The following is a 144,179-nucleotide window of genomic DNA, read 5'->3' as shown; positions in this document are numbered from 1 at the left end:
CACACGCACACACGCACACACGCACACACACACACATGGTTTTTTCCTTGCTCATGCTACGTGTCCAAAGGTGGCAGGAGTTCTGCCCTTTGGAATCACTCAAGGACCCAGATTATGGGGACTCTGACTCAACAAGGGGGCCACCATCATCTAGGTAGGAGGAAGCAAATTCTGGAGGGTCTCACACTGGCAATACAATGCTCCAGGCAGGAAGTCACATCCTTTCTGTTCATTGATGAGAACTGTCATGTGGCCCCACCCATCATGAGGGAGCCAAGGAGTTCACATTTCCCGGTGGCCAAAGGGAGAGGAAAAACTGGCATCAGTGAGCAACACTAACGAAAACCACGACTTCCAGCACTGCCATACCTGTGTGATCTGTGGTCACCCAGAAGAATTACAGGACTTGGTTTGGTGAGTAGACAGAGGATCATTCTAGAAGTGCTGACTCTAGACTCTCCTCCTCTGACACCCATACTATTTGGCCATGCAGGAAGCTACCTGCCACTCCTGGGGCATTTTACAGACAGTGGTGGTATCAGCTTGGTAGCTTTCCAAAAATAGGGCAGGAGATATCGCTAAAGAACTTAATCTGGAAGATTTGCACCCTGGATCCCCGTGGTCTAGGAATCTTGAGGGATAGGAGAATAGTTAGAAATAAAATGGGGAGAAGGGAGAGTGTGTCAGAACAAGCATCTCAACTCTCCTGGCCTAGCCCCGCCTCCAAACTCATTAACATCAGGGGCATGAAGAGGTGGGTCTTCACTCTCCTATTCTCTCCTTTCACTGGGGGCCAGTATCCTCCATTTCCCAGCTAGATTAAGAGGTTTCGAGCTAAAAGGATTGGGAGAGTTAACAGCGATATAAAATGACATTTAGTTCACAGCTAAGCCTTTTCCTCAGGCCAGAGAAGCCACTAGGAAAAGGAGGGGATGACAGAGGTTAACTCCCCAAATTCACCCAGGTCATCGGGGCTGGTGGCCCTTGTGTGCACCTTGTCATGGGTGCTCAGCAGGGCCTATTCCTGACTTCCCTCTGGTCTCTTGCTTGTAGACCTGTTCAGCCCCCACCCCTGCAACCCCCCACCGCAGGGCAGCCTGGCTCTTTTAGACAGTGCCTTCACCCTTCCCGGCTCTGCTGTGCCTCTTCAGGGACATCTCTCCCAGTGCAATACAGGGCTCATTCTGGGCTGAGAGTGCTGAAACCCTTCACCATGTATGGTACTGCTGGGGAACAAACCTTAAACTGGAACACGGGCTTCTTACTGCGTTCACTGTGGGCGGGCACTTACCAGACATCACCTTCCCTTCTTGGCTCTTCCTTGCTGGGTCTTTGGTTTTAGGGCAAAACTGCTTTGGGCAGCCTCCACACATGAGGAGACACCTAAGGTCCCCCGGATTCTCCTCACCAAGGCTCCATTCTGCGGAACTTCTTGTTCTTGGTCTTTTCTCTGGTTCTTACCCCAAGTGCAAGTTTCCTACTTGCCTCCAGCTCTCAGACATTTTCAAGAAGCCCACCCCTCTGGTCCTACCATCTCCCATCAGTTCTAAGTAACTTAAACTTTTTTTTTTTTTTTTTTTTTGAGACGGAGTCTCGCTCTGCCGCCCAGGCTGGAGTGCTGTGGCCGGATCTCAGCTCACTGCAAACTCCGCCTCCTGGGTTCACGCCATTCTCCTGCCTCAGCCTCCCCAGTAGCTGGGACTACAGGCGCCCGCCACCTCGCCCGGCTAATTTTTTTGCATTTTTTAGTAGAGACGGGGTTTCACCGTGTTAGCCAGGATGGTCTCGATCTTCTGACCTCGTGATCCGCCCGTCTCGGCCTCCCAAAGTGCTGGGATTACATGCTTGAGCCACCGCGCCCGGCCTTTTTTTTTTTTTTTTTTTTTTTGAGACAGCATCTCACTCTGTTGCCCAGGCTGGAGTGCAGTGGCGCCATCTTGGCTCACAGCAACCTCTGCCTCCCGGGTTCAAGCGATTCTCCTGCCTCAGCCTCCCGATTAGCTGGAACTACAGGCACATGCCACCACACCCGGCTAATTTTACATTTTTAGTAGAGACAGGTTTCCCCATGTTGAGCAGGCTGCTCTCAAACTCTGACCTCAAGGGATCCGCCCACCTTGGCCTCCCAAAGTGCTGGGATTACAGGCATGAGTCACCGTGTCTGGTAAGTAACTTAAATTTACAATTTTTTTCTCCATTCCCCACATAGCAACACTGTCCTCGGTCAGCTCCTGCTGTTTTCTCTATAGTCAAGGTCTCTGTAGACAGCAGGCCCCCATGCTTTCGCCACCACCTTCTGTTTCTGGTCTTTCTAAGAGGCTGCCTTCTTCTCTGCCCCTCGCTTCCAGCTATCAAGATCACACAACCCTCAGCCCAATCAGTCCAGCCAGTTCACCATCCCCTCCCAGCCTCAGCATCCTCCAAGCCTGTGCTGACACTGGATGGTTTCTGCCATGCCCTGGGATGGGACAAGGCCCAAGTTTATTTTGAGGAGGGTGGGGATTTCCTGTGGTCTTCTGAGGACAGGTGGTGTGGCTGCTCACTCAGGACAATTAAAGGCCTCTCTCCTCGTCTCACCCTTAGTATTTTCCTGGCGTTCTTATTGCCTGCGCATTCCCAGGACTGTCTCTCAAAGCACTAGCGTGAGCTTCTGTGCTGCCAAAGATGCATTCTTTTGTGTGCTTTCACAGGATCAGTGATAAAAATCCAAATGATTGGCATCTTGATAACACGCCAAGGCCTCATTTTGACTATGGAGACAACATGCCTCCCAGCAAGCTTTTTTTGGCACTCTAGAAAATAACCTACCTTCTGGGTGCTCCCATCAGGACTCCTTTTGTCTGTGATTAGAGTCCTTGCCAGGCTACTGGCAGTCCTATCAGACTTCCTGAGGGTTAGTGGGCATGCGACAGAAAGCTGCTGGCCCTATCTCTCCAACCCCGCAAACACCCCAACCCCAGTCTAGAGGTCAAGTGGCTGCAGGTTCGAGAAACTTGTTTAGAACCTAACAGAGCCCCCGGAGCCCCCTTGTGATGGCTGCACTCCAGGCCCCTCTGAGCCACCACTGTTACCAATGCACTTTTCTATCCCAGGGGTAACATTTGTGATTTCCAGCCTACTGGTAGGGCTGCCTTCTATGGTAGCCACTCTGGACTTAAATCATTATCCACATGGTGTAAGGATCTAGAACTGTGGCCTTGCTATTGTAGTACCTTGGAATCTTATTTCAGAATATTTATGATCATCAGGAATTCCCTGGCTCAAGTCAATTCCATGTATTATTTGTTCTTGCAAGATAGATGCTGATTTTCTTACCGTAGAATTTAACATTACGCCCTATCTTCCCTCCTGTGTTTCTAGATAACTCTGCAGCTGCTGAGGGAGACCTACACTAGAAAATAGTGGTAGTAATAATTGTAGTTACTATATAGTAATCATAATGAATATGAATAACTGTTCCTTTGGACTGGTGAGGGAAAAAGCAGAAGCAATAGAAGGAAAGGCAATAACTAAGAGGAGAGAAGGGAAAGAGAACTGAAACATCAGTTCTAAGAACAGAAAGATGATCCCCTTTCCTCATGCCCCCTGCACTCACACAAAATAAGAACCCCAAATGCTTCCACTGAAAGGCACAGGGGAGAATGGAGTGGATGCCCTGGAGCTGGAGGCTGAGGCAGGGGGAGAACGGAGAGCAAAACATAAACATGGAGGACCCTCCATGGGAAGGTTCCAGGCAGGAGGGGCACGTGGGCAGGAGTCTGCCTGGTGGCTGGGAGCAGGTTCTGCTGGCTTCTATCCTACAGAGCTATCCCAAGGGGACTAGCTCCATCCTCTCTGCTTGGATCACTGAGTTCCAGTGTCTCACTCCGCCTGACAGGCACATCCCACCATGCCAGCGTAAGGCCATCACCATGTCCCTGAGAGGGGACCTGTGTTGATTACTACTGTGCAGGTCCATCAGAGACTGAGAATGGATATTTCACTGTACAGCATTGCCTGAAGTCATAGAATACCTTGCTAAGTAAAAAAGAAAGAAAAGACCACACATCTTCCTACTACCCAAAACTAAGCTCTGCAAACATTTTGGTGCATGTAGTTGCAGTCTTGTTTTACACATGCGTGTGTGTGACCATAAGTAATTATTCATACTAAAAAATGGAAATGGCCAGGCATGGTGGCTCACACCTGTAATCCCAGCACTTTGGGAGGCCAAGGCGGGCAGATCGCCTGAGGTTAGGAGTTCGAGACCACCTTGGCCAACATGGTGAAACCCCATCTCTACTAAAAATGCAAAAATTAGCTGCGTGTGGTGGCAGGCACCTGTAATCCCAGCTACTTGGGAGGCTGAGGCAGGAGAATTGCTTGAACCCAGGAGGCGGAGGTTGCAGTGAGCTGAGATCGTGCCACTGCACTCCAGCCTGGACGACAAGAGCCAAACTCCATCTCAAAAAAAAAAAAAGGAACTGTATTGTGCATAACTGCTTTAAAACTTGTATTTCTTTCCTAGACCAGTGTTATATCATAGAAACATTGGAAAATACCATTCATAAAACAAATGAATAAATATCTCCAATAACCCCCAGTACCCACAAGTAAGCATGGCTGATATTTATTGATGGATATTCAAATGTATGTATTATGCATATTTTAACCCCAAACTGGGTACCTGCTTCTTAGCGCCCTGCGTTCCTGCATTCAGCAGCTCTTTGACAGTTCCCTCCCTCTGCAGAAGGTCATAGAGGGCTTCTCACAGCAGGTGTGTGAAGGCTGTGTTCTTGATGTGTGGGTCAGACAGCTGCACAGGATATTGAAATCTATCAAGGCCAAAGACGTAATGGAGATGGGGGAGGGAGGATTGGATCTGCTATATTTCCCTTCCAAGTTTATCATCTCCAGACACATATGAAAGGCAGACCAAACTTTCCACCCCTCCTGGCAGAAACCTCTCTGCTTTTGTGTCTGAGGTTTCAGATGAAGTTGATAGGAATGGAACACAACTTTAGAGGATAAACAACTCGATTCGTCTCAAGTCATAACTGTGAACAGCTTCGTATTTCCTGGGTTTATTTGATGTCTTTGGTCCGAAAATGAATTCTGAGATCCAATAAGCAGGAAGGATATTGCTTCCGTGTCATGCTGCCCCAAGAGCTGTCACAACATATGGCCAAGTTAAAGCTGCAGCCAGAACCCCTCTGAAGTCAGAACATCCAGAGGTTCACCAGAGAGGAAAAGATCTCACCAGAGGTTGGGTAATCACCAAGGACAGGAACCATCAAAGGGTCAAAATGTCTTCGGCAGCACTCACAGTCCGTGGAAAGTGTTAAGGTCTTCCAGAATGGATGGTGACTTAGACTGGGTTTCCGAGAAGCAGAGCCTGAGGTGGAGAGTCTCATCCAAGCGATGAATTGGGGGATGCTTTCAGGAGAATCAGAGTGAGGGAAGCAGGATGGCTTTCAGGAGAATCAGAGTGAGGGAAGCAGGATGGCTTTCAGGAGAATCAGAGTGAGGGAAGCAGGATGGCTTTCAGGAGAATCAGAGTGAGGGAAGCAGGATGGCTTTCAGGAGAATCAGAGTGAGGGAAGCAGGATGACTTTCAGGAGAATCAGAGTGAGGGAAGCAGGATGCTTTCAGGAGAATCGGAGTGAGGGAAGCAGGATGGGGCAGGGGAAGGAGCAAAGCAAGCACATGGTCTCAGCTGACGTGGGTTTTAGCCTGACCCCAGGGGAACCTCTGGAGCAGGCTGTGCACCACAGTTGCTGCGCCTTGAGACAAAGGGCTGGTCTTTTGTATTTCCACTTTAACCAATCACTGGCCAAATTCTGGGTAGAGGGGTCAGCATAGCCTCCCTGGCAGCTTCCATTTAGCTGGGCCCAACTAGAAGGGGAGGCAGCTGGGAGAAGTCTGCAGCCTACACTCAGAGCAGCCTACACTCAGAGTAAAAGGAATGTGGAAGGAGTGCCTGCAGCGTTCACTGCAGACCTCACACTGTTCTTCAGTCCCATTCCCATCAATGGTAGAGTCGGGGTTGCCCAGAGGACATGAAGTTTAAATGTGCCTGTTGAAGTTTCAGCTCCCTCTCCAGCCAACAATGCTGACCTCCAGGCCTTGCCAGTCTCGGAGAGATCTGGCTGGGTGGTCTTGTCTCTGGTGTCCTGCATTGGGGCCCACTGAGGTGCAGTTGGCTCTATCATGCTGGCCCTCCCTAATGAGGTTAGAAGTCCCTGCCATCTGCCATTGGGTGCAAAGTCTTAGCTCCCAGTATGTGCGTTATAAGGGAAGCCCCTCAGTATTAGGGAATTTGCTGAGGCCACCAGCAGACTGGTAATAGCATGGGACAGGACCCCAGGACACCTGCTTGCAGCACCTGCCCTGCCATGAATGAGCCATTTGGCTGTGGCTCGAGCTTCTGTCTCCTCTGCTACAGAACAAGGGGGTTGGGGCAGGTGAGTCCCCAGTCCCTCAAAGGCCTGCAGTTTTGTGTTCAGGCTTTCCCTCCCCATCTTCCAGGCCCAGTCAGACCACATCCACCACAAAGACACTTCCCTCGAGGACTTTTCCAGCAGGTGGACTGAAACAGAGGCCAAGGCCTCTCATTTTTCTGAGTGATTTGAAGGGGAAACACGTACAAGTGAGAAAAGAGGATGCTTAAGATATCAGAATCTATTCTGCCCTGGATTGTCTAAATTGGCTGTTTGCGTGGCTCTAATAATCTATAAAATCATTATGATTTTTGCATTTTTCTATTCAAATGACCAGGGCCATGGAGTAAAGATTTTTTTTTCACGTCAATGAGGTAAACAAGAAAGAAAAAATGTTTCACATTTTAAAAGTGACTTCTTTGTCAGTTAGCAATGACTATCATGCTCTAAAGTAAGGAAGAGAAGAAATTAGCATAGGTTGTAGATGCCAGGAACTTGATCTTCCAAATCCTCACAGCAATCTAACAAGGGCTGTGTCTCCAAAGTGCACAGTGGGGCAGCTAGGATGTCCTCCCTGGGTGTGGGGAGAATCCTGGAATTTTACCATCTTGGTGTCTCAGAGATGTGTCCACAAATAGGCCCTCAAGAACTCTCTGTTGAATTGCATTATGAGCAAAAATTGTGTGTTCCTGTGGTTTCCTTGTAGGCCTCTTCCAGCCCAGGCTCAGAAAACACTGGGTAGATTTCCTGTGTGGCCTGACTAAACGAGGTTTTAAGAGCCCCCAACACCTCTGTGGGAACTGCCATTCCTGTCGCCAAGTGACACCCCCTCCAGATAGGCATCTGCAAGGAAACAGTAGCTGCTCTGGTGGCTTTGTGAACCCTCACCTTGGTTTAGAGCACCTGAGGGCAGATCCAGGTGTGCGTCCCCACCTGGCTGACAGAGAGCCAGCCCAGAGACACAGGAGATCCAGGCAGCTGTCAGCAATGCCAGAGAAGCCTTCGCTCTACTGCCTTTCACCCAGGATGTCACAGACCCAGCTCCTGCCTACACACATGCACCCCACCAGCATCAACATGCAGGCAGACACAGCCACTCCCAGATGCACCTCCCCTGGTGCCGAGAAGAGTTTTCAGGTACAAGGAGGGAAAGGAACAGGGGTTTGGGCATCACAGACCTGAGTTTGTTTGCATCTTAGCTCTGCCATTTTACCTTGCTGGGCATTCTCTTCCTCATCTGTAAAACAGAGAAAATAATACCTACCCAGAAGCCAAGAGTTGGGAATAGTAATTATCAAGAGCCCCTAGGGTACTCCTTGGCACATAGGAAGTGCTTCATGAGTGAGATTTACTAATATTGATTGTTGAAAATCTTCAGGGCTGTTGTTCTTGATCTTTTACAAGCATCCCCTCTCCCACTACCTAGTCTGGTTCACTCTGGGGCCCTGGGGATGTGAAGGGGAAGGTTTCTCAGGGCCTTCTGCCTCCCCTCTGACCACCCTGCTGAAATGGAGAGTCCTGGCACCACGTAGGGCTGGAGCCACAGGCTCTGCCACTGCGCTGGGGCAAGGACCCTCCACGGTTTCTGATCCTTCAGTGTGGGGAGGGGACTCTCCAGGTTCGCATCCCCTCAAAGAGTATCTCTCTTGTGCTGAAGCAGCAAACAGATGTGGGGACCTCCAGGAAGGCCTCGGCACTCCAGGAATGGCCCAGCCGCACTCATACAGCTCCCCAAGTCCCTTCTCAATGTAGATCCATGACTGGCATGATTCCAGGCTCAAATAAGCCCATGTTCATTACAGTTCACCTCCACCTCATTCCAGAACCCCCACGTCACACTTAATTTGCCAGAGGAGATGGTCAAAGCCCTGAAGATTCAGCTCAGCCTAACAATTCCCTTTAGAGGGAAGTCAAAGGCCCAACATCGTTAGACATTTTAGCTCATGGAATGATTCCAGCAGAATGGAGTGAGAAGTGGGACCAGCCAGGTGGGGTGGAGGTGGTGCCCAGTGAGGCCAGACTAGTTTATTTCAAATACTAGCCCTGATACTGGCCAGGTGCTTTCTAGGCCTCAGTTTCCTTTTCTGTAAAATGGGAATAATAACAGTACCTCTCCCATAGGTATTATTGTCATGATTTTAAAGGAAAATATACCTAAGAGTTTACTTTCTCTCCACACTCCTTTAGAAACACATGTCCCAACTGGAGCCCTGGCTCCCCCTGGACTATCTTGTAGCTTAGTTGGTTCTGTTTGGGGTGATGAAAAAGTTTTGAAACCAGACAGTGGTGGTGATTTCACAACATTGTGAATGTAATTAATGCCACCAAATCATATCCTTTAAAAGGGTTAAATATTAATTTAATAGCCAGGCATGGTGGGATTACATGCCTGTAATCCCAGCTACTCGGGAGGCTGAGGCAGGAGAATCGCTTGAAACTGGAAGGCGGACGTTGCGGTGAGCCGAGATCGCGCCATTGCACTCCAGCCTGGGCAACAAGAGCGAAACTCCATCTCAAAATAATTAATTAATTAATTAAAACATAAAAGAATTGCATGTTATGTATGTCATACCACAATTTTAGAAAACATTTTTAAAGCAATAAGAATAAGGGAAAGGCTTACCTGACTCCAACTGAGTACGGAACATGGGTCATAAAAGACGGGTTTTGTCCCCTTCCCAGTGGAATGACCCAGAAACAGCCTGTGCCCCCTGATGCAGGGGCTCCCTGTGGTGGCCCCGCCTATGCCACCCCACTCCTGGGTTTTTCTCCTGCTTGAGTTACGGAATGGCCTAGTGCAGTATAAAGGAGAGAGTTGAGGCTTCTCTCTTTTGTCACCAGCACAGACAGATGTGGCAATGGTGTTCAGGAAAGAGAGCTGAGAGCAGACTTCATGCCCTGCCATGAGGCAGGCGATGGAACCACAGGTTTCTGCTCCCAGTGGACCCAAAGCAGCCCCACTGGGTCAGCAAACTCCCAAATTCCATGCAGGCATGACTGCAGGGAACAAGTGAGAGAGTGGCCCTGTCACCTTCTATTTCTGCCAGTTCCCTGTTCTTTTCTCTCAGGTCTGAGTCGTGCAGGAAAAAAGTGATAAAACCATTCCCTCACTCTCTCCTGCCACTGAGAATTATTCCTTTTGTTCCAAAGAGTCTCGTGGGCTGGAGGCAGCCACAGGGCTTGGATGGAGTTCATTGTCTGGCACAGACCCAGGGCAGAACATAAAAGATTCAGCCTTGACATTTTACAGATGGAAACAAACTTCTGCGCTGTCATGGTGGGGCTCAGAGAGAGCACAGTTTAACACAGGCACAGAATGAAAACTCTTTACAATCCTGGACTGGCGGGAGCAGCAGCACCACCCGCAGGAGACCAACACTGGCACGATCGACCCCATGACCTTCAACAAGGCTCTCATGCTCCCTGAGCCTCAGTTTCCCTATCTATAAATGAGGGGACACTAAACACCTGCTGTAGGGCTGTTGGTACCTAGTGCTCCCATGGCACACAGCCTATCTGAACCTACATCTAGGTTATCAGCTGTGTCACACTTTGCCGGGGACCACTGATGTGTACTATTATAAATAGCTATTGTTTATTGCAATGTTGCTATGTTCTGAGAATTTTTAATCATGCATATAGAAGACTTTGGTGGTGCCCCAGCCATCCCCCCTCCCCACTAACCATTTCCATACATGTTGGCCCAACTTCAGAATGCCATCATTTCCAAATCTGTCTGAGGACACTTTCTGGTTGTTGGTGCCCACCATGCCCACATGCCAAATAAGTGAGAGAGCTAAGGCATTAAGGCACCCCAGGAGTGTCTTCCCACAGTGACTGATGGGAATCTGTGGATAAATATCCCAGCTCCCTCCTCCCCTCAGGCAAGGTCCTACTGAGAGGGATGGCATGCAGGTGCCCTCAGTGGCAAAACACTTGCTGGATAAGTCACTCTTGCCATCTTTTTCCCCATTCCTGGCTCACATCCTCTCCCCAAGTGGTTTTTCCTGGAGTCACTTCTCAAATAAACTGCTTATGTCTGAATCTCTCAGGATCTATTTATTGGGAATCCAAAGCATAATCTCATTTATTTTTAACAACGAACCCAAAGAGCTAGGTACTTTGATTTTCCTTTTACAGATAAGAAACAGGCTTAGAGACATTTAGTGTCTAAGGTTGCACAAGCCCTAAGCGCAGAGCTTAAATTCTTACATCTGGCCACAGGGCCCCAGCCAAACTAGCAAATGTCATGTCCAAGGCAGTGGCTTGCCAGGGAAGCCTGAGGCTGCAGAGGGTAAATCCCCTCCCCACCCACTTTACCCTCCACCTAAACACATGCACGCACACACAGGCACGTACACACACACACCACCAGAGAGACAGAGAGCCCATCCCATAGAGTGCCCGCCACCAGGTGGTGCCCTTGCTGGGAGGTGCAGGCTGGCCCTGCAGAGAATCTACCCACAGGCCAGTGTTGTCATCAGGTCTAGCTGAGCTACTTCGAAGAACCAAGCAGTCTGCCTTCTGCCTTCTGTCTGTCTGAGGGAGGCTGAAGCCCACTAGGCAGAACCTGGATTGGGAAATTTTTAAAAGCTCCCAGGACTTCTGAGCTGTTGGAGCAGCACGCACACGCGCACTTCCCCAGCCGTTAGCAGTGGGAGGAGAAGCGCGCTTTTCTCTAAACCTGCTTGGAAAGTTGAGTTTCTAGAAACCTTCTCTATGGTCACTCAGGGTAGCAAATTCCATCTTCCTGTTCCAGCTCCTGCACTGTGGAACATAAGGACCCCCACCCACCCACACCCCCACAACCTCTGCCTTCTCCCCACCTTGCCTTGGTGTGAGGATTGGGCTTGGGACAGCAGGATCAGGGGCAACAAGACAGTTTCTTCGGTGGAGCTGCCCCAAGGTTCTGGCCCTGGACTCACCTGTGTTATTCGAAAGTGCAGCAAGAAGGGACAGAAGCCTGCTCTCCTTTCTCTGGGGTGGTTCCAGCCCCTGCAGGAGACCACTAGGACCAAGCATCAATCTCCCCAAAAAGCACGGAATGACCATCCGTGATTTAAAGGGGCACCACTCCTGTTTTTCTGCTGTTAAAGTTCTGACCCCAAGTCGGGCGCAGTGGCCCATGCCTGTAACCCCAGCACTTTGGGCAGCCTGGGGGACAAAGTGAGACCCTGCCTCAAAAAAAAAAAAAAAAGGTTCTGACTCCAGACTGATATGTCAAGATACAAGATTGTTTTTGTTTGTTTACTTATGCTGTAAAAACCAACTTTAGATTCCTAAATATATCCACAGAGCCTCTTATTTTCTTCATATTTATTTTAATGTTTAAAAATGTATCACTGGCTATCTTAGGTCGGGTTCCCAGAAGCAGATGTTGAGATGAGTTTTGTGTGCAAGTGATTTATGAAGGATGTGCTCTCAGAGAAGCCGAGCTAGGGTGCCATCTCAGGCTGAGTCCCAGGGAGAATAGCTTCAGCCTGCCCCACAGGGAACCCCAAATATAAACAGCACCTCAGAATCCCCGTGCCTCCCACCCCTATGCACCTGGACAAGGCTTACATTCCTACATTACACCAGTCACTGGTGAAGGGCTGCTCCAGGAGTGTAAATTCTCAGGCAATGCCTCCTCCAGCAGCCCAAGACTGGATCTACAAAGAAGAATTACAGGTGCTGGCTGCTGGAAGTGGTGATGAGGCCACACACTCACGCATCAGTCAAAGCAGATCCAAAGACTGGGTACGGTGGTTCAGGCCTGTAATCCCAGCACTTTGGGAGGCCGAGGTGGGCGGATCGCCTAAGGTCAGGAGTTCGAGACCAGCCTGGCCAACATGGTGAAACCCTATCTGTACTAAAAATAAAAAAAAAAAATTAGCCAGGCATGGTGGCACACGCCTGTAGTCTGAGCTGCTCAGGAGGCTGAGGCAGGAGGATCACTTGAGCCCAGGAAGTCAAGGCTGCAGTGAGCCAAGATTGTACAACTACACTCCAACCTGAGAAAAAGGTGTGGGACTCCATCTCAAAAAAAAAAAAAAAAAAAAATTAAAGAATCTTGTGAACAAATAAGATGCACAGACAATCACAGTGATACACATACACATGCACATATACATAGAAAACAGATGGGGAAAAAATAAACCGAGATGTTTACAGTGGTTATCTATGGCTGGTGAAATTACAGAATCATTTTTATTTTCTTCTTTATAGTATGCCCCCCCAAGTTTTCTACAATGAAATCATATATATTACCATCATAATTGAAAAAAATAAGTATGTTGTTTTGGAAGTCATGAGTATCCTGTGATCAGGCTAGAATTTGCTCAGATATGCAAAACACAACTGTCAATAAGATCCCAACCAGCTCTTGAAACCCCATTTCCACTGCATGAAAGAAAATTTTTGATCTTCTTGTTATGGTATCTCAGCCTCCTCTGGTTTAAAATAATCTCTTTTCAAGTAATTACATAGTGTCTGGGTCTCTCCATCCATGCAAGGATTTTCCTTTCTCTGCTTTTTTCCAAGATGGCAGTTGGATGCAGGGGAAGCTAACTTAGCTTCAGGTCTTGGCCTTGTGGCACAATCACATGCTGCCTGCAAGGTTGGGGGCTTTACCTTGCTGCCTCAGCCTCATCTGGCTTTCACTGTGACTCCTGATCCCCAAGGTCTGCATGGGAAAGCTATTTGATCGCTGGTTTGAGAAGTCCATTCTACAGCTCTTTATTACAAAGTCACTTTGCTTTCTCTGTAGTGATGTTCTGGTGTAATCACCAGCTAGTACCTCAGCTACTTTTTGGCCCCCAACCCCTGTGGCACACAGGAACTCCTGGACTCCTTCCACAACTCATGCAAGTTCAAATGGTATTTTACTTTTTTTTTTTTTGATAGCTTCTCGCTCTGTCACCCAGGCTGGAGTGCAGTGGTTCAATCTCGGCTCACTGCAACTTCTGCCTCCTGGGTTCAAGGGATCCTCCTGCTTCAGCTTCCTAACTAGCTGGGACTACAGGTGTGCTTTTTGTATTTTTAGTAGAGACTGGGCTTCACCATATTGGCCAGGCTGGTCTCGAACTCCTGACCTCAAGCGCTCCACCCGCCTTGGCCTCCCAAAGTGCTGGGATTACAGGCGTGAGTCACCACGCCCGGGCAAGCCCATATATTGTATGTCAGGTGAGTTGTCTCAGGCCCAAGTCGCTGAAGTGCCTCCCTCAGCCATTTCTGCTCGGTGACTTGGGCACCATGTTGGATGCAGTGTTAGCCTGACCCAAAGGCTCTCTTGAGAGATTTGAAGACTCCTCAGGCTATACCCAGGGAAGTGGGAGCACCAGCCCTTATGTTCTTGGAGTCTTTAAAACTATCTCAGTGTTTCTAGTGTCTCTTACACCTGGAGCTTTGATCCTGATGGGTGGGGCGGGAAAAACCAGCACACTCACAATCTGCCCCTGGCCTGCCTTTTCTTGTCCCATTTCTTAACTTCTTCCCCAAGTTTCAAAGTAGCTGTCCTTCTTCCTGTAGGGTAGAAACTTCCTGTCTGTCATATTTGCATTTTTCTTTCCTCCATGATTCACTCAATGGTCACTCAATTTCTCTGAGCTTTGATTTTTTTGATACGTAAAAACCCCAGCCTTGGGGGTTTTAAGAAAACCCTTTCTCTCTCTGCAAAGTCTGGCATTTGAGACTATTGTCTTGCTATCAGATTTTAAGTCTACTTTGAAACTTAAAGCAGAAAAATGAAGCCTTTCATTAATGCTGTCACCACCCTCCTCTTCCTTACAGAGATTTACCCCTGCTTCCTGGCCCAGACTTAATGGCACAAAGGCTATAAGAATGAGTGATGAGGCCGGGCACAGTGGCTCACACCTGTAATCCCAGCACTTTGGGAGGCCAAGGCAGTGGATCACCTGAAATCAGGAATTTGAGACCAGCCTGGCCAACATGGTGAAACCCCATCTCTATTAAATACAAAAAATTAGCCGGGCATGGTGGCACATGTCTGTAATCCCAGCTACTTGGGAGGATGAGGCAGAGGTTGCAGTGAGCCAAAATCGCACCATTGCGCTCCAGCCTGGGCAACAAGAGCAAAAATTCCATCTCAAAACAAATAAACAAACAAACAAAAAAATGAGTGGGCCGGGCGCGGTGGCTCAAGCCTGTAATCCCAGCACTTTGGGAGGCCGAGACGGGTGGATCACGAGTTCAGGAGATCGAGACCATCCTGGCTAACACAGTGAAACCCCGTCTCTACTAAAAAATACAAAAAACTAGCCGGGCGAGGTGGCGGGCGCCTGTAATCCCAGCTACTCAGGAGGCTGAGGCAGGAGAATGGCGTAAACCCGGGAGGCGGAGCTTGCAGTGAGCTGAGGTCCGGCCACTGCACTCCAGCCTGGGCGAGAGAGCGAGACTCCGTCTCAAAAAAAAAAAAAAAAAGAATGAGTGATGAGCTGGACAGGGCGGCTCATGCCTGTAATCCCAGCACTTTGAGAGGCCAAGGCAGGTGGCTCACTTGAGGTCAGAAGTTCAAGACCAGCCTGACCAACATGGTGAAACCCCGTCTCCACTAAAAATACAAAAAGTAGCCAGGTGTGGTGGTGATGCATGCCTGTAGTTCCAGCTACTAGGGAGGCTGAGGCAGGAAAACCTCTTGAACCCGGGAGGCGGAGGTTGCAGTGAGCGAGAGTGCCACTGCACTCCAGCCTGTGTGACAGAGCAAGACTCTGCTAAGAAAAAAATAATAATATATATATATGTATGTATATATACACACACACATATACACATATATATACACACACACACATATATATATGAGAAACCAGATTTGTCAGCCTCTTTCTTTGGCTTCTCAGTTTCCTCAAACTTTGTGGCAGGTTTGCATAGACCTGCCCACTGTGAAACAGCTGGACTGCCTCCTGCTTTCTGTAACCATTTCCACACATTTCCATAGCCTTCATCATTAAAGTGACTCTACTTCCTCCGCTGATGCCTGCTGCATCTTTCCACTGGTATGTCATGTCACATCCTGCAGTGATATCCACATTACAATGACTTCTTGCTTGCAACAAGCTCTCTGAGCTGCTCCTGGAAAGGTTGTGTTTCTGTAAGCACTCAAATAGGTCATCAAGTTCTGGAACTGTAACCATGAGGAAAATATTGAAAACTACCTCTGCAATCAAATAGCTTACTCCACCTTCCTGACGAATGACTGAATATTTGTTAGCTCTGTAAGGGTTCCCAGAAATACTATATCATCCCCATAAAATATAAGCCAGTACCTAAGGTGATGTGTCCTGGCTCTGATGTGTATTTCCTGCTACTGTATTACTGTGCCATATCTAGTTCACCTATTCATTGAGTTAACACCTATGTATGGACCATCAGCTAAGTGCTCAGTCCTAATCTTTGTGGAATAGGTGCCCAAGTTGAGATTGAGCCTTCTTTTTGACAACGTTGATGATCAGAAGGGGAGTGGGTGAAGAGATGGGTACTGCTCTTTTAAAACTTAAACATAAGCTGGGCACAGTGACTCATGCCTGTAATCCCAGCACTTTGGAAGGCCAAGGCAGGAGGATCACTTGAACCCAGGAATTGAAGACCAGCCTCTGTAACATGATGAGATCCCGTCTCTACAAGAAATAAAAAAATTATCCGGGCATGGTGGTGCCTACCTGTAGTCCCAGCTACTTGGGAGGCTGAGGTGGGAGGATTGCTTAAGCCTGGGAGGTGAAGGTTGCAGTGAGCTATGATTGCACCACTGCACTCCAGCCGGGTCAACAGAGGATGACCCTGTCTTAAATAAATAAATAAAATAAATAAATAAATAAATAAATAAATAAATAAATAAATAAATAAATGTAAACACATTTTTCTGCTTTCTTAGAGCCAGGAGTTCAAATATACCTTTGAAGGAAGTTGGTTTCTTTTTGGAAAAACCTCTAATGGGCCTATTAGTCAGGACTCTGTTGATTGTTGAGGGCATAAACCCATTTCAAACCAGCATGGGCCAAAAGGGGAATTTCCTGGATTAAGTAACCAAATCCCAGGAAGTGGGGGCCTGCAGCGGGGCTCCAAGAGAGGCAAGAGCCAAGACTTACTCTGGACTTTCTCACTCTCCCTCTGTTTCTTGTCTCTGCTGCTCTCAGCTCCTTGGCTTCTTCTATAAGTCTAAGGAAGATGCCTTCAGGAGAAGAAAGGGCCCCATTAGGGAGTGTGCAATCCAAATCAGCCGAAGGGCAAAGTTATGTAAAGGTTTTTTTTATAACATTTTTATTGAAGGATTAGAAAAGTGCACAAATCAAAAATTTCCAATTTGATGAATTTTCATAATAAGTTAAAGACACTTGTCTAGCCAGCACCAAGATCAAGAATCAGAACTTACCAGCACACACAGCCCCACTAATTTCCCTTGCAGTCACTACCGCAGGTCAGTTGTAGACTTTTCTACAGGTATGGTATATGTCAATGAAAGTGTCAAGCAGCATAGTTTTGCATTTTGCCTGTTTTTGAACTTTATGCAATGAATCCAGGCAGTTTGTACTCTTTTCTGGCTGGCTCCTGTGGCTCACTACCATGTTTGTGAGATGTGTCCATGCTGTCATGTGCCATCATGGTTCATGCTTTCCCATCGCTGCATGGCATCTCATGGAGTAGAGGTGCCATTCTACTGATGACAGACATGTAGGCAGTTCCAGGTTCTGGTAATTTCAAATAGGGTTATTATGCCTATTCTTGTACATTATTATTATTATTATTAATATTGAGATAGGGTCTCACTCTATCACCCAGACTGGAGTGCAGAGGCACCATCATGGCTTACTGCTGCCTTGACCTCCCAGGCTCGAGTGATCCTCATACCTCAGCCTCCCACATAGCTGGGACTACAGGCATGTGCCATCATGCCTGGCTAAATTTTGTGTTTTTTTATAGAGATGGGTTCTCACTATGTTGCCTAGGCTGGTCTCGAACTCCTGGGTTCAAGCAATCCTCCAACCTCTGCCCCCTGAGTAGCTGGGACTACAGATGTGTGCCACCACACCTGGCTAACTTAAAAAAGTTTTTCGTAGAGATGGGGTCTCCCTGTGTTGCTCAGGCTGGTCTTGAACTTCTGGCCTCAAGTGATCCTCCTGCCTCAGCCTCTCAAAGTATTGGGACTCCAGACGGGAGGCACAGTGCCCAGCCTTCTTGCACATTATCTTTGGTAATCACACACATTCTTTGGGTTTGCTACATACCCAGGAGTGTGTGTCTGTGTCATAGAGTCTTTATGTGTTCTCGTTGAGTAGATAGGGAGTTACCGTTGTTCCATGTTCTCTTCAACACTTAAGATGCCCAGCCTTTTCATTTTAGCATTCCAGTAGGTGTGTAGTGGTAATTCATTGTGGTTTTAGATTGAACTGCATTTCATATCTTTATTAGCCACTTAAATACAGTCATGTACCACATAATGATGTTTTGGTCAATGACAGACTGCACATACAACAATTATATTATATTATACACTTATAATACCATATTTTTACTATACCTTTTCTATGTTTAGGTGTGTTTTGATACACAAATCCTTATTGTGTTACAGTTGTCTACAGTATTCAGTACAGTAACATGCTGAACAGGTTTGTAGCTTCAGAGCAATAAGGTTACACCACATAGCCCAGGTGTGTAGTAGCCTATACCATCTAGGTTTGTATAAGTACACTCTATGATATTTATACAATGACAGAATCATCCAACCCATTTCTCAGATCATACCCCTGTCATTAAGTGGTGTGTGACTGCATTCTCTGTTGTGAACTGCCAGTTCAGGTCATTTGCCCATTTCCCTACTGAGCTGTTGACATTGCCTATTGGCATGGAGGGGTTCTTTATGTCCTGTGAATCCTCTGTGAGATGTATTTATCACAAATGGCCTCTCAAGTATGTGACATCCTTTTCATACTCTTACCTTCTGATGGTTGGAAGGTCTTAAATTTAATGTAGCCCAATTTATCAAAAATTCCCCTGATGTTTAATGCCTTTTGTGTTACATTTAAGAAAACTTTGCCTATTGCAGAGACTGAATTTTAAAGATGATTTTAGGTAGAAAGAAATGAATTTTTAAAGTAAGAATCACTTAGAGAAAAAATTGTAAGCAAATTGTTTATGTATATCCAAGTTGTAATGTGAACATTTCAACTCTAAAACATATATCTTAGGCTTAACTGGACTCTGAAAATAAAGTTAACTGCCCCTGTTGTTTTTTTTTAACTCATCATGGAATATCGGGGTTGCAAAGTCTGAAGTCTTGCCTTTCATTGACCTGACTCAGGTCAATAAATACTCACTGAGTCCCCCTCTGTGCCATGGTTTCCTGGGAATTAGGAATGAGAAATGATCATGTTGCTCGGGGCCTGGTCGGGAGGATAGTGTGCCCGTCATCTTGATGCTGCTGCAATGGAAGTGTGTTCCAGGCATCTGCAGCCTCAAAGGAGAAGAGTGCATCTGCTTGAGAGAGAAGGCCCGCAGAAGAAGAGAGATACTTAGGAATTGGATCTTAAGCAACTGTATGAGAGCTCTCAGGTGGATAGGGATGGAGGGTGGGGGTTTGGTTTGTTTGTTTGTTTGTTTGTTTGTTTGAGATGGAGTTTCCCTCTTGTCGCCCAGGCTAGAGTGCAACAGCACTATCTCGGCTCACTGCAAACTCCGCCTCCCAGATTCAAGTGATTCTCCTGCCTCAGCCTCCTGAGCAGCTGGAATTACAGGTGTGCGCCACCACACCCAGCTAATTTTTGTATTATTAGTAGAGATAGAGTTTCACCATGTTGGACAGGCTGGTCTTGAACTCCTGACCTCAGGTGATCCACCCACCTCGGCCTCCCAAAGTGCTGGGATTGCAGGTGTGAGCCACCACACCTGGCCTGAGGGTGTTTTATTCCAGGGAGAGGGAATAGGTGATCTGTGGTTTGTGCTTATAAGGGACTGGGCTTGAATGGGGACATTTACAGCCTGCCTTCAAGGCTTCTATGTGCCCCAGGGGCTCAAATTCCAAAACAAAACTTCCAAACATCCTCTTTCTAGACCTATGGTGGCAACAGGTGACCCACTGGGAAATCTAGGATCCTGGACCCAAGGACCTGAGCCAGGATGCTAGGTGGGCTGTATTGCCCTACTCGGTAGCATCTCATTGCCTACATCTGACCTTTGAAGGAGTTGCTGGCTTTTAACTCACCAGAAAAGGGGCCTCTTGCAGAAAAATTGATTTGGAAGGCCCATACACGAAGAGGAAGCTGTGGAAAAGGGGTGTTCCTTTGCTGAACCTCCTAGAGTAATAATTACTGTGTAATGTGACCTATCCTTTATTATAACCACGTGTTTATTTTAAATGCCTGGCTTCTAGTGACAATGTACACCTGGAAAAATAAACAAGTTTGAGGCTGGTTACAAAAGGAAAAAAAGATGCTCACTAATGGTGCTGAATAATTAAGAGGGAACAGAAACAGAACACGCTTGATTAAGCACCAGTGGGGTCTGAGGCTATTCTAAACATTTTACTCACTGTATCTCATTTTATTATTGTGACACAAAGGTAGGGTGTAATAATCCCCATTTTACAGTTCCCATGAGCAAACAGAGCTCCGGAACGGTTAAGTCACCAGGCTGGACAGTAACAGAGCCAGAATTCTCACTTGGGTCGGAGCCTGACCTCCTCTAGCTATTGCAAACAAACCAATGTACCTGACAAATGTGGGGACCAGTTATATCACTGCCACATAATTAAAAGGGATAATTGCCCCAGGGAGAAGAGCGGCACATGGTGATGAAGCCCCCTGAAGGGTGGCAAATTGCTTGTGAGTGCAGGGGAACTAGACGATGACACCAGCAGGTTCCAGCTGACAAGTGCCTCCTCGCTTCCCTATGAGTTTGCTCTTCCCAAGAGTCACACAGGAGCGTCCCTGTCTTTCTACTGTCCTGCCTCCAAGCGTTCCCATCTTAGCCTGTCCTTTTAGTTCATTCTCCAGACTTCTAAATAGGTTCTCTTTTCTGTCGATTCAAAAAAAAAAAAAATGTCTTTGATTCTAAGCCTGTTACATACAATGATTCTTAACTGGACGGTGATTGGTGATGACTCACTTACCAGCAATGTGGGGGTGTCCTTACATTCCTGCGGGCTTGGAAAGTATTTCCCTGAGAGCCTTTCCTTGTCTTGAAGTCCATTCATTTTCCTGGCGTTCTCCAAGCTTACACATCTGTCCTCCTGCCTGCTTACCTGCAGTGTAAGCAAGGGTCTCACAGGTGTGTTTGATGCTCAGAGAACTCAGGGATGTTTCAGTCAGGGGCTGTCCCGGAGCTGCCCTGCGTCTTAGCCATCATGTTCCGATAGGTTTCTGTACTCCCTCATTCATGAGAACTGTTAGTTCAGTGCCTTTTTAGGAAAGGATCACACAGCAGGAGAGCTGGAGGGGTTTTGGTCTGCATAATAAGTGGGAATCAGGAAGAGATGACAAACACAGTTGAGGAGCTGGGTTGGGGGAAAAGTGGAGATTAAAACAGGTAGAAAAGGTGGCTGAATGCTGGGCAGGAAAAAACAGAGTCACAGAGGAAGGCTGTCTTGAAAGGAGCTAGCCTTGGAGGAAGCTTGCAAAGATGATTGCACCCTGCATGGAAAAGATGGTTGCAGTTGTATTTTTAAAAGATGAATGCATTATCTCCCACCTCTCCCCAACCCCGTGCTTTTCTATTACCTTATCATTTCTCCATCATGAGGTGGAGTTCAATTCCCCTCCTCTTGATGTGGGGTGAGCTTTTGTGACTGGTTTGTTTGTTTGTTTGTTTGTTTGTCTTTTAAGACAGACCCTCACTCTGTCACTCAGGCTGGAGTGCAGTGGCACGATTGCAGCTTCACTGCAGCCTCGACCTCCACAAACTCAAGCAATCCTCCCACCTCAGCCTCCCGCGTAGGTAGGAGTACCGGCATGCACCGCCATGCACAGCTAATTTTTGTATATTTTGTAGAGACAGAGTTTTGCCATGTTGCCAGTCTTGAACTCCTGAGCTCAAGCAGTCTGCCCACCTCAGCCTCCCAAAGTGCTGGGACCACAGGCATGAGCCACCGTGCCCAGCCTCTTTGTGATTGTTTCAATTAACAGCATGCCATTGAAGTGATCCTGTGTGACTTCAGAGGCTCGGCTATAAAAGGGACCCATATTCCATCTTATTCCCCGTGATTCTCACTCCTAAAGTCTTGAGCCCTGGGTAAGCATTTTGCCTCTCCTGAGGCCATCAGTCTGTGAGGAAGCCTAAACCAGTCCACATGGAGAGGCCACTGAGGCCCTGAAACCATATAAAGAAGCAGAGGTGCCCAGCCGGCCATCTGCTGCTTCAACCCTGGCTCTCCAAGCTCCAGCCGCTGTCCGAGAGTAACCACACGAATGACTGGAACCAGAACCACTCCAACAAGCCTTTCCAAAACTCCTTATCTACAGAAATCCCGAGAGATTACAGAACAATGACCACTGTAAGGCACTAAATTGAGAGGTGATTTGTTCTATGGCACTAGCTAGCTAAGCAGGAGTTCTGGCCAGTTCTATATTGGGCAAGATAACAAAGTGGAGTCATTGTAAATCATTTGAAGAAAGAAACAGATTTACTTGTCTTTTCTGGATTTTCTATGCCAAAGCATTTTGGATTAAATCAATGGCACCTTCGCCAGCCTATGGCCTAAAAATGATGCCCTCCTTCCTTATAACCACATGGTAAAGACCCAAGCCCCATCATCTTGACCACTGGCTATCAGCAACCCTGTGGTTCAACCTGCTACTTCTAGGAGTCACACGGGGTGTCTTCTCAGGCCTGTGGACACACTGCAGTTTCTGCTTCTACTTTACCCCACTTCCTGCCCCAGCTGCCCCTCCTCCTGGCCAGGACATTGCCCACAAGGTCATTTGGTGGAGCTTTCCCATTACCATGCCATCAGTGGTTCTGGCACTGAGGCAAGGTAACCAGTCCTGACCACAACCCGTGCCCCAAGGTGCTCCCTGGACCCTAAAGCAGTTGTGCTTGGGCCCAGGGTCTCCAAAAATCTCATCTGAGCAGCTTCAGTCTCTAACCCTTTTCCTTTCTCTATTATGGTTCAAAGAAGAGATGCCATAGCATCCCTCTGGTGGTCCTTCTGTCTCCTCCAGCCCAACCTCCAAATAAAATTGATCCCTCTTCCCCTCACTGTAGATCAAAAGATCCCATACAGGCCTGGAGCAGTGGCTTATGCCTGTACTCACAGCATTTTCAGAGGCCGAGGCGGGTGGATCACCTGAGGTCAGGAGTTCAAGACCAGCCTGGCCAACATGGTGAAACCTTGTCTCTACTAAAAATACAAAAATTAACTGGGTGTGGTCGCACACACCTGTAGTCCCAGCTACTGAGGAGGCTGAGGCAGGAGAATTGCTTGAACCCAGGAGGTGGAGGTTGCAGTGAGCTGAGATCAGGCCACTGCACTCCAACCTGGGCAAAAAAGAGTGAAACTTCATCTCAAAAAATATTTTTAGAAAGATCCCATGCATACAAAGAGAAGCTGCGTTGGTACAGGGTGGTTTTTACACATCGGGGCCCTGCACAATCCACCAAAAATGCTTCCTAACTGGAATCATCTCAACCAACAGCCTCATCTCCACAGAGTATATCTGACTTCTGAAGAGTCAAAAATTTTAAAAAGGACTATTTAAATTATATTTCAGAGAAATGAGGGTGAGAGAATTAAGACATAAAACTTGCTGGCAATAAAGCTCTTCCACTTATGGGAATCTTTCCTGGTGGATTTTGTGGGAGCATTATTGCACGTTTTATTACAGACTTGAGCAGACACTGGTGCCATTATGGAAACATATCATAACACGGGGTTCTCTGCAAACCAGTTTGCTTTAAAAATGCATTTAAATTATGCTGTGCAGGCTTTACACCATAGACCTGAAATCAGCTAAGAGCTGGTTATCCCAGAGTCCTGGTCTACATGATTAGTGGGATCCATTAATAGATGGGTACATCTATCAGGTCACTGGGAATCTGAAAGGACCGCTTTGGTGGTATGGAACATTTTTGTAACCATGCAGAACAGAATCTGAGCTGAAATCTGCAGCTATGTACCTACTTGGAGTCTCTAGACAGGATACTAAAGATGAGGAAATTATTTGTTGAGACCTCATGAAAATTAAAGACATGGGAAAGAAATGAAAAGAAAAGCTATGGCTTTAAAGAGTCTGCAACAGGAAAGAGAAGTTCAGTGTTAGTGAACGTCAGTGCAGAAGAAGATGGAGTGGAAATTTTGAAGCAGGAGCCACTGTTATCACAGACTACAAATGACATCTCACCAGAGAATCGCCCAAGGTGAGAAGCAACATATTCAAAGGAGCTTTTACTCACCATGGCCACTGTGAAAATACTTTCCCCAACTCCTACCCACCCTGAGGCTTTTCAGAAAATCACCAAAACGTCCTTGACTAACAGCGGTACCTCACCCCTGCCACAGAGATGTCTGAGCCACCATCTGTTTCCTCCCCTGCCAGGCAACGGGTGCCCTCCTTCAGCCCATTCCTCCTTTTTTCTGTCTCCACTACTCATGGATCAATCCACTCCCAGACATATGGCTGCTACCCAACCACTTGTCCAACAAGATCCCAGCTTTGTTCTGTACCTTCCTTCCTCCAAGGCAGTTATATGATTTGTAGGGAATGAGCCCACCCTTATCTCCCAAAGAGTGGGTGCTAATTGGTGTAAGCCAATGTTGGTGGCACCATTACCCTCACCTGTGATTGGGTTAGGCAGGAACATATCATTCAATTTTGGCCAATGAAATATGAGTGAATGTTTATGGGGAGCTTTTGAGGAACGATTTTTGTTTTGGTTTGGTTTTTTAATAGAGAGAGGGTCTCACCATATTGCCCAGGCTGGTCTCAAACTCCTAGGCTCAAACAATCCATCTTGGCCTCCCAAAGTGCTCAGATTATAGGCATGAGCCACTGTGCCTGGCCTGGGAATCATTTTTTACTGGTAAAGAGACATACAGAAAGAGGCGCCTCTCCCTTTTATCACTAGGCATTGTTGGGTCTGCTGATGATGCTAGAACTGTGGAGGCCATTCTGGGACTAAGGAGAGCCAACCCAATTATAAAAGAGCAAAAACAGGAAAAGAATCCAGGGGTTTGGTCATGTCATTGAGCTGCCAAACTATCAATGTTGGAGACACCCCAGCTTGGGTATTTTTATTGGTTAGTCCATTGTCAGTTGGTATTTCTGTTGCTTGTATCTGGAAATATCCTAACTAATATAACCATTGAACTTACTTCTTCCTCCATTCTTCCAGCTCTTGCCCAGTTGGAGAAAGAAGCTTAGGGATTCTCTGTCTCTATATTTTTCCTTTCTCTTTTTCTTCCTTTTGTGAACCCAAAGGTAGCTATAAGAATTGCTGATAGGTTTAAGAGACAGTTCAACCTTGCACCTGTATCATAGAAAGAGAAACCTTGACGTTTTAAAGTTAAATGACATGACATGTTCCAAAGGAATTGTTCTACTTCTCAGGGGTCACAGATCCCTTTGAAAATCTGATAAGAAGCCCGGACGTGATGGCTCATGCCTGTGATCCCAGCACTTTGGGAGGCCAAGACCGGTGGATCACTTGAGGTCAGGAGTTTGAGACCAGCCGGGCCAACATGGTGAAACACCATCTCTACCAAAAATACAAAAATTAGCCAGGCATGCTGGTAGACACCTGTAGTCCCAGCTATTTGGGAGACTGAGGCAGGAGAATCGCTTGAACCCAGGAGGTGGAGGTTGCGGTGAGCTGAGATTGCACCACTGCACTTTAGCCTGGGTGACAGCGTGAGACTCAGAAGGAAAGAAAGAAGAAAGAAAGAAGGAGAGAAAGGGAGAAAGGGAGGAAGGGAGGTAGGGAAGAAAGGAAAGAAGGAATTCCGCAAGGGGAAATCTGATAAGAGCCAAGAGGTAGCTCATTAGAAAAGTGCACATGCACGCCCGAATGTGCCCAGATGCTAAAGCTTCCAGAGGGACTTTGGAATCACAAATGGGAATCTCCACAGCCTAAGGTTTGTTCATGGTGCTGTGTGCCCATCCTCATCTAGTCTTTTTTATTCAAGAAATAAGAAGGAGAAAAATTTGGTCACCAAAAATCAGGAGAAGGCTTTAGAAGAGAGCAGCGGGGCAGGGTGGGTGGGGCATGCTGTTCTCATGGGAGAAGTCACAAAGAGGCTGGACTGTGTTCCACAAGCGTTCATGGAATGAAAAGGGGAAGAGAGGAACTTTGGAAAACAACCAAGTGGAAAAAGGAAGAAGGGCTGCAGGCACCCAGATGGTAGATGCCCATGGCAGGTGGTGCGCTCTCTGCATAGCCCCTCCAACAGTCACGGAATTCACCAAACTCATGAAATGTTGAGAAAGGTTAGGTTTCCTACGGAAAAGAGTGGTGGGGCCTAAAATTTACATTTGGGTTTGCTGTGAGGCAACACACACAGACATACAGGGTGAAGGCAGAGAAAAACAAACAAAAAAGTCTTTTGAGACGGGGTCTCGCTCTGTTGTCCAGGCTGCAGTGCAGTGGCATGATCATGGCTCACTGCAGCCTTGACCTCCCAGGCTCAAGTAATCTTCCTGCCTCGGCCTCCTGAGTAGCTGGGTCTACAGGTGCATACCACCACACCCAGCTAATTTAATTTTTTTTTTAATTTTAAAATTTTTTGGTAGAGATGGGGTCTCACTATGTTGCCCAGGCTGGTCTCAAACTCCTGGACTCAAGTGATCCTGCTGCCTTGGGTTCCCAAAGTACTGGGACTACAGACGTAAGCGACCACACCCGGCCCAAAAAAGTTTTTAAAAAAGAACTAGGAATTAGAACATGCAGAAACTGTGAGGCAAACTCTGAGTTTACTTAACCCACTACACACTGTGTTTAAGTCAAATTTCCTAAATCTCCAAGGGGCAGGAAGACCCCCAAATGACATTCAGATCACACACACACAGCCCTGAGTTAAGCAGCATGCCCAGAATGACACAGTTCCTAAGGGATGAGCTGGGATCCCAAGCCTATTCTGACTCAGATCCATCAAAGGAAAGAAAAATGTTTTAAATGTTATTTTTCTTAATCACTAGTACTGCCATAATATTGACTTCAATTATTATTATTATTATTATGTGTTTTTTTGAGACGGAGTATCATTCTTGTCACCCAGGCTGGAATGCAATGGCACAATCTCGACTCACTGCAACCTCCACCTCCCAGGTTTAAGCAATTCTCAGCCTCCCGAGTAGCTGGCACTACAGGCACGCACCACTACACCCAGCTAATTTCTGTATTTTTAGTAGAAACGGGGTTTCACCATGTTGGCCAGGCTGGTCTCAAACTCCTGACCTCAAATGATCCACCTACCTCAGCCTCGCAAAGTGCTGGGATTACAGGTGTGAGCCACTGCAGCCAGCCCCTATTTTTATTATTAAATATAACTTTGCAATAATTCAGCTACATTCATTATTCTTTCACCCATATTAATCAAGAGTCTATTATATGTATAAGACACTTAAGATTGGGTTTTGGTTTTCAGATTCTGACATTTCTCTCTTCTACCCCTGGGATTTCTCATCAAAGGGACTGTACTCATAAGGAATGAGAACCAAATGGGAAATAAGGTAGCGCTGCATAAATACGGAGGAAGACCCAGTAACTAGGGTGACCATATGCCCTGGTGTCACTGGAACATGCCCAGTTTGTGCCTATTTTCTCAGTGTCCATGTTAATAACTGGCCCCCTCTTCACTCTCAAGATGCCTGGTTTGGATCATGAGTTGTATGGTGTCCCTACTGAGAATCCCAATGCAGAGTTCTGGTACAAGCTGGTGTGGAGTAAGCAGTTCAGGTTAGAAAGCCTAAAAGAATCCTTGATTCTAATGCACCAGCCCGACTCCCCATGAATCTCAGGTACCCGAATCTGAAGCTTCCAACCTTAGGTGGAGAAAATAGACTAGAAAGAGAGGTAGGTCTTGCCAAGTTGTGTGCACTACATGGAACAGAAAGTGAAGGAGAAAAGGATGGCTGGGCCTCCACGGAGAAGACAGATTTTGCTTATTTATACTTACCACACTCAGATGGGAAGGGCAAGGGGAAACTCTCTAGTGTGCCCTCACCTCTGACACTCAGTGACCCGACCCACTGGTAAACTGTCGCCCAATCCATGTCTCAGGATCTGACCACTCATGTTACCAATTCTTCCTCCCCTGGGAGGAGCTAGGTGTCAGGGCAGCCTAAGAACCCCCGCTCTCCCTATAACAGGCTATAATAGTGTATAATATATACTATCACAATATGTAACATATCAGGATGTAATAGTAACCTGCTAGGGTGCCTTCAAAATGGAATAAGACAGGTTTGTGTGTACTAGGAGCATCTATGGTATGGCCGTAAAGTCTGGAGATGTGGATTATATTTTATTTTTGTACAGACTGAAAAGCTCTTGATGATGCTATGTATGTTGACCTATGTCACCTTACTTTGCAGACACTGTGTAGTTTATCAGAGGAGCAAAAGTATGCACACAAATGCCCATGATGCAAAGTAGAAAGCAGTAAGAAGCATAAAGGAGACACAGATTGTGCTAGAGGGACTTGGAAGAGGAGACTCCTGACTTGGCCAATAAGGGAAGTCTTCATGGAGGAAGGAAGGGTCAAGCGAGACTTTAAAGTGAGGGTGGAGCTTCAATGTGTGGAAGTGGAAAAAAAAGGGTATTTGCTTCAGAAAGACTTTTTTTGGTAGCAAAGAGAAAAAGAAAACCAACTCAGACTATTTCATAGAAAATAGGTTTCCTATACGAAATACATGGACTAGAGTGAAAATGAGAAATTTGGCAACTGAAACAATTCCAGGAGCCTGACCTTCTCTTAACAAGTTTTTTCCTCCCTTTGCAGGTTTTCTCTACTTTCCTCTCTACTCCCACTCTGCCATACATTACGTGTTTGTTTTTTGCTTTTGGCAAACACAGACTATGGACTATGTGCCAGGCACTGTTCTAAGAGCTTTAAGCAATTTTAACTCATGTAACCCTCCTAACAACCCTGTGCAATAGGTATTACTATCATCCCCTATTTTACAAATGAGAAATAGGTGCAGAAAGGCTAAATGACTTAGCCAAGGACATATGGCTTGTTGTGGTGGGGCCAGGATGCAAAACCAGGCAACTCAGTTCCAGGGCTCTGGTCACACCCAGTGGCTCTGCCGCCTCCTGCTTGGTCTGATGACAGCTGAGGCAGCCTGGTCAAATGCCCGGGATGTGGTCTGATGGTAAAACCTCTTCCCAGCAGTAACAGTGATTAGTTGTGCTAATCCGATTTCCTAGCTCTCAAGTGAGGACAGAAAAGGCCAGTGGATGGAGGGAAGAGAGGAGGGCAAGCCCACAGCAAGTCCCCAGCTCTAGAATGGAGAGTCCCTGCTCCTTCTATTGTGGTCCCACAGGTATTCTACGCTGATCTGGCCTTGGTAGACCTAGTTCTGCGGTTTCCTAGGCTTGGATCTTAGGCTTCCCTGCCCTCCTGAGCATGAGGATTTTTGCAATAACTGTGCTCACTCTTAGTTGAGGTAGTTTGAGGGAGTTTATGTTTCTTGGAATCTAGAGAGCCCCACCTCTACTTTCTACTCTGTAGAGCCCAGAAGCACTACTAGTGCTGGCTTGGATTTTAACTCACCGGCTTAACTGGACAAATCACTTCTATTTTTTCTCTGCCTGGTTCGCTCTAGCTACACAAAGGCAAAGACCCTCGTGTGCGGTTAACTGGAATAAGATATAGGTGGAAGGGGATGCACTGGATCATACAATGGCTCTGGCATTTAAAAAATATGGGAGGTAGGCCAGGTGCAGTGGCTCATGCCTGTAATCCCAGCACTTTGGGAGGCCAAGACGGGGGAATCACGAGGTCAGGAGATCGAGACCATCCTGGCTAACACGGTGAAACCCCATCTCTACTAAAAATACAAAAAATTAGCCAGGCATGATGGCAGGCGCCTGTAATCCCAGCTACTCAGGAGGGTGAGGCAGGAGAATGGCATGAACCGGGGAGGTGGAGCTTGCAATGAGCTGAGATTGTGCCACTGCACTCCAGCCTGGGTGACAGAACGAGACTCCGTCTCAAAAAAAAAAAAAAAAAAAAAGAAAGAAAGAAAGAAAGAAAATATGGGAGGCAAAGCACAGTGGTTCACGCCTGTAATTCTAACACTTTGGGGAGCTGAGACCATAGGGTCACTTGAGGCCAGGAGTTCAAGACCACCCTGGGCAACAAAGTGAGACCCCAATTTATAAATGTTTAAAAAATTAGCCAGGTACAGTAATGTATGCCTGTAGTTCCAGCTACTCAGGAGGCTGAGGTAGGAGGATAGCTCAAGCCCAGGAGTTCAAGGCTACAATGAGCTACAATCACATCACTGCATTCCATCCTGGATGACAGAGTGAGACTCCATCTCTTAAAAAAATATCAAGGGAGAAAGGATTATTATAAGGACTGTGAAATTGGGCAGCTCTTGCTAACCACCATTCGCGCTTTAAAGAGAGAAAATAGCAGGCAAGGACAAGTCATCATCAGTTCAAACTGTGAAAGTCAGAGGGCTTCCTTGGCAGTGGTTAAAGGCTCATCTCTTAGAGCCAAAAGGCAGACCATGCTGGAGGGCAGCCTTAGGACCCAACTGTAAGAATAGTAGAACTTCAGAGCATTGATTTCTCAGTCCCATCAAAATCAGGGACTCGAATCAGACCTAGCCCAAGTGCCATCATCCCATAGTGGGAAAGCTGTCCACTTCTCCCCTGAGGGAGACTGACCATGGGACATCAAATGGCCATGTTGCCAGAACTGCCCGTCATGAGTTGGGTAATGTCAGACCCATAAGGTTGGCAGGCCCAGCAGCAATTCTTCAAAAGATGGAAGCCATGGAGGCAGGATCAGGTGTACAAAGGGCAGAGCACACCAGTGGGCTGCATGATAAGGTGGAAGCCCCACATGGCACCATCACTGTTGCACTGACATCTCTCCCTCCGCCCACCCCTTTGACCCCACAAGAAGTTCCTATGACCTGCTGACACAGGATGGGAAAAGTCAGAGCTTGATTCATGCGTGAGTTGGCTTGATATGTAGGTACCAGTTGAAATGGATTGCTGTGGTACCACAGCCCCACATGGGAGACCCCGAAAGGCATCTTGCAAGGAAATCTTCCTAATGGGCTGGGCTTTGGGTAAAGTGCACTGGCCCTCCACTTTGTGTGGAAAGAGAGTGTCCTGGAATAAGAATATACACAGATGCATGAGCAGTGAGGAATGGCTGAGCTGGTTGATGAGGGGCCTAAACTAACAAGATTGGGAGACCAGGGACAAGAAGATCTGAAGAAAAGGCAGATGGTGGATCTATGAGAGTATGCATAAATTGTGAGGATCTCTGTGTTGCATGTTAATGCCCATCAGAGAATATCTGCTGCAGAATAAGCACTGAAGGATGGGCACCATGGCTCACCCCCGTAATCCCAGCACTTTGGGAGGCTGAGGTGGGTGGATCACCTGAGGTCAGGAGTTCGAGACAAGGCTGGCCAACATGGTGAAACCCCTTCTCTACTAAAAATACAAAAATTAATTGGGCGTGGTGGCAGGTGCCTATAATCCCAGCTACACGGAAGGCTGAGGCAGGAGAATCACTTGAACCCAGGAGGCAGACATTGCAGTGAGCCTAGATGACACCACTGCACTCCAGCCTGGGCAACGGAGCAAGACTCCATCTCAAAAAAAAAAAGAAAGAAAGAAAAAGAATAGGCACTAAATAACTAAGTGAACAGTAGACATCAGTCTTTGTCCTCAACCACTCAGTGTTTGCACAGTGGGCTGATAAATGGAGTAGCCAGGGTGGTAGAGATGGAGTCTAAGCAGAGGCCAACAGCGTGGCTCACCTCTCACCCAGACTCCTCCAGCTCTTATTGCTGCTGAGTATCCTACCTGCCAGCAATGGAGATTAACTCTGAGGCTCCAACAGGGTATTATCCCTTGAGGAGACCAAACAACTGCTTGGTGGGAAGTTAATTACCCAAGAAGGACAGAGATTAATCTTGTACAGAATTGATACATATTCCAAGGATGTGTCTTCCTTGCCTGCCTGAAAGGTCTCAGCAAGCACGGCGGCCACAAACAGCCCTTGAAAATGTCTATTGCAGGAAGCCCACAAAGGAAGCACCAGGGTGATTTAAGGGACTGTTCTTGGGGTTGTAGGGGAAATGAGATAAAAGGAAGCTAAGATCTGAGATCCCAGAAGATCTTAATACTGACTCAAGACTCTCTTGAAAGATGTAAACTCCGATAGAGCATATGGATGATTTGTTTGATCTTTCTGGGGCTTAAGCCAAGACCCTATCAAGCAATTAAGTGGGAGACTGTGCTTATGAACAGCTCTTTTGAAGTAAGGCAGATGTTCTCCTTGCTTCTCAGAATAGTTTAGGCCAAAGCATTTTGTGGGCATAAATTAGCCTAATATCAGTGTCAATGCTCTATTTCAGCTTAGTCATGAAGACCTGGCCTTTGTGCTGTAAGCAATTAAGAAAGACAGAATTCTTAAGTGTATTTCAAGGAAATGTGAAAACCAAGTGTTCAAGGCACACTCACGTATTATAACAAAAGTGTAAAAACATACATGGGAAAGATTGAAACTTACTTTGGGGTAGTGGTTTTCTGGGCAGGCAGGAAGATAAATGTGTCTATGTGTGTTACTTCTTATTTCTGAAATAAAATAATAGTATCTGAGCAACTGCAGCAATAAGTTAACTTCTGTTAAATCTGAGTAAGTGGTACCTAATTTTCTCTATGTTCAAAATATTTTATAATTTAAAATAAGAAAAAAAAAAAAACTCCTCAACTTGTAGATGGAAATCATTAGATTAAAGGAATCTTTCCCAGGGTGGGTATAGTAAGCTGCTAACAGAGGATGACTTGATGACTTTCTGTAGATAACAGATGTTGGGGGTTGCCCACAGCACCCGGAGAGGTCTTTGTTTCACACAAATCTGACCATATTTGTTCCCTGCTTAAAAGCTTTCCATGGCTCCCCATTGTCTTCAGGATAAGCTGATGCCCTTTTGGCCTGGCAAACACAGTCCTTGAGGATGGTTCTCCAGACCTCGGGAGCAGCCCCTCCCACCATGCTCCCACATGCACCACGTGCCCCTGGATCCTGAACTCCCTGGGCTCTGAGCGTGCTCTGGCTCACCTCTGAGATTGCTCTGGCTCATCTCTGAGATGCACACATGCTGCTCTGACTAGCCAGTCTCACCACCAAAGCCCAGATATCTCTATCCTTCAGCTTAGACCTCACCTCCTCCAGGAAGCCTTCCCATCTAGAACTTTGTGGTTGCTTATGTGACCACCAAGCATTCATCCACCCTCCTTCCAGGGACATCCCCCAATTTCCCTAGAAAACCACATACTTTCCCCTGGTTTCAGTCCATTTGCTGAAGCAAACCTGAGACCAGCCCTGCTCTAGGGATGCAGTGTGGGGCTGCCGCTGGGGCTCCCTTGATACACAGTGATAGCTTCAGGAACTGAGGACAACAAGACTCAAGGCCCCTTTTGCTGAGTCAGAAACAGCTGCTGAGAGACATGGGAGACTGCTGCAGCCTTCTAGCGATCCCAGGAGAGAGCCTACCTGAGAGTGGAGTGAATACGAAGGGAAGAAAGACAAACCACACGTCCCGGCAGCATTCCACCCTAGTAAGAGTGCACCCAACGGTGGCCTACCGTGGGATGCTCGTGTTATTTAAGCCAATTATTCCCTGAACCATGCCCATGCCCACCTTTTCACTACACATTTAGTTGGTCTTTCTCACCCAAAAAAGGTTGGGGAAGTACACTTGGATAAGTCCATCCACCCTCCTGCCTCCCTGCAGACCCCTGGTTACCCAAGCTCTTTGTGTGGTTCCCTGGGAGTAGTACTTTTTTTCCTTTTCTAAATCAAACTAAATGTGACTCTGTGTCCCTTTATCTGGAGGATGTGCAGGAGCAGTCATTTCCACACTTCCTTTGGATTCTACCAAAATTCCAGAGTGTGTGTGGTACCAAGAAAACAGGGAGAGGGCCAATATTGGTCTCTGGTGGGCACAGGCATCACTGTGGTTCCTTCTACTACCCAAGACCATTGTCAAGTGCTTCTCCCCAGCCCTAACCTGGCACTGCAGCTCCCAGAGACCAGAGATGCCCATCACAGCAGGTCTGTACAGGGAGCCACCCGATGCTGTTGGGTCCCCCACACTCAGTGCCCAACCTCACAGCCACCCTGGAACCAGCTCCCCATCCCCTACTTGGGCCACAGACACTGCCAGACTCATTCCTGGAAAGGAAGCATGGCCTGAGTGAGGGTCCTTACCAGCTGAGCCCTATAGCAAAGAGAGAATGCTTCAGTGTGTGTGTGTAATGGAGGCAGACAGCTGGAGTTTTTGGGGGGGCAGGATTAGGTGAAATTCGCATAACCAAAAATGTGCCACTTTTAAATGAAAACTCAGTGACAATGAGTTGTGCAACTCACAGCATTGTGCAACTATCACCTCCATCCACTTCCAAACATTTCCCCCACTCCAGAAGAATCCCTTACACATTAAACACTCACCCTACCACCTCTCCTCCCGCTAGCCCCTGACAATCACCAACCTCCTCTCTGTCTCTATGGATTTACCTATTCTGGATATTTCATTACATTGGAAATGTGCCATACGTGCCTTTTTGTGTCTGACTTCTTTCACTTAGCATAATTTTTTTAGGTTCATAATGGTTTTTATTTTTGTAGCATGTGTCAGAACTTCATTCTTGTTTATGTCTAAATAACATTCTATTGTACAGATAGACCACACTTACGATCCATTCAACCACTGATGGATACAGATGGAGTTTTACTCTGCAAAAAAAAAAAAAAAATTGTTTCTACAATTTTTTTTAGTGAGCCATCAATGTTTGCATCTCCCATGATTTCATTTAGATGTCCAGTCACACTTCAAAAACTGGATTCCTGCTGGGCAAGGTGACTCACGCCTGCAATCCCAGCATTTTGGGAGGCCGAGGTCAGCCAGGACTCCAAGGTCAGGAGTTCAAGACCAGGCTGGCCAACGTGGTGAAACCCCATCTCTACTAAAAATACAAAAATTAGCTGGGCATGGTGGTGGGTGCCTGTAATCCCACCTACTTGGGAGGCTGGGGCAGGAGAATAGCTTGAACCTGGGAGGCGGAGGTTACAGTAGTGAGCTGAGATCGCACCACTGCACTCCAGCCTGGGTAACAGAGCAGGACTCCATCTCAATAAACCAATAAGTAAATATAAAATAAATCCGCTTCTGCAATCTGGGGCCCGGGACAATGCTGGGAAGAGATATGCAGCAGTGACCCCTTGGACAGGACTGGACCTGGCAGCTCTCCCTTTTCCTACTGCCTGGCTCTCATTCACAGTCACTTGCCTTAGCCCCTCCAGGTACCCTACAGTCCTGGACAGACCCTTAAAACATAAACTCAGGGCAAGGGGGAAAGGGCCTTTTCTTCTCTCTTTGCAAGGGCAAGTCATAATTAATAGAGATCTCCGTGAAAATCACCCAGCCTCAAAGCCACCAAAGCAGCCATTAAGTCAGTAGCCTCTCTTCTTCAAGATAGGGCCTCCCTGAGGGCAGGGACGGTCCTTCTGGCTAGGCCCGGCCAGAGGTCAGCAGTGCCCTCATCCATCCTTCCTACTGTGTCTTATCCCCCATCAATTCATGCACAGGCCATGGCTGGACCCCAGCTTCCTTCCACACCCACACGAAAACACAGCCACACTCAGCATGTCATGATTTCCTTAGATCTTGCTTGAGTTTGAGGAATGAAAGAGAAAGTCTACTTCACAGGATTTGGGAAGCCTTCCATGCCCCACTCCTCCCTTGCTTGGCAGCACCTCTCTTTCAGCTCCCCACTCCTCTCCACTGCTCCCCTCTGGAACAGTCCATGGGCTTGTCTCCTTCCCACATCAGGCCAAGTATCACATCTACCCAGCAAAGGTGCTTTCTTTCCCCCCATGCCAGTGACTGGGAAAGTAAGAGTATGTCCACATTTTTAAGACAAAAGTTGCTGAGTGCAATTATTTGAGAGGGAAGAAGGGTTAGAAGCACCTGGAAAGTGGAGTTTGCAGCTCAGGTCATTATTCCAGCTGCAATCTCTCATTCTGAAGTGACCTCATTAACCCACATCCCAAGAGACCAGGTGAGCCTCGGCAAAGGGGCAGGACTTCCCTAGGAGCTCACTCTTCTCCTGCAGACCCGGACAGGCCCCTCCATGCTTCCATTTATTCTCTTCCCCTATAGGACAAGGACAACATTTAGGAGCCCCAGTGGGCTTTGGCATTAGCTAATTAGTGACCTTCACCAGTCAGAGATGTAATACTCAGCAGTAATTACAGACTCAGAGACCCACTCACTGCAGTTCAGTAAGTTTCAGTTTACCTTTTCAGTAAGGACAGGAATTTGTTTGCCCTACAAGGGTGGGTAGCATTTGGAAGCAAGCCTACACTGTGGAGTTAGAGGGCCTTGAAGTTCACCATGTTCTGAAATGGTAATTTTTGAAGAGTGCTCATGTGTCTATGATTTAGTTTCCAAAAATGCACCTGGCAGGGCCCCAAATGGCTCCTTATCATCCCTGCAGAATATCGTCCCAAGATCTTCATCTTCATCTTCCTGGAAGGCAGAGGGGAGCTGAAAGCAGTGAGGACCACATACTACCTGGTCCCTGGTCCCTGGAGTACTCACATCTGCATCTCTCCAAACAACTCCACGGGAGACAGAATTCTCCCTATGTTACTTGGGAGGACTGGAAGACTCCAAGGTGGCCAGTGACTTGCCCACAGTCTTCCAGATGCTATGGGCCAGAATTTGTCCTGTTCCTAATGCCGGCTGGGGGCAACTGGGCCAGGGCTTTGTTTTGCAGGCAATATCCTCCAGCCGCCTTTGGTTTGGGCATAAAAACCTGTTGGTATGCAGGGGACTGTATTATCACTTTTGGCCTCATGTTTTGAAGTCTAGTGTTTGAGGGAGGCTCTGTCTCTGTCTCTCTCTCTCTATCTGTCTCTCTCTTTTAGGTGAATCCCATTTGGGGCCCCTCCAGAAGGTGAACTGAGCATGCTCAGAACTCAGCCTCTGCTTTCTGGACCCAGCCCCTTAGAACTGGAGCTCTGTTTGGAAGAAAAACTACATGCCCATAGAGTGAACTGGTTTTGGTACTTCCTTAACGAAAAGCAGAAATATGATACAAACCCCCAGCGGGTTAACCCATTCTGGAGGTGGCTCTGAGCCAGTACTTAGGGCTGGGTGCATAAAGACCCCCCGGGACAGGACTTCTGTCCCTGCCAGGCTTCTATCAGAATGTGCAGCCATCACAGTGCCAGAGGCAGAGGAGCTTACGCCAGCACACAGGAGGGGAGACAGTGGGATTCAGAGCCCCACTGCCCTCCATCCCAACCCCTAGCACCCATTTTATAGGTGAAGTGGCTCAAGTGACCCGCCCATGTCACCTTGCTGAGACTGAAGATCAGCTGCGTGGAGATACTGGGAAATAAAAAAGAAGGAAGCCTGATCCTTTCAACCTCAGGCAGATGTCCTCAAAGGCAGATCCAAATTAAGAACTTGATGGCCTGAGTGTCGGAGGTGGGAGATATCCTGATGGCCCCAGATCCAGCCCCTAGTGCAGGGTCTGCACTTCATAGGTCCTTAGTACATAGTTGCTGGTGGAATGTTAGAATGAAAGAGTCCCTGACTCTGGTTCTCCCAGGCTTCATATTACGCTTCACTGTCATCTTTTTCTTTCCAGATTCCCCAGCTCCCCTGGGGGCAGCCCTCCGCCCTAAGAGAAACTGAGAAGTGCATGAGTCAGCACATTCCTTCTCTGCCTCACCTCGCCTGCCTGCCTGGGTTCAGAATTAGCCAACACCCATTCCAAACACACTGGTTACACCACCCCACCTCCACACAGCTCTGCCTGCAAGGGTGGCACCTGTTTTGCCCCACCCTCTCTGCAGTTTTAAACCTCCCATGGAAGCACAGAAACAGATTAACCTGGTCCACTGGAAGCACCTCCAACTCTCCGGTGTCAGATAAGTGAGGACTGGTTTTTACAGTGCTTACTTCTGAAACGACTGGAGGCTGCTGTTTACAATAAGAAACAAAGAAACAATCCACTAGCAAGGCCTGGAATGGAAGAACAGTAACAGTGTAATGAAGTCCATCTGCCTTTGCTTGGCAGCAGGCAAGAATTCCTTGTGTCAGGAATCCTGATTTAAACCAGGCTGGATGGGTTAAGCCTGTAATCCCAGCACTCTGGGAGGCCCAGGCGGGAGGATAGCTTGAAGCCAAGAGTTGGAGACCAGCCTGGTCAACATAGCAATAAGGGAGGAGACCACCCCACATATTGTCTTATGCCCAATTTCTGCCTCCAAAGAAAGAAGAAGTAAAAACTAAAAGGCAGAAATCCACAGGTAGACAGCCCGGCACCACACCCTGTGCCTGGTAGTCAAAGATCGACCCCTGACCTAATTGTTTATTTACATAAGAAAAGCACTGTATGTTTATTGCGGCACTATTCACAATAGCAAAGACTTGGAATCAACCCAAATGTCCATCTGTGACAGACTGGATTAAGAAAATGTGGCACATATACACCATGGAATACTATGCAGCCATAAAAAAGGATGAGTTTGTGTCCTTTGTAGGGACATGGATGCAGCTGGAAACCATCATTCTTAGCAAACTATCACAAGAAGAGAAAACCAAACACCGCATGTTCTCACTCATAGGTGGGAACTGAACAATGAGATCACTTGGACTCGGGAAGGGGAACATCACACACTGGGGTCTATCATGGGGAGGGGGGAGGGGGGAGGAGGGAGGGATTGCATTGGGGAGTTATACATGATATAAATGATGAATTGATGGGTGCTGACGAGTTGATGGGTGCAGCACACCAACATGGCATAAGTATACATATGTAACAAACCTGCACGTTATGCACATGTACCCTAGAACTTAAAGTATAATAAAAAAAAAAAAAATAAAAAAAAAAAAAAAAAAAAAAAAAAAAAAAAAAGAAAATATGCTAAGTGAAACATGCCAGTAAAAAAAAAAAAAAAAAAAAAAAGAAAAGCACTGTGAAGATCCCAGTCCTATTCTGTTCCATTCTAATTACCAGTGCATGCAGCCCCCAGTCACGTATCCCCTGCTTGCTCAATCAATCACGACCCTCTCACGCCAACCCCCTTAGAGTTGTGAGCCCTTAAAACGGACAGGAATTGCTCACTGAAGAGAGCTCGGTTGTTGGAGACGTGAGTCTTGCTGAAGCTCCCAGCGGAATAAAGCCCTTCCTTCTTTAACTCGGTGTCTGAGGGGTTTTGTCTGCAGCTTGTCCAGCTACAGCAAGACCTTGTCTCTACAGAAACTAAAAAAATGAGCCAGGCATGGCGTGTGCCTGTAGTCCCAGCTACCTGGAATGCTGAGGTGGGAAGGTCTCTTGAGACCAGGAGTTTGAGGTTGCAGGAGGCTATGATCATGCCACTGCACTACAGCCTGGGTGACAGAGCAAGACTCCCTCTCAACAACAACAAAAAAAAGAAAGATAAAGAAAAGAAAAGTAGTCCTCATTTAGGAAGAATACTATAATTTACACAAAAATCTTGCACTGAGCCTCTTAGGAGGCAAGGGGGGAAAATGGTTTATGATGCTCTCTTTATCAGATATTAAAAAGCATGCCATGTCTTCTCAGGCACCAAAACTCTTAACCATTTTTTTCTAACCTAGAGATAGGCTTCAAAAAATAAGTGTGAGGCTGGGTGCGGTGGCTTATGCCTATAATCCCAGCACTTTGGGAGGTCAAGGTGGGCAGATCACCTGAGGTCAGGAGTTGGAGACCAGCCTGGCCAATTTGGTGAAACCCTGTCTCTACTAAAAAATACAAAAATTAGCTGGGCATGGTCGTGTACTCCTGTAATCCCAGCTACTAGGGAGGCTGAAGCATGAGAATCGCTTGAACCCGGGAGGCAGAGTTTGTGGTGAGTGGAGATCGCACCACTGCCCTCCCGCCTGGGTGACGGAATGAGACTCTGTCAAGAAAAAAAAAAAAAAAAAGTAGAGGGAAGAAAGGAAAGCAAACTTACTCCTAGCCTTGACACCTTCACTACTAAACACTAATCAATTATCAGCTGGGGAGAGCATCAAATAAGCATGGGCAGTGGCATCCATGGAAAGTTTTATAACATACACGAGTTATTTTCTCTGTGATGGTTTCAAAATCACCTGTGGAGCCTGCAAAAATGCAAATTGCTGATCCCATCCCCAGACTCACAGAAATGGGATCTCTCAGGGGACGGACCCTGGAAGCTGCATTTCCTTTGTATTCCCCATGGAATTCTTGGGCATCCTAAAGTTAGAGAACTGTTTCAGAACTTCTTTACGCTTGGAAGGGAAGCTGCATTCCAACTTGGACCCTGGGAGAGTAGCTCCCCTTTCCTTCAGTACTGTGACTTTGAGCAGCCAAAGATGATCCCTCTCCCAGGACCACGCCAGCTCTAATGAAACTGGATGTTTGTAAGCCAAGCCTGCCCACATTGCAAACCTCCGCCCAGCCCCGCCCCGCCCTGCTGTCCCCACTGTGTTAGTCTCGGTCCTCTGAGAAACAGAGGTTAAGAAAGGATTAAACAGGTAAAGATTTTGTTGGAGGAAATGCATATATGACAGAAAGTAAGAAGGAGCAGACCAGGCTGCAGTGTGAGTCTGACCCCAAGGAGGGTCACCAAATTTGTCAAATAGCCAGGATAGTCAGGTAAATATGAATGTCAGATAAACAACAAATAATATTTTTAGTATAAGAATATCCCATGCAATATTTGAGCCATACTTACACTAATAATTCTTTGTTTATCTAGTATTCAGATTTTCCTGAGTGTCCTGTGTTGTATCTGGCAACCCTGACTCCCAGTGAAGGAGAAAGGCAGGCTGAGTAGGAGTGCCCTGGACTGCTGTGCCGTCTAGGGGAGGTTCAGTAAAGTCATCGGGGAATACTTGAGCCAAAGGTAAGGGAGGAATCCCCCAGCTTCCAGACTTGGGGCAGCTTTCGTATCCCTGCTGCACCCCGTCTTGATGTCAGCACAAATCAAGGGGTGGATTCTAGAGCCAGGGGTGGGGCCCTGGGCCAGCTGTGCTGCCATAGCTGGAGGCCCACAAGGCGAACCCTCATGCCACCACATCCCAATGCAAAGCCCAGAGTGGCAGAAGGCTCAGCAGAGGCTGCCAGTGGTCACCTGTGTTCTAGCCCCAGCTTGATTTCCTTGAAACAAGGTCAGGAAAAGCCACCTCTGCCCCAGTTTTCCCAGCTGGCTCACAGATAACCTAGACAGATAAATGAGGTGATGAGACTAAGTACTTCTTGGTCCTCAGATAAAAGGTTCTGTATGCTGAGTGCTGGATGAGTCTTTCATGGGGACTGGATCTCTGGTCAGAGACACTCTGCCTCACCCCTATAGAGACACCTCCAACAATGCTTGGTGGATGTGGCCAATTGAACCCCTTTTCCACAAATGTGAACTTCTGAGATACCAAGTCCCACAGGTCTCAGAGCATCTCTCACCCATCCCTGGAAATGGAACTGAGATGCCTGGAGAAGCTGAGAGGAGATTTGGAGGGCAGAACTGGCCAGGAGTTCCAGGCCTGGGCAAGAGGTGTGCAGATTGAGAGTAGGGGAGAGTCCCCTTGAGTGGCAGAATGACACAGGGGTCCTTAATCAGCAGCACTTCTGAGTCCACCTGCAAGCCAGGGAGCAGCTATACAGACTGTGGGGTTTTAAAACAAGCCCATAAGTTCTTTGATACATCTCCCTTTACAGAGTGGGACTACTTCCCCTTGCCTTAAGTGTGGGTGTCCTTAGTGACTTGCTTCTAACCAATAAAATGTGCAGAAGAGGTGGTATGTGATGTCCAAGACTGGGACATACAAGGCATTTTGGCTTCCTACTTGCTTTCTCTCTTGGGCTTCTTGCTCTGGGGGAAGCCAGCTGCCAAATCATGGGCATAATCAAGCAGTCTTAGGAACAACCCAGTGGCAAGGAACCAAAGCCTCCAGTCATGAAGGGTGTGAGTGAGCCTGCTTGGTATTTGATCCTCCAGCCCCAGTTGAGCCTTCAGATGACTGCATCCCTGGCTGATAGCTTGACTACAACTTCACGAGAGACCCTGAGCCAGAACCACTCGGCTAAGCTGCTCCTGAATTCCTGACCCATTGAAACTGTGGGATAGTAAATGTTTGTTGTTTAATGCCTTTACAGTTTGGAGTAATTTGTTATGCATCAATAGATAACAAATACAAGTATTGCAGTTACACGTTCAAATCCCTGCTCCATTTACTTGCTCATGTCCTTGGGCAAGGTACCTAACCCCTCTGAGCATCAGTTCTCTCTGGTTGCCCCCCAACAGCAGCCAGAAGACACTGTCTGATCCTCATATCCTGGAGAGAGCTCCAACCTGGCCTCAAATCCAGCCAACTAGGGTGCCCTGAGGGCAGGGGCCCTTCCCAAGGCCAGCCAGTTATCTTGGGGAGAGAAACTAGGTCATGCTTTCTTCCAGACATCTTCTGTCTTACACTTGATAAAGGCTTTCAAACTTAAACGTCAAGATTTTGTCAACTTTATTCTCTGGCAAAGTCATGAGTCCTGCTCCCAGTCACCTGGGCTTGGAGAAGGACCTTAGAACACAAGTGAGGAGGCCAGGCGCGGTGGCTCAAGCCTGTAATCCCAGCACTTTGGGAGGCCGAGACGGGTGGATCACAAGGTCAGGAGATTGAGACTATCCTGGCTAACACGGTGAAACCCCGTCTCTACTAAAAAAAAAATACAAAAAACTAGCCGGGTGTGGTGGCAGGCGCCTGTAGTCCCAGCTACTCGGGAGGCTGAGGCAGGAGAATGGCGTGAACCTGGGAGGCGGAGCTGGCAGTGAGCTGAGGTGAGCTGAGATCCGGCCACTGCACTCCAGCCCGGGCGGCAGAGCGAGACTCCATCTAAAAAAAAAAAAAAAAAAAAAAAAGAACACAAGTGAGGAAATTCAGGTTCATGTAGATCTCTTCCAACCCCTTTCACAGCTGCGTGGTCCCTCCCCAGCTTCTGTGTGCTTGCTCCTTGGGACCGACCCCCCAAGACCCGGGCACCAGAGCCACCGGGCCCTTGTGGAGAGTCTGGGAGTTTTACATCCCCGCTCCACCTCCAGCAGCCTGTGGCCAATAACTGACTAATGTCAGGGACAAACACCAGCTCCTGTGCCTTCAGGCGAGACAAACCCAGAGCTCCCCAGGGACCTGGCTGAGGTTGTCCTTTCTGAAACCCTCCCCTTGCCAGGCTTTTTCACCTTACCTCACTTGCTTTCCCCACTCCCTCCCTTGCTGGGCTGTCCTGGGAAGATTCCCTTAATAAACTGCTGGCACCCAGCCAGGTGCACTGGCTCTTGCCTATAATCCCAGCATTTTGGAAGGCCAAGGTGGGCAGATCACTTGAAGCCAGGAGTTCAAGACCAGCTTGGGCAACATGGTGAAACCCCATCTGTGTTTAAAATACAAAGATTAGCCAGGCATGGTGGCATATGCCTGTTATCCCAGCTACTTGGGAGGCTGAGGCACAAGAATTGCTTCAACCCAGGAGGTGGAGGCTGCAGTGAGCTGAGATGGTGCCACTGCACTGCAGCCTGGGTAACAGAGTGAGACCCTGTCTCAAAAAAAAAAAAAAAAAAAAAAAATTGCTGGTACCCACATGCTTGGCCTAGGTTCTGGGAGAATCTGTCCTGAGACTGGGGGAGCACACTGGTTAGTACCTCCAGAGTGTTATGCCAAAAGGTACCATTATAAGATATGTGATACTGAGTGGGGCTGTGCCCGCTGCCGTTAGAGCCAGCTGTCAACGAAGAGTATTGTGTGTGCCAAGTTACAATAGGAAAAACTGAGAAACTGTACCTTCAGTAGGTGGTTAAGAGATCAGCCCAAGCCCCACAGGAGAGGAAAGTGGGGGAGCTGGGGTTCTTCCTCAGATTGTAACTCCAGAGCCACGTTCCTGGTACACGGTGCCCCTCGCGTCTTCCCAGATCCAGGCAGGTTAGGAGCTGTTTGCGCTTGTTTGTTTTTTTAAACCCAGAAACACAAACCCACTTCTCTGATTACCACTATAACCACAGACATTCCACAGAAGAGGCAGCCCTCCATGCCAGCACCTCCCAGGCAGATGCTGGAGGCAGTAGCGCTGCTGCTCCTTTAGCAGTTGGGCCTGGTAGTAACAGGTGACTGGTGGTGATGCTGGAACCTGGATACTGTTCCTCAAAGGCAGGGCCAAGAAGAGTGCTTTCAAATGACGCCACAAGCTCCAGCTTGCACACTCCCTGGAGGGTGTTCTCACTAGAGGCAGCGCCCCTGCTGTCACCTGTGTGGCCTCTCTCAAGCTTTGTGCTCCAGTGACTCTGAACACACAGGGCAGCTTCACCCCTTCAGCCTGTCCTCAGGCTGACTCCCTTGTCTACAATGACTTCTCCATGCTTCATCTCATATACATTTCCTAGACCATTTTTCATGTGGATGGCAGTGAGGCGTAGTGCTTAAGGGCTTGGGATCAAGCCCTGGAATCCTGTGTCCAGGGCTCTATTTCAGGCTCTGCTGCCAAACAAATGTATGAATGTGGGCAAGTTATTCAACTTCTCTTTGTTGTTCTTGTCTGTAAAATGGAGCCAGAGATACCTTGGAAGGCTGCTAGGAGGACTAAATAAGACAAATTAGATGTCAAGCACTTAGCAGACAGCCTGAAACATAAAGGACAGTGACCTATCTATCTATCTAATCTCATAAAATTCTATGGGTCAGACACTGTTTTGAGGTCTGGAGACACTGGGGTAGATATGATGTAGACAGGGCACTTGAGACACAGGGAAGGCTCTTTTTTTTTTTCTTTTTCTTTTTTTTTTTTTTTTGAGATGGAGTCTTGCTCTGTCTCCCAGGCTGGAGTATGGTGGCAGAATCTCAGCTCACTGCAAGCTCTGCCTCCTGGGTTCATGCCATTCTCCTGCCTCAGCCTCCCCAGTAGCTGGAACTACATACGCTCACCACCACGCCTGGCTAATTTTTTGTATTTTTAATAGGGACGGTGTTTCACCATGTTAGCCAGGATGGTCTCAATCTCCTGACCTCGTGATCCGCCTGCCTCAGCCTCCCAAAGCGCTGGGAGGGAAGGCTCTTAATGTTTTATGTATGTACGTATTTTTGAGACAGGGTGTCACTCTGTCACCCAGGCTGGAGTGCAGTGGCACAATCACAGCTCACTGCAGCCTTGACCTCCCAAGCACAAATGATCCTCCCACCTCAGCCTCCCAAGTAGTTAGGGCTACAGGGCACACCACCATGCCTGGCTAATTTTTATTATTTTTTTTGTAGAGACAGCATCTCACTATATTGCCCAGGCTGGTCTCAGACTCCTAGGCTCAAGCAGTCCTCCTATCTCAGCCTCCCAAAGTGCTGGAATTATAGGCGTGAGCCGCTGTGCCTGGCCCTTAATATTTTATTTTTAATGGATAATGATTAACCTGTTTGTACCTTACCTAGAGTGGTAGCATGTCACTCGCAAGACAACACAGTAGTGCCTGGAGTTAAGAACTCAGACTGCTTCTAGCTGAGAACTTCACAGGGAATGTTAGGTTCAAATCCCAGCTCCTTCCTTTCCAACTGAGTAACCTTGGAACAAATCTCCAATTTACTTCCCAAGGCTATTGGAAAGACCAAAAGGTAGTTTGAACAGGATAAAGCAAGTGCCACACAATCAGCAGATGTTACTGATGGACAGGGGCTTCCTGGAGATGAAAAAGGTACAAAGAACAGGCTTTGGTGGAATGTCAAGCACATGCAGGCCAGAGGAAGAGCTGCATTTGGAGGTAGGGGGCCTTCCCAGTGAGCTGAAAAATTAAGTCCTGGAGGACCCAGCTTTGACAGTCTCACAAAAAGCTGATCTGGGGCTTGGTCAAAGCTCCATTAGTCCTAAAGACAAGGGGCCCTATGGAGGAATAGAGTGAAGAATTCTTGATAAAATAAAGCGTGCATTCAGGAAAAGCTGTATGTGGAAATATGCAAGTACTTACATGTTTTATAGCAGCTCATTTACAATTATAACTCTGCAAAGCAGGAGTCATTATACCCATTTTGTAGATGAGGAAACGGAAGCTCAGAGGCATGGTAACCTGCTCAGGGATGCACACAATCCATTCATCTGGCAGTGGCAGGATTCCAGCCCAGGGAAGTTAGTTCCAAAGCCCAGGATCTCCCCCTAGAGTGCATTTCCGCTCCCTGACAGAGCTGCCAGGTAACTTCTGAGCAATACTCATTTTTCTCCACTGCAGTCTAGACCAGCAGGAAGGATTGTCACAAAGTCTTGGAGTTGAGGTCTTGAGCTACTAGTGTGCTGGGTTTTCCTTCCTAGCTTGAGCCCTGCCTCAGTTGTGCAGTATTTACTGTCTGTTAAGCATCAGTGCACAGCTGCTCACCCTAGCTCACGGGTATGAAATTTTCACATCATAGAACCATGTACGCCTTTTTGAACACCTCAACACCTGGCACAGTGTCCAGTACAATGTAGGTGTTCAATCAATGGTTGTTGAATGAATAAGCGAAAAATATCAACTGTCACTTATTGCATATTACAAATCTTCCTCTCCTGTATTATTATTATTGTTATTGTTATTATTATTATTATACAGAGTCTTGCTTTGTCACCCAGGCTGAAGTGCAGAGACACAATCTCAGCTCACTGCAACCTCTGTCTCCCAGGTTCAAGTGATTCGTCTGCCTCAGCCTCCCAAGTAGCGGAGATCACAGGCGTGCACTACCACACCGAACTAATTTTTATATTTTTAGTAGAGACAGGGTTTCTTTAGGTTGGCCAGGCTGGTCTCAAACTGCTGACCTCAGGCGATACACCTGCCTCGGCCTCCCAAAGTGCTGGGATTATAGGCATGAACCACCGCGCCCGGCCATGTCCTGTATTATCTTATTTGACCTTAACAACAACCTCTGAGGTAATAAATGGATTCCTAGCCCAGCTCACAGAGGTCTACATGGCTCATCTATGAAGAGGATTGGCGGCCATTCCTCTAATCCCTAAATGTCTAACACGAATGGAGATATTTGGAAGCAAAACCCCATTATTGGTTCCCTGGCTGTAGGGTGGGAGCTACCATGGTAGAAAGGGCCAAATGGAAGATACTGAAACTACCCTCGCCCCACTGCTCCCAGACCATATCACATCTCTGGAGGACTGGCAAAGATTAGTTCTACTGTTAAACATTCTAAAAGATGCAGAGGTTGTGGTCCCTTACAAAAGACAGGTCCTGGAGGATGACAAGGAATTATTGCACACTTAACCAAGTCGTAGCCTCAGTGGCTGCTGCCAAATGTAGTATCTTTGCTACAGCAGATTAACAAGACCTCACATACACAGTATGCAGCCATTGTCTGACAAATGCATTTTCCTTTTTTTTTTTTTTTTTTTTTTTTTTAACATTTTTATAAGAAAATGGGATCAGAAACAAGTCACTTCCCCTTGGGACAGGGAGCAGTGCACATTGCTGACCTTGCCCAAGGGCTATGTTAACTCCCCTGCCCTCTGTCATAATGTGGGGACCTATCTCACGTCGACAGCACTCAGAGCATCCTTGATCCGCTGCACTGAGGACATCATGTCATTGGAAGAGAGGATCAAGAAGTGACTAGCATGTTAGAGATGTCAATAAGACATGCGCATTCCAGGGGATGGGAGAGAATTCCTGTGGGGACTCAGGCACCCACCAGATCGGGCAATCGTTTAGGAGCCCGGGGGTCCGAGGCATGCCAGAGCACCCCTCCTAAGTAACGAGCACATTATGGCTCCTTGTACCTCCCACTAAGAAGGAAGTATAATGTATAATGCCTGGTCAGCTTCTTCAGACTCAAAGGCTGCATTTGACACACTCGTGAATACTGCTTGGAACCAGGTACTGATGGGCAGGCCCAGGGCCAGCTTGAGCAGGTCCCTGAGCAGGAAAGAGCTGTGCAGCAGGTCCAGGCTGTAGTACAAGGGGCCCAGCCACTTGGGCTTTATGGACCAGCAGACCCTCTGGTATTAGAGGTATCTGTGGTGGGAAAAGATGTTGTTTGCAGTTTATAACAAGTCTCAATAGAAGAATCAATGTAGCTGACTAGGATTCTGCAGGAAGGCCATGCCATCTGCAGTGGAGGATTACATACTTTCTGAAAAACAGGACTTAGCAAGCTCCTGGGCCCTGGCCATGGAACTTAAAGTGACTACACAGCTAAAGGAAGTAAGAACATGCCACCCCAAAGTATTCCACTCTGGCATGTCGGCTCCTTTGAGTGAAAGGCACTTGAAAAATAGCAGATGCAAGAATATCACTCCAGGCTCCATGCTGTTTCTTAAAAGCAGATGAAGTTCCCCTATGAAAGATGCCCTCCCCATACTAGAAGGAAAGTAACAGTGTTATCATCAAGGATGAGAAGTTGAGACTGAGAGAATTCTGAACAAAGCTAGTGAAAATCACTTACCTTCTTTTAGCCTCCCCACATAGTTTAGTTGCTTTATTACAAGTTATTATTCTTTGCTCAATTCAGTTCATAAGCATTCAACTCTAACTGCTGCTTTAGGCCTTCATTTCGTTATGAAGGCTCCTGTGCCACATAAAACTTGTATTAAATAAATTTGTATACTTTTCTCCTACCAATCCATCTTATATCAACTTAATTCTCAGGCCCAGCCAAAACACTCTAAGGGAGTAGAGGCGAAATGTTTCCTCCCTCACACAGCCAAGGCTGCCATCATGAGCTGGGTTCTTTCATATCCACCAAAGCAGAAGGTCAGACTCAGCAAGAAGCCATCATAAGATGGAAGTGGCACCTCCAAGATCAGGTCCAAGCGGGGCCTGAGGGCACAAGTCACCTGTACAAGCAGACGGCCCAGATCTCGTGTCATCTGCACACTCTGGCACCAGGACCACCCCCTCCCTCCTTCAGGCTTGGGTGGCTTGGGTGGAAGGCTACATTTGGTTCACAAACAGCTCAGCCTAATTTGTGGGTGAGGGCCAAAAATTGACTGCAACTCCATCCAGGGGCAGCCCTGAAAAGCAGCAGTGAAAGAAGACCCTCCTCGTAGAAAGATAAGTGGTCTTAAATTAGAATTTACACCAGCGTGCAAGCAGCAGAAAATGGCTGCGCTAGTTCCTCAGGGGCCTAGAAGAGAAAAATTGGAAGAAAGAGACCAAGGAGGGCTGGGAAAGAGGCACCTGGATGGACCCTCAGGAAGGGGCACAGAGTGTGACCTGCAAGACAAGAGGATGGACCCACAGGAATGGGCACCGAATCGTATCACACAGCAATGTCCACACAGAGCACCCACTACAGAAAAGGCACTGAACAGCCACATGGTCAGAGTGACTTTCCCAGCCTCCATCACTGGCCACATGGGTACATGAACAGAGTAGTCACCACAGAACAGCGCATGCTACCACGAGCTGGGTTCTTTCACACCCATCAAGGCAGAACGGATGGAGGATTGTGCATGGGCTGGACACCACAGCCTTCCACTCTCCAGGGTGATGCAGCAACTGCCACTATCCAGTGTCTAACCTGACAGCCCCAGAGACCAACACTGAGGCCATGAAACGGAAACAACCCTTAGGGAGCCGAGCCAGCCTTTCAGTGGCTAGTTCAACATTTGACCCCTTCCACCTTAGAAAGAGCAGCAATTCACTCTGGGTGAAATTAACCCATACTATGGGCATGGATTCACCTTTTATGCCCACAGACCTTGACCAGCACCTGCAGAATATGTGGTCTACCAATACAGGATCCCATGTAGCATTGAGACAAAGAGACCTACTTTGCAAAGGCAAATGACCATGAGGTCCCTGGTGATACCACACCCTCATCCTCTAGAGGCCAGCCTGAGGTGGAATGGTCACTGAAGGGCCAGGCAGCCAAAGCACCAACTGGAGAGGGCACTATGCATCCTGACACTCTAAGTCAGCAGGCATTGTATGGTATTGTGCCCCCACCCCTGAGAGGAGTGTTTCACCTGGAAATTAAGAGGTGCAAGCCTGAGTGGCCCCGCTTACCATCACTTCCAGGACAAGATCTCTAAACCACAGAGATATAGAATGAGGCATTAATCAGTTTCAATGTCCCATTCCCACAGCTCTGTGGTTTAGAGATCTTGGTTCCCAGAGGAGGATACACTTCCACCAGCGACACTCTGAGGATTCCATCAAACTCCTAGCTATGGCTGCTTTCCAGTCACTTTGGGCTCTTTGTGCAGAGAGACCAACAGGAAGGGAAAAGAGCCACCATCCCATCGTGGGTAACGGACCCCGGTCATCAGGAGAAAGCAGGGTTGCTGATTATACAACGGGGGCAGGCAAGAATATGTTTGGCACTCAGGTGGTCCACTGGGGCATCCCTTGGTTCTCCTGACCCCAATTTATATTTTTATTTTTATTTTTATTTATTTATTTATTTTTGAGATGGAGTTTCGCTCTGTTACCCAGGCTAGAGTGCTGTGGTGCAGTCTTGGCTCATTGCAACCTCTGCCTCCCAGGTTCAAGCAATTCTCCTGCCTCAGCCTCCCGAGTAGCTGGGATTACAGGTGCGCACCACCACACCCCACTAATTTTTGTATTTTTGTAGAGACGGGGTTTCACCATGTTGCCCAGGCTGGTCTCAAACTTCTGACCTCAGGTGATTCACCCACCTCAGCCTCTCAAAGTTCTGGGATTACAGACATGAGCCACTCACTGCACCCTGCCTAAGGTTTTATTTTTCTATAACTCAATCCAACTTCCACTGAAGCCCCATTCTGCTGCTGGTAGACACCTCCTTTGGAGCAGAGTCCAAGTTTGGGAGCTTCATTTGCATCAAGACCTCTCAAGAACCCTCCAGAAGTTCCATCCTCAACACACTGGCCCTCTCTAGCTTCTAGCCTCCAGAGAAAACCCCACACACCCCAAGGCCCTCCCTAAACCCTTTCTCTCAGCCCCAAATCTTCCCAGTCAAAAGCTGTGAAGGGGAGAGAGGGGCAAATATGGCCCAGGGGATTCGTTTGCAGCCTAAATTTTTAAATTAGTTATCAACCTCTACAAATTAAGGAATTTCACATAAAATTTTGTATTTTTTATGCTTCTCTAAAGAGATCAATCTATCCTTCAATTTCCTCTGGTGGCATTGGCTTTCACGAGAAGGAGCCACCTCCTCTTGCTTTGCTCATTCCTGTGGTCCGGCTTGCCCCACTCTGCCTTGTTGCCTGGGGCCAGGGTCTTTGGCTTTGCTGCCCTGAGCTCCCTTATGGGCGCAGGGTTGTGGCTTTGGGAATACAAGTTTGTTAGTCACTTCTTTTTGCTGAGGCAAAGGTTGGGGAGCTAATGGCGGTGATGAGAGGGAAATGCCAAGAAAGCTCTTTGAGCTGGGTAGTGAAGACTGGATAGGAGTGAGAAAGTAAGAAGGGTGGGCATGGTGGCTCACACCCATAAGCCCAGCACTTTGGGAGGCCAAGGCGGGTGGATCACTTGAGGCCAGGAGTTCGGGACCAGCCTGGCTAACATGGCAAAACCCCATCTCTACCAAAAAATTTAAAAGTAAGCCAGGCATGATAGTGCATGCCTGTAATCCCAGCTGCTTGGGAGGCTGAGGCGTGAGAATCCCTTGAAACCAAGAGGGAGAGGTTGCAGTGAGCAGAGATCACATCACTGCACTCCAGTCTGGGTGACATAGTGAGACTCTGTCTCAAAAAAACAAAAAACAAAACAAATAAACAAAAAAACAGAAAGTAGGGAGAAGCAGAGAGGGCATCCCAGGCAGGGGAGACCAGCTGAGCAAAGGCTCTGGGTACCCATCTGATTAGACCAGGACCGGAGCATCCCTGCTGGGAGACCATGAGGGTACCCGTCTGATTAAACCATGGGATTGACATCATGCCGCAGTGGAGGAAAGCCTGGGTAGGGAAACTGGGGACAGAATGTAGACAGTAACCTTGACCTACCCAACTCCCAAGCTTGTGGGCGGCTGGAGGCAGAAAATGATTGACTTCTCCAAACATTTTGTGTTTCTGAATGACTTAATGGGAAGGAAGGGGGTTCATTCCAATCTATCTTCTGCACCCAGATCTGTACCAATCTAAAAGGCAACTTGACTCAACCAGCAATTTTGCCTAATATTCTGTTCAGGGCTCTATGTTAGGTACAAAGAAGAGGCGTACAACAAAGGCCAACAGTAGGGGTTGAAGACCCGTCTGCAGCATTCCTCCTAGGACATGGTAGAGTCTCATTCCCCTTCCCTTGACTATGAGTCCCTTTTAGTGACTTGATTCTAACCAATGAAACACAGGGGAGTGACATTGTGTGACTTCTGAGGCTAGGTCATAAAAGAAAATACAGCTTCCTCCTGTCTGACGTGTTCTCTCTCTCTTCCTTTCTCTCTCTTGGAGCCCAGCCACCATGCTGTGAAGAAGCCTGGGCTGTAAAGGGAGGAACACTCGTTGGTGTTCCAGTCAGCAGTGCCAGCTAAGGTCCCAGCTGACAACCAGCACCAGTCACCAGCCATTAGTGAATGAACCTTGGAAGATTCCTGCCCCAGCCTTCTGGCTGCCCTAGCTGTTACCACAGAGGCAAGCAAAATAAAGCCCCTACGTTTTGGAATGTTTATTATGCAGCATAAAGTAACTGGAACACAAATACACAGACCCAGGCTCTAACCCAACCCGGGACAACTGGGAACCAAGCACAGTATCTGGAACATCCTAAACATTCCTCAGCTGACAGGTGTATATTCCACTGTTTTCAGATGGAACAAAATCAATTCTGAGCTGTTGCAGTGAGCTGGAGACTCACATATAAACGATGTGCCATCCAGTCAGGGGAAACGAAGGCAGGGCTCAGAGGGGAAGCCATTTTGGCCACACCGTGGAGGATGAGGAAGAGAATTTCAAGAGAAAAGGGCAATGCAAATCACAGGCACTGTGAGCTGGACACTGTGGCCTCAGGACGCTCTGGTCAACCCTAGCATCCTCTGTTAAAGATTGGCAGTGCTGACCCCTGCACTCAGGCTTCCTATGTCCCACTGGGTGTGTCCCCTCTTCAGGTTGCCTAGAGACTACCCTCAGCTCTCCTCTCCCTGACCTGTAGGGTAGGTGGGATTTGACAGAATTTGATGTTTGTCCATCAGAAGTGGTCTGTTGACTGTCGAGTGATTTCCACAGAACTGTATATTTTGCATTCCCTATCTTTCCATTCCCCACCTCGACCCCTGCAAGGCCCAGCAATTTCTTTTCACCCGCTCACTGCTTAGTGCTGGACTTAGTCAGATCTCATCAGTCCCTCCTCGATGGATCCTTCCCTCTTGTTCTACTGCCGACAAAGGGGCTTGCTCTCCACCAACCTTCCCTGTTGGACTCTGTGGTTTGGAACCGAGTAATTGTTCAATTACCCATTATGTTTTAAAGTTATAAATGCAAGGTAAGTACATTACAGAAAATGCTGAATCAAGAAGAGAAACTACAATCTCATCACCCTGCCCCACCATCAAGAACCATTCATCTTGTCTTCTCTGAGTACCTTTTTCAACACCTATAGCATTTTTAAAACCCTGTTATAGCCAGGCGCAGTGGCTCACACCTGTAATCCCAGCACTTTGAGAGGCCTAGGGAGGCGGATCACCTGAGGTCAGGAGTTCGAGACCAGCCTGGCCAACATGGCAAAACCCCATCTCTACTGAAAATACAAAAGTTAGCCAGGTGTGGTGGCGTGCGCCTGTAGTCCCAGCGACTCAGGAGGCTGAGACAGGAGAACTGCTTGAACCCAGGAGTCAGAGGTTGCAGTGAGCCTACATGGCGCCACTGCACTCCAGCTTGGGTGACAGAGCAAGGCTCTGTCTCAAAGAAATAAAAAATAAACAAACCCTGTTATCATACTGCATGTCTAATTGTGAATGCTGAGTTTTGTATTTAGTGTTGCAGTGCATGCTCTTTGTCATCGTTTTCTTTCCTAATGAATACATAGTGGTGTCAAGCGGCTGAACTTCGTTTAATTTAACTATTTTTACAGTGTTTGGCATCTAGGTGGTTTCTAGTTTTCCCCTGCAATAAACATCTCCCTGCCTAGGGCTTTTTCTGAAAGCAGAATTACTTACTCAGGACAGATTCCTAAGAGAAATGACTGGATCAGAAGTTGTGATTATATTAACGGCTCTGGATATAGACCCCTTGTCAAATTATCTCAGTGACCTTTGTTTCTTTGAACTGTGATCTTGTAGTTAATGCTGTTGTTATTCTGGAAGTACTGGATGACCAGTGGAGAAAATTTGGAAACACTGAGAGAAGTGAATAAAAATCAACCACATTTCACCCACAAAAAGATAATCACTATAAGTAACATGGTGGTGTCTTCCTCTCCAGTCTATTTTTCTTTATGTAAGTTTTAGGGTTGTTTGTTTGTTTTAGTGCCTATGTGAATTAGCATAATTATGATGGCACTGTAAATAAAGTAGACATCATAATTTTCCTTGAACATAACAGCTAAGTATTTTCCACTTTATTGCAAACTTTTCATACAGTTTAAGAAATGCATAATTTTCCATTGAGTAGATGTAGCCTTATTTACTTTCCCATTATCCTATTTGGGGACACTTACACTGATTCCAAATTTTTGCTCTTAGAAACATTTGCCAGGAATAAATCTTCAAGTTATGACTTAAAAAGCAATTTGTAAGTTGGGTAAACAGAACAATGATGAAAACTTATAATAGAAGAGTTGACTAATTGGTCTTGATTGTGGAAAAGGCTAATTTCTAAGCTCCTTCCTAGATTCATGAATGGTATTTAAATAACTAAGCTTTTTGTTTGTTTGTTTACAATCAAAGCCAACCCAATGAAGATTCCTGACTGGGAGCCCAGACACCTGGTTTTCTGGTAGTTTTTTCCCTCAGACAAGTCACAGGACTGGCCTCTTGTGACTTAGTCAAATGCACAGTCATACTAAACGGTGGTGGCGCCGGCGCTGCAGGGCTCCCGGCTGTTTCCTTTTACCAGTCCACACTGTTGTCAACGGTGGCTGCACCTTAAGCATTCCTCAGTCACTGCAGTGAAGTTGCCATTTGCTTCCTGCCTGACTGACTCACGCAGCAGCCTGGGGCACAAGTCCTACCATCTGTGGGCCTGGGCCGGTTGGCGGCACAAAGAGGAGCAGAAAGTGTGCCTCGATGCACAGGACGTGAAAAACAAGTGATGCTGCTTCCTGTGTGCAGACATGGAAAGATAAGCAAGAGGCTTATGATGTCGGAAAAGAAAGCAACAGCAGCAACAGAAACCAAACCTGAGGGCAAGACAAACAGTATGCTATCGTTTGTATAAAAATAAAATAGAGAGCCAGATATGCACATACCACCCCCTGTCCCCCCAAAATAAAGAGCTCAACGGCAGTGAAGGGCTATGTAGTCACCACTGGCAACTGCAGAGTGGATACTTATTGTTCCTCAGACAATTACTGTATTTCCTGTGTGACTCAGGGTTTTGTTCACTGCACTGGTTGAAAAGTGACATAGGCTTGGGTGGAAGGAGAGAAGCCAGTTCCCGAAACACTTCCTTGGTACACAGGCTGACCTGTGGTGGAGACATCCTCCCCCAACACCTGTGCCCATTCCAATGGCAGACAGGCAGTCAGATGCAGGCACCCTGAGAAATGCAATTAGGAGAGAGAAGGAGGAGAGGGAGAGAAGGGAGACAAGGGGCACAGCTAGGGAGGGAATGGAGTGAGAAAAAGAAAGAAACTTTGACCATCTTTTGAACAATCATGACGATCTTGAGGAGTTTTGGTGATGCTTCTTTTAGGATGAGCTTTTAATGGTCCTAGTCTCTAAAGGCACCCTCCCTCTCAGGATGTCCTTACTCTGAGCAACTCAGAAAATCAAGGGCTGCTGCAGCATGGCGGCCTATTGCTGGGGACCGGTCCTGCCTGGAATGGGTCTTGAGACCCTGGGTTGGCCTGACCTCCGGTCCTAGCCCTGTCCTTCCAGCACAATAACAAGTGACCTTGGCCCATGACCATGGCTGGCCACCACCCAGGCTCTGGGAAGGCTTCAGCCGAGGAGCCCCCATCTGCTCACCCACTGAAATGGGCCTCTCCAGCTCCCCAGTGAGGCCTTGGAGCAGAGCCACTGAAAATCCTAAGGCCCTAGGAGAGAAGAGAAGAATTAGCAGGGTCAATTGTTTCCAGATGTCTCTTACTTATGTCAGGATTAATCTTTGCTACAGAGCCATTTCTCCATGGAGAAAATGCATATAAAGCAGATGTCCTGGATAACAAGGAGAGGAGTTAAGAACCACGAGGAGAACATGGAGTGGACAGAAAGCCCTGCCCAAGGATGACACACATGACAGGAGGAAGCAGGAACCCTTAAAGGCCAGCCAGGCTCCTGAGGCCTCAACTCTACCACTTCAGAATCTTCTGCCAGCATCTTGACACTAGCTCCCTGTATTAGTCTGTTCTCACACTGCTATAAAGACATAATTAAGACTGGGTAATTTATAAAGAAAAGAGGTTTAATTAGCTCATGGTTCTGCAGGCTGTACAGGCTTCTTGTCGGGAGGCCTCAGGAAACTTACAATCATGATGGAAGGTGAAGGGGAAGCAAGAACATCTTACGTGACTGGCAGGAGAAAGAGAGAAAAAGAGAAAGTGCTACACACTTTTAAACAACCGGATCTCCAGAGAACTCTAGCACAAGACAGCACTAGGGAGATGGTGCTAAACCATTAGAAACTGCCCCCATGATTCAATCACCTCCCACTAGGCCCCTCCTCCAACACTGGGGATTACAATTTGATATGAGATGTGGGTGGGAACACAAATCCAAGCCATATCACTGTTCCACTCAAGAGGCTGGGCTGCCTCCAGGGAACTCCCTTCCTTGCTTCCCCCTTCCCATCTTCTGGCTGGGGTCAGTAAAACTGAGTAGTAAGCCGGGGCCGGCCTGATCACAGGCCCTGATTTGCTATAGGAAATTTCTCTTCTGATCACCTACCTGCTGCTTCCTGCCACCATTAGGGACTGAGCTAGTCTGTGTCTGCAAGTGTTTTTTTTTTGTTCCTGAAAAATGACTCAGGACACAGAAAACAGAGATAAAAATACTGTGTTCGGCCAGGTGCCGTGGCTCATGCCTGTAATCCCAGCACTTTGGGAGGCTGAGGTGGTGAATCACCTGAGATCAGGAGTTCAAGACCAGCCTGGCCAACCTGGTGAAACCCCCTCTCCACTAAACATACAAACATTAGCCAGGCATGGTGGTGGGTGCCTGTAGTTCCAGCAACTCAGGAGGCTGAGGCAGGAGAATTGTTTGAACCTGGGAGGTGGAGGTTGCAGCGAACCAAGATCATACCACTGCACTCCAGCTGGGTGACAGAGCAAGACTCTGTCTCAAAAAAATATATTGTGGTCAGGTGCTGGGGCTCACACCTGTAATCCCAGCACTTTGGGAGGCTGAGGCAGGTGAATCACGAGGTCAGGAGACCGGGACCATCCTGGGTAACACAGTGAAACCCCATCTCCACTAAAAATACAAAAAATTAGCTGGGCGTGGTGGCTGGCATCTGTAGTCCCAGCTACTGGGGAGGCTGAGGCAGGAGAATGGTGTGAACCCAGGAGGCAGAGCTTGCAGTGAGCAGAGATTGCACCACTGCACTCCAGCCTGGGTGACAGAGTGAGACTCCATCTCAAAGATAATAAATTTAAAAAAAAATTGTGTTCATAATAATAGCGAATATTTCCAAGTACTCATTGAGTGCCAGGCACAATGCTCCATGATTTGGTCCCATTTGGTCCTTACAATGACCCTATCAGGTAGATGCAGTTATTTATCTCCAGTTTATATGTAAGGAAACTGAAGCTCATAGAAGGTAAAGATCAAACAGTAGGCTAGATTTGAAGGCAGGCGGCCTTTGAGTGTGACCCTTAGAACAGTAACTCATCTCATTACTAACACAGCTGATTGGAGGACCTGGCTTAGATCTGTCACCAGTGGAGCTTGTTAATACATCACTCTTGAATGAGACTATCTTAGCCACTCACACTTGGCAGCACCAGAAGCTGTGGGGAGTGGAGCCCTGAAGCGCATTTCACAGAGGAGCAGAGGACACTTGCACCCCAAAGACAGAAAAGCCACCAACCTCTGAGCAGAGCATGCTGCAGCACCCAAAGTGTCTGGGGGCAAGGGTGATGCTCCAGCACTGTGGGCCCTAACCCTTGCCTGCATGTCAGCAACCTGAGAAGTTTTCAGTTACTTCCAATGCCCAGTCTCCCTGCTGTCCTCCCCTCCCCCAGTGAAATCCCATCCCTGGATCCCAAAGGGACCCAGGCATCCATATTTTTGAAACTCCAGGTAATTCCAATGGGTGGCTAAGGTTGAGAACTACTTCTGGGCAGGAATGTCCTTATGGGACAGTAGGTCCAAGGGAATGGTTATTTCTCTTTTACATTAATATTGGCATGTGGAAGTGGGATGAGGAACAGCCGTAAGACCCTGTCAGTCTCTCACACTTCGGTGTGGATTAATTTTGGTGTTGATTCCCCTCATGATGGGTGAGATCCAGGCACCAAAGCAATGTGAGTGTGTATAGCAGAGAAAGGAAGGGTGTGTATGGCCCACAAGGGCCAGCCCCAGAGAGGACCAGCTCTGGTAGGAGACACAGTGGGCCAGGGAACAGGGGCCTTAGAGAGAGAACTCGAAGATGGACAAACATCATGTGTTTCCTGGCTTGCTCCAGAGTTGGCCCCAACTGGCTGTGAGTTTCTGCAGCTCAGAGTCAGTGTCTTAGAATAGGCCAGCGTGGTCTCGGGTGACAGTCACCCAGAATCTGTTGCAGACTTTTCCCAGTGCAAGAGATGGTTCTCTCCACCCCAAGTACCTCTTTGGACAAACAGCTCTTCCTTGAACTAAGCTAAAAGTCCTCTTCCTGTGACGTCCAAACCATGCCCAGAGCTCCGCTCTGTAGAAATACAAACAAGAATTCCAGTCCTGCCTCCAGAGAATGGCCCTTCAGACACTGGAACCTATCCCCACCTCTCTCAGAGCCCACTCTTTCCTAATTGGCCTTCGTGCTGCCCAAATCGCCTGTTCCAGGCTTTGGAAGGAACCTTTATGGCTTGCTCTGTGAATGGCCATGATGCCGCCATGTATAGGTGTGTCCTCCAGCCCCGACTGTAGGGTTCTGTCTGTACCCTGCAAGTATTTTCTTGATTCTTCAGTACAATACTGCAAAACAGACACTCTGAGGAACACTTTATAGATAAGGGAACTGAAACTCAGAGCTACAAAGTAACTTGTGCAAAGTCACAAAGCAGGTCGTTGGCAGATTCAGACCCAGGCCTGCCTGATGCCAAGACTCATGCCCATCTCAGTAAACCTCCCCTGTCAGTCCCTCCTGGGGAACAGCACACTGCAGCAAGTGCACTGAGCATCACAGGAGCAGTGGAGCCTCCCCTGGCCTGGAGACCCTTCTTGACTTCTAAGCAAACATGAGATTGGTTTGGCCTACCCCATCCAATCCCAGGGGGCCCAATCAGACAAATGCTCCCAGAAAAAAATTACCCCTGACACTGATGAAGTTCACCCCATCTCCCTCACTCTCCTTGGAGGTGGTATGAGTTTTCCTCCCAAACACTTTCTTGTTTATGCTATTTTCTTTCTTGGCACTTTTCTTGGGACTAGCCTTGGACCCTTCAAGTATATTTTATTACTTGAAAAATTCAGGTCAGGAGCGGTAGCTTACGCCTGTAATTCCAGAACTTTGGAAGGCCAAGGTGGGCAGATCACCTGAGGTCAGAAGTCTGAGACAAGCCTAGCCAACATAGCAAAACTCTGTCTCTACTAAAAATACAAAAATTAGCTGGGCATGGTCGTGCATGCCTGTAATCCCAGCATTTGGGAGGCTGAGGCTAGAGAATCGCTTGAACCCAGGAGGCAGAGGTTTCAGTGAGCTGAGATCGAGATCACACCACTGCATTCCGGCCTGGGGGACAGAGCGAGACTCTGTCTCCAAAAAAAAAAAAAAAAAAAAAAAAAAAAAATCAAACGACAGCCCAAAAAAGAAAAAAATAAAGCAATATAGGAGCCAAGGAAGAAACATCCCCTTTGCTCTCTGAAGTTTTGCTAAAAAGTGAGCTCACAGAAGGCGGATTAACAAGACAAAAAGCATAAAAATGTATTAGGGTGCATGGTGGGGGTCGGGAATCACAGCGTGATTACCCAAACCCCTCCCAACCCCCACCATGGGCTGCAGAAGTTTATAGACAATCTTGAGATTGTAGAAAGAATGGTGGCTCTGGTTGCATCAATGCAAATTTTCTGTAAGGATGCAAATCTCCACCACAAACGACAGCTTTGCAGAGCTACTTCTGTTTGCAGACCCTCTGAACAGCCATCTCAAAATATGTCAAAGAAGTGTATTGTGGGGCGAAATATGTTTATTTCCCTCAGTAGCCTATGAAGTGATGAAAATGTTCTGGAATTAGACAGTAGTCACTGAAGTACAACCTTGTGAACACACTAAAAATTACTGAGTCATACACTTCAAAAGAGTGGACTTCATGGTATGTGAATTCAATCTCAAAAGAGCTGTCAGCTTTATTTTTGAAAACAGCCCATTAAAGCGCATCTTCTTAATGGAGTGGAGTGAATTTGGAAAGGTCTGGAAAGAATGAATATAAGCCTTGCGCCTATCCCTTAAATACTGTTAGACCATGGACAGGTCCGGTTTGCATAAACAGACTATAACTTTCACCCATTACTAAAGGTGTGTTAAGGTTATTGTCTAAAGCAGAGGAGGCCAGGCAGCAAGATCTATGAATGTGGGCTTCTTACTACGCTGAGGAATACCTTGGAAGAAGGCCATGCAGTAGGGAGAGAGAGATAGGGCTTCAGGATCTGACAGCTGGGTTTCTTAATACAGAGTACTCTTGTCACTGGCTCAAAAGAATATCCACAGATGAACCATGAATACCCTATCCATCTCAAATACCATCGATGTCTCTTACACTGCTGTTGCAAGTACCTCTAGGGAAGAAAAAAACACACACAGTGTTTTTTGGGGGTTTTTTGCTCTGTTGCCCAGGCTGGAGTGCAATGGCATGATTTCAGCTCACTCCAGCCTCCGCCTCCTGGGTTCAAGAGATTCTCCTGCCTCAGCCTCCCGAGTAGCTGGGATTACAGGTGTGCGCCACCACGCCCAGCTAATATATATATATATATATATATATATATATATATATATATTTTTTTTTTTTTTTTTTTTTTTTTTTTTTTTTGAGACAGAGTCTCACTCTGTCTCCCAGGCTGGAGTGCAGTGGCGCAATCTCCGTTCACTGCAAGCTCCGTCACCTCCCGGGTTCATGCCATTCTCCTGCCTCAGCCTCCTGAGAAGCTGGGACTACAGGTGCCTGCCACCACGCCCAGCTAATTTTTTTGTATTTTTAGTAGAGATGAGGTTTCACCATGTTGGCCAGGCTGGTCTCAAACTCCTGACCTCAAGTGATTCCCCCCACCCCCCCGCCTCGGCCTCCCAAAGTGTTGGGATTACAGATGTGAGCCACTGCACCAGGCCACTGTGTTCTTATCTGATCAGCTATAATATGCATCCCAATTTCAGAAATGTTCAAATGTGAGAGGAAGAAAGTGTCACTGAATCAATACAATGTGGCAAAAGACTTCAAGGTGAAATGCGTTTGGGAAATCTTTGAGTTTGACAGGCCTCCTTAACACAGGACTTGTCAGAGTGTTCAATATGCTTACATGCATGATGAGAAGAGGGGGCAAGGAATGAGCTGTTTGCTGCATGCATTTCCACAGACCTCTTTCTACCAGAGCATCCCAGAAAGAACGTGTTCTGTAGAGTCAGCTGGGAAGAAACTGATTTAAGAAACAGGGGTGCATACAGGGGACTGAGCCCAAAACCTGGGAGTATTTAAATCTGAAGAGAGAAACACTAAGCACATATTAGAAGAAAGACCTCAAAAGGTAGACCTTTGGTGGGAACTAAGGCGAGGGCACAGCCAGGAAGGGAAGAAGAGATGGAGAAAAACACAGGAGGCTGATTCAAAGAGAAGCTCAAACTCCACCCTCAAGGAGAGGGAGCGCAACTCTCCAAAATCTAAGATGGGCAGTTGGGTGCGTTTATTACTCAAGCAGAAAAGAAACAAAAGTCCACTGACATAGCAGTAGATTTCAGTTTGGCTAAGAACAGCTACAGAAATGTAATAAGCATGAGGAGAATCAAATTATTATTTTAAGAAAAAGGGATTGGTTTGGGTTTTCAAATATGCATTTCAAGTAGATCTTGTTCCTGGTAAATGCTCAATAAATATATATATTGATTAACTGTTGGCTTCATTCCGAAAACAAATATTTTTGAAATCCCATGTAAGCACTGAGCTACATGCTGTGGGAAGATCACCCAGATAAATAAAATGGGGTTCTCATCACCCACATAACCAGAAACCTGTATTTCATTGATTCTAAGATGCACATTTTAAAAACTTTTTTTGAGGTGGAGTCTCTCTCTGTTGCCCAGGCTGGAGTGCAGCAGCATGATCTTGGCTCACTGCAAGATCCGCCTCCCAGGTTCAAGCGATTCTCCTGCCTCAGCCTCCGGAGTAGCTGGGATTACAGGTGACCGCCACTACGCCAGGCTAAATTTTTTTATTTTTAGTAGAGACGGGGATTCACCATGTTGGCCAGGCTGGTCTTGAACTCCTGGCCTCAAGTGATCCGCTCACCTTGGCCTCCCAAAGTGCTGGAATTACAGGTGTGAGCCACTGTGCCCGTCCTAAAAACTTGTAACACATCTGAAATTGGGCAGCCTTTCACAGCCGGGCATCTCTGACGTGGTTGTTATGACAGCGCGTGCCGACCTTTGGCCATAACTATTCATATTGGCATCACCTTCAACTGAAGTATGTGCATGGTTGGTTCTACAGCTATGGAGCTTCATTACCATTTAAAGTATCATCAGCTTTTTTCTTCCCTGGCTGTCTGAGGATAGATCGCCATCATGAACGACATGGTAACTATCCGCACTGGCAAGTTCATGACCAACCGACGACTTCAGAGGAAACAAATGGTCATTGATGTCATTCACCCCGGGAAGGTGACAGTGCCTAAGACAGAAATTTGGGAAAAACTAGCCAAAATGTACAAGACCACACTGGACGTCATCTTTGTATTTGGATTCAGAACTCATTTTGGTGGTGGCAAGACAACTGGCTTTGGCATGATTTACGATTCCCTGGATTACACAAAGAAAAATGAACCCAAACATAGACTTGCAAGACATGGCCCGTATGAGAAGAAAAAGACCTCAAGAAAGTAACGAAAGGAACGCAAGAACAGAATGAAAAAAGTAGGGGGACTGCAAAGGCCAATGTTGGTGCTGGCAAAAAGCCGAAGGAGTAAAGGTGCTGCAATGATGTTATCTGTGGCCGTTGTGGGTTTTTCACAAGAAGATTAATAAACTAAAAACTTCCATGTGAAAAAAAAAAATCATCAAACAATTGCTATTATTAAAAAGTCAAAAAATAACAGATGCTGGCGAGATGGCAGAGAAAAGGGAACACTTATACACTGCTGGTGGGAAGGTAAATTAGTTCAGCCACTGTGGAAAGTCTTCTGAAGTTTTCTCACAGAATTTAAAATAGAACCACCATTTGACCCAGCAATCCCACTATTGGGTATATACCCAAAGGAATGTAAATCATTCTACCATAAAGACACATGCACATGTATGTTAACTGCAGCACTCTTAACAATAGCAAAGACATAAAATCAACCTAGATGTCCATCAATGGTGAATTAAATAAAGAAAATATGGCACATATACACCACGGAATACTATGCAGCCACAATAAAGAATGAAACCCTGTCCTTTGCAGCAACACAGATGGAACTAGAGGCCATTATCCTGAGTGAATTAACACAGGAACAGAAAACCAAATCCATGTTCTCCAAGTGTTCTCACTTATAAGTGGGAGCTAAACACTGAATACACATGGACACAAAGAAGGGAACAAACAACACCAGGGCCTACTTGAGGGTGAAGAATGCGAGGAGGGTGAGGATTGAAAAACTATCTATCAGGCATTATGCTGATTACCTGGGTGACAAAATTATCTGTACATCAAACCCCTACAACATGCAATTTACCCATGTAACAAACCTGCACACATACCCCTTGAACCTAAAATAAAATAGCACCAAAAAGATTGTAACCCGATTCAATAAGGAAACTAAAAGTTGGTGTGGGTGCAGTGACGCATGGAAATGCAGCAGTGGGGCAGATATTTAAGAGGAGAGGAGCAAATATTTGTCACTAGAGGAATGGCTATAATTCTATATTTTCTTGCAAAGCTATAACCAAGTGTTTATGGGACTTAGGCAAGAATGTCGAAGACACAGAATTAGAATAAGCTGTCTCGTCACAGAGGAGCAGGCAGAAGAACAGACCACACACCAAGCAATGCAAGGAAGGACAGGAGAAACTGCTGAATCCATGGGGTAGATGAAGCAATGCAAGGAAGGACAGGAGAAACTGCTGAATCCATGGGGTAGATGAAGGAAGGGCTGAAGTCATGCCATTAAAGCTGGTGTGACCCACGCCCATGCTGCACAGGCTGCCATCAGCACACCAGGCATCCATCAGCAGAGGCTTCCCACTGATGTTGGCTTGACTTCTAGAAAATGAGATTCAACTGAGGGAAAAATAAAACTATGAGTTTAGTTTAAAAGGAAAATGGTAACGCACCCTTGGTATTCTTCAGTTTGCCTCAAAATTATACTGACAATGTAAGAAAGCATTGTATTGTAGATTAATTTGCAGTGCTTTTTTCTTCTTAATTGTATATAAAATAACGGTGTTCTTTACCATGGCAGTAACTTCAATTTGCTGAAGATACTATGTGCAATGGGGGGAGAAAACGAGCTGTCTTCACTTAGGAAAGTACTTTGATAAGGTAAGTCCTGAGGGACCGTAAAGGTGTTATTAGAAGCAAAGCAACACGTTGAGAATCAATAGCTGCTAACTTCACAAAAAAGAGATACCAGGAGCCTCCTGACAGAAGTCCACAACTCTACTCACGAAGTGGTCCTGCTGAAGGAGTGAGACAGGAAGGAGATCAGGCCTCCAGCGCCAAATACCAGGTTATAGGAAATACAGAGGGCAAGGGAAGGTGTAAAATAACATCACACTGCAGGACACAGTACGAGACGAATGAATGACCTGATTTCCTCAACAAATAAATTTCAAAAAAAAAAAAAAAGAAAAGATAGAAGGAGAAGGTTCCCCTCTATGCAGACTTTATTTTATAAATTAAAATAGATTTACAGACATATCATGTACTTAGCGCCTCATTTCCAAATAACAGAGTACAGAAAGGGGAAATTTAGTAACTTACCAGTAGAGAAACCTAGCAGACACCACCTTAACCAAGCGATGAAGGTTAACATCACCAGAGATGTTGTGGGGACGTCATGTACCCCTGATGCACTCTGATGAGAAGGGCACATCACCTCTGTGAAATCCTTCCCAAATAGTCCTTTTTGTTTTTTTGGGTTTTTTTTTTTGAGATAGAGTCTCACTCTGTCGCCCAGGCTGGTGTGCAGTGGTACAATCTCAGCTCACTGCAACCTTCACCTCCCAAGTTCAAGTGATTATCGTGCCTCAGCCTCCTGAGTAGCTGGGATTACAGGCATGCGCCACCACACCTGGCTAATTTTTGTATTTTTAGTGGAGATGGGATTTTGCCATGTTGGCCAGGCTGGTCTCAAACTCCTGACCTCAAGCGATCCACCCACCTCAGCCTCCCAAAGTGCTCGGATTACAAGTGTGAGCCACCATGCCCGGCCTTGCCAAAGTGTCTTAATCCCAGCTAATCATTACAAAAACATTGGACAAACCCAAATTGAGGGAAAATTCTGCAAAATACCTGACCACTACTCTTCAAAATTTTCACAATCATGAAAAACAAAACCTGAGGACCTGTCACCAATGGGAGGAGTCTGAGACACAATAACTAAATGCAGTATGGGGTCCTGGATGGGATCTTGAAACAGAAAGAGGACATTCATAGAAAAAGGAGTAAAATTTGAATAAAGTCTGCAGTTTGCTCACAGTAAAGTGCTGATATTATTTTTTAGTTTTGACAAATATACAGTAATATGCAAGATATTGACATTAGAACGAGTGCATGAGCGTTCTCTGTAGTACCTTTGCAGTTTTTCTGTAAATATGATTCCAAAATTAAGTTTATTTTTTTAGAAAGACATACCAACCAATTGTAATATAGGAACTCTATTTGGATCCTGATTCAAACAATGAAACTTTTATCTATCTATCTATCTATCTATCTATCTATCTATCTATCTATCTATCTATCTATCTATCTTTTGAGACAGAGTCTTGCTCTATCGCCCAGGCTGGAGAGCAGTGGTGCATTCTCAGCTCACTGCAGCCTCCACCTCCCAGGTTCCCAGGCCCAAGCGATCCTCCCACCTTAGCTTCCCTAGTAGCTGGGACCACAGGCACACACTACCACCCCTGCCTACTTTTTGTGTTTTTAGTAGAGACGGGGTTTACCATGTCTCCTAGGTTGGTCTTGAACTCCTGAGTTCAAGCGATCCTCCCGCCCCAGCCTCCCAAAGTGCTGGCATTACAGGCATAAGCCACCATGCCTGGCCTAAACTATTTTTAAAATAACATTGATAAGACAATCAGAAACCTGACAGTGACTGGATATTAAATGCGATTAAGGAGTCATGATTCATTTATTTGTAGGAGTGACAATGGCATTGTATTATGCTTGTTAAAAAGAGTATATATGGGATTCCTCAAAACATTAAACATGGAATTATTATATGATCCAGCAATTCTACTCTGGGTATATACACAAAAGAACTGAAAACAGCATCTTGAAGAGATATTTGTACAACCATGGTTCAGAGCAGCATTACTCACAACAGTCAAAGGGTGGAAACAATCCAAGTGTCCATTGACAGATAAATGGATAAACAAATTGTGTTGTGTATGTGTATCTATACAATGGAATATTATTCAGCTTTAGGAAGGAAGGAAATTGTGACATGCGACAACATGGAAGAATCTGAAGGACCTTATGCTAAGTGAAGTAGGCCAGTCTCAAATGGACAAATAATATACAATTCCATTTACATGAGGTACCTAGAATAGGCAAATTCACAGAGACAGAAAGTAGAGTGGTAGATGACAGGGGCTGGAGGGAAGCAGGGAAGGGGAGTTATAGTTTAATGGGTACAGAGTTTCCATTCAGGAAGAAGGAAAAGCTCTGGAGATGGAGGGTGGTGACAGCTGCAAGACAATGTGAATGTACTAATGCTACTAAACTGCACACTTAAAAATGGTTAAAATGCCAAATGTTATGTTATATATGTATTCTACCACAAGTTTTTAAAAGGGGACCAGGCACACACCTGGTGAATTTTTAAAATTTATTTGTAAAGACATGATCTCACTATGTTGCCCAGGCTGGTCTCAAATTCCTAACATTAAGCTCTCCTCCTGCCTCAGCCTCCCAAAGTGCTAGGATTATAGGCATGAGCCAGAGCACTCAGCCAGGAACCAAGATTTTTCAGAAAGGAAAGCTCATGAACTATTGGATGGACACCTGGCTTCTGCTCTGAAGGTCACCTTCTATTTGACTCAACTGTGTCACCCTTCCCAGGCCTGCATCGATCAGGGAGGGGTCAACCAGATGAGCTCCAAGTCCTCCTGCTCAACAATGATATGACTCAATTCTCTCTCCAGGGGGAGGAAAATCCCTGAGATCACTACTAAAGCTGTGTTCCTCCCAAATTTCAAGGAAACACACAGAAAAGAAACAAGCAAGGCTGGCAAGCAGAGGCCTGACATGGGGATGGATCATATCCGAGGGTGGTGCAGACTACAGGAATGGGCAGGGTATGGCTCTCTCTACCCCGTGGGCAAGTGACTTACTGAGAGCTGATTGCACAAGCTTAAGAAAGGAGTACACAGCTATACTCTTCCTCTCTTTTTGCCCCTGGGCATTTCAGCTTGACCTCTTAGATGGTATAGTTTGGGGAGGTGATGGTGCATGGATCCCAGGCCTCTGGTTGCTTTGGAGTGACCTCAGAAGGTGCTCAGCTGTCTGCTGCTGAGTTCCTGAGTCATGAAGAACTGAGTTCATTCAGACCCCATCCACGGCAGCATGACTAGCTGCTCTGCAAGGATTGTTCTTATTTGTCTTACTCATCCTAAGACTGAAATTATACCTTGTGGTTACCGTTGGGCAAATTACTTGGCAAAGTCAGTCATTCCCAAGGAACTTCTATCTCATTCTGAGACAATGGCAAACTCTTCTGTTTTGAGGCTCACAAAGAAGCTCTGCTCAAACTGTGAATGGGAAGTTTTCTCCGTCAAACAGTAGTTGACATTGACAGTGACACTAAGAGCTATTTGTGCACTGAAAGAACCTCAACTTTATTAACTTTCTTAATCACCGGAAAGCAAAGTTTCCAAGAAGTTACCTGATTCGTACAGATGTTCCTTCCACTCTCTGTTCAAACTGGATAAAATCCTGGCCCACCAGACTCTGGCCCATCCTACAAGGCCAGGGAGGCTGCTAGATACCCAACATGGCCACAGTGACCTCATTCGACCAGGGCCCCTACCCCCTTTTTAAAATGAACTGTGCATTCATCTTTCCAGGGTCACAAGTTTCAAGGAGCTCCCTGGGCTCAGTGGCCCGATTGGTGGGGTAATCCACACATCCTTGGCTAATGAGTTCATTCATTCCCCAACTATTTGTTAAGCATTTACTCAATCCCTATCTTCAGCTCCAGAAATATAAAGATGAGTAAAACAGACAGTTTCCTGCCTTGAGGAGCTGACACTTTCAGATTTGAATGAGACTGTGAAGAAATTTGTCTGTAGCCTTCTCTTTCCAGAACTCTGCACTCCACTTCCATAGCTTCCCTCCCCACTAAGCTGATACCCACTCCTTTCATCCTTTTGCTCATGACACAGGCAATCTCAGCTAACTTTACTGTGCATTTACTATGTGCCAAGCACTGTGCTAAATGTGTTACATATATATAACACCTCATTAATCTTTACAACACCCTATTCATGGACCCAGTTCATGGATGAGGAAACTGAGGCACATATAGGTGAAAGGAGTTGGCATAAGCCGGTAAAGTTGCAGAGGCAGTATTTGTATTTGTTTTTGTTTGAGATGGAGTCTTGCTCTGTCACCCAGGCTGGAGTGCAGTGGTGCAATCTCAGCTCACCGCAACCTCCACCTCCTGGGTTCAAGTGATTCTCCGGCCTCATCCTCCCGAGTAGCTGGGACTACAGGACCGTACCATCATGCCTGGCTAATTTTTGTATTTTTAGTAGAGAGGGAGTTTCACCATGTTGGCCAGGCTTCCCTCAGTCTCCCAAATCGCTGGGATTACAGGCGTGAGCCACCGCACCTGGCAAGAGACAGTGTTTGAATCCAGGACATCTGACTGCAGAATGCGTACTGACAGTCGCGGAGCCATTCCATCTCACCCATTTAGGTCAGGTCCTGTATCTGCAGTGAATCACATGGGTTTGCTCTCCCTTACATTTTCCACAGCACCAGAAAAATATCCTATGCCTGCCTTAGGATGAGGTTCAGGTACAAGTGACTGGAAACTGAAAAAAGAGACGTTTATTCTTCTCTTATGTAAAAAGCCAGGTAGGTATCCAGGGCTGGTGCAGGCTCCTTCTCTGTGCTTGTTCAGGTGTATGTGGCTCAAGGGTATTTGCAGAGCACAGGTTTGTGTAGGGGGCCGGGGGGTGGTCTTGACCAAGCACGATTATTATTTAAGAATCTCATTACTAAAAGCAATGGCTCCATTTGATTTAACTCCGCCCATCTATTCACCTGGGACAGAAGGGTGGCTATGGAATTCCGGGCCCTGCATAGTTGGTCATATGTTTATGGCTTGCCTCAGTCTGGATGCTGGGATCTCTAAGTCTGCAGCATATCACCCTGGGAGTTCTTTGACTCTCCCTTGGGCTGTATCTGTACTTCATATATCTAGAGGCAAATACACCAAGAAGTTAAATCTCCAATGTGCTTCCCTGGTCATAGGTCTTTGTCAAATTTGCAAAGGCATGTATTTTGACTGCAAAAAAAGCCCTCCCTCCACTTTCTCTCCATCAAACTCCCCCTTATACAATGTAGCATTGAGTGGCTGTAGGCATTTTGGGATCTGGCTAAAGGGATGTTAACTCAGACATACATTTATTATAATTAGGGTTTAGTGGGATATATTTACTTGATTGACGGTCACACTTATGTGTAGTTAAGCCATTGCTTGTTCTCACATTGTAGTAATGGCTTCTAGGAATACTCCTCCCAACCACTGGGCTGACTCACAAGGTGAGGTGACCAGAAGGAGCAAGGCCAGAGGTGGTATTACATTATGAACCTGTGCTACAGTGTCCAACACCCAGAGTATGTGCATAGTGGAGGAGGAGGAATAAAGTGAAATGTATAGATCCAGAAGAAGCTAGTCTGTGGAAAACTTTTCCAATTATCAAAGCTAAAATTTTAAGCAGAACATGCAACTCATCATGGCTTATCAAAAATGATGGACTATTTTTCTGTAAGAAACAAATTGGTAATCAGCAGTATTATTTTGAATGCACTATACTATTTTGATCTTTATAGTTAATAGGAATCACACAAATGGAATTTATACGAATTTCTGTATTTATTGGGCACAAAACTATAATGGTTCTGTGGACAGTGAGTATTTCTGCGTGTGAATTCACATGTCTTATGCATCTCAACATATCAGTTGCATCTTATCTGATGCATCTGGCAAAATGACCTGGAGAATGACTTAGAGTTTTACCAGGCAATTAACAGTAAAAATCCAGGCAATTAACCGTAAAAATACTGTGTTAATTTTTCTGGATTTTGGAACATTTGTGATATTTTTCCATTTGTAATTCATTGAGATTTCTTTCCTCAGTCTAAACACAGTAATCATTTTTCACACCTGATTTTCTTTTCTTTTCTTTCTCTCTCTCGCTCTTTTTTTTTTTTTTTTTTTTTTTTTTTTTTTTTTTTTTTTAGACAGGTCTTGCCCTGTCACCCAGGCTGGAGTGCAGTGGTGCCATATCAGCTCACTGCAACCTCTGCCTCCCAGGTTCAAACCATTTTCCTGCCTCAGCCTCCCAAGTAGCTAGGATTACAGGGATGCGCCACCATGCCTGGCTAATTTTTGTAGTTTTAGTAGAGACAGGGTTTTGCCATGTTGGCTGGGCTTGTCTTGAACTCCTGACCTCAAGTGATCTACCCATCCCGGCCTCCCAAAGTGCTGGGAATACAGGTGTGAGCCACCATGCCTGGCCCCACACTTGATTTTCTATTTGCAATTTTGTATTATTTTTCTTAAGGTGATTATGTTTACCCCCAAAAAACCTGTATCCACTCCTCCCTGTGTTGCAGGCATTTTTTGTTTTAATGGAACACATCTTCCAGTATATTCCAGTATGTAGGAGGTTTGGAGGTTTTTTAAGATCTTGAACGTTTAAAAGTGTCCTTTTTCTACTGTATTGTTTAATTGATAGTTTGGCTGGGTATAGATTTGGAAGTTATCTTTCTTCAGAATTTTGAAGGTATTGTTTCATTGTTTTCCAGATTCCAATGCTGTTCTCGAGAAATCCAAAACCACTTTGATTTTTATTCTTTTCTGTGAGAACCTTTTCTTGCCTCTGGAAGCTACAGAATCTTCTTTTTTGTTGTTTTTTGAGACAGAGTCTCACTCCATCACCCAGGCTGGAGTACAGTGGTGCAATCTTGGCTCAGTGCAACCTCCGCCCCCCGAGTTCAAGTGATTCTCGTGTCTCAGCCTCATGAGTAGTTGGGATTACCCAGGCGTGAGCCACCACGCCCAGACTAGAATCTTCTTTTTGTTATTGGTTTCTGATATTTCACCATGATGTGCCTTGACGTGAGTCTGCCTATATTATCCATTGTGCAGGACACTCCATGAGTCTTTTAATCTGGAAACTCATGTCATTCAGGCCTGGAGAATTTCTTGAATTACATTATTGATGATGTCGCCTCCTCTGTTTCATCTGCTCTCTCTTTCTAGGAAACATATTTTTCAGATATTGGATCTTCTGAACTGGACCTCAAATTTTCTTTACTTTTCCCTCTACTTTTTATCTCTTTTGTCTTTTTGCTTTACTTCTGGGAACACTTCTAACTCTTCTATTTATTTATTATTATTATTTTTATCTACAATCACTTTTTTCATTTCCAAGAATTCTTTTGTGGTTCCCTGAATTGGTTTTTGTTTGTTTGTTTTGTTTTGTTTTGTTTTGTTTTTGAGACAGAGTTTCGCTCTTGTTGCCCAGGCTGGAGTGCAATGGAGCGATCCTGGCTCATCACAACCTCCACCTCCTGGGTTCTAGAGATTCTCCTGCCTCAGCCTCCCAAGTAACTGGGATTACAGGCATGTGCCACCACGCCAGCTAATTCTTTGTGTTTTTAGTAGAGACAGGGTTTCTCCATGTTGGTCAGGCTGGTCTCGAACTTCCAACCTCAGATGATCCGCTCACCTCGGCCTCCCAAAGTGCTGGGAATACAGGCATGAGCCACCACACCTGGCCTTGTTTTGTTTTTTATAACATGCTGTTCCTACTTCATAAAGAGAATGTTGTCTGGCACCAAATTATAGTTGCCTACATCACTCTAAGAGTTAGTAATTGTTTTGTTTTGCTTCCTTTTATTTTCTTCTCTTTGTATAGTCTCTTTCAGGTTGCTTCTTTCTTTTTCTTTTTTTTTTTTCAGTTTGGTTACTTGGTTGGCTTTGACTCTATTATGTTAGAAGCTCTCCTCAGACATCCTGAAATCCTGATTGCTCATGTTTAAAAGTGAGATATTGGCCAGGCGCAGTGGCTCACGCCTGTAATCCCAGCACTATGGGAAGCTGAGATGGGTGGATCACATGAGATCAGGAGTTCAAGAACAGCCTGGCCAATATGGTAAAACCCCGTCTGTACTAAAAATACAAAACTTAGCCAGGCATGGTGGTGTGTACCCGTAGTCCCAGCTACTTGGGAGGCTGAGGCAGGAGAATCACTTGAACCCAGGAGGCGGAGCTTGCAGTGAGCCGAGACCACGCCATTGCACTTCAGTCTGGGCGACAGAGCGAGACTCCATCTCAAAAAAATAAATAAATAGAAATTAAAATTAAAATGAGATATTAAAAAGCTAAGTTGGTGGGGCTTAATCAATTGAAAGCTTCATGGTAGGAAGCTGGTTGGCCTGTTTATGAGGGTCAAATGTCCGTATGTTTGGGTCTTTCCTCCTGTGCTGGTCAGACTCCCCAGAAGAAGACTTTTTCCATCCCCAATATGGATAACAAAGCCCTTTTGTCTCATCCTCGGAGGCAGGTGGGGCCAGACAGCTGGGGATCTCAGCATTTAGAATGCGTATCTTCCCTTTATTTACCTACTTTTACAATGTTTCCTATACCTTCAGCTATGCCTGGCATCCCTCAGCCCACATCCCTAGGTTTTAATCTCTCCAAAAGACAACACTAAAGTTGTTAAACTTACCAACCCTCTAACTTGTCAAGATCTAAAGATGGATAATATAGACAGACTCATATCAAGGCACATTATGGTGAAATTTCAGCAACCAATGACCAAAAAGAAGATTCTACAGCTTTATAGGCAAGAAAAGGGTCTCACAGAAAATAACAAAAATGGGAATGGTTTTGGATTTCTCAAGAACAACACTGGAAGCTGGATGCATGAGGGACTGTTGCCCAGACAGGGGTAATGGTGGATGGGTTCCGGGATCTAACTACAGTACTTCTCAAACAGCTTTCTCCCAGCCTTTCTTGTTTTAACTCCTTTCACCCTCCAGTTCCAGAATACCTTGTGCTGCCATTTCCTGAGGATCTTTTTTGAGGATTTCTGCATTAATCGTGTTATTTCTCAGTTTCCCCACTACTGGCTTAGGGTTCTGCCATCTCCAGGCTTCTAAGGCAGCTACCACTAGTCCAACTGCTGTCTAGCTTCCAGGGTGATTTTGCTGTTGTCTTCTCTCTGTTCTTCTCACCTTTGTGGGCTTATGTAATATTTTTTAATCCCTGTTTTATAGCCTTTGCAGGGTTTCAGAAGAGGTCAAAATTAGATGGAACAGTCTGTTTTAAGACTCACCATCTTACCTTCTTTTTTTTTTTTTTTTTTTTTTTTTTTTTTTTGAGAGAGAGTCTTACTCTGTCGCCCAGGCTGGAGTGGAATAGTGCAATCTCAGCTTTCTGCAACCTCCGCCTCCCAGATTCAAGCAATTCTCCTGTCTCAGTCTCCTGAGTAGCTGGGACTACAGGAGCCCGCCACGACACCCAGCTAATTTTTGTATTTTTAGTAGAGATGCGGTTTCACCACATTGGCCAGGCTGGTCTCCAACTCCTGACCTCAAGTTATCCACCCACCTTGGCCTCCCAAAGTGCTGGGATTACAGGCATAAGCTACTGGACCCAGCTGAAAATTTACCTTTCAATCTGGCATTTTTCTCTAGCACTAGATTATAGTCACCTACACTGCTTTCCAGTTCAGAAATAACCTTTTAAAATTTACTCCTTCCATTCAGCCATGTTTGTAAAGACAAAACATGTCCATCCTTGGCAATGCTTTGTTCACACTCCACTTGGAGGACCAGGACAGTATGTCAGGACATCTTTACTTCAATTATATAGTTGGGTTGTCATGCAAAGGATGCTGAAGTGCCTCCCTGTTTTTCTTCTTTCTTGTTGCTGCTACTTTCTGGAACCATCGCTAACACTTCATATTTGGGAATTAGTGACCCTCATTCCATTTTTAGAAAGCTGGTGTCAACTATCCCAAGAAAGACAGCTAAGCAAACTTTGGAGAGATGCAATAGTAATGAAATAACTTGCTCCTTAGGCTTAACTTGTCAAGCAATATTTCTGATATTTTGCATTCAATACACTGCCATTCTAGTAGTGTTGTGGGTGTTACTCTATGTGGGAAACAATGGTGTTATGGATGCTAGGAAAAGATGCTGGGATATGTATATACCTGCTTAGAATTAGAAGAAAAGACAAATCTGCTTTACCCTCCTGGTCAGCATAAATATTTTTAAAGAGTGTTTAGACTTTTGTCAAGATTTCTTTCTCTTGATGAATTTGTCCTCGATTCAGTGGGGGAGAACCGAGAGCCTCCCTTCGTTTCTCATCCTCTCCTTTCCCTCTAGTTCTCAGTTTTCCCATCTGTCTGCACAAGGACAGAAGTGGACTAGAAGATTAAATCTCAGGTCCCCTTTAGCTGACACTACAGGCCCTCACAGAGGTGGGGGTGTGAGCAGGGTCATGTTCCAAGTTCTGCCTCCCTTGATGGACTGTGGGCTCCCAGAGGGCAGAGCTACCTCTATTCTCATGATTAAGGACACGGAGAAGGAAGGTGTGACGCTCCTAGGAGATGATTTCCCACCCCTGTCCACAAGAAGGATTGGGGCAGCCTGGACAGGCTCAGCCCCCCCAAGAATTAAGCAGAAGTTGGGACTGGACTGTAAACTGATGCTGTCGCAGGTGCTTTGGTTCCTGTCCCAAACCTCCCAGGTTGCTCTGGGTTACTCTGGCCCAGCTTCTGGCTATCCATGAACACAAATAGTCCCAGGGAGTCATTTTGGCAGAACTCAGGTCTGCTAGCTAAGAACTCCTGAACCATCGACAATCTCTCCCCGTGGCCTAGACTTGGTGTATGGCCTGCAGGGTGGAAGGAGAACCCACAGGGCCTCTGAAGACAGGCAGGTGGCACACCTGCGGCTGGGAGGATTTGGAAAAGGAGTCCAGCGCCATTCATTTTTCATTCATTTTCCAGCCCAACGTTTGACCTGAATGCTTCACGCCCACACTGCACACACTACTCCATTTATAATACAACTCGAGAAGGGCATATACTATTCCATCCACAGCTCAGGGAAAGCATACATACGACTCTACTCACAATTCAACAAAGTGGTGCATCTGCCTCCAATTTACTAGCTACCCTGGGGACCTTAGGCACGTCGTGTGTCTGGAAATACTGCAGGTGATGTGTGTGGAGTAAGCTACAGGCTCACCGTCCTGCAAAGACTACCTGTACCACCACCCGCTTTAAAGTCCAATAGACCTCTGGCCCAAGTCAGGTAGCAGAGGATCCAGGGCTTGGGTAGCCTACAAATAGGATTCTCCTCCAAAACGAGGCGCATAATGACCTTTGTCTCCCGGACAGAAAAGGGAAGGTAGACTGGCTTCCTCTATGGGCGACCTTCGCGACTCTGGACAAAAAGACCTGATCGTTCTCAGACTTGGGAAGGAGGACTAAGCCCGGAAAGGTGGGGACAAGTCTGCCCCAACGCCGCAATGGTTACTAGTAGGGACCCAGCAACCCGGTGCCGGGAAACCTGCACCCTGGGCGGGAGAGGCGGTCGCTGACGCAGGAAGAGGAGGAGAGAGAGAGAGGAGGGACGCATCGGGTCAGCTCGCTCTCCTGCTGCGCAGGGCGGGGCTCGGGCCGGTCCGCCCGCGCGCAGGTGAGCGAGCCAGGGCGGAGCGCAGCTGCGCCGGGCTTGGGCGCCTGCGGCCGCCGCTCCCCACCGTCGCTTTCCCCACCGAGGCCGAGGCGTCCCGAAGTCATGGCCGGTCTGAACTGCGGGGTCACTATCGCACTGCTAGGGGTTCTGCTGCTGGGTGCGGCGCGCCTGCCGCGCGGGGCAGGTGAGTGCCGGGCTTTGGAGGCGGGTGGCGCGGAGTGGTGAGCTAGCCAGCCAGCCTACGCCGGGCGGAGAGGCGGCCGAGGGACGCAGGGTGCGGAGCCTGCGGAGGCTGCAGAGGGAGGGCGGGGGCGGCATAATCAAAATGCGCCTGTAGCTCTGGGTCCCCCTGACTGTCCGGTTCCTGCGCGCGCCGCGTCGGGTGCGTGGGCCTTGCCCTCCTGGAGTCAACCTTGCCCTCGGCACGTGAGAGTATCCCCAATCCGGGAGCCTCCCGGTCCGGGAAGATGAGCCCGGTGCTGGCCTAGAAGGCGGGAAAAGGAGCGCCCAGTAGCCGATCCCAGGCGACATGTCCAAGGTGGCGCGCCGTGGGTCCCGGGATCTTTGCCGGGATTCTTGAAGACACCCAGGCAGGGTGTGGGAAGAGATCTTTCCTCTCCAGGCTCGCCCTCTACCTCCTCGCCTAGTCCAGAGAGAAGGTGCAAGAAAAGTGCTTTCATGTCGGCATTTCCCACCAGATCCCCTTTTTCCCGTCCGCACGCTGCATCCCCCCTCTCCTAAAGTTGAAGAGCAAAAATGAAATTAGTGCAAAAATGAAAGCGCCCGGATTTCTTTTCGGGGTCCCAGAGAAAGCCGCCAGGCATCTGCGCCGCCGCAGAGACTGGACATTCCCGCGCCCCTCGCACTTCTTGGCAGTGGACTTTGACGGCAGGAGGCTGTTGTTCCGGGGATGTGTGTGAATTTCGAGTTGTTTCGGTTGGGGGAAGGGACCGCCACGTCCCAGCGACCTGTGCCAGCCAGGAAATGCCCTGTGGGCCCTGGATGTATTAGAACATAGTAAATAACTTGGTTTCTTCATGTAAGAACTTGATGTGAGGCTAGTACAGGTTTCGCGAGATTAGTACAGGTTTTGTGTTTTTTAAATAGAGCTCTCCAGGAAGTCGTGTGGGTTTGATTCCCCTTGCTGCATCTAAGGTGGGTTTGTGTTTGGCAGGTGTAAATTAGATTAAGGAATAAAAGGACGCAAGTGAAGTTGAATTTGGGCGTCCCGGTGACTACCATCATTACAAATACAAGACAGGAGTTTGTAAAATATCAATATAAGCTCCAGGAATACTTCCTGGTTCATTCTCCAACATCAGGCGACATATCGCTGCATAGTAGATAGAAAATTTAAAAATTCATTTAAACCATGGCATGGATTTATATATATATATATGTATATATAAATTATATATATTAAAGTAGAGACAGGGTTTCACTATTTTGCCCAGGCTGGTCTCGAACTCCTGAGCTCAAGTGATCCTCACACCTGGGTCTCCCAAAGTGCTGGGATTACAGATGTGAGCCACTGTGCCCGGCTGATGAATATTTACTATAATTTCTTAGGACTGAATTTTCAAGATTCCCTTTGAAGAAAAAGAATTAGTTTGAGAATAAAAAGGAAGTGAAAATATGTGTAAATGTGTGCTGAGAAAAATGTGTGCCTACCAATCTTGGAACTGTATTGAAACTCTGAGAATTGTTTGAGATGTTTTTGGCTTTCTGTGATAACAGTGGGGGAACTCCTCCAGTAAGAATAGGGTGTAAATCAACGTATTGCTAATAATGAGAGCCTCTGTTTCTGGTCTCATTTCTTCCTGTGATCTGGGATGGCTGCCATTTTGGTCGAGTAGCTCCAATGGAGTCCCTTCCAGGAAGTCCTTGACTGGCTGAGCCCTGTCTCATGGTTCAATGTATAAATATGTAGAAGCCTAGGAACTTTCCCTTTCACTTTCTTAAGTTCCTCCCTGTGGTCTCAGGAACTGGCCCTTTGAGACTACATCAGGCTGAACTGAGAGCTTTTGGGGTTGGAGCAGCTGCCTATATAGTCTTGAGGATCTAACTGGCAAAGGCCTTTGAGAAATTCCTGGAGACTGTCCTCAAAGGATGCAGAAAGCCAGAGCCCCAGCACAGTGGATTTGTTTTATAAATCTGTGAAGTCTCTTAACAAAGAAAGATTCAGCAGAGTAAAAATGAACTTGGTGTCACTGCAGAGATGAAGAGTAAAGGAAAGTTTGTGTCTTGGTGTCGTGTGTTTGTGTGACTTTGGTATCCCCACCAACTCCCCCATTTCCAAGAGTGAAACACTGGTTACATTGGGATCATAGCCTTTTGAAAACCTCAATTTGGTTGCTTTCTAAGAACCACTCAGATACCAGAGTCTGGGTCAGTGACCCCAATCTTGCCACCATTGTCTCTTGCCAAAAATGTGAGCAGACAGATCAAATGATGTGTACGCACTCCCTGGGCGAGTGTGGGTGTTCATTCTGTTTCCGATTCAAATGAGGAGCTACTGGCTGTCGTCTGGAATGTGTAACTGGCCGGGCTGATGAGTCTCCCCCAGCTCCTCCCCCACATCCCCACAGATTTGCATGACTTGGAGTCAGACCTGCTAGCCCGAGGGCTCACCTCAGATGCTGCCATTTCATCTGTGATGGTTGCACACCTTGCATGTGCACACACACACTCTTCTGGGCGTTCTCCCTGACTATCAATGTGGGGGGAGGAAATTAATAATTAAGATGTTTTAAGTTGCATATAGTTATTGTAGAAAAAGTGGCAACAAATATAACCAAAATGAAAAAAATTATCTATAAGCAAGCTGCCTTATTCACTTTGGTGCAGTCTTCTTCCCGTGTATGCATGCACGCTCATGTGCGCAAACCAAACATGAGATCATCCCATTGTATGGCTTTAACCAGTCCCCAGTTGTTGGACATTTAGGTTGCTTCCAGTTTTTCTTATTAAAAATAGAACATGTCCAACAATAGTCAGCTGCTTGTATCAATTTTAATAGGTCTATTCAGGGAAAAGGCACTTGAAATTACATAGCGCAGATTAGAAAATGACATGAAAGGATGAACCATTATCCTCATGTTGCTGAGGTTATAAAACAGTATGAACTGGATTATCCCATTTTGATGTATCTGAGAATGTGTTCTTTGGCTGTGTTGTTCTGCACACTCTTTTTTTAAATTTTTGAGACAGAGTTTCCACTCTTGTTGCCCAAGCTGGAGTGCAATGGCATGATTTTGGCTCACTGCAACCTCCATCTCCCAGGTTCAAGCGATTCTCTTGCCTCAGCCTCCCAGGTAGCTGGGATTACAGGCACACACCACCACACCTGGCTAATTTTTTGTATTTTTAGTAGAAACGGGGTTTCACCATGTTAGTCAGGCTGGTCTTGAACTCCTGACCTCGGGTAATCTGCCCGCCTTGGCCTCCCAAAGTGCTGGGATTACAGGCGTGAGCCACCACGCCCATGTTCTGCACATTCTTAGCTATTTTGTCCAGCTACAGTTCTGGAAGTAGAGTTGCTGGTATGAAGAGCAGAGGCTCTTAGGGCTTTGGATGTGTATTTCCTTATTCTGGAAGCAGAGTTGCTGAGATGAAGAGTAGAGAGGTTCTTAGGGCTTTGGAAGCGTATTTCCATGTTCTGGAAGCAGAGTTGCTGGGATGAAGAGTAGAGAGGTTCTTAGGGCTTTGGAAGCGTATTTCTGTGTTCTGGAAGCAGAGTTGCTGGGATGAAGAGAGGCTCTTAGGGCTTTAGATGCGTATTTCCCTGTTCTGAAAGCAGAGTTGCTAGGATGAAGAGTAGAGCGGCTCTTAGGGCTTTGGATGCGGATTTCCGTGTCGCCTGTGGAGAGCCTGTCCTGGTGTACTTTCCAGCCGTCAGTTTGTTGGTGCCTGTTTCTCACATTCTCCCAGGCTCACTGTTGTTTCACCAGCATCTACGGAAGAAGTATTTTCCTCCCTCCAATTTGGCAAATAGGATCTGGACAGTGTTGGTAGAGACTCAAGAGTCTTAGAAGCACCACCCTAGCTGGATGGTACTAATGGCTCACCAGTGCTTTTTTGCCAAAAGAAAACAGAACTGGGTCCCTTGGCTTATAGCACAAGCCTCACCTGCGTTTTTGCCTAGCAGTGCTGACCTGGGTTTGGATGGGATGGGGTGAGGTGGGAAGTGGGTAGGGAGAGAAGTTTGCTGGTCAGAAAGACCCCTGATTGAGGTCAGGGTGGGGTAAGACAGTGGGAGATAATAAGACCACTGATGTGGGGGACCGGTGGTTAGGGTTCTCTGCCTTGGTGGTTAAGAAAAGTTTATACCTGGCCGGGTGCGGTGGCTCACGCCTGTAATCCCAACACTTTGGGATGCTGAAGGGGGAGGATCACCTGAGGTTAGGAGTTCAAGACGAGCCCGGCCAACATGGCAAAACACCGTCTGTACTGAAAAATATAAAAATTAGCCAGACATGGTGGTACACACCTGTAATCCCAGCTACACAGGATGCTGAGGCTTGAGAATCGCTTGAACCCAGGGGGCAGAGGTTGCAGTAAGCCTAGATCATGCCACTGCACTCCAGCCTGAGTGACAGAACAAGACTTTGTCTCAAAAAAAAAAAAAAAAAGAAAGAAAGAAAAGTTTATACCCCTTAATTATCATTCTAAATTATGAAAAGTATGCCACAATCAAATTATTTCAAACCATTTCACACAACCTTGTAATTTGCCCATCATCTCCCGGGCAGCTGGCAGCATTCTAGACAACCAGGTAAGGAGAGCCAAGTTCCTTCCCTCACCGGTTTGTAGCCTTGGGTTTGTATCTGGTCCATCAGTTCTTAAAAGTATTAACTACTACTGCTGCTTGTAATAGCCAACACATTGAGCATTTGCTGTGCCAGCCACTCCTCTGAGGATTTTACACATAAGCATCTTCTGATTAACATCAGTAATCCATTCCTGAAAACCAGACATTCTGCATGAAAACACTAAGCAACACTATACATCTCATTATTTTGTGTGGGAAAAATTATAACAATCCACTGCACAGCAATGCAAAACCTCTAACAGTTTCTGAAGGCGTGATGAAACACAGAAAGATACCTGTATATAATTAACCAATCCTCTTAAGCATAAAGTGCATAAGATATCACTTGAGGACTACCAGACCATTTACATGGTTGTTTGCAAACAGTTGCTTTGTGTGCAGTAATGTAGGGCACCTCCCTTTGTTAACATTTTTGACACTTGGGGTGTCCTCACTTGATCCTGACATTCTTTTTTGTTTGTTTGTTTTTTTGAGATGGAGTCTCACTCTGTCATCCAGGCTGGAGTGCAGTGGCATGATCTTGGCTCACTGCAATCCCTACCTCCTGGCTTCAAGTGATTCGCATGCCTCAGCCTCCCGAGTAGCTGGGATTACAGACGTGCACCACCATGCACAGCTAATTTTTGTATTTTTAGTAGAGATGGGGTTTCACCATGTTGGCCAGGCTGGCCTCAAACTAGCCTCAAGCAGCCCACCCACCTCGCTCTGCCAAAGTGCTGGGATTATAGGCGTGAACCACCACGCCTAGCCAGATCCTGACGTTCTTGATCCTAGTATATTTGGAATATAACTCAAGATTTTCTGCACATAATTTTGTTTAAAATGTGTTGAGGTTAGAGATGTAAATATACACATTTCTGAAATAGACCTTGGCCAAAAATAACTTTGATAGATGAAACGTAAGTTCTACAGTGTTCAACGATAAAAATGAAGCTATTTTCTCCTGAGAGAATGTAAATGGGGGAGGTGATCTTGAGTAGGTCTGCATGTCATTTAATTCTCCATCGTCAAACAAGTACTCTTACTAACTTCCCGTTAGTAGGCACAGAGAGGTGACGTGACTTGCCGGGGCTCCCTGGCTGGTGTGTAATGATGCTGAACTGGCAGCCCCAGGAGTATGACTCCAGAACCCAGCTCAGTAATAGGACTGCAAGGCCAGTAAATGCCTCCCCTCAGGGTGTGAATATTCTTAAATCATAAATTTGAGAATGTCTTGGAAAAGGAAATTAAAACTGTTCCCTGAGCACAGATGGCATAGCTTTCTTTAAGTTTTAAATGAAGTCAAATAATCCTACCCTCAATGACAGAAGATCAAAGGGTTCCAGGTGAAACGTGCCAAATGCAAAAATGCACAAGGTGACAATCTGCTGCCTTTGCCTGGGTAAATACAGTCTCCAGAAATGAGTTTTATCAACTCCCTGAGTCCAAAGATTATATAGAGTTGAAATCGGGCTGTTGTCTTTATTTTGGGTCTGCCTAATTCCTTGGCATCTGCCATGTTACAAAACCCTTGGAGCCATGAGACGCCTTCTTCAATTCTTGACAATGTGTGGTCCAGCTGGGAGCTGAGCTAGAATGGTGTACATCCAGGCACATGCCATGTGCATCCAAAGAAATGCCTTATCTTCTGTTACTAATCTGAAGGCAGGAACATCTGGCCATCTCAAACAAGGACATTTGGCTAAAGCAATGTTTAACCCTGAGAACAGCTCAGAGCAGGCAAGTAGTTTCTGGGACATCACAGAGAATGCAGAGGTGGTAAGATGAAGCCCCTGAGTTTGAAGGACTCACGGCATCTCTTGGACACAGGTAGACACTCAATTCCTACACAGAGTGACCACCAGCCACAGTGGAGAGGTACACGCCAAAAACCAAACAACATAGTGGGACGAGTTATTACACACTGCTGCTCATACTGGAAGTCTGTGCTCTGCTGGAGTCTGCCCAAGGACACTGTGTCAGGAGGGTTCAGCCTGTCTTGATGGGCTATTTTCACATCAACTGCCCTGCTGACAAGTCTCGCTGGAGTTGCATCCTGGGCCACCTTCAAGGATACAAACACCAGGCTCTCTTTTGCCTCTGAGTTCTTGCTCACTGCTACATTTCCCATGTCCTCAGACTGTACATCCCAAAGGGCTCAGCTTCCCAGCTGGAAATTGGTGGAGGGAGGAGGGCAGAGAAATGGAAGGACTGGAGCCAAAGACCTCACTGGACTCAGAGTTGCCTTTCCAGCTTTTTGGAGATAGCATCACTCAAACAAGTTTTGGAGTTGGTCAAAGCTTGGTTCAAATCCTCACTCCACCGCTTATTAACCAGGTGCGCTGGGCAAGTTGCGTAACCTGTAGGGACAGCAGCACCCTGAGGCTGGCTGGAGGTCTGAATGAAATGATGTGTGCACTAGTCTGGCCTAGAACAAATTCCCCAGTTAGTGAGAACTGTCATGACTTTGTGCTGTAGTTTGGATGATTGTTTCTTCCAAATCTCATGTTGAAATTTGATCCCCAGTGCTGGAGGTGGGGCAAAATGGGAAGTGTTGGGTCATGGGGGTGGATCCCTCAGGAGTGAGTGAGTTATTAACTCTGTTAGTTCCCTAGAGAGCTGGTTGTTAAAAAGAGCCCAGCACAAACCCCCTGCCCTTGCTTCTTCTCTCGCTATGTGATCTCTACACACCAGCTCCGCTTTGCCTTCTGCCATGAGTGGAAGCAGCCTGAGGCCCTCACCAGATGCTCAATCTTGAACCTTTTAGCCAGCAGAACCATGAGCTAAATAAACCTCTTTTCTTTTCTTACTTTCTTTCTTTTTTTTTTTTTTTTTTTTTTTTTTTTGAGATCGAGTTTTTACTCTGTTGCCCAGGCTAGAGTACAATGCCACGATCTCAGCTCACTGCAGCCTCCGCCTCCTAGGAAGCGATTCTCTTGCCTCAACCTCCTGAGTAGCTGGGATTACAGGCACCTGCCACCACCCCCAGCTAAGTTTTGTATTTTTAGTAGAGATGAGGTTTCACCACGTTGGCCAGACTGGTCTTGAATTCTTGACCTCAGGTGATCCACCTGCCTTGGCCTCAGCCTCCCAAAGTGCCAGGATTACAGGCATGAGCCGCTGCACCCAGTCAAACCTCTTTTCTTTATCAATTACCCAGCTTTAAGTATTCCTTTATAGCAACACAAAACAAACTAAGACACTTTGATTATTTGAGTCAGGTCCAGGAAGAACATTTAGATATTCAACAGGCAGACAACCTGGGCCAAAATTATAGGCTATCATAGTCTGTATAACCAGGTCTCCAGTGGGAGACATTAAGATTGTTTTCAGACTTTTGCTACCTACACATTGTACTTTGGTTACTATCCCAGTGCAATCGACTTTGGGGATGTGTAAGGATATCTGTGAAAGAAATTCCTAGAAGTGAAGCTGCTCGTTGAAAAGCTGTATGAAGTTATTCTAAAACACACCAGAACAAGTTTTAAAAAATATTTTGTGAGCCAGTGCCTGCACACACATGAATTGCCTGTTAGCCAAGGAACTGACTGGACCAGTTTTATAACAACTTAAGTATCATGCTCAATTATACTTGAGATGGGAATGAGAACACCCAAGTGGTCTCCTGGAGATTGCAGCTATCTTCATGACCGGGTGTTATTAGCCAAGACTGGGCTGGAGTTTGCCAGTCTGTGAAACCAGAGCTAGATCTCCATGGAGGGAAACCTGGCAGGGCTCTGGCCTTTAATCTCTGCTGAGCGATGGAGGATTATTCTGGAACTGGCTCGGAAGTTTCCGACAGTCTTATCAGGCACCTCAGCCTTGGGCTACATCTATCAGGGCCATGTTTTTATCTTCGTAGAACATAGACGACTTTTTTTTTTTTTTTTTTTTTTTTTGAAGCACTCTCGCTCTGTCGCACAGGCTGGAGTGCAGTGGCACGATCTTGACTCACTGCAGCCTCTGCCTCCCAGGTTCCGGCAATTCTCCTACCTCAGCCTCCCGGGTAACTGGGATTACAGGCACGTGCCACCATGCCCAGCTGATTTTTTTTTTTTTTTTTTTTTTTTTTTTGTATTTTTAGTAGAGATGGGGTTTCACCATGTTGGCCAGGCTGGTCTTGAACTCCTGACCTCAGGTGATCTGCTCACCTCAGCTTCCCAAAGTGCTAGGATTATAGGAGTGAGCCACCATGCCCAGCCTAAAAGACATTTTTCAAGTTGTAAACAATGCTTGGATCATCTTGCAGAAGCTCACCACAACCTGAATGGTGCCAAACCCTCAATATAACTTTTTCTAGCCTCACTGGCCTCTGCCTCTATGGGGAATACAACTCAAGTTCCAGGCAGGAACCTGGAATGCTGGTGGGAAGGTATGTCCCACTGGCATCTTCCCCTCCTTGCCCTAGTCGCTAGAGATTGGAAACAACCCAAATACTCATCATTAGAAGCAGGTTAGGTAAATTATGCTACATCCAAACAATGAGATGTTAGGCAACTATTTAAAAGAATGACATAGCTCTCTGTAAACTAATGTGGAGTAACCTCCAAGATACATTATGGAGAGAAAAACACAAGAATCAGAACAATACGTATGACATGCAACCTTTTGGCAAAATAAAATGAAATAGGGATGGTATATAAATACACACTTACATATTCATCGATTACTTCTGGAAGAGTGCACAAAATCTGGTAATAGTGGTTGCCTATAGGAACAGAACTAGATTCAAGGGTGAGAGAATTACTTTTTACATTTTGTTTTACTTTATTTTGTGCTTCATGTATAATTTATCTAAATGTAAAAGTATTTTTCAGCTCTACTGAGATATAATATACATACCATCAGATTTACCAGTATCGATTGTATAATTCAATGGGTCTTATCAGGTGCATGGTATAACATTTCTATCACCCTGCAAAGTTCCTCCAGATTCCTTTGCAATAAACCCATACCCCTTAGCTCCTGGCAACCACTGATTTGCCTTCTACCGTGGTAGTTTTGCCTTTAAAATATTTTAAAAATAAGAACAATTTAAAGCCAGGTATGAATATAGTACTCACTGTTTTTGTTGCATTAAAACAAATTTCTCAAGTATAGACCCCATCTTCAAAAAAGCCTGAAGTTACTTCCTGCAGGAATTTGGTTGTGTAGAAGGGATGGAGTGGAAGTGTTAAGTTGCTAGGAATCGAGGAGCTGATGACCAAAAAACTGCCTTCTCAACTTGCAGCAGTTTTTCATGAAGAGCAACTTGCTGTGATTTGTTTTGTTTTGTTTTTCCCTATCTACTTTTAGGGCCTAGCACTGAGCAGGCCTAGAAAATTTGATGTATTATTTGATTGGTAACTGGAGATCATCTATAAGAGCAAAGCAGAATATAGTGGAATGAGAATTAATGCTTCATTGCCCCAAATTTTCTAGCTGAGTTTTGTTCCCATCCTCCTCTTTCTTCCTTAGCAATACTTTTAGCAGTAGGGCTAAATTCTGCTGTAAGGAAGGAATATGGTTCATGAAAAGGAAAGTACTTTGACCCACAGTCTTTCTCCCTTTCAGGAAGAACCATCTGCTTTTTTTCTTCCACCCACCTACACAATGTGCTTTGGAGCCAGGCTTCTTAAAACCCCCAACTCAGCATTCTTGGTTCCTCAACTTAGTTTTTCACATCCCTGAATTATTAGAAGGTCTTGAAAAGATCTAGCCCAGTCCACGGTCATTTCGGTAACAAATTCTGTTCATTCTGGAGATATTGGAGGCCCCTTGTGCATCTAGCTCTGTGCACCCTTATCCCTCACTCTCCAAGGACTCACCATCTGGAAGGGATTCTAACATGTAAACCAGGGGCTACAAATTGATGGCCTGGGGTGCTTGGCCTAGTTCTGTTTTGTATGTTTTGAAAAAACCTAAATTACAAAGTATTTGGTAGAGCTGGCACCCTCTGATTCAACAAAGACCCTCTTCCGTATGTTGCCTTTCATATTTGGGTTTGCGACACTTTCCAGTGTAATAAGTACAGCAAAAGATGTAGGTATTAGAATTGCAATATAAGCTTCTATAGGCAAGACAAGAGAAAGAGGAGGACAAGATATTCTCCTGGTGCCTGAGGTCTGTGGGACATCCTTAACAAAACCCTGAGTTTGGCCCTGGAGCAGAAGTATAGCTCTGTTATTAATTACCAATAACCCCACAATTTTTTTTTTTTTTAATATTTAAAATGGCATCTCCCACCATCTCTGAAATGACAACTTACTAAGTGATCCACTATCTGGAAAGAAGCAATTCAGAGTTAATTCTTCAGTATCTGATTTATAACTAGAGATCACCTACAAAAGCAAGCAGAATATAGTCTAATGAGGATTAAATTCTTGATTACTCCAAATTTTCTAGCTTGGGTTTTGTTCCAAGCCTCCTTTTTCTCCCTTGGCAATAGCTGTTAGCAGTAGGGCCAACTTCTACTGTAAGGAAGGAACGTAGAAAGTGCTCTGCCCCACAATCTCTCTCCCTTTCAAGAAGAACCATCTGTTTTTTTTCTTCCATCCACCCACACAATGTGCTTTGGAGCCAAGCTTCTCAAACCCATCTCAGCATTCTTGGTGCCTCAACTTAGTTTTTCATATCCCTGAATTTTTGGCATATTCATCTTAAGATCACTGGCTGGTCCCAACATTGACACTGTCTTGTTGCCAATAATGACCATCCTAGTTGATGTAACACCTTCCGTAATGACTGTCTTTGTTCCTGTAACTTCATTATGATGCCCAAACACCTTTTATAATGGCTGTCCTCATTGACTTAACACCTTCCACATCAGTACCTTTTACTGCAGTCACCCTTGTGGATATATCTTCCACCATGACTATCCTTGTTGATGTAGTATCTTCCATAATGGCCTTCCTCATTGACATAACACCTTCCAAAGGTACTTCTGATGTAGGTTATTTTGGAGAATGGTCTGTAATGGCCATCCTCATTGACATAACACCTCCTGGAGGCTGCCCTGGGCCCTCTGGGTGAGGAAGGCATGTGTCTGGCCCCGAAGATCTCCTGGAGTGTGCCGCCGCATTGTGTTGCTGATCTGTTTATCCCGGGCTGCCTGGTTTGCTGTGGAATCACGTTATTGACCTGGCTTGTGGTCGCTTGCAAGGGCTTCATTCAGAAACCTGTTTGCCATCTCAGGCTGTGTGGTTTGCTCTCCCATTCCCCACTTTAAGATTGCTGGACATGACAACAGCAACAACAGAAATGGTGTTAATCCCTAGTCCCTAAAACAGAAGGTTTAAACTGAGGGATGTATTCCTGGTTGGCTGCCCTGGCCCCTGGGATGGCAATACACCCACACTCCCCAGTCAAGTCCGCTGGAATGATCAAGAGGTTGGGGCCTTGCAGTTAAGAAAGAAGTAGATCTAGGCTGGGCACGGTGGCTCACACCTGTAATCCTAGCACTTTGGGAGGCCGAGGCGGGCAGATCACGAGGTCAGGAGATGGAGACCATCCTGGCTAACACAGTGAAACCCTGTCTCTACTGAAAATACAAAAAATTAGCCAGGTGTGGTGGCAGGCACCTGTAGTCCCAGCTACTCGAGAGGCTGAGGCAGGAGAATGACGTGAACCCAGGAGGCAGAGCTTGCAGTGAGCCGAGATCGCACCACTGCACTCCAGCCTGGGTGACCGAGCGAGACTCTGTCCCCCAAAAAAAGAATAAGTAGCTCTAAGGCCTCAAAAACATGGGTTTCTCCCCTTGCTCAGCGGGTACTTGGTGGAAGCTGACATCCCAAATGGTCACTTCCTCTCGCATCCTGGCTGCCGTGGGTGGATGCTGCAATCTGTATTTCCAGGGCAGCAAGAAAGGAGCAGGGAGTGAGTCAGCTAGTGGTCATCTTTCAGACCACAGTGAAGCAGAGGATGGATTGCTGCCAAAGTATTGGAAGTAAAGTCAGTGACGGAGGTGGTGAGGACAACAGAGATGGAAGAGGAGCAGATGCTGTTCCTGATTGATTGCCCAGGGCTTGTGATAATGAGGAAGAGTTCGGGGGACTCAGAGGCAAGATTATAGGCCAAGGGAAGGGCCCACGCTAGCGAGAGACTCTCATCTTGGAGGGCTGCTAGCCTCTTTCCTACCTACAGAACATTTTCTGGAGCCACTGCAGCCCCCTCACTAGTGTAAAGGGAAAGGCGGACAGTCAGAGTGGCGTTTAGGACAGAAAACTCCAGCACTTCTCTGCTGCTGGTGTTGAGTGGTACAAGCTGAAATGCGTCTCTAACCACTGCTCTTCTCTAGCTGGGGTTCAGAGCAAACACTTAGTCCCAGGCTGTCCAGCTTGTGACCTTAAAGGAGCAGAAGGTGCATGGGCTTTGGAATCAGGCAGGCCTGGGTTTGAAGCTCGGCTGTGTGTCTTCCCAGTGTGAATTTAAGCAGTTTACCTAAAGAAAATGTATAGAAAGTGCCCGGCACATGGCAGAGGCTGAACAAATGGCAGCTGCTAAATTATTGCCATCATTCCTAGTCGCCCTCTCCCACCTGCCTTCAGCCTTGGCCAGTGCCTACACAGCCTACCTCTTCTGGATTCTGGATTTTAAAGCCAGGCTCCCCACCGGATTGCCCTTTGATCTCTGATTTTTGTTTGGGGCTCTTGCTCAGCCCACAGGTCTAGGTGAGATGACCAGCCATAAACTCTCTTGGCCATATCGTCACCTTCTCTCTGACCCACTCATTTGCCTCCCTCCTGTCACCTTCCAGTATCTGGATGTTAAAGTTTTACAGTAAATCCAATGTTTTAGACATCCTTGTTGATATAATATTTTCATAAAGGCTGGCTTATCTATATAACACCTTTCATCTGGTAATTCAGCCCAGAAGGGGAGGCTCAGCATCCCAAACAATACCTTGTATTTGTCCAAACTTCTTTCCTTGAGCAGCTCGGCAGGTCCACAAAAACAACCCCATCTTTCCCTGCCTGGTACCCCATCTAATTAAGAGTTCTGTATTGGTTTTCTTCTTTAAAAAAGTATATATTTTTTTCTTTTTTTTTTTTTTTTTTTAGACGGAGTTTCACTCTTGTTGCCCAGGCTGGAGTGCAATGATGCGATCTCAGCTCACTGCAACCTCCTCCTCCTGGGTTCAAGCAATTCTCCTGCCTCAGCCTCCCATGTAGGTGGGATTACAGGCATGCGCCACCACGCCCAGCTAATTTTGTATTTTTAGTAGAGATGGGGTTTCTCCATGTTGGTCAGCTGGTCTCGAACTCCTGACCTCAGGTGATCCACCACCTCGGCCTCCCAAGGTGCTGGGGTTACAGGCGTGAGCCACCGTGCCTGGCCAAGAGTTCTGTATTGGTTTTCTATTGCTGCATAACAAATTGCCAGAAACTTGGTGTCATAAAAACAACACCTGTTAGCTCACAGTTCTGTAGGTCAGAAGTCCAGAAATGTACAGCATGGGTGGGTTCTCTGCGCAAGGTCTCAAACGGCTAAGATCAAGATGTTGGCCAGGCTACATTCTCGACAGGAGCTTGTGGTTCTCTTCTAAGCATGTTGGTTGTAGCAGAATTCAGTTCCTGTGGCTGCAGGTCTGATGTCCCCCTTTCCTTGCTGGTTTTCAATCAACACTGCTCTCAGCTTTCAGAGACCACCTGCATTCCTTGTCATGTGGACCCATCTTCAACACTAGCTACAGAGACTCTCCCTTATGTTGATTTACTTTCACACGTCGACTCCTTTTCTTCAGGAAAAGCCCAACCTCTTTTAAGAGTTCAGCTGATTAGGCCAGACCCACCCAGGGTAGTCTCCCTTTCCTAAAGTTAACAGTACCATTCAACATAGCCTAATCAGGCGAGTGATATCCCATCCCTCTCACACTCAAGTGGAAGAGATTCTACAAGGATATGAGTCACTGGAGGGCATCTTAGAATTCTGCCCGCCCCTGGGTGCCGTGGCACAGAGGCTCTGCCCCCTCTGCCAGAATGGTAATGATGATGGCCATCACTCTTTGAGGGCCGGCCACGTGCCTGGCTTTGCACATGTGGTCTCATTCCAATGCTTGTAAAAGCCCTGCACAGTTGATGTTTTTAGCCAAATGCTGCAGATGAGAAACTTGTGGTTCAGAGAGGTCAGGTGGCTTCTAGTGGCCCAGCCAAGTGACCAAAGTGATGAGGCACACAAGACAGGGAGTATTACACATGTGAGGTCAGTTGATGGGGGCCGCAGAACAGGTCTCTGTCTTAATAGAACCTCTTCTCCTGCTGCCTTTTGCTCCTCCCCGTGAGTGGATTTTCAAAACTGCAGGCTGAACTAACCTAGAGCTGAACATTTTGGTAGTGAAGTGTTTCCCTGCTACCATGTCTCTAGTGTTATCCTTTGAGGGATGATGAATGGTAAGGTAGAAATAGCCAGATATAACCTTCTGGAAAAGCTCATTTTAAACTGAACTTTATTTTTAGTTTAAGCAGCTCATGGCTTATGTTCGGACAAGTAAGAACGTTTTCTTTTATATGGCTCTTTTTTTTTTTTTTTTTTTGGAGACGGAGTCTCGCTGTGTCGCCAGGCTGTAGTGCAGTGGTGTGATGTCGGCTCACTGCAACCTCTGCCTCCTAGACTCAAGTGATTCTCCTGCCTCAGCCTCCTGAGTAGCTGGGATTACAGGCATGTGCCACCACACCTGGCTAATTTTTGTGTTTTTGGTTTTTTTTTTTAAGTAGAGACAGAGTTTTACCGTGTTGGCCAGACTGGTCTTGAACTCCTGACCTCAGATGATCCACCTGCCCTGGCCTCCCAAAGTGCTGGGATTACAGGCGTGAGCCACCACACCCAGCCTTACATGGCTTTTAATCACCAAAAAAGTGCAGTCCTATCAGAACCTTTTTCACGGGCCTGCCCCCAGCAGTGTCCCTTATTCAGTGCGTGGCCTACAGAGACCAAAGTAAGGTCTCTGAATGCAGTGGTCAACGGGCTGCATGATGTGCTAACCAGTTTTTCACTTATCAGGGAAATCCTTCTTATTTTTCATGACCTTTTGCCATCTTTTGAGTTTTCTAGTTATGACATCATTTTTGTTTAAACAAGTTTCTCTCCCTCCCTTCCACAGTAATCCAGGGGATTACTGTGAATATATATGAATTTCAGGCTATGCAGTTTCAGTCAACTTTTCATTGGCATGCAAATTAGTAATTAGCAATTAATTCTCACCTACATTATGCTAAATGAAATAAGCCAGATACAAAAGGACAAGGACTGTCTGATTCCACTTAGATTAGTAGTCAAATTCTTAGAGACGAAGTAGGATGCTGGTTACCAGGGCTCAGGGGAGAGATGGGAGTTATTATTTAATGGACACAGGGTTTCTGTTTAGGATAATGAAAACATTCCAGAGGTGGATGGTGGTAACTGTTGCACAACAATGTGAATGTGCTTAATGCTTCCGAACTACACACTTAAAAATGGTTAAAATGATAAAGTGTGTGTATGTATATTTTACTATAATAAAAAAGCAAAAAGAAATATTTGCAGGGTTTATTTATAGGTGTTTTTTCCCTTTTCTATTTTATCGAGTTGGGTTTTTTTTTTACCACAATAAAAAAAAAATGTTTTTTTTAAAGAAGTAAAGCATAGGCCAGGCATGATGGCATGCACCTGTCATCCCAGCATTTGGGGAGGCTAAAGCTTGAGCCTAGGAGTTCAAGATCAACCTGGGCAACATAGGAAGACCCCCGTCTCTACAAAAATAAAAACAAAAAAATTAGCTAGGCATAGTGGCATGAGCTGGTGGTCCCAGCTACTCAGGAGGCTGAAGTGGGAAGATTGCTTGAGCCCGGGAGGTCAAGGCTGCAGTGAGGTGTGATTGTGCCATTGCATTCCAGCCTGAGCAACAAAGCAAGGCCATGTCACGGAAAGAAAAAAAAAAAGGAAGCATACGTTCCAATTCTATGGTTAGCTTTTTAAATGTACTATTGGTTTCTAATGCTAGACTCTGTCTCTGCTAAAAAGGAAGGCTTGACACACGTAGGAGGCTCCTTCCCTTACATGGCCCAGGGACAACACTTGTAAGCAACTGCCCCAAGCATAACTCATTGCACTTAGGGTTCAGATCATGAGGAAGGACCAACAGGTTTTTCTCCTCAATTTTCAGAGTTGTGCAAACAACAATTTGTTGTAACAAGAACCGTGAAGCCCTGTAAGAACCTAGTGTTTAGTACCTTGAGGGCAGAGACTTTGAATCATCTGTGGATGAGACCTTATGCCCAGGACCTTACAGGCACAAAGAGCAACTCAGAAGGGGTTTGGTGTATGTCCAGAAGGATGGCGGGAGAGGAGCTTCTCAGCATACAAGAAAGTTTCACATAGCTAGCAATGGTTTTTCTGAGTTTTAAGAATTGTTTTATTGTGGCTGGACACAGCCTCAAGTCTGTAATCCCAGCACTTTGGGAGGCCAAGGCAGGAGGATTACTTGAGCCCAGGAGTTCAAGACCTAAGCAACATAGTGATACCCTGTCTCTACAAAAATTTAAAAAATTAGTCAGGCATGGTGGCCTGCGCTGGTGGTCCCAGCTACCCAGGAGACTGAGGTGGGAGGATTGCTTGAGCTGGGAGGCCGAAGCTGCAGTGAGCCAAGATCACACCACTGCTCTACAGCCTGGGTGACAGAATGAGACTATGTCTCAAAAAAAAAAAAAAAAATTGTTTTATTGAGACTTAAGTATACAAATCTTAAGTGTATAGCTGGATAACTTTTAGGTGTGTGTGTGTCATGCGTGTGTGTGTGTGTGTGTGTGTCTTGTAACCAAGATTTGGAACATTCTAGTACTGCAGAATTTTCCCTCTTGCCCCTTTCTAATCACCTGCCCACCTTCCCCACCCCAGGTTCACTATTCTGACTTATACAAGCACAGATTGGTTTTGTCTTTTTGAACTTGATATAAATAGGATTTATATCAAGTCTTTTGTGTGTGGATTCTTGTTTAACCACCCCCCTGCTGACTTTTTGTCAGAAGAACTTGAACAACTATTTAATCTCTGATGGCAAGGTTGGACCATTGGAATGAGGTACTCTGGGGGGAATACTAAAGACACTGGAAATTCAGTAACTTCTAAACATTTAGCAGGTGAGGGAGGGGGCTGTGGGCCTTTGCATGTGTGTCCCTGAGTGTACATACAGATGGGTTTTTAAATCCACTCCTTTGATTCTTCTCCAGCCATCCTTGTGATCCTCAGTGACTTTCATGGTCCTCGTGACTCACACTTCAAGGTCTAACAAAATAAATCTTGTTAACATTTCATAAAATGTTAATGTGATTTAAAGTAGCCTTGTGGCATTTTAGCATCTTGCATGAATTATTTACAGTGGTCATAAGCTGAGTTATATTTGTTATTTAATTCTGCAATTCCCATGTTCAAAGTCTGTTATTATGCAGCTTTCTTACCTCTGTGGTCCTCTTGGAAACCATTCGTCCACTGATACCGTGTGATTCAATCTGGAATTAAATGTTAACCTCCATGTTTTGGATTGACAAGGAGCCTTAAGATGGCCTCCGTCTCAGAGGGGTTTATATGCAGATGTGTCTGTTTGCTACAGACTGTGACCCAGACAGGGCCACCTCTTTCCTATGGCATGTGTCTTTGATCATAAAAGGGAAAAACGCAACAGAAGAGTTTGGATGGTTCTATGCAAACCTGTCACCACTTTAGAAAAATGATTCAAAGCATAAGCTCTGGAGACAGTGAACTGCTAGCATTGCTTTTGGGAAATGGTTCAATTACTTTAGAAAATGAATAACTTGGCTGGGTGCGGTGGCTCACGCCTGTAATCCCAGCACTTTGGGAGGCCGAGGCAGGCGGATCACCTGAGGTCAGGAGTTCCAGACCAGTCTGGCCAATATGGTGAAACGTCGTTCTACTAAAAATACAAAAATTAGCTGGGCGTGGTGGTAGGCATCTGTAATCCCAGCTACTCGGGAGGCTGAGGCAAGAGAATCGCTTGAACCTGGAAGGCAGAGCCAAGACAGTACCACTGCACTCTAGCCTGGGCAAAAGAGTGAAACTCCGTCTCAAAAAAGTAAAAGAAATAAAAGAAATAACTTGCATCATTGCATGTAATTTTCTTCCCTGAGGACTTTGGGAATTAAGAGTCAGGAATGAATGAATGTACACAGCAGTCCCCTGTGTTGATAAACTGTTTCAACGAGTTGGGTTGACTAAGCTGCACGTGGTTCTTTTTAACATTGCCATTGGAACTTAATTTTACTCTTTTCCGTAATTAATCTAAGAGCTGTGGAAATAGTAAACTATTTTAATGGGAACTATGTGTGTCTCTCACTGAGAGGGTGGGACCCTGATGTCTCTTGAGCCCTGAGGTCCCTGGATGTAAGTTTGAAAGTCGGAGCCCAGCCTTGTTCATCTTTGTATGCCAGCACCTGGCCTGGAGGGTAACTCATGGCAAAATGATCTTGAGAGATGTGGCCAGAGTCGGCCTTCATCAACATTTTGCAGCATGTTGTCTCTGCACTTCCCACCTGCACTGTACATGCCCTTGTCCGATTCCCTCAGGCCTTCCTCCCTGCCCTGACCTCCCAGTGCAGTCCTGTGTCCCAGTCCCACTGTCGGTGGGAGGTTGTGCTTGATCACTCCCCAGGTCCTTTACTGATAACTAGGGTCTGTGTCCAGTCCTTCCTGGGTGTTGACTGATCACTGCAGTGTTTAATGTGGTCCTTTCCTTTGGAGAGCCTATAATGGTAGAATGGCAGGCAAGTTCTTGTAGCCACCTGTGGCACAGTATCTTTAGTTGGGAGGTGCGCCTGCCATTGGGGTTGGGGAATGGGATGGTCACCTGCCCTGCCACCCATCCCTTTCTCCAGACCTGCAACAGTAGCCTGAAGGCATTTCCTCAGCTTGGCCTGACTGCTGTACCTTGCCCCAGCTTCTTTCTAGGGACATCTGGTAAGCAGCCATCATTTCACATCTCTTTACTTCTCAGAAGGTGAATGAGAGATTTGCCCTGCTGTCTTGACAGACTCTTTCCTGAAACCAGCCATGGGAATAGGTGGAAGGAGTGGGGTGGGGAAAGGGGATTGGCAGGTCTTGGCAGGTCCTACTTGACTTCCAAACCAGTGGATGAAAGGCTTTATAGCTCAGATACCTAGAAGGACAGGTCGGGGTCTCTTTTAGGAAGAAGCATTTCCTGCCAAGCCAAGCAGAAGCCTGCTTGAAATTGACTCAAACTTGCATCGGATTTTCCCATGAGTCTCACTGACAGCTGTCTAGAGAAGTGAGTCCTGCAGGCCAGGGCTTCTATAGCATGCTTTTCTGCTAAAACTTGGCACTGGCCTTTCATTCTCAGTACTTTGTTCTAGAATCATGGCTGCTTTTCTTTTGCCACCAACTCGGCCACATTAACCTCCCATGCCCACACCCCCTGGGCAGATCTGAGGAAGCTGTGGAGCCATCAGCAGCAGAACCATGCCAATTCCCTTTCTTAGAACCTTACACCTGGCACTGCCAAAAAAGAACAATACAAAAGAACAACCATGCTCCAAACATTTCAAATTCTGTGGAATTTAAATATTAAGCTTAAATTCCAACTATACTTTCAAATTACTTTGACATGAAGGAGGATTTGCAGTAATGCAATATGCTTGTTGGACCATTTAAAACAAATATATTTTCCTTTTGATATCCTGGAGAGCCAGCAGCTTGGAAATACTTTATTCTACCTTGATTGACTTTGTTGGTAAGAACAACCCACCATCATCAGAAAGTTCCTGGTTGTGTATGAAATTCTTCGGGTGGGGCTAGCTCTGCTGAATAGTCATTTATCATGCCCCGGGCACTGGTGTCAGAGCTGAGCTGGGGCACAAAACTTGTCCCTACCTCTTATTAATCATATATGCCTGGGCACGTTACTTAAACTGCCCAAACCTCAGTTTCTTCATCTGTATAATGGGGATTAATATTAGAACCTACTTTATGGAGTGGTTGTGGGGATTTATAAATACTTATAAACATATGCAGGGAGGCTGCCTCGTATTAAGGAATCGTTAAATGTTTGTTGTTGTTGCTATTTAGACAGGCCTGGTGTCTAGATTCCAAAGGTTTTTCTCCCATCCAAGAGAGAATGATTGCCCTTGAAATGGCAATTCATGTTCTAGTTCTTTCTTATGTGAAGGTGGAAGTGAACTATTTCCAGGTAGGCAGATCAGTGGTCTTCCTGTTGTTGGCAAGACTTACACCTCAATTTACCAGTCTGTAAAGTCAATGACATGGATTTTGAGTGTCTAAACCAGTTGTCTCTCTATTCCTTTAGGCCTCACTGCTTCAGGTCCACTGGACTAGGAAGACTCCAAGTTAGGTGATGTGACAGTCTGGCACCCCCACCCCTCACACAGCAGGCACTGTTAGAATGAATTCTGCTGGAGGTGACCCCCTACTTCTTGGAATCAGCCAACAACTGCATTCACTTAATAAGAATGGCAGTTTCTGTCACCTCCAGGGTAGACAAAAAAAAGAAAGAGAGAGAGATAGACAGACAGAGACAGAGGAAGGAAGGGAGGGAGGGAGGGAGGGAGGAAGGAAGGGAGGGAGGGAGGAAGGAAGGGAGGGAGGGAGGGAGGGAGGGAGGGAGGGAATAAAGAATGGCAGCAGTTCCTCCTCTTCTGCTGGGTGACTTGACCAGTCTTGGCAGCTTCTATGAGGGCAGCTCAGTGTGGTACCCTGGGTGGGTGGAGACTGCAGAGGTTCCAGGGTTGAACCGGAATGTCCCAGTTGCCTCCTGAGCTCAGCAAACTTGGAGAAGTGAGGTCACTTCTCTGAGTCTCAGTGAAGGTGCTGGAGTCACATGAGTCAACAAGTAGAAGGGCCTATTAATAGCCAATGATCAGGGCTGGGGCCATGGCTAGGTGAGGCAGATAAGGTGTGCAGAATTTAAGGAGGCACTCACACTTGCCTCCTTAAATGGCACCACCCTGCAGTGAGTGCCTCCTTAAGGTTTGCCTCTTCGGTGCCTTGCCTGCCTTACCTAGTCCCCACCCAGCCAGCCAGGACTGTAGGCTTTAGACTCAGAGCCAAACCGCTGCTATTGTTGTCTGCTTAACACCCTTCAATGGTGCCCCATCACTGCTAGTAGTAGTTGTAATATGCTATCATTGATAATATCAACAATACTAACAGCCAGTATCGATTGACCACCTGGCACCATTCTAAGCACTTTGTAGGTGTTAACTCATTTAGGCCTTACAAGGAATCTCATTATTATCCTGTTTGCAGATGAGGAAAGTGAGGCACCGAGAAGCTAAGGAATTTGCCCAAGGGGTCACATCTGGGTGAGTGGTAGAGCCAGTAATTGACCCTAGACAGTCTGATTCTAGAATCTGTAATCTTCACCACCACACCAAGCTGCTAAGGTATGCTGGTCCCAGTGGGTGAAGCCCAAACTCCATGGCCAACAACCAAGCCCTTTCCCACTTCTCCAGCCTCCTCTACCCACCCAAACAAAACTCTGGCCAAATCAAACTCTCCAGAGTGGCTCCAAGGAAGCCACGATTTTCATATTTTGGCATCTTTGCACCTGCTATTCCTTCCATCTATCCTTCCTGACACTCATCTCACTGTTCCTGGTTGGCACACTCATATCCATTCTGTAAGACCCATCTTAAGTCATGCCCCTCCTGTGAAGCCTTCCTTGACCACCACCCCTAGATGGTTGATAGCAGACCCTCAATGTCTTCAGAGTACCTTGAACTTCCCTGGTGTCCTAAAATTACTATCTGGGTCTAATGAACGGGTAGACAGGCAAATGTACATTCAGTGTATGTGAATTCAACACTTGCTCCCCGCAGGGAATAAAGGTTGGGAGAAATCATTTCAATGGTGTGTGTGTCCCCTCAGGGATATGAGGTAGGGTATAAATTTGCCAGTCTGCTGGACATCCTGAGGCTCTCATGGTGTGCACATCCACAATTTAATGAAATATATTTTGCAAACCTGGCCCCTAAAAGCAAATTACGACTTATCTGATGCTCAGTCTGAAAAGCAGGGATCTGGTGCATGGATGGAGGAAACACCAGTTGCTGGACTTGTTGAGAGAGGAATGTTGGCCTGCAATGTGACCTCTTCCTAAGAGAGGACAGGGCTATTTTGGCCAAAAGTGGAACCTGACTCGCATGCAAGCCGTGACGGATCAACCACAAACTTCTTGGTTTGAGTCTGCCTCCCTTGGCATCCTGGGCACTCCTCCAGGGCACCATGCATCTTAATATGTATCTCCTAGTGCCCAGGCTGAGCCCAGCCCTGGCTGGGAGCTGCTCAGTCCATCTTCCTTGGATGGAGAAAGTGAATGAGAGCCAAGTCCCACAGGCAACCACACCCAGAATTGAGGCAACTTGTTCCAATTCATCTACAAATTTTAGATGGGTTGCTAGTACTTTGCCAGTCTTTTAAACTGTATTTGACAGATCTGGGAGAAAAACGACTTCCTGGTGTTTATCACATGGAATTCCCTCCCCTACATTAGTTTCCCTTACTAGAATCAAGAATTGCAAAGAAACAGAATGGCAGGGAGAACAAATAACAGGGATGTGTGATATGGTGATTAGTGAATGGTGAATCATGAATGATGATTAAAACAAATGGAAATTCTTCCCCCAACCCTGCCTGCCCAGGAAGGAGCTGGTGAGGCAGATACTCACAAATGTGTCCTAATAAGGAGAGGTCAGGAGGCAGGAGAGCTGAAGAAAAGAGCTGTGTGTGACTCAGGAGCCCAAGCCTGTGCCTTGCAAGCTTTTCCAAATGCCCCAAGCCCAGGAGCCCACACACTGCTATAGTGAAAGCTTGGATGTCTTTCAGCCCATAAGGCCTCAAAGTCACACCAGAATCTGGAGCATTTCTGAGTTTCTCTGAACCTGGGTAATGATTTTCTGAAATATTAGACCAATGAAATACCAAATTCCCGGGGAGGCAGAAGGAAGTGGTGTGATCCAAGCATTTGTGATCAAATGAGCTGACAAGTTACTCTACTTAAGCAGTGGGGATTTTACCACTGTTTTTATTGCAGTGAAATAAGTGCCTCTAGAGTGGTAGACTTGGTGGGGGTCAGGAGAGAGAGTCCATATTTCAAATGTGTACAAGGTTGAATCATTATCTTCTTGCTCCTGTTCACCCCTTCTGGCTAACTTATTTATCATTTAGGATGAGGGGCACCATTAAAAATGACAGCCATGTGGATGATGAGTCCTTGGCTGTGACCCTAGAAAAGAGCCTATAAGTCATCTCCTGATGGAAAGGTAGCTAAATTCAGCTTTGCCTATCATGTGTCTTTAGCTTAGTTGTTTCCTTTGAACTATGAGCTGGACACCAGGTGGGGATTACTCAAGCCCAAATGCTCTGGTCTGGTACACCAAAGAATAGTTACAAACTACAACTGGACAGTAGAACGTGCTGGGTTGATCATCTCAGCCAGGGCAAAGAAACATATTAAGATGTTAAACGTCTACCAGGAGTGAGTCATTTAACCTTCATAAGGTTTCGTCTTCCTTGATTGCAAAATGAGTTTGCATGAAAATCTGGGTTATTTAGACCCTAAATAAAAAATACAAACAACAGAAGTAGCATTAGTAGTTCATGAAGGAAGGACTGGCATATTCAATGCTGAGAGTTGGAACAATGGGCTCTCCATATGGAAAAAAAATAGAAGTGAATCCCTACTTCTCACCATAGACCAAAAAAAAAAAAAAAAAAAAAAAAAAATCCCTACGTCTCACCATAGACTAGTATAGATTCCCAGAGCCCTTGTTACACCTACTGGGGCTTAGAACTTTATCACAGACCATTCGTAGGCCCTTAGTCTAGGCTATTAATTCCCTAAGGGCAGGGACTCTGGCTGTTTTTATCATTAAGGCATTTGCACCAAGTGTGTCACTAGAATAGATTATAAACCCAGAAAATGTTTGTTGAATGAATACATCATTTCCAAAATTCTTTAAAAAATGAATTTCTAGGCCAGGCGTGGTGGCTCACACCTGTAATCCCAGCACTTCAGGAGACCGAGGTGGGCAAATCACTTGAGGCCAGGAGTTCAAGACCAGCCCGGCCAACATGGCAAAACCCCCTCTTTACTACAAAATACAAAAATTAGCCAGGTGTGGGCACACCTATAGTCCCAGCTACTCGGGAGACTGAGGCATGAGAATCACTTGAGTCCCAAAGGCGGAGGTTGCCAAGATCACGCCATTGCACTCCAGCCAGGGCAAAAGAGGGTAACTCTGTCTTAAAAAAAAAAAAAGAAAAGAAAAGAAAAAAAATTCTAAAAGAGATTATATATTTTTCTGGCTGGTCACAATGGCTCACGCCTGTAATCCCGCACTTTGGGAGGCCAAGGCAGGTGGATCACCTGAGGTCAGGAGTTCAAGACCAGCCTGGCCAACGTGGTGAAACCCCATCTCTACTAAAAATACAAAAATTAGCTGGGCATGGTGGCACGTGCCTTTAGTCCCAGCTACTCAGGAGGCTGAGGCAGGAGAATAGCTTGAGCTCAGAGGTGGAGGTTGCAGTGAGCCAAGGTTGCGCCACTGCACTCCAGCCTGGGCAACAGTGAGATTCCATCTCAAAAAAAAGAGAGAGAGATTACACATTTTTCTTTGGCTGTTATTATAATAGAATAACTTGCCATATACCCAGAATTATTTTGGGTACTAACCTGGCTAAACAACACAGAAGAACTGAGTGGAGAGATTTTGGTGAGATCAACTTTGGTCTTCTCTGAATCTAAGTTAAAGAGGTTTAAAATATTACATATACCTAGGCCCCAACCCCAGTTATTATTAACCCATATTTTAACTGTGGTAATGATTATTCTTTTATTAATTTATTACATGCTTACTTTGTGTAAAAACATGATCTTTTGAACACTTTTTTCTTTTTATTAAGGTATAGCTTACATAAAATAAACATCATCAATTTTAAGTGTGCAGTTTGATGAATTTTGGCATTTGTATACAAGGTGTAATCACTGCTATAGTCAAGATACAAAACAGTCCCCTCACCCTACACAGTCTGCTTGGCCCCCTGGTGCTCCATCCCCTCTCCCCATCTCTAGCTTCAGGCAATGCAGCTCTGCTTAGTGTCTAGCACTGATTTAAAATAATGATCATGGGGGCAGGAATGTTTAAATAAAGGGTAAAAAAGCTGACAGAAGGGGAAATGGGAATGAGAAAGAAATTGGTAACATAGCTAGGTGGGCTGTAGCCTCAGATTGGACTCAGCTTCACTCGATGGTAAATTAGCCCAACTTGGAGAGACTGGGTGCTCCAGTAATGTTTTTTACAAATAACACAGACGTTTTCATGATTACAGAAAAAGAACACAAGAGTTGTAATATACAGCTCAGATATAAATCTGGCAACTGGGTTTCTGAACATAGATCTGGATTCATTTTTAATCTGACGTCTTAAAGAACTCCTCAGCCTCAGAAGATTCTAAATGACCACACTGCTTGAAGGCCAAGCATTTGAGTAAATAAAACTCCTGCCTCGGAGAATGTATTCTCTCTCAAGCTATTAATTAAAAGATTCATAGTTCCTTGTTCTTGCCAGGATTTATTAGCCCAAAGTAAAATATGGGAATGGTGGTATGTCTATGAGAAATTAAATGCAGTGAAGACAAGAACACAGGGACTAATAGTTTTATATGGAGCTGTTTTGGGGCTTGAAATGTTTTGTCTCCTTGTGGGGATCAGGCACTGTCTAGGTCCTGGGGCTACCACTAAAAAATACAGGCAAGTTCCTGCTGCCTCCTGTAGGAACTCACGGACATGAAGCACAGGGTGCAGGAGGACTGAGGTGGCGGTGGGAGGAGCATTTTAGGTGGGCTGGTCAGGGAAGGCCTCTCGGAAAATGCGACCTTTGTGCTGAGACCGGAATGACAAAAAGGAGCCAGCTTTTTCTAGAGAAAGCACTTTTGGTGTCAGGACCAGCACGTGCAAAGGCCCTGAGGTGGGAAAGAGGTTGGTGTGTTCAAGAAAGAAGGCAAAGGTGGCCTGAACACAGTGATTAAGGTGGAGAGGGTTACACACAGAAGCCAGAAAGACAAGAAGTTTTGCTCCAAAAATGGAAACCTAAGCACTCTTGCAGTCATAAAACTGTCCATGATGGTTCCCTAGTGCCCAGAGAGATATGTCACTTCTGAGCAGTAGTTAGGAATGCTTCCAGTTACAAAGTCACTTCCTACTTCCTCAGGTACTGGTCATAGACTCAGAGCCAGCAGGGAGTGTAGAGTTATTCTAGCCCCACCCCTTCATTTTACAATGAAAGAACAGAGGCCCAAAGTTCATACCTGAAAAACCATTCTAAGTGAGGTCAAAAGGCAAATGATAAACTGGGGGAAATATTTACAGTTCATATCACTCATATCACAGGTTGGGAGATCAATTTCCATACTATGTAAGGAGCAGCTGGCCAGTGGGGCTGGAGCAGAGTGTAGGATGGAGAGAGAGGCACAAGAGGAGGGTGACAGAAATGCACACGTGTGATCACATTCAGCTGCTGAGCTGTGGGAATACAGCATGCTCACTCATGGCAGCTGGCAGAAGTCCATCCAGTCTTGTGCAGGCTAACAGTTATGGTAAAATTATAGCACATGGCTGGTCCAACACTGAAGAGGACTCAGATGTCAATCAGTAGGTGCATGGATAAATAAATCATGGCCTAGTCTGTCAATGGAATAGTACTCAGCAATAAAAAGGAGGACACTACTGTCCCGTGCAGCAGCGTGGGTGAACCTCACAAGCATGCTGAGCAGAAGCAGCCAGCTACAAAAGGGAAAGTACTATAGGCTTCCATTTGCATGAAGGTCCAGAGCAGGACAAACTCATTGACAGTTTTCAAGGACTTAGAGTGGAGGTTGACTGCAGAGGGGCACTGAGGGAACTTTTGAGGGTGAGGAAAATATTTGTATATCTTGATTGTGGTGGTCACATGAGTGTATACATTTGTCAAAACTCTTTTTTTTTTTTTTTTTTTTTTTTTTTTTTTGAGATGGAGTCTCGCTTTGTCACCCAAACTGGAGTGCAGTGGCCAGATCTCCGCTCACTGCAAGCTCTGCCTCCCAGGTTTACGCCATTCTCCTGCCTCAGCCTCCCGAGTAGCTGGGACTACAGGCGCCCGCCACCTCACCCGGCTAGTTTTTTGTATTTTTAGTAGAGACGGGGTTTCACCGTGTTAGCCAGGATGGTCTCGATCTCCTGACCTCGTGATCCACCCATCTCGGCCTCCCAAAGTGCTGGGATTACAGGCTTGAGCCACCGCGCCCGGCCTGTCAAAACTCTTAAAACGAGTGGGTCCTTTTTAATGTGTAAATTACTGTCAATAAGGTTGATTTTTTAAAAATAAATTTTTCAAGAGGGAAAAAGGAATAGATGGGAAACAAAAGCTTCTGATTAGATTGCTATTCATTCACCAACTGCTTATCAAGCACCATTTGTGTGCCAGCACGATAACAGATCCCGACCAGCTGTTTGTACCAGAACATGGTACTACAGATGCACTGTGAGCCCCTAGGCTCCCTCCACAGGATTCACCTACAGACGATCCTCCCATCATCTGCTGTTCCCAGCCTGGAGACTCAGAACCAGAATCCAAGATAGGGCAGGGGCAGTGGCTGCTAAGGAGAAAGTGGCTCTCCCTTCTTGGTCTAAGAGCACTTAATCGATCAAGCAAAGCAAATGGGAAGGAGATTGAGCTTGTTTGTGAACCAGAGCCCTACCCTGACATTTGTACAATTCTATTTAATAATCAACCCCCACCTCACTTGCTTGATATTGTTTGCTGAGGTGTTTTTACTAAACCCCAATCTGAGATGATAGCATTGTTTTGCTCAAACTTTCTGAGTTCATCGATACAATATGTTTATATCTAATTTCTGCAAATGTTTTTCTAGCCCCCACTACCGTACATACATACATATGTATTATGTACGTACATATGTATGCATGTGCTGGGCATATAAAGCACCCAGGTCAAGGGACAGCAGCCCTTTGCAGATAAATGTGTCTCCCTGTGACGGATGGTTTCTGTGTGTAGACTTTGTTCTACAGTCATGTTGAGAAAAGGTGTGGTGGTTACTCTGGTTGTTATTTAATACTGCTCAGATGGGATATCTAACAGCATACTGCTCAAGACATCTAGAATGCAGTATACTGTTTTCAATTTGTAGCAAAATTGATAATGCAAACAAGAAACACATGTCAGTGACCAGCCACCAGCGTCATGGTTCTTTTTGATTGCTAAGGTCAGGACTGTCATTTTGTACCATTCTCCTTCTCAGAAAAGGAGGGAAAGAACAAAGTTGTCAGAGAGGGCATCCTCTCTAAATCAGACTGGGGTCGGGGGCCACAGCAGTTTGCAGACCTAAATCATCCTGCTCACTTCATTTTCCTTCCTTCCTTCAGAAGCTTTTGAGATTGCTCTGCCACGAGAAAGCAACATTACAGTTCTTATAAAGCTGGGGACCCCGACTCTGCTGGCAAAACCCTGTTACATCGTCATTTCTAAAAGACATACAACCATGTTGTCCATCAAGTCTGGAGAAAGAATAGTCTTTACCTTTAGCTGCCAGAGTCCTGAGAATCACTTTGTCATAGAGATCCAGAAAAATATTGGTAAGTAGGCACTCGTGAGCTGTTTGACAATGTCGTTTAAATGTCTATACCTCCCTCCTGTCTTTCCCGTGCTAAGTCAGTCTCTAATGCTAGAGAGGTAACATCTATTCTGAAACTCTGCAGTTTTTTAATTAGGTCCGATGTGGCCAGTTAGGGTTCTAAATGCTTTACACAGCTTAATTTGTTTAATCTTTAAAACAGCCCTATGAGAAGTTCACAGAGAGAGGAACTTGCCTAAGTGGGCACAACTAGTAAGCAGCAGCTCAGGAGAAGAACCCAGGTACTCTGGCTTTCGAGTCTTTGCACTTAGCCACTGTGCACATGGGCTCTTCAGGCAGCACTACAGAAGCCCGTAAGCTACAGATCTTCAGGTCTGTGATGCTCGTCTTGTGTGCTAAAAATATCTGACCGATATGGAAGACAAAAGAATCAGAAGGTTAAGGAGAGGCCAGGCATGGTGGTTCAAACCTGTAATGCCAGCACTGAGGAGGCTGAGGTAGGTGGATCCCCTGAGGTCAGGAGTTCAAGACCAACCTGGCCAACACAGTGAAACCCCATCTCTACAAAAAAAAAAAAAAAAAATTACCCAGGCATGGTGGCACATGCCTATAGTCTCAGCTACTTGGGAGGCTGAGGCAGGAGGATCACTTGAACCTGGGAGACAGGTTGCAGTGAGCCAAAATGGTACCACTGCATTCCAGCTTGAGTGACAGAGCAAGACTCCATCTCCAAAAAGAAAAAAAAAAAAAAAAAGACGAAAAAAGAGTTAATGAAAGTAGAAATCTGTGGGAAAAATGAGTTGTGAATCACTCCAGAAATAATACTTCTCCATCCTCTGGACAGGAATCTTTTTAGTTATTTAAAATGTTTGCACCAGACAGAGTACAGGAGAAGATTCCGAGACATGCCGCTCATTTCGACTACTCTTACCTGTGTGTTCATCCTAAAAAACAAAGCTCTTAGCATCACATGAAAAATTACTTTCATAACCTGATCTTGCAGTGTCATAGGGCTGGTGACAGAGCTGAGGCTGGCAGATGGAGCTTTTTGACTCCAGATTTTGCTATAGAATTAAATCAGAATCCCTGGGATGGCCCAGGCATGTGTAGTTTTTAAATTGCCCACAGGTGAGTTGTAGGTAGAACCAGAGCTAAGAGTCACTGCCCTACAAGAGTTAAGTGTTCCCACAGGAGTACAGAACCTAGCCAGAGCCAACTGATGTTGCCCTGGGCACACTAAAGGTGTGAGTGGAAAATCACTTGAGGCCAGCTTTTGAAAGAAAGAGGTGGCTTGATATAAACATCGAAGTTTCCATGAGGTCCTAAAATAGATACTACCTTTACCAACATGCAAAGTCTAATTTTAGTCACGTTAGTCATCATGTTATCTAACCCTGTGTTATTGGTTAGACAGCATAGTGCATTGACAAGAAAAGGTTGACCAAACACAGCCTTAGCTTTCGTCCTGGGATCTGGGATTGGTGTGTACTTGCTGCACGTGCCAGCCCAAGTCACCTGGATCCACGACTGCTTTGCAAAAATCTGAGGTCTGGATGATCTCAGAGATCTAAGACTGATCTGAAATTCTCCATAATTCTATTTTGAGTGGACAGTACTTTCAAATACCCCAATAGAACAGCAGTAAAGATTCACAAATTATTATTACGGAGGACAGAGTCCCTCACACCTTTCAGATGCCCCCTGCTCGAGACAACAAAACCTTGATGTTCTTCCCCTCGCCTTCCTCTTGTTTCCTCCTTAATGGCAATGTTTCTTGCTTTGTTTTAAAAGGCTTAGGAAACAAATATATCAAAGGATGTCATTAGCTGTTAGCCTTAAAAAAATAAATTAAACTGCAGTGGTTATAAAATACCAGCATTAAAGCAGCGCAGGAAGAGAAATGGTGCCGCCAGGTTCCAGCCGTCCAGGGGAGTTGCACATTCAGAGTGTATTCGCTATGTTGATGAATGTGTTGATGGGAAAACCAGTTTTAAAGGATGAATCTTGGCACTGTGCTCTACAAATTGTGAAATCGTGACTCTCTCAGTACAGGAGAAGTAGGAGATCCCAAAGCACAGACTCTGCTGCAAATGCCCTCCTTCTGGCTTCACCCACTGGACCCTAGGAACTTAATGTGGAAATCACAGTAGTTAAGAGATGTCTCAAGTCTGGTGACCTGGAAGCAGAGCCTGAGACGGATTTTTTGTTTAAGTCATTGATCAAGAAAGTGCTCTCAGAAGTGAGGAAAGCAGGATAGAGCAGGGCATGTAGCTGAGTTTTAATGTGGTTTTAGCTGAAGGGTAGTCTCAGCCTGACCCCATGGGGGCTCCAGTGTATGAATGGCATACCCAGGTTATGTCACTTGAAGCAAGGAGGTCAGACTTTTTAATTCCTGCAGGAGGCCATTATTGACTATAGACAGCACCTCTCCCTTGGGATGGGCGTGAGGGGCTGCAACACCTCTCAGGCTTTTCTGGTTCAAGGCAGCTCCCCCCAGCTGAGGCACTTCCCTGAAGGAGGGTACATCTGTGAGCCATTGGCCACTAAGACTCACAGAACCTGGACCCTGGGTGCCCCTGCCTGGTAAAGGCCACCTGAGCAGAGCCCCAAAGAGTCTACTACAGGGGCTGAGTGGTGGAGGAGGAGTGGTGTGGGGCCTTGGAGCGTCTGTGATCAAAATTGCTATTGTGACTGTTTTTCAGACTGTATGTCGGGCCCATGTCCTTTTGGGGAGGTTCAGCTTCAGCCCTCAACATCGTTGTTGCCTACCCTCAACAGAACTTTCATCTGGGACGTCAAAGCCCATAAGAGCATCGGTTTAGAGCTGCAGTTTTCCATCCCTCGCCTGAGGCAGATTGGTCCGGGTGAGAGCTGCCCAGACGGAGTCACTCACTCCATCAGCGGCCGAATCGATGCCACTGTGGTCAGGATCGGAACCTTCTGCAGCAATGGCACTGTGTCCCGGATCAAGATGCAAGAAGGAGTGAAAATGGCCTTACACCTACCATGGTTCCACCCCAGAAATGTCTCCGGCTTCAGCATTGCAAACCGCTCATCTATAAAACGTGAGCAAGCCCCTCCCCACTATCTGATTAGATTAAAACATACAAAATCTTCATTGTTCTAGGTCAGAAATGGCCAAATGTCAGCAAATCTCTAAGACTCGATCTAAATACCATAAAGGAAGATCCTGCTCTTCTGTAAATGACGTGGGCCACTCATTCTTAGCGTGAACCCCCTCTTCTCTGTTAAACAAACAGGGTGATTCTCTTTATCCTTTTTGCATGGGATACTTGTTTTCAAAAAATGACAAAAGATTGGTTCACAGACCCACCTTGATTGCTTCATTTCTAACTTCTTTGTCTTCCATCTCTTTCATATTTTCTGTAAATGTATCAGTGATGTGCAGAGCTTACTAACACTGGCTCATCAAAGCTGTTTTTTGTTTTTGTTTGTTTTGAGACAGAGTCTCACTCTGTTGCCCAGGCTGGAGTGCAGTGGCGCTGTCTTGGCTCACTGCAACCTCTACCTCCAGGTTCAAGCAATTCTCCTACAGGCATGTGCCACCATGCCCGGCTAATTTTTGTATTTTTATTAGAGACGGAATTTCACCATGTTGGCCAGGCTGGTCTTGAACTCCTGACCTCAGGTGATCCTCCTGCCTTGGCCTCCCACAGTACTAGGATTACAGGCATGAGCCACTGTGCCTGGCAGAGAGCTGACTGTTAAGTGTTCAGGCATTTTGTGAGCTGATGTGAAACAGATCCGTTATAAAAAATAGAATTAAATTAACTTATGATTAAATAAATTATTTTAAAAACAAAGATAATAAATACTCAAAACTCATCACTTCCTAATTATTTTAATGTTGCCTGTGCTGTCAGGGTTATTTGTATCATCGTATCTGTATGGAGGGAAAAACATAAAGGTGTGCTACTACCCAACTCCACATTCAGTCACCTGGTGTTGGTAGTTTGAAATCAGCCATGGTGGGAGTATTTATATCCACTATGGAAGTGGGCAGATGCTATAAGTCAGGGCTTTCCCCTTTACCACTGGACCGCTTATTAAATATTTGCTCGCACACCACCGATGTGTCTGCATTCCCAATCTCTGCCTTGAGTCCAAATATACCATATCCAGACCCTCTGCTCAGGATCTGAGAACTGCAGTCATTTTTCCTGTATCCCCACCCCTCGGCTGCAGACAACCAGGACAGGGTCTAATTGCCCCCTATTCTTTCTGGTTTGGGTTCCACTCCCAATAGGTCTGTGCATCATCGAGTCTGTGTTTGAGGGTGAAGGCTCAGCAACCCTGATGTCTGCCAACTACCCAGAAGGCTTCCCTGAGGATGAGCTCATGACGTGGCAGTTTGTCATTCCTGCACACCTGCGGGCCAGCGTCTCCTTCCTCAACTTCAACCTCTCCAACTGCGAGAGGAAGGAGGAGCGGGTTGAGTACTACATCCCGGGCTCCACCACCAACCCCGAGGTGTTCAAGCTGGAGGACAAGCAGCCTGGGAACATGGCAGGGAACTTCAACCTCTCCCTGCAAGGCTGTGACCAAGATGCCCAAAACCCAGGGATCCTCCGGCTGCAGTTCCAAGTTTTGGTCCAACATCCACAAAACGAAAGCAGTGAGTGAGCCCTACTTTCCTTTTTCTTCCTTCTCCAGCACCTTCGTTGTTTCCTGGGTAGTCCGCCTGGGGTGAGGCTCCCTTCCTGTTTCTCGCCTGTGGCTTCTGAAACACTTAGACTCTGGACCCGGGAAGAGTTCCAGGAAGTGGGTTGCTAGGCAGTAAGACAGGCTCATTGGTGAACACCTGGTATGTAGCTCCATTTCAGCACAATAAAAAGCAATCTTGCATTCAAGATGCTAAATTGTTTTTAACCAAGGCATTGAAAGGTCATTTTCTAGATCTTATGTCTTGACCCTGCAATGTGAATGAGGATGTACCCACACTATCAGCAATGATGATGGGAACTTACAGTTTTATGGCTCAGCGCCCCTACTGTGGACACATACTCTGCATGTCATCTTGGGTTAAGCATGCCACTTACACAATCTCAGCTAATCTTTATTGCAACTCTGTAGGGGAGGTGGGAATTATCTTCATTTACTAATGAGAAACCAGAAAGTTCAGAGAGGTTATGGAACTGGCCTGACATCACACAGCTTGTCAAGAGCAGAGCAAGCTCTGAGCCCTGAGCCTGTGCTCTGGCCCATACTGAAGCCCAGTTAAGGTGATGAGAATTAGGTTGGACATCATTCCATAAACGTTGCTGAGATGCCATGAACATAGAGGAGTGGAGTTAAGGCCAGGACTAGGGTGAGGCAAAGTGTCCAGGGTGCAATATGTAAGGAGGTACCCACTTCCAGGGTCATGTAACTGCAAGGGCAGCCCCTGAGAGTGAGCACCTCCTTAAACTTTGCTCCCTGGGTGCCTGGCTTGCCTCACCCCAGTCTTGGCCCTGAGGGGTGTAGTACAGATTTTGAGATAAAAGATACAAAATGAACTCAGAGTGGCTCTTCCTGAGGCTCATGTATGATGTGAAGGAGTGAGTTGTGGCAAGTGGTCTTGAACCAGAACATGTCTGATGTGTGCTGAGGATGGGCGCTGTCCAGAGGGCTGATTCTCATTCTTGTTTTTACTGTTATTTACTTCTAGGAAGTAGGCAGAGCCAGCCAGAAAAATTAAGTGGGAGTGTGGAATGGCATGCTGCTGATTTTTGTAGGGCTGATAAGCATCAGAAAAATGACAGTGTGGGATCCACTAGAGGGATTGCCCAACTGGTGCTGCCCTGGAAACGTCCATATGTATGTATGTATATGTATGTATAGATATGTATACATGGGGCCAGGCACTGTGGCTCACACCTGTAATCCCAGCACTTTGGCAAGAGACCAAGGCAGGCAAATCACTTGAGGTCAGGAGTTCCAGACCAGCCTGGACTACATGGCAAAACCCCGTCTCTACAAAAAATTCAAAAATTAGCCAGGCATGATGGCATGCACCTGTAGTCCCAGCTACTTGAGGGGCTGAGGCATGAGAATTGCTTGAACCCAGAAGGCAGAGGTTGCAGTGAGATGGGATTGGGCCACTGCACTCCAGCCTGGGCAACAGAGTGAGACTCTGTCTCAAAATATATATATATATATATATATATTATATATATACACACACACACACATATGCACATATATATGTAATATGTGTGTATGTGTCCATTGAGACATTTTTATGATTCCACTGTCACAGTTGTACAATCAGAATGTTGAAAACAGTCACAAAAGGGTTTAGAAATGGAGTGGCTTTGGGGTTTAGAAGACAGGGATTTGTTTATCACCTCAGTCATGGTGGAATGCTGCTTAGAAGCTCAGATTAATTCTGTTAACTGTAACATCAGCTGAGTTGATTTCTAAAACTAATCAAATTGTTAAACGTGCTATAAACAGTGTCAAGAAGGATGTGGATTTAGTGCTAAGATTAAAGGGCAGTAACTGCCGTTGAGAGGTGTTTAGCGGTGTCAAGGCCTCTAACTTTGCACTGTTTCTAGAAGAGTGAGTGGACTTGGCGGCAGAAATACCTTTGAGGATAAACTTAGGTTGGGCTGGACTGCCTGAGAACTCTGATCTCTGGGCAGCTTCATCTTGATCTTCTGAACCCCCATGTGGACCCTAAATTTCAAAGGCTAGCCCAAGGAAACCAGTCCTGTGCCCCTACGTTTGTCTGACCCATTCTCTTTTTTTTAGGCAGAGTCTTGCTCTGTCACTCAGGCTGGAGTGCAGTGGTGTGATCTCAGCTTTTAGCTGACTGCAACCTCCACCTCCTGGGTTCAAGTGATTCTCCTGTCTCAGCTTCTTGAGTGGCTGGGATTACAGGTGCCCGCCACCACACCCAACTAATTTTTTGTATTTTTAGTAGAGATGGGGTTTCACCATGTTGGCCAGGCTGGTCTTGAACTCCTGACATCAAGTGATCTGCCTGCCTCGGCCTCCCAAAGTGCTAGGATTACAGGTGTGAGCCACCACTCCCAGCCCCCATTCTTTATTCTCTCTCATTTGCTAAGTTTTTTGTGGGCAGCTTGTACTGCAGGCAGCATAGCCCCATGGTTAAAGGCAATGACCTGGAGTTGGCCTGCGTGGATTTGAATCTGGTTCCCCCACTTACTTTGACCATGAGCAAGTCACTTCACCTCTTTGTGACCCAGTTGCTCATCTGTAAAGTGGAAGTGGTAAGACTGTCCTCATCGGGGTGTTGTGAGGACAGTGTGAGGTAGTACAGTGCCTGGCAGGTAGTGAGCGCTCTTTAAATGTTTCCTGCAGGGTTCTAGGTCAAGGCAGGCATGCAGGGTTAGAAAAGACACAACACGGGCTGGGCGCGGTGGCTCACGACTGTAATCCCAGCACTTTCGGAGGCCAAGGTGGGCAGCTCATAAGGTCAGGAGTTTGAAACCAGCCTGGCCAATATGGTGAAACCCCATCTCTACTAAAAATACAAAAAATTAGCCGGGCGTGGTGGCAGATGCCTGTAGTCCCAGCTACTCAGGAGGCTGAGGCAGGAGAATCACTTGAACCCGGGAGGCGGAGGTTGTGGTGAGCTGAGATTGGGCCACCCACTCCAACCTGGGTAATAGAGCAAGACTCTGTCTCAAAAAAAAAAAAAAAAGAGAGAAAGAAAGAGAGAAAGAGAGAGAAGAAAAGAAGACACAACACTTGTCCAAACAAAGAGATTAGGCTGTGGCCCAGAGATGACTGGTAGGATGCAGGAAGTCACTCATGGAAGGAGTTCCAATGGTGTGTGGTGAAGTTGGAAGGACCGCAGGCTGGTAGGAATACCAAGGGGAGACTCTGGGCGGAGTCTGGCCCTTCTCAGGCTGCGCAGGAGGCCCCATCTATGCTGATGGTATATGCCACTCATGACTGCTAGAAGAGCTCTATGTGCTGCTCCTGCTTTCTTAGCCTTGGAACTGAGAAAGAAGCTGGGAGAGGGGACTGAGTTTTTGGGTCAGAGCGTCTGCCCTTGCTTCTCCTGTGAGTGCTAGAGGAAACCTCTTGGGGCTAGTCTCCCCCTCAACTCCTTCACTGCTGCACCTCTCTGAGTCCTACCCAGGCTTTGCCCTAACTTGACTTTCCTTTGTCCCCAGAAGCAGGGGAACAACTACCCAGACCAAAGCCACTACCCCAGGAGTACACACGTGGGTGGTTTGCATTCTTCACACAACATGGGTTTATCTGTCCCCATGTCTACATCTCACTAAACTCCCAGTCAAGAATCTTATCTTACTGCTCTTTCTATTCCCACCACAGCTTCTGGTACATTCCAGGCCCTGCATAAATCCGTGTTGCACCAATCTCAGGAGTCAGCATCTTGTCCAAAGTGGCTTAAGAGCCAGATGTGCCATAAGAATCCACAGCCCATCTGAAGGGGCAAGGCAGATGCAGTGAAGTGGGGTACCCATGGGAGCAGCTGCTTGGGGGGTGCAGACAAGGAGAAGGGCATCAGAAATAAGAACAAAGGCAGAGCCTCAAGACCTTCTCAAGCCAAAGAGCAATCATAGAAAGCCAGAGCCTCAGCAGGAGCAGGGGTGGAGAAAGCTGTGAGAGGCAACAGCCAGCCCAAACCCCTCATTATCCACAGCAGGACCTGAGCACAGTGGGCCCAGGCTACAAAAAAAAAACAGGCAGATGTTACCTTGACCCTAATTGTCCAAAAAACAAAGTAAAAATATCTACTATCAGTCCTCTCTCTACGTAGCTGAGAAACATCAGGTAGGTTCAAACTAGACCCAGAGAACTCCTATAGGGAATATTTTTCCATGGCTTGACCACAGACATCCTGTGTTTTAAGTTGAGTCATGTACGATTACCCAGGAACTAAGGAATAACTGATGTGGCCATCTGTGACCACATCTGTAAGCAGTGATGGCTTCAGCTGCCCACAATGTGCAAACCAGGGATCTCTGAGAGTTCAGTTCATGTTCACCAAACAAATCTTGTTTTTAAGTGCTCCACAATGCACCCTCTCCTTTCTTTTTTGATAGCACAATATTACCATGTCATGCCTGATGTTATTACCACTTTCACCAGACAGCCTGTTTCTCTCTTTGTATAATTTGTAAAGATTCAAGTGGCCCTGCTGATAATGATTATATGAGTTATGATACCCATCTATATTATGCTGTTTAGGGAGAGCCTTCTAGCCTACTAGTCTCCTGCTTTATGCATCCTCTTCTAGCTTTTGGAAACTCTGTTTGCTTTCCTGAATATACCAAACAAACAATTATCTTCAAACCCATGGGGTTCTGGGTGATCATGAGTCACATATGAAAAGCAGATGTGCATTTCCAGTGTGTTACACAGGATACTTTGTTAAGCACTCTGGGTAAATGCTGGTTGTAGAAGCAGATACATTGCTCTTTTTTTGGCTTTTATAACCTCCAGAAGCCACCTGGAACCTTAAATAATTATTGGATTTGTTTTTGCTTCTTGTTTTTTGTTGTTGTTGGGTAACTTGTGCTCCATGAATTTGTCCTGCCAGAGCTGACAGGTATTATGGCCTTTGACTTATTCCCATGGAGTCCATTAAGAAAAAAAAATATCTATAGATACCACAAAAATGGTTAGGGGCCTTTATGAAACATCAGTTAGTAACCTAATCCCTTCAAAGGTCCCCAGTGTGGCTTTTAAAACAGTGTCCGTAAATATTAAATAGTGAAGGGTTTTCTTTTGGTGGGGGGTAGGGGTTAAATGTCAGGCTCAAATGTTTTTGTTTGTTTATTTGTTTGTTTCTGAGATGGAGTTTCGCTCCTATTGCCCAGGCTGGAGTGCAGTGGCACCGTCTCGGCTCACCACAACCTCCGCCTCCTGGGTTCAAGTGATTCTCCTGCCTCAGCCTCCCAAGTAGCTGGGATTACAGGCATGCGCCACCATGCCCAGCCAATTTTGTATTTTCAGTAGAGATGGGGTTTCTCCATGTTGGTCAGGCTAGTCTCAAACTCCTGACCTCAGGTGATCTGCCCGCCTCAGCCTCCCAAAGTGCCAGGATTACAGGTGTGAGCCACCATGCCCGGCCTCAAATGTTTTTTATATGAAGGCATCTGCAATGTTGTGGAAAAACTATGGGATTCTTTCAAGGCAGGAAACTGTGTCCAGATCACAGATCTGCCCCTTTATTAGGGAACATTGAGCGGTTACTTTGCAACCTTCTCAGCTGTAAAATAACAATAGTCATTCCTCCTTCCCCCCATGTTGTGAGGGTAAGATAAGGCAACTTGTCAAAGCACACATAACACACTGAATAAAGATCTGTTTTGTCTTCCCATAGATTTATGAATGTTAATAGGTAATTTTACATTTAAAACACCCATCTATGAGAGGTGAGGGCTGCATATTTCCACCTTGTTTTGCCTGCTGAAGCCACATATGAAAACATTCTGTAGGCAGCAGGGAAATTAACTGCGTCTACCCCTCAGGTTCCTCAGGTTATTTTGAGATCCAACCAAAAGAAGTGTGGAAAGAATATGTGTAAAATGACTAATGAATGAGGTGCAAATGCAAAATAGAAAGTGGAGTGAAGGTCGGGTGCGGTGGCTCAAGCCTGTAATCCCAGCACTTTGGGAGGCCGAGACGGGTGGATCACGAGGTCAGGAGATCAAGACCATCCTGGCTAACACAGTGAAACCACGTCTCTACTAAAAAATACAAAAACAAAAACTAGCCGGGCGAGGTGGCAGGCGCCTGTAGTCCCAGCTACTCGGGAGGCTGAGGCAGGAGAATGGCGTAAACCCAGGAGGCGGAGCTTGCAGTGAGCTGAGATCAAGCCACTGCACTCCAGCCTGGGCGACAGAGCGAGACTCCATCTCAAAAAAAAAAAAAAAAAAAAGAAAGTGGAGTGAAGTGTGATATTACAGGGAGCCTCCTCATAACAGGAGGTCTGTCTTGCCCCCAGAATTAATAAACTGCACTTCTGTTTTAGCTGGGACATGAGGTGTCTCACCACAGTCCACCTGATTATTATACAAAAATTTTCAAAAGAAACATAAACTGTAAAACCACAATAGCATTTCACACCCACTGGAATAGCTAAAACAAGAAAGGCTGAGAACATCAAATAATGGTGAGAATGGAGGGCAACAGAGCTCTTATGGGGTGCTCGTGGGAGTGTCAAATGGTGTGACCACCTGGGAGAGTTGGCTGGCAGATTCTGATGAAGTTAAACTTATACCTACTCTCATAGTCCATTTAGTGTTGCCATAACAGAATACCTGAGACTAGGTAATTTATAAAGAAAAGAGGTTTATTTGGCTCACGATTCTGGTGACTGGAAAGTCCAAGAAGCATGGCACCAGCATCTGCTCAGCTTCTGATGAGAGCCTCTTGCTGTGCCATAATATAGCAGAGGAGTGGCAAGGGAAGCGGGCACATGTGAAAAAGATGAAAACATGAGAGGCAGCCTAGCTTTATAGCAGCCCACTCTTGTGAAAACTAATCCACTCCCATGGAACTAACCTAGTCTTGTGAGAAAGAGATTAATCTATTTTAACAACCTAATCACTTCTTAAAGGCACCACCTCCCAACATTGCCCCATTGGGGACCGACCACACCTCACTATGAATTTGGGTGGGGAAAAGCCATATTCAAAGCATAGTGCCTACCTATGACCCACCTAGGTATTTACTCAAGAGAAAGGAAACTATGTGTCTACTCAAACACTTTTAAAAGGATATTCATAGCAGTCTTATCCATAAAAGTCAAAAACTGAAAACAATCTAAATCACCAATAGAAGAATGGATAAACAAATGTGATATGCTCATTCATGGAGTACTACTCAGGAATAACAAGGGAAAGGGTGACCGATATCCAGAGCAACATGGATGAACCCTAAAAACATTCTGGAGAGAGAACAAAAGCCATAGACAAAAGATTATGTACTGTACAATTCCATTTCTGTGAAGTTCCAGGGCAGCCAGAATCTGCAGTGATAGAAATGAGAAAACGCTTGCCTTTTAGGGGATGGGAAGTTGGGGGAAACTGACTAGAAAAGAGCACAAAGGAAACTCTCAGATGATAAGAATGTTCTAGATCTTTCTTTGGGTGATTGACACAATGGATATTACAAAATTGTACAAACTCATCACACTGAACACTTAAGATCTGTGTATTTTATTATGTGTAAATTATTTGTAAAAAAAAAAATTCCAGGTGTGGTGGCTCATGCCTGTAATCCCAACACTTTGGGAGGCCGAGGCAGGCACATTTGGTTGAGCTCAAAGGAGTCTGAGACAAGCGTGGGCAACATGGCAAAACCCTGTCTCTACAAAAAATAGCTGGGTGTGGTGGCATGCGCTACTAGGGAGTGGTCCCAGCTACTTGGGAGACTGAGGTGGGAGAATCACTCGAGTCCAGGAGGCGGAGGCCGCAGTGAGCCATGAACTCCAGCCTGGGTGACAGAATTGACAGAGTGAAAATGTCTCAAAATAATAATAATAATTTTTTTTTTTTTTTTTTTTTTTTTTTTTTTTTTTAGTAGAGACAGGGTTTCACCATACTGGCCAGGTTGGTCCCGAATTCCTAACCTCAAGTGATCTGCCTACCTCAGCCTCCCAAAGTGCTGGGATTACAGGCATGAGCCACTATGCACAGCAAATAGTTTTTTTTTTTTAAATCAAGGGAAGATATTGAAAGGAAAGGTTAAGATGGTATGTTTGGATGTTGGGTACTACCCACTAGCTAGCTGTGTAAGTTTGGGCAAATTACTTAACCTTTCTAAGCTTTAAATTTGTATTTTATAAAATGAAGATATGCCAGGCATGGTGGCTCATGCCTGTAATCCCAGCACTGTGGGAGGCCGAGGCGGCGGATCACCTGAAGTCAGGAGTTCAAAGCCAACCTGGCCAACATGGTGAAACCCTGTCTCTACAAAAGTACAAAACTTAGCCAGGCATGATGGCGAGTGCCTCTAATCACAGCTACTCGGGAGGCTGAGGCGGGGGGTCACTTGAACCTGGGAGGCAGAGGTTGCAGTGAGCCGAGATCGCGCCACTGCACCCCAGCCTGGGTGACAGAGCAAGACTCCATCTCAAAAAAAAAAAAAAAATTAAGATAATAAAAACGGTATTACCTAATGCAAATTTAAATTGCAACCTTCTCTAAGGAAAAGTCTATTTATTGTGTGTACCAACACTGGAGCATAGTGTTGAAAGTAGAAACAGGCCCTCTGTACATATTTGATGAACGGTTGTTGAACAAAAGCAAGCATCACCACATTTTTTTTCTTTTTTTTGAGATGGAGTCTCGCTCTGTCACCCAGGCTGAAGTGCAATGGCGTGGTCTCAGCTCACTGCAACCTCCGCCTCCCAGGTTCAAGTGATTCTCCTGCCTCAGCCTCCTGAGTAGCTGGGACTACAGGCATGAGCCACCACGCCCGGCTGATTTTGTATTTTTGGTAGAGACGGGGTTTCTCCATGTTGGCCAGGCTAATCTCAAACTCCTGACCTCAGGTTCTGCCCACCTCAGCCTCCCAAAGTGCTAGGATTACAGACATGAACCACTGCACCCGGCACATGACCACATTTAATACACTTCTACAGCACATCCAGCACATCAAGGAACAGCTTCACTATCGTCTTGAAACTGGATGGCAGTTGGCAGAGTTTTTCCATGAGTGTGTCATCTATAAGTGAGCTGCATGAAGCCAGTCCCAGGGCCCACACAATTTCTTGTCTCCTCAGTGCAGCCACCAGGCTAGAGGAGAGGCAGTTGGGTCTAAGGAAGCAGTGAGCATCGTAGAAAGAGCACAGGCTTTGTAATCAGGAAGATGTCGACTTCAATGCCAGTCTCACCACTTCCTCGCCTTAGTTTCTCTGTCTGCGAAATGGTAGTGATAATGCCTAGTATGCTAGATTGCATTTTTGTTCTAAAATATTCACCACCCCTCCTGAGGGAGGATTAGACTTGATACTGCATTGATCACAGCCTTGGCCAGGTGAGTTTGCTTTGGCCAATGAGATGTGAACAGAGGTGAGCCTGCCACTTCTGAGAGAAGCCTCAGCACTCATCATGTGGTTCACGTTTTCAAACTCTGTCACAAGACTGCTGTGTCACAAATAGAGGCTTCTTCAACTTGGATCTGGAATTCAGAAGACGTAAGCCAGAGCTGCAGCCAACTCACAATGAGTATGTAAAGTGAACAAGAAATAAACCATTGTTATTCTAACCATTCTGATTTGGGGATCATTTGTTGTTGCAGCATAATTTAGCCTCAGCTGATTTACACACTCCCTCTCAAGCATATCATGAGGATGAACAGCCTAACATTGTAATTGATCCTCTACCATATACCAGTTATGTGGAGCCATGTAGTTCACATTCTGGTGGGAAAGATGAACAAGTAAAAGGAAAACCATGACTTCCCATTAAAGATGGCTTTACCCCCTTCATACACCCTACAATAATGGGTTTTCTTAGAACATTTTTAAAGCATTTTAAAACATGTTTAAGGTACAGTTTTTTTTTATATTTTTAAAAGCATAAAATTCAAGGAAAAAGAGAAATGGAAAGGAAACAATATAACTTTTCATAAAGTAGAAAGGTGATAACTGAGCCAGCAGACGTGAAAGGGCAGCAGTGGGAAAAACCAAGAAGAAATCTGCTTTATCCTGCAAAAGCCTCAAGAATTGGCAGCAAGTCTCCTCCAGAACTGGGGGCAAATGTGGGGCTAAGGTGGGAAGAGCCACTGGAGTCCCAGATGGTCTCCTTGACAACAAGCAGCCAAACGACTGTTCTTCCCTTAGCTGACAGGAGAGAGAAGTTCCTTTTCCTGAGATGAGAGTCCCTGAACCAAAGACCCCAGTCACATGGAAGGTGGAGGTACTAAGCTGATCACGGGGGATTGAGTAAAATTGAAGTACTGAGCATGAGGCTTCATCCTTCACCCCTGGTACCCATGGGTATGTTTCTTCCCTTGGGTAGAGAATGACTTCTTCTCTGAGGGCATCTGACCAACCTAAGAGAAAAGACCCAAAGTTATTGATGTTCTGGGCTCCCCAGGAAGCAATCTGGCCATATCACTCTATTGAGAAGCCCAGTCAACAAGCAGAGCTATTCCAAATAGCATTAGTGCCTCACTTTAAATAAGAGCAGTGTATAGATCCCCAGACATCTGATGAAGGCTAATGAAAAATACAAAGACTAAAACAAACGAATAGAAGAAAAGCCACTTGCAGGAAACAGAGACTATAGGGGGAGAAAAAACTAAAACAAAATCAGCTATCAAGACTCTCAAGTTAATAAGAAGAGATGCTGCATTTATGTAAAAGGAACAGGTTGTAATTTTTTAAAAGGGCTTGCAGGAGAAAGCTCCTTTTTAATCTCCAAGAGTTCAAATCTCCAAGGAACTCTTGGAGATTAAAAATATGTTAGCGGAAATGAAAGAGTCAAAAGGGCTGAAAGATAAAGATGAGGATATCTCCTAGAAAGTGGAGTGAAGAAAAAGCCAACAAGATAGAAAGGAAGAGAAAATATAAAACTCAAGGACCAGTCAAGGAGGCCCAATATCCAAATAGTTGGAGTTTTAGACAGAAAAAATAGAAGGAAGGGAATCATCACAAAGTATTTCAGGAACATTTGCCAGGACTGATGGATATCAGTTGCCAACTGGAAGGGACCACCAAACGCAATGGATGTAAGCAGACCCACACTAAGGCACAGTTTTGTAAAATTTCCGAATATCAGGGACACAGAGACCCCACAAGCTTCTAGAGAAGAGGTAAAAAAGTTTTATACAGAGGAAGAAGAAACCACATGGCAATAAACTTTATCAGCAACACTGAGAATTACAAAACAATGGAGCAGATCTTCAAAGTTTTGAAGGAATATTATTTCCAACCTAGAATTTTATACCAAGCCAAACAATTAAGTGTGAAGGTGGAATAAAGACATTTTTAGACCTACAAGATCTAAAAATTTGACTCCCATATATCCTTTCTCAAGAAGCACCTGAAGGCTGTAATCCACCTAAAAAGAAAGTAAAAATTTTTTTAAAAAAGAAAGAAAAGATGGATCCAGGAAGTCCAGGATCTAGTCCAAGGGAGAAGCAAAGGGAATCCCACAATGACAGTGAGAGAGATCGAGGACCACACCTGGGCACCAGGCGTCAAGAGCAGCCCCTTTAGATTAGAGCGTTGAAAAGGCTCTGGAGAGATTTCTTCAGAAGTTGAGGACGTACCTAATGTTTTCAAATTTATTGAAAGGTGATTTATTCAAGTGGGAGAGAGTTTGAGTATCAAATTACTGATAAGTACATAGAAACTAAGGAAATGATTAAAATGACAATAATTCACTCCAGGGAACACAAAATTTTATGCAGAAAGGAAAAATAATTATAGTATGCAATATAGTATGACTACCTAAACACTGTTAGTATTATTACATAGTCACGATTACACAAACACAGAATGAAGATCTAGCTGAAAATATGACGCTATCAGGAAGATGGGGAAATGGGAATGGGAATTGTGTGGTGTGAGTGTTCGCTTGTCTGTGCTGTGTTGTGGGGGTGTGGGGTATGGAGGGGTTGTGGGGTAAGGAGGAGAAATCCACATCTTCCTGAGTAGGAAGCCTGAAACTGAAAGATCCATAGGCAGCAGTGGAACAGAGCGTGTTTTATTGTGGTTATCCCAGGCTCCTCCCCTGGGGTAACCACAGTCACGGATTTGTCATATTTCTCTCCAGACCTTTTTCCTCTTCATCTGCATACATAAGTCTGTACATAAAAATAGCTGTTTTGTTTCACAGATAGGAGGCTAAAGCAGGAGAATCACTTGAACCTGGGAGGTTGAGGCCGCAATGAGCCATGATCAAGCCACCACACTCCAGTCTGGGTGACAGGGTGGGACTTTGTCCCCCAAAATAATAATAATAATAATAATAAAGGCTGAGTATCTCTGCTTTAAAGTATGTGCATGCATGGCTTTGGTAAGATGGAAATGAGGGAAGAGCGGGTGGAAAGACTACTGCATTGTGTGGCTGGGCCTTGGTAAAGGTAAGCTGGGACTGCAGAAGCAGAGGGGCTCCTAACACAGTTTTGGGGTGGGGAGGTGTCCTGGAGGTAACACTGAAGGTGAGTTTTGAAAGACAGTAGAAATGAGCTAGATGTGGGGCTAGGTGATTGAAAAGCTGACTATTTTCTAAATCGAATTATATTTTAAGTTAGCAGCATTAGAATATATACTTCAGCTGTAGTCATGGCATCTCTCTAATTAAAGCACTATTGGGTATGATGTCAAAATTTACATGGAAAATAGTAAGAACTACAGCAGGTAATTAACAGATATGACAGCCATAAAACATTTTCCTAATTGTGCTTTTAATATGACACCGAGCTTCCCTGCAGCCAGTTCAAAAGGAGCGATTCCATCAATTATATGGTTCCTGTTACAAGGAAGAAGGAAGTTTAGTAGGCCTCTTTGGAAACAGAGCTTTCTCAGCTAGAATTGAACTCCTTCACTGACGCTGATGGGTGATATTGCCAACACCCTTGAATTGCAAAGTTAGCACTGCTTTGCACAGGTGCCTTCGTAATCTGATGCATTTTTTTTTTTTTTTTTAACAAAAGAATGAATGAAATTCAAAAGCAACTCAGTAGAAGTTGATCCCCAGGCATCTGTGATATAGAGCTTTCTAGGGATAACATTAAAAAGTGAAATGACTCTTTTATAAACCAAGCTGGTAATCTATTCTAAAGAGTTGAAAAGGTATCCCTATTCTTTTTTCTTTCTTTCTTTCTTTCTTTTCCTTTTCTTTTCTTTCTTTCTTTTATTTTTTCTTAGACAGAGTCTTGCTCTGTTGCCCAGGCTGGAGTGAAATGGCGTGATCCCGGCTCACTGCAACCTCCACCTCCTGGGTTCAACTGATTCTTGTGCCTCAGCCTCCCAAGTAGCTGGGATTACAGGCGCCCGCAACCATGCCTGGCTAATTTTTATATTTTAGTAGAGACAAGGTTTCACCATGTTGGCCAGACTGGTCTGCAACTCCTGACCTCAAGCAATCCACCTGCCTCAGCCTCTCAAAGTGCTGGGATTACAGGTGTGAGCCACCATGCCTGGCACTATTCATTTATTTCTAATGGCAAAATTATAGAAATCACCTAAATGACCAATAATCTGGCAGTTTTCCAAATGATACAAGAAATAGGTAAATATGTTCTTGTTAGAAATTTAAATATTATAGGCAAAGCTAAAATCCTCCTTGACAACCCAGTCTGTCTTCACTCCCAGGCTCCCCACCTGGGGTAACCACAGTCACAGATTTGTCATATTTCTCTCCAGATGTTTTTTTCTCTTCACCTGCATACATAAGTCTGTACACATAAATAGCTATTTTTGTTTCACAGAGAGATTTTACCATCTGCATTGTATCATACTCTACATATTATCTACAACTTGCTGTTTTGCTCAATATTATATTTAGGTTTTCAAATCTCCCTCTTTTTTTTTTTTTTTTTTTTGAGACAGAGTCTTACTCTGTCACTAGGCTGGAGTGCAGTGGCTCAATCCCGGCTCACAGCAACCTCCGCCTCCTGGGTTCAAGCGATTCTCCTGTCTCAGCCTCCCAAGTAGCTGGGATTACAGGCATGTGCCACCACACCTGGCTAATTTTTGTATTTTTAGTAGAGATGGGGTTTCAACATGTTACCCAGGCTGATCTTGAACTCCTGACCTCAGGTGATCCGCCCGCCTCAGCCTCCCAAAGTACTAGGATTACAACTGTGAACCACTGTGCCTGGCCTCCCTCATTCTTTTTAACAGCTGCATAATATTCCATTTGTGAATGTCCCCATAGTTTCTCTATTCCAGTATAAGGTGGTCTCGTTTTCCACAATCACAGTGCTGCAGTTAAACGTGGGCACACGTGGCCATGTCACACTGTTTGGTTCCCAGAAGGGATAAGAGTTCGTTCTTTTACTAATTCCTATGTTTCTGTAACAGGCTGTTCCAGGCTCCCACCGGCCGGGTACAAAAGGGCCTGTTTCCTGTACTCTCCCCGGCTTTCAGTATTGCCAGACATCTACATTTCCCCCAGATCTGAGGAGTGCGATACAGTAACACTTTGTTTTAACTTGCATTTTCTGATTACAAGTGACATTAAGAACTTTCTATATTTTAAATATTTGGTCATTTATGTCTCCTTTTCCAAGAGCTGCTCAGTCCTTCTATATTGCAAACACTTTCTCCCGATGTGTCCCTTGTCCTTTAACCTTATTTGTAGCACCTATCATCAGACAAATATTTTAATCTTTTTTTCACTTTTATAGTTTGTGTTTATTCCACATTTATGATGATTTTCTCTTTGTTTTTATTGCAGTGAAGTCCATTATTTTTCTTTTTAATTTTATTTTATAGTTATTGTAATGTTGCCTTAATAATACGTTTTTCCAGCATTATCCATCCATGATCTGATATGCCATTTTCTTCCTCAGGAGAGGTTTTCTACCAATTTTAGCCATTTCCTGTGGTTGCTGCTGATCCATGCTTCATACCTGTTTTCTGTTTGTGGTTTCAGATAAAATCTACATGGTTGACTTGAGTAATGAGCGAGCCACGTCACTTACCATCGAGCCACGGCCCGTCAAACAGAGCCGCAAGTTTGTCCCTGGCTGTTTCGTGTGTCTAGAATCTCGGACCTGCAGCACCAACCTCACCCTGACATCTGGCTCCAAACACAAAATCTCCTTCCTTTGTGATAATCTGACACGTCTGTGGATGAATGTGGAAAAAAACATAAGTACGCCCCTGAATTAGTGCATTCGTCCCGGGCTGTGGACAGCTCTTCTCTCCCTGCCTTGCCTTAGTGGGGTTCCCTCGGTACACTGTAAATCATATGATCAAAAAGGCCCATCTGGCCGGGCACGATGGCTCACGCCTGTAATCCCAGCACTTTGAGAGGCTGAGGCTGGTGGATCACTTGAGGTCAGGAGTTCAAGACCAGCTGGCCAACATGGTGAAACCCCTTCTCTACTAAAAATACAAAAATTAGCTGGGCGTAGTGGCAGGCGCCTGTAATCTCAGCTGCTCAGGAGGCTGAAGCAGGAGAATCACCTGAACCTGGGAGGCAGAGGTTGCAGTGAGCCGAGATTGCACCACTGCACTCTAGCATGGGCAACAGAGTAAGACTCAAAAAAAAAAAAAAAAAAACCACCCACAGTGCAGGTGAGCAAGGGTGACCAAGAGGCAAGCAGAGTGAGTGTCAATACATCCCTTTGGAACCAGCCTCAGGTGGAGCCTGCGGCCCTCAGAAATGTGTCACACTGCCCCATTTTCAGGCTTATGTCTCTCTGCCCAGCCTTCCAATCTTCCTCTTGTGAGATCCTCTCCTCTTTTGCTCAGATTTCCCCAGCCTCTCCCATCCCCATCCCCCCACACCCCACACCCCCACTTCCATACTTACTGTCCTCTTGTCTTCTCTCACATAAGACTGCAATTCCTGAGGTCAAGAACTTTGGCTCATTCTGTTTTTCATCCAGGTAGCCCCTACCGGTGCTGGACATGCACTAGTCACTTAAAAATGTTTGATCAGCCGGGCTCAGTGGCTCATGCCTGTAATCCCAGCACTTTGGGAGGCCAAGGCAGGCAGATAACCTGAGGTCAGGAGTTCCAGACCAACCTGCCCAACATGGCGAAACCCAATCTCAACTAAAAATACAAAAAATTAGCCGGGCATGGTGGTGGATGCCTGTAATCCCAGCTACTCGGGAGGCTGAGGCAGGAGAGTCGCTTGAACCTGGGAGGTGGAGGTTGCAGTGAGCCAAGATTGCACAGCTTCACTCTAGCCTGAGCAACAGAGCCAGACTCCGTCTCAAAAAAAAAAAAAAAAAAAAAAAATGTTTGATGACTGAAGGCCAGTAAACCAAGAGCCACCTCCCTGCTGGGCTGCTGTGACTTCTGATATGTGCTCTTAGCATCTCTACAAATGCAGGAACTAAGGCCACAAGAGGCAAAGTAACCTGCCCGAGAACACCCTGTTAGGAAGTGGCAGAGTCAGAAGACGAACTGACATCTCCCCAATACCACTCACAGCTCCAACCACTGCCCAGAACTGCCTCTTGGGCAACATGTTTGGGTGGAGTGAAACCTGTGCCCTGCCCCATGACACTTAGCATCTAAGACACAGATACACAGAAGGAAGAACTTAAGCAAAAAAGGAGAGGAAATTTTGACCCTGAGTACTACCCAGAAGTTTGTTTGCCAGCTTAGTAAACAGTAAGAATGTGAGAGAGCAGAGGGACCGCTAGAAAAGGTACACAGAGGAGCCGGAAGTGGAGGGCAAGGTGGGAAAAGAGAGATGGAAGGGAAACGCAGGGCAGCATGCAGACCCCCAACCTCGGTCTGATGGGAGAGCTGGGGAGGGTGCACTTCTGGTCTCCTGTGTCCATGGCTAGCATGCCCCACTTCTTCCAGGCTGCACAGACCACCGGTACTGCCAAAGGAAGTCCTACTCACTCCAGGTGCCCAGTGACATCCTCCACCTGCCTGTGGAGCTGCATGACTTCTCCTGGAAGTTGCTGGTGCCCAAAGACAGGCTCAGCCTGGTGCTGTTGCCAGCCCAGAAGCTGCAGCAGCATACGCATGAGAAGCCGTGCAACACCAGCTTCAGCTACCTCGTAGCCAGTGCCATACCCAGCCAGGACCTGTACTTCGGCTCTTTCTGCCCGGGAGGCTCTATCGAGCAGATCCAGGTGAAGCAGAACATCTCGGTGACCCTTCGCACCTTTGCCCCCAGCTTCCGACAAGAGGCCTCCAGGCAGGGCCTGACGGTGTCCTTTATACCTTATTTCAAAGGTAAGGGGGGTCTCCCCTATCTCCATGCCCCCTTAGTTTAAGTGTTCATTTTATTTTAGTTTTGTGATCACCTTAATTAAGTTACGAGTTTGGAGAGAAGGAATAGCTCAGTATGCTGGTCCTTGCACAAGAAATTTGAAAGATAGTGAGTCCTAATCCTGACTTTACCATTAACCTAGCATGGAAAATTCCTGAGATTAGAAATAAAAAATGTTTCTGACAGTGGGAGGCGATGGTTGGTAGGCAGCAAAACACATAATCAGGTTTGAGTCTTTTTTGGAAGCAGGCAGGACATAAATGAGAAATAGCCAAATATTCCCCAGTCCCGGATTTTTAAGGTAGTGACATAAAAATCCTTAGGCAGACATTTTTATGACTCTGCTTTTACAATTCAGAATGCAGTGCAGAGAGCCCAGGAGGAGGAGCGTTGGGAGGGAGGTGAGTCTCCAGAGCCAGAGTCCAACAGCACGGCTGAGCAGATGCGACCCTCCTGGGAGGCTGGCATGTGGTCTCCATGTTCTGAGGCAATAAATGAGGTCCAAATGGCTCACAACGTGACTTCTACATGGTTGACTTTAAAAGTCACAGTCACCATTACAAGTTGCTCCAAGCACGTAAAGTTAGAGGCCATTTTAAAATTGACCAAGACCTTCGTTTGATGTTTATTTCATACTCTTATTCTCTGAGGTGTGAGTGGGAGGGAGAAGAATCTTTGGTCATAAGGTCAAAGTGGGTCCAGGCTGCCTGATATCTCCAAGGTTACCAGAGAAACTCCTTCCAAGGAGTCTTTGCAAATAAGACACATTCTCATCAGTGTGGAATGTGTGGGTTTTATCTCTCCTGAAGGTAAGGAAGGGATTAGTTGACATGTCAGGAGCTCTTTCAGCTTTGCAGTTCTAGAACTCTTCCCAGAACCTGAAGATATTTTAATCTCTGAAACACAAATCAGTCTATACCAGCCCCACCCTGGAGCAAGGCAATAGATGAACGTAGTAGCTACGTTGAGAGCATTTCTGAAGGGAAGCTGAGATAACCACCAGTTTGGGAAACTAGCCTGGTTTTTGTTTGCCTGTTTTGTTTTTTTTCAAAAGTCCTGAGTACCTACTCTGAGACTGATCCAGCACTGACCAATATAGTGGTGCTAGCCACATGTAACTATTTGAATTTAAATTAATATGAGGCTGGGCACAGTGGCTCATGCCTGTAATCCCAGCTGTTTGGGAGGCCAAGGCAGGCAGATCACTTGAGCTCAGGAGTTCGAGACCAGCCTGGCCAACATGGTGAAACCCCATCTCTACTAAAAGTACATAAAATTAGCTGGGCATGGTGGCTCATGCCTGTAGTCTTAGCTACTCAGGAGGCTGAGGCTGGAGAATTGCTTGAACCTGAGAGGTGGAGGTTGCAGTGAGCTGAGATTGTGCCACTGCACTCTAGCCTGGGCAAGAGAGTGAGACTCCATCTCAAAAATAACTAATAATAATACATTAACATGAAACAAATTTAAAATGCAGTTCTTGTAGCTGGTGGCTACCCTATCAGACGGTGCAGATCCAGAAGATTTCCATCATCACAGAAAGTTGTTAGACAGCACCAGTCTGGACAGTTGGACTTCATCTCCCCCACCGCTCCCTTTCCTCTCCATGTTGACTGAATGAAACATCTGTCTGGATCTCCCTCCCTTTCCTGCAGAGGAAGGCGTTTTCACGGTGACCCCCGACACAAAAAGCAAGGTCTACCTGAGGACCCCCAACTGGGATCGGGGCCTACCATCCCTCACCTCGGTGTCCTGGAACATCAGCGTGCCCAGAGACCAGGTGGCCTGCCTGACTTTCTTTAAGGAGCGGACCGGTGTGGTATGCCAGACAGGGCGTGCATTCATGATCATCCAGGAGCAGCGGACCCGGGCTGAGGAGATCTTCAGTCTGGACGAGGATGCGCTCCCCAAGCCGAGCTTCCACCATCACAGCTTCTGGGTCAACATCTCTAACTGCAGCCCCGCGAATGGCAAGCAGCTAGACCTGCTCTTCTGGGTGACACTTACCCCAAGGACTGTGGGTAAGGGCCTTCAGGGTCTTTGGGGATGGTGATAAACAGAAAATTGTCAGCTGGAGGATAGGGAGCAAGCCTGGAGACAAGTCAGAAACACAGATTGAGTCCTGACTGTCCATGTATCAGTCAGCTATTGCATCAATAGTGCTGAGTAACAAACCATCCCAGAACATAGTGGCTTAATAGCAGCCATCTGTTATTGCTCCAGTGTTGGCTGGGCCCAATTTTGGTCTGAGCTGGACTTATCTGGGCTCTGTCATTCATGCACCTGCTGGCAGCTACAGGTTGGCTAGAGGACTTTGCTGATCTTAGCTTGGTGCTTTCAAAAAGCTGAGGCTCAGCTAAGATCATCTGAGACAACTGAGATTACTTGGCTTGATACTACATGGTCTCTTATCCTTCAGCCTGGGCTGTTTTCATGGCAGAGGCAGAGAGATCCACAAGAGACTGGAGGAGGCCTATAAGGTCTTTTGATGCTTTTAGGTTAGGAACTCACGCCATCCCTTTGACTGCATTCTTTTGGCCAGCCTAGATTTTTTTTAGTCAATCTGCCAGCATCCTTTACCATTCATCTCTCTTTTGCATAGGGGAAGTCTCTCCACACCTGTGGTCTTCCTCATCCACAGAGAGTAGATAATAGCCACCTCATAAAAGTATCGTGGGATTCAGTGTTGTGAATTAAACACATGTACCTGAAAAGTCTGACAGGTACATGGTTTTTTATTTCGTCTCAGTGAAATGTTGGAATCCATGAAATACCCTCCATGGGAGGCCTTGGAGCCAGGATGATGAGTTTGCCTTTGTTCCTCAAAGTCGTGGGCACCACTGAAGGGTATCAAGCAAGGGAATGCAGGTGTGTCAAGACAGGCTGTGGTGGGGCCGTGTCTGCCCTTTACTCGGTGAAGGCACAGAGCATCACAGTGTCAGAACCAGAAGGGACCGTGGAGGCTGCTTTTTTCCCTTTTCCTTTCTGGGGGTCAGTGTGATTGAGGGTCCATCCAAGCCGCACAACTGGTTAGCCTCAAAAGAACTGGTGGGAGCCAAATGCCACAAGTGAAAACCTCTCCACACTCACAGGTTACCTCCTGGGTTTTTTTCGTCTCTTAGATTCACTTTCTGTCATTTCTTTCCATTCCTCTTTCCTTTGGATCTCACCTTTTGCTCTCTTGGTGAACAAGCAAGACATTCTAAATCTCTTTTTGGTACAGGGTTCCCCCTCTGATTTATTTTCTTTTTCGTTTGTGAAGCTGCAGGAAAAGGACAGCACAAAGGAAACAACCCTCCCTTTAGCTGCCTCACTTCTGACTTTTGACTCCCTGCTTTCTCCTGTCTTCCTCTGCTCTTCTCTTCTCCAAGACAGACTGTGGCAATCGGTGGAACACACCTGGTGTAGGCCAGGAGTAGCCTTTGGAGTCGATCTGGTAGGTCCCTTAGTTTGTTTCAGTTGTTAATTGCTATAAACGAACTACCACAAAATTTGGTGGCTTAGGCAATAGCCATTTTGTTTACCCACAATTTGTGGATCAGGAATTCAGACAGGGCATAGCAGTGTGTCTTATCTGTGCTCCAGGATATCTGGGGCCCCAACCAGAAGCCTTGAACAAATAGAGAGGATGGCTTGGAGAATTCAACTGGAGACATATGTCTAGGGCCCTTGGTTCTCACTGGATTGGTTTTTTCCCCAGTGGGGTCTGTACATGGCTAGCTTGGGCTTCCTCACAGCATGGTGGTCTCAGCAGAGTCAGACTTCTTACATAGTAGCTGGCTTTCTCTCTGAGAGAGAGTGCAAGCTGACATTCTCTTAAAAGTTAGGCCCAGAACTGGCACAGTTGCCTTCTATTGGCTGACCCAGATCCAAAAGGACAGGAAATAAGCACTTCGTGATGTGAGGAGCCCCAAATGCACACAAGGAGCCACATGTGTGGCGTTCCACCTTCGGAAAGATGACAGCTGCTTTTGGAGATGCCTCAAGTTCATTGTAGAGCTAACCCCAGCTGCCTCTTCATCTGTCTCTTTATGTCTCTGCTCACAGACTTGACTGTCATCCTCATCACAGTGGTGGGAGGTGGAGCCTTACTGCTGTCTGCCCTCGGACTCATCATTTGCTGTGTGAAAAAGAAGTAGGTGGAATCTCTTACTCTCTTTATCTGATTTGACGCCTCCTCAGATCACACAGACTGGGTGGATTGTTAATTATTGACTTTGTTTTCTTGCTTCCCATTTTTTCCCCCAAAGATCAATGTTAAACAGTATTGCCAGATGTGAGTCATGCTTTCAGGAGAAAAAGAAATCCCATGCCTGGAGGTGAGGCGGGGATAAAAAACACATGTGACATTTTCACCTGTAGTTCATGGTGCAGCTGCCTCAGCACAAGTCCCCTGCGAGCAGTGTGCTGTTTGCTCAGTAGATTGATCAAGCAGGGGTGATCTTGGCAAGAAAATGCTCACTAGGCTCTGCCAGACTGTGCCTCTGAAACCACTCCCTCCGTCCCCTTAAGGAGAATGAATGTGTGTTGTCCCAGCTTGTTCTCCTGCAGTTTCTTCAGCAAACTGCTTTATCCTTGTCTATTGGGCTGCAGGTATATTACAGACGCCAGGCCTGTGGCCAAGAAGAAGGAAGGCCCAGTTAACTGCTTCAGTCTCTCTTTCCATCCCCTCAGGAGGACAACTTCTGTTTTATTTATTATATTTTATTATATATACATATATAATTTATTATAAGCTCTGTGGCCAGTGGCGCGATCTCAGTTCACTACAGCCTCTACCTCCTGGGTTCAAATGATTCTCCTTCCTCAGCCTCCCAAGTAGCTGGGACTATAGGCACACACCACCACGCCCAGCTAATTTTTTTGTATTTTTTTGTAGAGACAGGATTTCACCTTGTTGACCAGGTTAGTCTTGAACTTCTGACCTCAAGTGATCCACCTGCCTTGGCCTCCCAAAGTGTTGGGATTACAGGCATGAACCACCGCACCAGGCCAAGCTTCTATTTTATAAAAGGAAAACGTTGACCTTTTTAAACAGAGTCCATGCTGCCACCAAACTGTATAAACTCTGCTCATATTTCTGACTAAAGTCATGGGAGAGAGAGTTATTTTCCTTAGCATGATTTCACTTTCCAAAAAGCCAACCTCAAAAAAAAATTTTTTTTTTTTTTTAAGACAGAGTCTCACTCTGTCGCCAGGCTGGAGTGCAGTGGCACGATCTCAGCTCACTGCAACCTCCGCCTCCTGGGTTCAAGCGATTCCCCTGCCTCAGCCTCCCAAGTAGCTGGGATTACAGGCACCTGCCACCATGCCCAGCTAATTTTTGTTTGTGTGTGTGTGTGTGTTTTTTTAGTAGAGACGGCGTTTCACCATGTTGACAAGGATGGTCTCAATCTCTTGACCTTGTGATCTGCCCACCTCGGCCTCCCAAAGTGCTGGGATTACAGGCTTGAGCCACCATGCCTGGCCAAAAAATTCTTTTTTAAAAATTAACTGTGGACCTGAGCAAACAACTGAAATTCCTGGTCTATAATAAGAGTGTCTACAGATGTCTGTGCTGATGAGGAAGGACTGGCTTGCAGGAGGTCTTTTCTCCGTGAGAAGTGGCTATACCCATAACACATGGGGAAAAAGGACTGCTTTTAAGGAAGCATCATGTTACTATTTCTCTCAGGGAATTTTCCCATCTGGGGTGCATGGAATAGCCCACCCAGTTAGGGAAGCGTGGCATTAGCACTGGGCCCCAGCTTCCTTATCAGCAGGGAATTGGACATGGAAAGAGATCCAGCACTTGCCTCATCTTGAAATAGCTCCAGTTTAAACCTGAGAATCATCAGCCCAGCCTTGCTACAGGCCTTGCTTGTGTGAGGCTGCTGGCTGGCAGGTTTGCATAAGGCCTATCCATGCCCAAGCTGGTGTAGGAGGACGGACAGGTTGTATAGTGAGAATGAGGAGAGACAATGCTATCCAACTTGTTCTCTAAGCGGGTACTTCCTGAGTGTCTCCTGGGCACTAGGATTCATTGAGGTACTGGGGACAGTGATGAACAAGACAATCTCTTCTATGGGGGTGGGGGGACTGAAGAGACAGGCGAATAAACAGTCGGTTTCAGGACAGCATGAGAAGAGTTTTAGTGGGGACAAACATTACAGAGCTTCAGGCAGGAGCCTTAGGAACCCATCATCCTGGCCAGGGGCTTAGTGTTACAAGCTAAAGGTACCAGGTTTATTTTTATCTCAGCAAACTACAGAGAGCCTGTCCACAACCATGAACTGCCAGCCTGTGCCTTATATGGTCCATTACGCTAATTGAGCTAATGTCCTCCGTTTGCATCACTGCTCAGCTAAAAAGTCAGCATTCCTTGCTGTTTGGTTCTTGAAGATGGAGAGCAAAGCTTTGTTTTCTGTGGCAGCAAGCGCTAATGCCCGTGCAGGTCCAAGTACCAAAGAACATTAAAATCCAAATGCTAATGGTGTTACTGAAGAACTCTGGCATTGCAGCCTGAATTTTGTCTTCTTTTTAGCTCTTTCCTTTGTTGGGGGTGACTGCTGAGGCACTGGGTCTCGCTGCTAATGCTGAGTTTTCCTCTCCCCAACTCATGCTGAAAACTATGATACAACCTGGACTCCTGAGTCTCTTGTGTCACCATTTAGAATCTAGATGGTCAGAGCTTTTCCCAGGCAAAAGAGAGAGAAAGCATGAGCTACGAGAAAGTGCTAAGATTGTGGGAAAGTTGACCTGGGCATGACTGAGCCTGATGTGGTTGAGATGGGCTGGGACACTGCCTATTTCTGGTAGAAAGGAGGGGAAAGGGATTGTCAGATGTTTCCACCATTGATACCACATATCTATCAAAAATGAATTGAGCACAGATAGTGTTAGAGGTGCCCTCTCTAAACCACTCTTCTGCCACCTGTGATCTCTGTTTCCACTTGGAAAACTGGAGACAAAATCAGGTCCCTTCTAAATGTTCACTGAGGACAGAGTTTCAGTTTCAAATGCTGAGCAATTTGAGGGATTTGGGGAAGACATGGTCAGAACCCTAAAGAATCCAAGCTCTAGGCCGGGCGCGGTGGCTCAAGCCTGTAATCCCAGCACTTTGGGAGGCCGAGACGGGCGGATCACGAGGTCAGGAGATCGAGACCATCCTGGCTAACACGGTGAAACCCCGTCTCTACTAAAAATACAAAAACTAGCCGGGCGAGGTGGCGGGCGCCTGTAGTCCCCAGCTACTCGGGAGGCTGAGGCAGGAGAATGGCGTGAACCCGGGAGGCGGAGCTTGCAGTGAGCTGAGATCTGGCCACTGCACTCCAGTCCGGGCGACAGAGCGAGACTCCGCCTCAAAAAAAAAAAAAAAAAAAAAAGAATCCAAGCTCTAGCAGGGCCATAGCAATGGTACCCATCTGAGATTCTTTCCTTTCTGACTTGTCTTGTTCCTTTTCCAAATAGGAAAAAGAAGACAAACAAGGGCCCCGCCGTGGGTGTCTATAATGGCAACATCAATACCGAGATGCCAAGACAGCCAAAAAAGTTTCAGAAAGGGCGAAAGGACAATGATTCCCACGTATATGCAGTCATCGAGGATACCATGGTGTATGGGCATCTGCTACAGGATTCCGGCGGGTCCTTCCTGCAGCCCGAGGTGGACACCTACCGGCCATTCCAGGGCACCATGGGGGTCTGCCCTCCCTCCCCACCCACTGTATGCTCCAGGGCCCCAACTGCAAAGTTAGGCGCTGAGGAGCTGCCTCCTTGCTCTCCTCCTGAGTCCGAGAGTGAACTGTACACCTTCTCCCACCCCAACAATGGGGATGTAAACAGCAAGGACACAGACATTCCCTTGCTGAACACTCAGGAGCCTGTGGAGCCAGCAGAATAACTTGATCCCTTCCAGGGAATTTGCTGAGTTTCATAAAGCAGGGCACTGAGACACCCGTTCGTGTTCCTAACCAGAAATCCTAAAGAAGAGGAATTATACAGAAGGAACAGCAGGAGATTTTCCTGGACACCACCAACTTCACATTGCTCAGTGGACTCATTCTAAGCGCAAGACATTGAAAATGATGAATTCTCATCTGGATACAGTCATGACAGCTCATGTCCTTCTCAACTCAGGCTGTGTGGTTAGCCAGCCTGTAATGAGAAGAGAGAGGCCTGAGTCACCTAGCATAGGGTTGCAGCAAGCCCTGGATTCAGAGTGTTAAACAGAGGCTTGCCCTCTTCAGGACAACAGTTCCAATTCCAAGGAGCCTACCTGAGATCCCTACTCTCACTGGGGTCCCCAGGATGAAAATGACAATGTGCCTTTTTATTATTATTTATTTGGTGGTCCTGTGCATTTAAGAGATCAAATGTATAACCACCTAGCTTTTTTCACCTGACTTAGTAACAACTCATGCTAACTGGTTTGGATGTCTTCATTGTGACTTCTGCCAACCACTAGATAAACGTGTGCCAGTCCCCCGGGAGGTGGGAATAATTTATAATCTGTTCAGCCAGAAAAGGGTGTGTGTGTTTGAGCAGCATTGACACATATCTGCTTTGATAAGAGACTTCCTGATTCTCTAGGTCGGCTTGTGGTTATCCCATTGTGGAAATTCATCTTGAATCCCATTGTCCTGTAGTCCTAGCAATTAGAGAAATTTCTTTAAGTTTCCATGTGCGGTTCTCCCAGCTGCAGCAATACTTTGACATTTAAAGAAAAATTTAGAGAATATTCTCGTCCTCTAAAAATGTTTAAATATATACCAGACAGTGGCCCCCTGCATTAGTTGTCTGTTGCCACTGCAACCCATTACTTGGTAACTTAAAAACAACACATTATCTTATAGTCCTGGGGATCAGAATTCTAAAATGGATGTCCCTGAATGAAAATCAAGGTGTCAGCAGAGCTGTGCTCCTTCTGAAGGCTCTAGGGAGAAGCCGGTTCCTTGCCGTTTCCAGCTTCTAGAAACTGGCTGCATTCCCAGGCTCCAGTGACTGGTCAAGCTTTTCTCACATGTCTTCACTGTGTCACTGACCCTCCCATTTCCCTCTTTGACTTACAAAGCCCACCAGGAAGATCCAGGATAATCTCTCCATCTCAAGATCCTTCCTCACACTGGAAGAGCCTTTTACCATGCAAGACAACATAGCCACAGATGGGGATTAGGACCAGGACATCTTTGGGGTGCTGTTATTCTGCCTGCCACACCTTCCTGCCACTGACTCCCACAGGAGAGGCTACAAAATGATCTGGCCCACAGGGATGTTCTGTTTATCTTGCAGAATCTAACACTTAAAATTAAAAATTTCCCATAACAATCCAGATCAGAAGAACTGGCCATTCTGGGGCTCACATTCTCACCCAGCAACAACTGGCTGGAGCTGGGCACCAGCTCTGCCTTTAGATTGGGTGTCTACTTCACCAGGTCACCACAGCCCGCACTACTCCCTATCACCTCCCACAGTGAGGCTGAGTTCTACTGATCAATGCCCCTGCAGGTTGCATTTCTTGTAATGAAAAGGAACCACTGGCATTAATGTCTGATCAGGTGAGTAGACCATGAGACCAATGTGTGCTCACATTCCTCTTTTTTCTTTAATTTGAGACAGGATCTCATTCTGTTGCCTAGGGGGTAGTGCAGTGGCGCAATCTCAGCTCACTGCAACCTCTGCCTCCTGGGCTCAAGTGATTCTCCCACTTCAGCCTCCCAAGTAGCTGGGATCACAGGCGCAAACCACCATGCCCAACTAATTTTGTAATTTTGGTAGAGACGGGGTTTCACCATGTTGCCCAGGCTGGTCTCAAACCCCTGGGCTCCTGCCTTGGCCTCCCAAAGTGCTGGGATTACAGATGTGAGCCACCACATCCTGCCCCACACCCTCATTTACACCAATTATCTGCCCAGTGCCTGTGGACTTTTGCTTTGCCACCCCTGCTCCAATCTGGAAGGAGAGGGATTGTGCTATAGCTTGTCAGCACAGTCCCAAGTTCAACATTTCTGTGGCAAAAACTTCCTTCAAAAAATAAATGTACTTCATTGTATTCAATGAATTCACATTGGAAACGCACCGCCTCAACTTGTTCACATGGCATGAATGAAAGGAATTTTATAATCTTCTAAATGGTGTGTACTGCAAGACCTCTTGAACACTTCCCAGAGGGCAGGATATTTAAATGATGCCCTTGGCGTTGCCTATAGCACCTTTCCCTTCTGAAAGTCTGGTTCCTGCCCAGTGACCCTTGTCTTTGTGAGCCCAGGTGCTGACCCTCCATAAAGGGCCAAAGGAGGGCTGCAGCTTCCTTCCCACACCAAAGAGTCCTTATTTGAATTCACTGTGTGGAGCCCTGGCCCTCCATTCTCGACTTTCCCCAGCCTCCTAGCCCCTTCCGAGCAGGACTAGATGCCCTGCATTCCACCCAAGGTGGGGTTGGCCTTCTTTGGGCTGGCTACTTGTCACCATCACCGACATCACTGTTGCCTGCAAGGACATCACATGGCCATTTTCCTTCAACTGAGGGCTCAAAACTCCTGGACAAGTTGCTGGCTCCTGAGACCAGTATTTTCTGAAGCTGTGCCTCAGTGAAGGGGCCCAGCCTGAGGAACCCTGGCTCTTTTCTTTAAAGCCCAGGCCCTACTTATATAAAACATTTCAGGGTCACTGGAAACAGTGAAGTGCGTTTGTTGAAGCCTACTACATGCCAGCCCAGTGCCCATCCGTGTGGTCTGCCATGCCTACATGGAAGGCCAGCGCATGCAGGACTGGTCTCCAATGCTGTGGTCATTGCACAGAAGGGAAAGGTCTCAAAGAAGAATCAGCTGAGACAAGCACAAGCCCACCAGACATGGCCTTGGTAAACGTTAGAGGACTGGTGTGTGTGGATCTGCAGTGCTTCACTGGAAATAATTTATTCATTGCAGATACTTTTTAGTGGCATTTTATTCATTTCCTATGCTTTTTTAAATAAACAAATGTACCAAAAAACAAGTATCAAGCTGTTCAAGTGCTTCGGCTACTTGTCCCCTGGTTCAGTAGAGGCCCCAGTTTCCCAGTTGTTGACTGTGACAGGCTCAGCGTGGGCTCAGCAGATGCTGTCTTCATTTGTGGATAGTGCGGAAAGCTGGGCTTTGGGATACAGGCTCTTTCCTCTTCATGTGATGCCGCTCTGTGTGTGAAGCAGATGTTTTTGTCCGGAAATAAAAATAATAGTCTTGGAGTCTTGCCACCACTGATTTTCAAGTCTCCCTGTATGCAAGTAGAAGGAATGGAAGCTATTGCCAAGGGGTAGCTGAGAGGCCAGGGCTTGTTCTGTTCTGTTCCTGTGGGGGCAACATGGGCCCCACCCTGTGTGACCTTTCCCAATACCTAACCCCCATAGAGGCCCAGGCCCACCCTAATCACTGACCACAGTTGATCTCAAAGCCCCATGCGGGTCACCAGCCACCAGAACAAAAGTAAAGGGGGGCCAGTGAGAGAGGAAAGTTCCCATGGCTCCCACCATCTGCAATGCACTTGGAGGGGAGACCCAAGCACACTGGATTGAATCCACTGAGAAAACCAGATGCTGTGTAATGAGCCAACCCAAAATTTAGTTAACAATTAGTAGTTTGCTCACAGATCTGTAATTAGAGCAGGGCTCAGCAGGGACTGTATATCTCTGCTCCATGTGGTCTCAGCTTGGGCAGCACAATTAGAATCCTCTTTCAAGTGGACTCTTTGACACAGCTGACAAGTTAGTGCTGGCTGTTGACTGGGAGCTTTGACTCCTGGTCACTTGGACTACTGCACAGAGTTTCTTCACAACATGGTGGCTGGGTTCCACAACTGAGTGCTCCCAGATTCTAAAGGTCAGAACAGCCAGTCTCTCAGAGGCTGGACCTGGACACTGGCATGACATTACTTCCATTCTATTCCTTTTTTTGTTTTGTTTTGTTTGTTTGTTTTTTGTGTTTTGTGTTTTTGAGACAGGGTCTCACTCTGTTGACCCAGCTGGAGTGTAGCGGTAGGATCATAGCTCACTGCAACCTTGAACTCCTGGGCTTAAAGCGATCCTCCCACTTCAGCCTCCTGAGTAGCTGGGACTGCAGCCATGCACTACCACGCCCAGCTAAACTTCCATTCTATTCTATGGGGGCATTAGTCACAGAACCTACTCAGATTTACATGGAGGAAGCAAAGATCCCCCGACCCCACCTCAGTGGGAGAGGTGTCAAAGAATTTGCAGCCATCTGTAATAGGCTTCAGTGGGGCTGGGGAGATCAGAGCTGTGCAGGTCATGCCCTTGGACAGTACTGACCACCTTCACCACTGCGTCCTTGATCACCATGACCACATCTGGGGTGCATCCCACCTCTGACTGCCCCTTCTCCTGGATCCTGTTCTCAGGACTCAAGGTTCAGTCTCTGGTCTTCTGGTCTTTTTTCTCTGCACACTGCCCCATAGGGAGGGTACAGTCTTAGTCCATTTATGTTGCTATAAAGGAATACATAAGCATGAGGAATTTAAGAAGACAAGAGGTTTATTTGGCTCATGGTTCTGCAGGCTGTACAGGAAGCATGAAACCCAGCATCTGCAACTGATAAGGGCCTCAGGCTACTTCCCCTCATGGCAGAAGACAAAGGGGAGCCTGTACCTACAGAAATCACATGGCAAAAGAGGAAGCAAGAGAATGGCAGGGGAAGGGGTGGTGCTAGGCTGTTTCCAACAACCAGCTCTTGAGAGAACTAAGAGAGGAAGAACTTGCCATGGACCCAGGAAGGGCATTAATCTATTCTGAATGGCTATACAAGATTACATCTTCTAAGGTCACTTTCAGCTCTAGAACGCTTTGATTTCTCCAGTCACTCAGGCCCAGAATATTGGACCTAACTTCATTTCATCCCTGTCACTCACCCTGATTGTTCTAGATTCTCCTCCCATCCAACATCCCCCTCTATTCCACCAGTCCTTTTACATCATGTGACTCAGTCGCTCTGAAATCTGTGCCTCCAGACTTGGTTGGCTCTTAGAACAGAATCCTTTTGCTGGTGGTGTGGCACTTCCAGTCCACTGCCTGGCCCTCCTTAACTCTTCAGACTTCTCTCCGCCCACTTCACCCATGACCTCAGAACTCTATTCCAGTAGGGCTCTGAATCCACTCCTGCCCACACCTTGCTGATGCCATTGTTCCTGGGCAACTCACAGCAAAAGCTGCCCACCTTCCATGTCTTACCAGCACTTCAAAGTCTATCACAGAGCCCATTTTCTCCAGGAAGCCCTCCAACTCTGCTAAGCTCTCCTTCTAAATCCCAATAGTCCTTTTGATTCATAATTCTTCTGCATGTAGCTGTATTAGTTTCATTATTTAAAAAGCTTGTGCTTGCGTGTCTTTTACTTAACCAAGATGCCACTTTTTTCAGAGGTAGGGGCCCATGTCTTGTACTTGGTCCATCTGCCTCACATTGTCCAACACAGTGGGTGCCCTAGAAATTATGTCTGTTACATTTAATTGTCAGAGACACGTTGTACTTCAGCAGTGACTTCAGGCAGGTGTTATACTGGAGGCTTCCAGATGGCAAGGAGGAAGTAGATGTCAGGCAAGTGCCCTGTGTTTTACAAACATTATCTCATGTCATCCTCTAATATCCTAGCAGCAAAGCTTATCTTCAGCTTACTGGTGAGAGGAGAAGGCCCAGCAAGGTGAAGTCACGAGCCCAAGGTCACAGAGCAGCAAGAGGCAGGGCAGCAATCATACAGCCTTTCCACAGTGCTCTGCTACTCAGCTAGGCCATGAGACTGGGTTCTCCTGGGATCCACAGTCAGGAGAGGGGCTGCTGAGGAGTCTGGTGGACCCCAGGGCTTCCTAGATAGTGTTTGTCTCCTCTTTTGCTTTCCTTCAAGAGGCCACAAGTTTGAGGTGGAGGAGGCATCAGGGACACTGAAGCACAATACCTAGTCCTGGGCACAAGATTAAATCTTCTAAGGCCACTTCTAACTCTAGAATGCTTTGATTCCTCCAGTCACCCTGGTCCAGAATATTGAACCCAACTTTGGTTCATCCCTGTCACTCACCCTGATTGGCATTTCTGCTTCCACCTATATGCCCTGCCTTGTCTGGACTTTGTGTTGGCAGCTCCTCCCCCAAGTCAGGGATACTTGGGGATCTGATGTTAAAGCCACAGGGCAAAGCACCTACAGCCCTCCAGGCTGCTGCCAAACCTGTCTCCTTTACCAACGCCCTGCCCTTCAGACCCAGCCTCTCATGGACTTCTGTTCCCCAGGAAAGAGGGAAGTCCTGTTCACATCTGTGTGGTCTCTGGGATCATGTCTAATCAGTGCCACATCAAGGCATCCTCAGCCAATCCTGGGGAGCCTACAAACAACACCCAACCCCACAGCTTACTGTTCTGTTTGGGGGGTTCACAAGGCTGTTTCTTGGCTTTAAACGTGCTTATGATAAAATGAGAAAGGTGGAACTCAGCCTCCTGCTGGTCAATTCTCTCCTAGCCTCAGGCTTCCTAAGAACTTTTTTTTTTTTTTTTTTTTTTTTGAGACAGAGTCTTGGTCTACTGCCCAGGCCAAAGTGCAGTGGCATGATCTTGGCTCACTGCAAACTCCATCTCCCAGGTTCAAGCGATTCTCATGCCTCAGCCTCCTGAATAGCTGGGATTACAGGTGTGCCCAACCACACCTGGCTAATTTTTGTAATTTTAGTAGAGACAGGCTTCACCATGTTGGCCAGGCTGGTCTCAAACTCCTGACCTCAGGTGATCTTCCCGCTTTCACCCAGCAAAGTGCTGTGATTACAGGCATGAGCCACTGCACCCAACCTTAAGAACCTCCTAATGATCCCATGAGTTATATGGATGAACCAGCACGGCCTCTTCTCTACCCTTTAATGTAGGTGTATTAGTCTGTTTTCATGCTGCTGATAAAGACATACCTGAGACTGGGAAGAAAAAGAGGTTTAATTGGACTTACAGTTCCACATGGCTGGGGAGGCCTCAGAATCATGGCGGGAGGTGAAAGGCACTTCTTACATGGCAGTGGCAACAGAAAAATGATGATGATGCAAAAGCAGAAACCCCTGACAAAATCATCAGGTCTGGTAAGACTTACTACCATGAGAACAGTATAGGGAAAACCACCCCCATGATTCAAATTATCTCCCACCAGGTCCCTCCCACAACATGTGGGAATTACGGGAGTACAATTCAAGATGAGATCTAGGTGGGGACACAGAGCCAAACCATATCATTCCACCCCTGGCCCCTCTAAATCTCATGTCCTCACATTTCAAAACCAATCATGCCTTCCCAGCTGTCCCCCAAAGTCTTAACTCATTTCAGCATTAACCCAAAAGTCCACAGTCCAAAGTCTCATCTGAGACAAGGCAAGTCACTTCTGCCTATGAGCCTGTAAAATCAAAAGCAAGCTAGTTGCTTCCTAGACACAATGGGGGCACAGGTATTGAGTAAATACAACCATTTCAAATGCGAGAAATTGGTAAAAACAAAGGGATTGTAGGCCCCATGCAAGTCTAAAATCCAATGGGGCAGTCAAATCTTAAAGCTCCAAAATGATCTTCTTTGACTCCATGTCTGACGTCCAGGTCATGCTGAAACAAGAGGTGGGTCCTCATGGTCTTGGACAGCTCTGCCCTTGTGGCTTTGCAGGATACAGCCTCCCTCCTGGCTGCTTTCATGGGTGAGCGTTGAGTCTGTGGTCTGCAGCTTTTCCAGGTGCACAGTGCAGGCTGTCAGTGGATCTACCATTTTGGGGTCTGGAGGACAGTAGCCCTCTTCTCACAGCTTCACTAGGCAGTGCCCCAGTAGGGACTCTGTGTTGGGGCTTCAACCCCACATTTCCCTTCCGCACTGCTCTAGCAGAGGTTCTCCATGAGAGCCCCGCCCCTGCAGCAAACTTCTGCCTGGGCATCCAGGCATTGCCATACATCCTCTGAAATCTAGGCTGAGGTTCCCAAACCTCAGTTATTGACTTCTGTGCACTTGCAGGCTCAACACCATGTGGAAGCTGCCAAGGCTTGGGGCTTGCACTCTTTGAAACCATGGCCCGAGCTCTACATTGGCCCCTTTCAGCCATAGCTGAAGTGACTGGGATGCAGGGCACCAAGTCCCTAGACTGCACACAGCATGGGTACCCTGGACCTAGCCCTCAAAACCATTTTTTCCCCTCCTAAGCCTCTGGGCCTGTGATGGGAGGGGCTGCCATAAAGACCCTTGATATGCTCTGGAGACATTTCCCCATTGTCTTGGGGATTAACATTCGGCTCCTCATTACTTATGCAAATTTCTGCAGCTGGCTTCAATTTCTCCTCAGAAAATAGATTTTTCTTTTATACTGCATTGTCAGGTTGAAGACTTTCCGAACTTTTATGCTCTGCTTCCTTATTAAAACTGAATGCCTTAAATAGCACTGAAGTTACCTCTTGAATGCTTTGCTGCTTAGACATTTCTTCCACCAGATACCCTAAATCACCTCTCTCAAGTTCAAAATTCCACAGATCTCTACAGCGGGGGCAAAATGCCACCAGTCTCTTTGCTAAAACACAACAAGAGTTACCTTTGCTCCACTTCCCAACAAGTTCTTCATCTCTATCTGAGACCACCTCAGCCTGGACTTTATTGTCCATATCACTATCAGCATTTTGGGCAAAGCCATTCAACAAGTCTCTAGAAAGTTCCAAACTTTCCCACATTTTCTTATCTTTTTCTGAACCCTCC

The 144,179-nt window shown here is 46.2% G+C and overlaps 1 protein-coding gene and 1 pseudogene across 2 annotated transcripts; both read left to right on the top strand.

The window, feature by feature from the left end:
- Window positions 1–62,573: 62,573 nt before the first annotated feature.
- LOC104670991 lies at window positions 62,574–63,001 on the top strand (annotated as a pseudogene).
- Window positions 63,002–76,134: 13,133 nt separating this feature from the next.
- Window positions 76,135–138,682, top strand: CDCP1 (CUB domain containing protein 1). 2 transcript variants are annotated; one of them, XM_010374388.2, is made up of 9 exons: window positions 76,135–76,345; window positions 105,390–105,599; window positions 108,301–108,663; window positions 109,866–110,234; window positions 125,164–125,385; window positions 127,059–127,439; window positions 129,129–129,494; window positions 131,521–131,608; window positions 134,923–138,682. In XM_010374388.2, exons 1-9 carry the CDS (start codon window positions 76,264–76,266, stop codon window positions 135,350–135,352), a joined length of 2,511 nt encoding a protein of 836 aa, XP_010372690.2. In that variant the 5' UTR covers window positions 76,135–76,263; the 3' UTR covers window positions 135,353–138,682. The 2 variants fall into 2 exon arrangements, with proteins under 2 accessions (XP_010372690.2, XP_030791918.1); XM_030936058.1 differs by lacking the exon at window positions 76,135–76,345 and having other exon boundaries at window positions 105,493–105,599; window positions 108,377–108,663.
- The last annotated feature ends 5,497 nt before the right edge of the window (window positions 138,683–144,179 follow it).

This window comes from Rhinopithecus roxellana, chromosome 1 (genome assembly GCF_007565055.1).
Source record: "Rhinopithecus roxellana isolate Shanxi Qingling chromosome 1, ASM756505v1, whole genome shotgun sequence".
Classification (NCBI taxonomy): domain Eukaryota; kingdom Metazoa; phylum Chordata; class Mammalia; order Primates; family Cercopithecidae; genus Rhinopithecus; species Rhinopithecus roxellana.
Note: the sequence above shows the minus strand (reverse complement) of the source record. Positions and strands in the feature narration are given on the sequence as shown.

Excerpts from the sequence above, each read along its gene's own strand:
- CDCP1 (XM_010374388.2), top strand. The coding sequence starts at position 76,264 with ATGGCCGGTCTGAACTGCGGGGTCACTATCGCACTGCTAGGGGTTCTG. Across the intron at positions 108,664-109,865 it reads AAACCGCTCATCTATAAAAC|GTCTGTGCATCATCGAGTCT; the intron begins GTGAGCAAGCCC and ends CACTCCCAATAG. Across the intron at positions 131,609-134,922 it reads ATTTGCTGTGTGAAAAAGAA|GAAAAAGAAGACAAACAAGG; the intron begins GTAGGTGGAATC and ends TTTTCCAAATAG.